The sequence below is a fragment of the Carcharhinus amblyrhynchos genome, chromosome 20 (genome assembly GCF_965287045.1).
Source record: "Carcharhinus amblyrhynchos chromosome 20, sCarAmb.v2.hapA, whole genome shotgun sequence".
Classification (NCBI taxonomy): domain Eukaryota; kingdom Metazoa; phylum Chordata; class Chondrichthyes; order Carcharhiniformes; family Carcharhinidae; genus Carcharhinus; species Carcharhinus amblyrhynchos.
In genome coordinates this window covers 49,752,255-49,896,433 of record NC_137343.1, presented here as the reverse complement: position 1 = coordinate 49,896,433, position 144,179 = coordinate 49,752,255, and positions in this window count along the sequence as shown.

Here is a 144,179-nt window from a genome sequence, read left to right as displayed (position 1 = left end):
TTGGGAAACCTTTAAAGGTCAACAGAGAGCCACGTAAAAAGCTATAAAGAAAGGTAAGATAGATTATGAGCGTAAGCTAGCTCAGAATATAAAAACAGAGCGCATAAGTTTCTACACATAGATAAGACAAAAAAGAGTGGCGAAAGTAAACATTGGTCCTTTAGAGGGCGAGAAAGGGGGATGTGATGAGAAATGAGAAAATGGCTGAGCATTGAACATGTATTTTGTGTCGGTCTTCACAGTGGAAGACACAAATAACATGCCAAAAATTGATGAGAGGCAGGTGAGAACCTAGAAACTATCATTATTACAAAAGAGGTAGCGTTGGGCAAGTTAATGGGGGCTAAAGGTAGACAGGTCTCCTGGCCCTGATGGAATGTATCCACGGGTACTAAAAGAGATGGCAGGAGAAATAGCAAACGCACTAGTTGTAATTTACCAAAATTCGCTGGACTCTTGGGGTGGTTCCTGCAGATTGGAAAACAGCAAATGTGATGCCACTGTTTAAAAAAGGAGGTAGACAAAAGGCAGGTAACTATAAGCCAGTTAGCTTGACTTCTGTAGTAGGGAAAATGCTTGAATCTATCATCAAGGAAGGAATCCCTGACTCGAGTCCCTGACCCCATAAATTAGTAAAAAGTCTGACAACACCAGGTTTTAGTCCAACCTATTTATTTGATAATATACTCGCAAGCTTTCGGGGTTAGCCCCTTTGTCAGGTGAATGGAGAGTTCTGGCCTCAGACAGAGCATATAAAGCACAGACAGTTTACAGGTTACTGATTAGTAATCAGTTACTAATTACTAATTACAGGTTACTGATTAGTAATCAGTTACTAATTACTAATCAGTAATCTCTAAACTGTGTGTGCTGTTATATGCTCTGTCTGAGGCCAGAACTCTCCATTCACCTGACGAAGGGGCTAACCCCAAAAGCTTGCGAGTATATTATCAAATAAATAGGTTGGACTAAAACCTGGTGTTGTCAGACTTTTTACTGTGTTTACGCCAGTCCAACGCCGGCATACCCACATCATGCCTATAAATTAGATCAGAGAGGATACCCAATCCTCTACACTGGTAGAGAATCCCACCCTCCCACCTCCTCTAACCTAATTATAAGTGTGTGGGAAGTTTTTTTTTGTTTTTTTTTCTGCTGGTAATTGTTTCAGGGATGGCAGTTCAGGCAGTTAGCTAAATCTCCTGTGGGATGTATGTGGTGAGGGACACCAGTAGTGTTTCTGCTGATTACACCTGTAGGAAGTGTGTTAGATTGCAGCTTCTGGAGGAGCGTGTAAAGGAGCTGGAGTTGGAATTGGAGGAACTCCGCATAATTCGGGAGGCGGAGGCGGACATCGATAGGAGTTATAAGGAGATAGTCACTCCTAGAAATGAGTCTTGGGTCACTGCCAGGAAGAGGGGAAAGAAGCAATTGGGGGGACAATCCCCTGGGGCTGTTCCCCTCCAAAATAGGTTTTTGGTCCTGGAGGCTACAGTTGAGGAGGAATCAACTGGGGATAGCCAAAGGGAGCAGGTCTCTGGAGGTGAGCCTATTGTGAAGGCTCAGGTGGTTAGGGGATGTAAAAGATTGGGCCTAGTGATTGGGGACTCCATAGTTAGGGGGACGGATAGGAGAGTCAGAGGTAATGGTAGGGACTCAGGGCTGGTGTGTTGCCTCCCAGGGGCTGGGGTCCGGGATGTATCGGAAAGGGTATTCAGGACTCTTAGGGCAGAGGGAGATCAACCCCAAGTTGTAGTTCATGTGGGGATGCATGACATAGGGAGGTTAAGGGAAGGGGATATTAAGCAGAAATTTATGGAGTTGGGGTGGAAACTAAAGGCCAAGTCAGACAGAGTGGTTATCTCCGGACTCTTGCCTGTGCCACGGGATAGTTTAGAGAGGAATAGAGAGAGGGAAAGTTTGAACTCGTGGCTGAGGGGTTGGTGCAGGAGGGAGGGGTTCAGGTACTTGAGCAATTGGGGCTCATTCTGGGGAAGGTGGGACCTCTATAAGAGGGATGGTCTACACCTGAATCAGAGGGGAACCAATATCCTGGGGGGTAAATTTGCAAAGGCTATGCAGGGGGGTTTAAACTGATTCGGAGGGGGGGGTGGGATCCTGAGTAGAGGGGGTGAAAGTGAGGGGGGCATAGATGGGGACTGCAATGCACGGCAATGTGGGGGTGGGGTGGAGCAGGGTTTGAAATGCGTATACTTTAATGCGAGGAGTATTCGCAATAAAGTGGATGAACTTGCAGCGTGGATCAGTACCTGGGACTTTGATGTTGTGGCCATTTCAGAGACATGGATAGAGCAGGGGCAGGAATGGATGTTGCAGGTCCCGGGGTACAAATGCTTTGGTCAGAGTAGAGAAGGAGGTAGAAGGGGGGGAGGGGTAGCATTATTAGTCAAGGACTGTATCACAGTGTCAGAGAGGAAGTTTGATGAGGACTTGTCTGTTGAGGTAGTATGGGCGGAGATTAGAAATAGGAGAGGAGAGGTCACCCTGTTGGGAGTCTTTTATAGACCTCCTAAAAGTTCTAGAGAGGTTGAGGAAAGGATTGCGGAGACGATCCTGGTTAGGAGTGAAAGTAATAGGGTAATTGTTATGGGGGATTTTAACTTTACTAATATTGATTGGAATTGCTATAGCTCTAGCTCGTTAGAGGGATCAGTTTTTGTACAAAGTGTGCAGGAAGGTTTTTTGACTCAGTATGTAGATAGGCCAACTAGAGGTGAGGCTATATTGGATTTGGTGCTGGGAAATGAGCCAGACCAGGTGCTAGACTTGGAAGTTGGTGTGCATTTTGGTGATAGTGACCACAATTCGGTTACGTTCACCTTAGTGATGGAAAGGGATAGGCATGAACCTCGGGTCAGTAGTTTTAGCTGGGGGAAGGGTAATTATGAGGCTATTAGGAGAGAATTAGGAAGCATAGGTTGGACTAGGAGACTACAGGGACTGGGAATGTCTGAAATGTGGAGTTTTTCAAGGAGCAGCTACTGCGAGTCCTTGATATGTACGTCCCTGTCAGGCAAGGAGGATTTGGTAGGGCTAGGGAACCGTGGTGCACCAAAAAAGTTGATTTGTTGGTTAAAAAGAAAAAGGAGGCTTATGTTTGGATGAGACTTGAGGGCTCAGGTAGTGCACTAGAAAGCTTTAGATTGGCTAGGAGGGAGTTGAAGAGTGAGTTAAGAAGGGCTAAAAGAGGACATGAGAAGACTTTGGCTGATAGGATCAAGGAGAATCCTAAGGCATTCTATAGGTATGTCAAGAACAGAAGGTTGGTTAGGGCAAGATTAGGGCCAGTTACAGACAGCAGAGGGAAGCTGTGTGTGGAGCCGGAAGAGATTGGAGAGGCATTGAACCAATATTTCTCTTCGGTGTTCACGCAGGGGGACATGAATGTAGCTGTGGAGAACACTGGGTTACAGGGATGTAAAATAGACAGTATTGCAGTTGATCAGGGGGATGTGCTGGATATTCTTGAGGGTTTGAAAATAGATAAGTCCCCTGGTCCGGACAGGATTTACCCTAGGATTCTCTGGGAGGCAAGGGAGGTGATTGCAGAGCCTCTGGCTCTGATCTTCAGGTCGTCGTTGGTCTCAGGTATAGTACCGGAAGATTGGAGGATAGCGAATGTTGTCCCATTGTTTAAGAAGGGGAACAGAGACTTCCCCGGGAATTATAGACCGGTGAGTCTTACTTCTGTTGTGGGCAAGGTTTGAGAAAAAATTATTAGGGATAGGATTTATAGTTATTTGGAGAGTAATGAATTGATTGGAGATAGTCAGCATGGTTTTGTGGAGGGTAGGTCGTGCCTTACTAACCTTATTGAGTTTTTTGAGAAAGTGACCAAAGAGGTGGATGGGGGTAAGGCAGTGGACGTGGTATATATGGACTTTAGTAAGGCGTTTGATAAGGTTCACCATGGTAGGCTTCTGCAGAAAATGCAGATGTATGGGATTGAGGGTAATCTAGGAAATTGGATCAGGAATTGGCTAGCAGATAGGAGACAGAGGGTGGTGGTTGATGGTAAATATTCATCATGGAGTTCAGTTACGAGTGGTGTGCCTCAGGGATCTGTTTTGGGGCCACTGCTGTTTGTAATTTTTATTAATGATCTGGATGAGGGTATAGTTGGGTGGATTAGTAAATTTGCTGATGACACCAAAGTCGGAGGTGTGGTAGATTGTGAGGAAGGGTGTCATAGTTTGCAGGGAGACTTAGACAGGTTGCAGAGCTGGGCCAAGAGGTGGCGGCGGATGGAGTTTAATGCGGAGAAGTGTGAGGTAATTCACTTTGGTAGGAATAACAGATGTGTCGAGTATAGGGCTAACGGTAGGACTCTGAATAGTGTGGATGAACAGAGGGATCTAGGTGTATGTGTACATAGATCCCTGAAAGTTGGGAATCAAGTAGATAAGGTTGTTAAGAAGGCATACGGTGTCTTGGCGTTTATTGGTAGGGGGATTGAATTTAGGAGTCGCAGCGTCATGTTGCAACTGTACACAACTCTGGTGCGGCCGCACTTGGAGTATTGTGTGCAGTTCTGGTCCCCACATTACAGGAAGGATGTGGAGGCTTTGGGGAGGGTGCAGAGGAGGTTTACCAGGATGTTGCCTGGTATGGAGGGGAGGTCCTATGAGGAGAGACTGAGGGATTTGAGGTTGTTTTCGCTGGAAAGAAGGTGGCTAAGAGGGGATCTTATTGAAACATATAAGATGATTAGAGGTTTAGATAGGGTGGACAGTGATAGCCTTTTTCCTTGGATGGAGAAAGCTAGCACGAGGGGGCATGGCTTTAAATTAAGGGGGGGTAGTTATAGGACGGATGTCAGGGGTAGGTTCTTTACCCAGAGGGTGGTGAGGGATTGGAATGCCCTGCCTGCTGCAGTTGTAAATGCGCCTAGTTTGGGGGCGTTTAAGAGATCCGTGGATAGGTTTATGGATGGAAAGGGATTGGTTTAGGTTAGAGGGTCATTGTTTTTTAACTGGTCGGCGCAACATCGTGGGCCGAAGGGCCTGTTCTGCGCTGTAATGTTCTATGTTCTATGTTCTATGAATAGCGAGACATCTGGATATAAATTGTCCCAATGGTAAGACACAGCATGGGTTCATGAAGGGCAGGGCAGGTTTGACTAATTTGGTGGAATTCTTTGAGAACATTACATGTACAGTGACAATAGGGAACCTGTAGATGTGGTGTATCTGGATTTCCAGAAGACATTTGACAAGGTGCCACACCAAAGACTGCTCCATAAGATAAAGGTGTACGGTGTTACGGGTAATGTATTAGCACGGATAGAGGATTGGTTAACTAACAGCAAGCAAAGAGTGGGGGTAAATGGGTGTTTTTCAGATTGGCGATCAGTGACTAGTGGTGTGCCTCAGGGATCAGTGTTGGGACTGCAATTGTTTACAATTTACGTAGATGATTTGGAGTTGGGGACCAAGTGTAGTGAGTCAAAATTCACAGATGACGCTAAGCTGAGTGGCAGAACAAAGTGTGCAGAGGATGCTGAAAGTTTGCAAAGGGATATAGACAGTCTCAGTGAGTGGGCGAGGGTCTGGCAGATGGAGCACAATGTTGGTAAATGTGAGGTCATCCATTTTGGTAGGAATAACAGCAAAATGGATTATTATTTAAATGGCAAAAAATTACAGCATGCTGCTGTGCAGAGGGACCTGGGTGTCCTTGTGCAGGAATCTCAAGGAGTTGGTTTGCAGGTAATTAAGAAGGCAAATGGAATTTTGTCCTTCATTGCTCGAGGGATGGAGCTTAAAAACAGTGAGGTTATGTTGCAGCTGTATAAGGTGCTGGTGAGGCCACACCTGGAGTTACTGTGGACAGTTTTGGGCTCCTTACTTGAGAAAGGATATACTGGCAGTGGAGGGAGTGCAGAGGAGATTCACTCGGTTGATTCTGGAGTTGAGAGGATTGGCTTATGAGGAGAGACTGAGTAGACTGGGGCTATACTCATTGGAATTCAGAAGAATGAGGGGAGATCTTATAGAAACATATAAGATTATGAAGGGAATGGATAAGATAGAAGCAGGGAAGTTGTTTTCACTGGTCGGTGAAACTAGAACTAGGGGGCATGGCCTCAAAATAAGGGGAGCAGATTTAGGACTGAGTTGAGGAGGAACTTCTACACACAAAGGGTTGTGAATCTGTGGAATTCCCTGCCCAGTTGAGGCTGCCTCATTGAATGTTTTTAAGGCAAGGATAGATAAATTTTTGAACAGTAGTGGAATTAAGGGTTATGGTGAGCGGGCTGGTAAGTGGAGCTAAGTCCACAAAAAGATCAGCCATGATCTTATTGAATGGCGGGGCAGGCTCGAGGGGCCAGCTGGCCTACTCCTGCTCCTAGCTCTTATGAATGGGTTGGGGGGGGTGAATGAGCTGAGGGGGGGAAGCAGAATGTGTCTGGTGATCAGGAGGGTGTAGGTCAGTTGTGAGTGATCATTGTGGGGTCAATCAGTCAGTGGGGGGGGGTGTTGTACCTTATGGGGTTGGGATGTCCAGTGGTCTGTGGGGGAGGTTGGGTGGTCATTGGAGGTTCATGAGGTCAGTGGGGGTGGGGGGGGGCACATTCAGTGGCAGGATCAGATAGTCAATAGGTTGGGTTATCAGTGAGGACATTGGCCAGTCAGGGCTGGGTCACTTGCTGAGTGCTGGGGGTCACACTACTTGAGTAACACCACTTGAACTAACTGATTTCAAGTGAGTCCATGCAGTTCTCTGCCAAGCAAGCCTACTTATATATAGAACTATACAATATGTTGCTCTTTGTTCTTTATATCTAAAATGTAGCAGGCCATTCAGCCCATTGAGTCCACACTGACTCTCCAAAAGAACATCGTACACAGTCCACCCCTTCTGCCCTATCCCCATAAACCTGCACATCTTTGGACTGTGGGAGGAAACCAGAGCACCCGGAGGAAACCCATGCAGACATGGGGAGAACGCGCAAACTCCACATAGTCAGTTACCCAAGAACATAACATAAGAACATAAGAAATAGGAGCAGGAGTAGGCCATCTAGCCTTTCGAGCCTGCCCCGCCATTCAATAAGATCATGGCTGATCTGAAGTGGATCAGTTCCACTTTCCCGCTTTCTCCCCATATCCCTTAATTCCCCTGTCTATCAGAAACCTATCTACCCGTGACTTCAATATATTTAGCGAGGCAGCCTCCACCACTTCAACGGGCAGAGAATTCCAGAGATTCACCACCCTTTGAGTGAAGAAGTTCCTCCTCAACTCCGATCTAAACTGCCCCCTTTATCTTGAGGCTGTGCCCTCTAGTCCTGCTGTCCTTTCTGAGCGGGAAGAATGTCTCTACCTCTACCCTATCCATCCCCTTCATTATCTTATACGTCTCTATAAGATCCCCCCTCATCCTTCTAAACTCCAACGAGTACAGACCCAGTCTATTTAGTCTCTCTTCATAGTCCAACCCCTTCATCTCCGGTATCAGCCTAGTGAACCTCCTCTGCACTCCCTCCAAGGCCAAAATATCCTTGCGCAAGTGCGGCGACCAAAACTGCACACAGTACTCCAGCTGCGGCCTCACCAGTGCCCTGTACAGTTGCAGCAAGACCTCCCTGCTTTTATATTCTATCCCCCTCGCTATGAAGGCCAGCATCCCATTCGCCTTCCTGACCACCTGCTGCACCTGCAGACTGGGTTTTTGCGACTCATGCACAAGGACCCCCAGGTCCCTCTGCACCGTAGCCTGCTGCAGCTTTTCGCCTTTTAAATAGTAATCCCTCCAACTATTATTCCTGCCAAAGTGGATAACCTCACACTTGCTAACAATGCCAGCTCGCTAATCTCGCAACTGAAATGCTGGAACCATGCTGGTAAATCTCCTCTGCGCCCTCCGTCTCATTCCTGTTGGAGCGAGATAGAGGCCGGTAATTGAACCTGGGTCCCTGGTGCTGTGAAGCAGCAGTGTTAACCACTGTGTCCCATAACACCCACTTACCTCAGATCTTGATCCTTACTCTAAAGTTAAACCTGTTTTTCCCGGAACTTGTCACGTGAAACAAATTCACTCCTAAATCGGCCTCTGTCTCGCTCCAACAGGAATGAGGCAGAGGGCGCAGAGGAGATTTACCAGCGCGGTTCCAGCATTTCAGTTGAGAGATTAGTGAGCTGGCATTGTTTTCCTGGGAACAGGATCAGGAAGGTTCCTCCTAACCCTGCAGCATTAACTCCTTCCTCGCCACAGATGCTGTCCGACCCACTGTGTACCCGCGATGTGGAGATGCCGGCGTTGGACTGGGGTAAACACAGTAAGAAGTCTCACGACACCAGGTTAAAGTCCGACAGGTTTAATTGGTACTCCGGTTTCCTCCCACATCCCCAAAGATGTGCTTTTAGGCTGATTGATTGGGTACTAAATTGTCCCTAAATTGGACCTCCCTGATCCTGGCACATTAGGCGTAGACTAAAATCATGAATAGGACACTGAGACAGTGGGACGGCGGCGCGGGCTCGTTGGGCCGAAGGGCCTGTTTCCCGTGCTGTGTTGTTCTTTGTTCTTTGTAAACACCACTAGCCTTCAGAGCGCTGTTCCTTCATCAGGTGAGTGGGAGTTGTGTTCACAAACGGGGCGTATATAGACACAAACTCAATTTACAAAATAATGGTTGAAATGCGAGTCTTTACAGGTAATCAAGTCTTAAAGATACAGACAGTGTGAGTGGAGGGAGGGTTAAGCACAGGTTAAAGAGATGTGTATTGTCTCCAGACAGGACAGTAAGTGAGGTTTTGCAAACCCAGGCAAGTCACGGGGGTTACAGATAGTGCGACATGAACCCAAGATCCCTGTTGAGACCATCCTCATGTGTGCGAAACTTGGCTATCAGTCTCTGTTCAGTGACTCTGCGCTGTCGTGTGTCGTGAAGGCCGCCTTGGAGAACGCTTACCCGAAGATCAGAGGCTGAATGCCCGTGACCACTGAAGTGTTCGCCAACTGGAAGGGAACAGTCTTACCTGGTGATTGTCGAGCGATGTTCATTCATCTGTTGTCGTAGCGTCTGCACGGTCTCCCCAATGCCTCGGGACATCCTTTCCTGCAGCGTATCAGGTAGACAACGTTGGCCGAGTTGCGAGAGTGGGTACCGTGTACCTGGTGGATGGTATTCTCATGTCAGATGTTGGCATCCGTGATGACGATCCGGCACGTCTTGCAGGGGTTGCTGTGGCAGGGTTGTGTGGCGCTGTGGGCACTGTTCTCCTGGAGACTGGGTAATGCCAGCATCGTCTAGTTTTATTTCAGCTGGCAGTATTTTGAGGTTGAGAGGGGATCAGATAGAGAGAATAAGGAGAGAGTTTCCACTGAAGGGTCAGTCACTGGAGGACACTGGATGAAGTTGATTCAGAAAGGAGTGTGGGAGAGAGAAGGGGATAGACAGCGAGCTGGGGTAAACTGCCTGACAGGGTGCTGGAGGCAGGTTCGAAACTAAGGCCCACAACTTCCTGGTTCCCCAGGGGTTACCCCAGTGATGCTCGGGGGGATTCTCTCCAGGAAGATGCCCCGTGTAAGGATTTACCCAGTAATTACCCGGCAATACAAACTTCCCCTGAGCACCGGGGTTGGCCTAAGAACCATCCGGCAGGGATTTAAATCCCTGGTCCTGGTTTTGCTGGTTCCAGCCTGACACTTGGACACTCAGAAGGAAGGGAACACTTCTAATTCCAGAGTAACTATCCAAACCCAGCCTCGTGGCTGACCACACACACACAACCACAGCACCCCCACTCAAACCCGACTACCTCTCCCCCCTCAAACCAGCCCCCCCCCAACCCCCTCTCCGACTGCTCTGCCTACCCCCTCTCCAGCCCTCCGCCCACTCCTGTTCAACACTCGACACTATCCCCGCAGTCTCATGCATTTACCCCGCTAATGTCAGTTTAGTGTGGCCAGTGCACCTAGCCCCACGCATCGTTGGTCCCCCCCAACTATTGCCTGAACCACTTCCCTTTGTAACTTCCCTTCTCCGTTTAAATTGTCCCATCAAACATCTCCCATCCAGCAGCGAGCTCCTTTCCTCCCCACGCCCTGACTAGCCCGGGGCTCACTGCACTGCTCTGGTCTCAGCCAGCCTGAGTGGGGGGGTTTGGATGACACAGGGCTGTCTAATTCCAACAAGGCTAAATCTATCCGGAGTGGCTGTTAGCGGGAGCGTGCTACTCCGAGGGAGTTATAGGCCCAACTATCAAAGGGAATGGGATTATAGAATCAAAGAAACCCTACAGAAAGAGGCCCTTCGGCCCATCGAGTCTGCACCGAACACCATCCCACCCAGGCCCTTATCCCTACATATTACACCCACTAATCCCTCTAACCTACACATCCCTGGACACTAAGGGGCAATTTCTTAGCACGGCCAATCAACCTAACCCCGCACATCTTTGGACTGCAGGAGGAAACCCACGCAGACACGAGGAGAATGTGCAAACTCCACACACACAGACAGTGACCCCGAGCCGGGAATCGAACCCAGGACCCTGGAGCTGTGAGGCAGCAGTGCTAACCCACTGTGCTACCGTGCCTTCCCCCCCCAATCGTAGGCATCGGAATGGGATAGGTATCGGAAAAGGAGGAATTTCAGGGCCGTGATAGTACAGCAGAATGGGCTGAGTGGCCTCCTTAGTTGAGGTTCTGTGATTGTACACACAGGCCTGGGTAAGGAGAGGCTTGAGCCAAGCTTCTGAAACAGCATATTAATGGAAAGGTTTTTGTATTGTGTGTGCTCAGACATGAAGAATTATCTCTGGGATGAGTTATTGGACAGCTGCCGATAAATCTGACAGCTACCAGGAAAAGGAGTGCTGAACCGAGGGGGAGGTACCTATCAATGTAGAATGACGTATTGGCAAAGGGCCAGGGAGATAGCAGCACATGTAGTGTAGGAACATGTATGTACAGGACTGCAACTGGAATACAAAGCCTACCACAGACTCCCGCGGGATTCCAGTTTAACATCCCCTTGATGTCAGAGAGACCTTCCAGGACGCGAAGGCTGGAGGAGTGCGAGAGATTGGAAAAGGACGTCCACAATGGTCATTCTCTGAAAGTCAGCAACACAGCCTCCTCCCAGATGGAGAGCAGCTCAGGGCAGGCTCCCCGCTGCCAGCTGAATCACAGAACGTTCACAGCACTGGGGGAGGCCAGCCATGTCTGAATATCATTGCGAGAACAGCTAATCCCATTCCCCCGACCTTCCCCTGAAGCAGCGTAGTGGGTCGGATCGCAAACAACGACAGAGTACGGGAACGAGATCGAGAATCCGGTGAACTGGTGCGGCAACAATAATCTCCCCCTCCGTGTCGACAGAACGACATCGACTTCAGAGTAAAGTTTATTGATTAGTCAGGCTCACATTAACGCTGCAACGAAGCTACTGTGAAATTCCCCCGATCCCCTTAGTCCAGCGTCTTTCAGAATGTGGGAGGAAACCGGAGCGCTCGGAGGAAACCCACGCAGGCACGGGGAGAATGCGCAAACTCAGAATCGGACCTGGGTCCCTGGCGCTGTGAAGCAGCGGTGCTAACCACTGTGCGACCGTCCCACCCCCTCACTTCAGGAACCAGGGTGGAGGATACGTCTACATCAACAGGAGTGAAATGGAAATGGTCGAGAGCTTCAAATTTTTAGGTGTCCAGATCACCAACAACCTGTCCTGGTCCCCCCCACCCCTCCAAGCCAACACTAGAGTTAAGAAAGCCCCACCAACGCCTCTACTTTCTCAGAAGTCTAAGGAAATTTGGCATGTCTGCTATGACTCTCACCAACTTTTACAGATGCCCCATAGAAAGCATCCTTTCTGGTTGTATCACAGCTTGGTCTGGGCTCCTGCTCTGACCAAGACCACAAGGAACTACAAAGGGTCGAGAACGAAACCCAGTCCATCACTCAAACCAGCCTCCCATCCATTGACTCTCACAGGGGATTCGGTCCGCCTTGTTGTCCAACGAGGCGCATACACGCGGTGGGTCGTACGAGGGCTGCCCTTGGGTGTTTCGAGAGTAGCCTTGTACTTCACGTCATTAGTGTACGCCTAAACTGGACCAGATGCTGGGCAAGACGACAGCTCAGTGACTATCACTGATTGCTGTGCAGACACATGGATTTGGGCCGGTGTCTGTGGGAGTTTGCACATTCTCCCCGTGTCTGCGTGGGTTTTCTCTGGGTGCTCCGGTTTCCTCCCACATCCCCAAAGATGTGCTGTTAGGCTGATTGGTGTTACAAATTGTCCCTAAATTAGTCTTCCCTCAATATGGATGGCCATAAGCATAGGTAAGGGTCATGGGTGGAGAGGGGACTCATAATGTTAAGATGGCGGCGTGGACTCGTTGGGCCGAAGGGCCTGTTTCCCGTGCTGTGTTGTTCTTTGACTCTGTCTACATTTCCCACTTGCCTCGGCAAAGCAGCCAGCATAATCACGCACCCTAGATATTCTCAGTTGCTTGAGTAGCCAAGAACAGCTTCTTCCCTGCTGCCATCAGGCTTTTGAGTGGACTTACCCTGCATTAAGTTGATATTTCTCTACACCCCTGCTATGACTATAAAACTACATTCTGCACTCTCTCATTTCCTTCTCTATGAACTGTGTAGCGCGCAAGAAACAATTCTTTTCTCCGTCTCCTAAATATGTGACAATAATAAATCTTCGCTTTGCTTATCCAATGCTCTTTGGAAATTTCAAATGACCTTTCCCCACCCCCAGTCCTGAACAGCACATTCCCGATCCTAAGGAATCGCTGCGTGAGAAAGCTTTGCCTTGTCTCTGCCATTGGTCCTTTTCCAAATCATCTCAAGTTGATGTCGTGTGGCTGTCTTCCATTACCTGCTCTTGCCAGCCCCCATATCCTGAACGCTAATATCTAATCTCCACACACCCTTGCCTGCTCAGAGATGAGCTGTTCCGGCCTCTGCAATCCATTCTCAGTCCCTGGAACATTCTAGATAATCAACTGCGCTCTCTCTAACATCTCTATGTCCCTCCAAAGACGTCATGCCCAGGGAACCCCAGTTGGTGCTGACGTGGTGTTGATGAAGAGTTATCATAACTTCATTGCTTCTGCACTCTGCAACTTGTTATAAAACTCAGAATCCTGAATGCTTTGTAAATACAATTACACCCAGCCTTGCCACCCTCAAGGGTTGGTAAAGGTATTTTACTTATTCTTTCATACGATGCAGGTGAGGTTATCCACTTTGGCAGAACAGGGATCACTATTTAAAGGGTGAAAAGCTGTAGCATGCTACGGTGCAGAGGGACCTGGGCGTCCTTGTGCATGAGTCGCAAAAACCCAGTCTGCAGGTACAGCAGGTGGTCAGGAAGGCGAATGGGATGCTGGCCTTCATAGCGAGGGGGATTGAATATAAAAGCAGGGAGGTCTTGCTGCAACTGTACAGGGCACTGGTGAGGCCGCAGCTGGAGTACTGTGTGCAGTTTTGGTCGCCGCACTTGCGCAAGGATATTTTGGCCTTGGAGGGAGTGCAGAGGAGGTTCACTAGGCTGATACCGGAGATGAGGGGGTTGGACTACGGAGAGAGACTAAATAGACTGGGTCTGTACTTGTTGGAGTTTAGAAGGATGAGGGGGGATCTTATAGAGACGTATAAGATAATGAAGGGGATGGATAGGGTAGAGGTAGAGAGATTCTTCCCGCTTAGAAAGGACAGCAGGACTAGAGGGCACAGCCTCAAGATAAGGGGGGGTGCAGTTTAGATCGGAGTTGAGGAGGAACTTCTTCACTCAAGGGGTGGTGAATCTCTGGAATTCTCTGCCCGTTGAAGTGGTGGAGGCTGCCTCGCTGAATATTTTTAAGTCACGGATAGATAGGTTTCTGATAGACAGGGGAATTAAGGGGAGAAAGCGGGAAAGTGGAACTGATCCACTTCAGATCAGCCATGATCTTATTGAATGGCGGGGCAGGCTCGAAGGGCTGGATGGCCGACTCCTGCTCCTATTTCTTATGTTCTTATGTAGGTGTCACTGGCTGGGCCAGCATTTATTGCCCGTTCCTGATTGCCTTCAAACTGAATAGCTTACTTGGCCATTTCTGAGGGCATTTAAGAGTAGCCTAGTGCTTCACGTCGTTAGTGTACGCTTAAACTGGACCAGATACTGGGCAAGACGACAGCTCAGTGACTATCACTGTTTGCTGTGCAGATACATGGATTTGGGCCGGTGTCTGTGGGAGTTTGCGCATTCTCCCCGTGTCTGCGTGGGTTTTCTCCGGGTGCTCCGGTTTCCTCCCACACCCCAAAGATGTGCTCTTAGGCTGATTGGTGTAACAAGTTGTCCCTAAATTAGTCTCCCCTCAATCTTCCCCAATAGGCGTAGGCAAAGGTCATGGGTGGAGGAGGGGACTCATAATGTTAAGATGGCGGCGCGGGCTCGTTGGGCCGAAGTGCCTGTTTCCCGGGCTGTAAGACTCAACCACTTGCTCTGGAGTTACATGTAGGCCAGACGGAGTAAGCACAGTAGATTTCCTTCCCTAAAGAACATTAGTGAACCAGATGGGTTTTTACAACAATCAGTGATGGTTCTCGTGGTCATTATTGAGATCAGTTTTTATATCCCAGTTTCAGTCGCTGAATTCGAATTTAAACAGTTGCTGTTTATTGATTCTATGATATTAGCCTGGGGCCTTTGGATGAGTAGTCCAGTGTCATTCCCATTATTTGATTTGATTTATCATTGTCACATGTATTAGTATAGAGTGAAAAATATTGTTTCTTGCACGCTATACAGTCAAACATACCATTCATAGAGAAGGAAAGGAGAGAGTGCAGAATGTAGGGTTACAGTCACAGCGAGGGTGTAGGGAAAGATCAACTTAATGCGAGGTAGGTCCACTCAAAAGTCTGACGGCAGCAGGGAAGAAGCTGTTCTTGAGTCGGTCGGTACATGACCTCAGACTTTTGTATCTTTTTCCCGACGGAAGAAGGTGGAAGAGAGAATGTCCGGGGTGCGTGATTATGCTGGCTGCTTTGCCGAGGCAAGTGGGAAGTGTAGACAGAGTCAAAGAACAAAGAACAACCCAGCACGGGAAACAGGCCCTTCGGCCCAACGAGCCCGCGCCGCCATCTTAACATTACCAGTCCCCTCTCCACCCATGACCCTTGTCTATGCTTATGGCCATCCAATTGAGGGAAGACTAATTTAGGGACAATTTGTTACTCCAATCAGCCTAACAGCACATCTTTGGGGTGTGGGAGGAAACCGGAGCACCCGGAGAAAACCCACGCAGACACGGGGAGAATGCGCAAACTCCCACAGACACCGGCCCAAATCCATGTGTCTGCACAGCAATCAGCGATAGTCACTGAGCTGTCGTGTTGCCCAGCATCTGGTCCAGTTTAAGTGTACACTAACGACGTGAAGCACTAGGCAACTCTCGAAACACCCAAGGGCAGCCCTCGTACGACCCACCGCGTGTATGCCCCTCGTTGGACAACAAGGCGGATCGAATCCCCTGTGAGAGTCAATGGATGGGAGGCTGGTTTGAGTGATGGACTGGGTTTCGTTCTCGACCCTTTGTAGTTCCTTGTGGTCTTGGGCAGAGCAGGAGCCCAGACCAAGCTGTGATACAACCAGAAAGGATGCTTTCTATGGGGCATCTGTAAAAGTTGGTGAGAGTCGTAGCGGACATGCCAAATTTCCTTAGACTTCTGAGAAAGTAGAGGCGTTGGTGGGGCTATCTTAACTATAGTGTCAGCTTGGGGGGGGACCAGGACAGGTTGTTGGTGATCTGGGCACCTAAAAATTTGAAGCTCTCGATCCTTTCTACTTCACCCGAACACCATGTCCCCAGACCTCTTTATTCCAGCCTCCCATCCATTGACTCTGTCTACACTTCCCGCTGCCTCGGGCAAAGCAGCCAGCATAATTAAGGACCCCACGCACCCCGGACATTCTCTCTTCCACCTTCTTCCATCAGGAAAAAGATACAAAAGCCTGAGGTCACGTCCCAACCAGCCTCCACCAGGCTGATACCGGAGATGAGGGGGTTGGACTATGAAGAGAGACTAAATAGACTGGGTCTGTACTCGTTGGAGTTTAGAAGGATGAGGGGGGATCTTATAGAGACGTATAAGATAATGAAGGGGATGGATAGGGTAGAGGTAGAGAGATTCTTCCCGCTCAGAAAGGACAGCAGGACTAGAGGGCACAGCCTCAAGATAAGGGGGGGACAGTTTAGAACGGAGTTGAGGAGGAACTTCTTCACTCAAATCTCTGGAATTCTCTGCCCGTTGGAGTGGTGGAGGCTGCCTCGCTAAATATATTTAAGTCACGGGTAGATAGGTTTCTGATAGACAGGGGAATTAAGGGGAGAAAGCGGGAAAGTGGAACTGATCCACTTCAGATCAGCCATGATCTTATTGAATGGCGGGGCAGGCTCGAAGGGCTAGATGGCCTACTCCTGCTCCTATTTCTTATGTTCTTATGTTGCTACATTTACAATGGAATTGTGAGCTACAATTGAGATTTGCTGACCTTGTTCTCCCTACTAAAATGTATCACATAACAAAAGCAAAACACAGCGAATGCTGGAACTCTGAAATGAAAAGGGACAGTGCTGGAAAGGTTCAGCGGGTCTATTGCTGCCGGGTTTGTCCGGCATTCTCTGCTTTATCTGTGTCAACCTCACTCTCTACATTAAATTCCATCAGCCTCTCCGTCTGCATCCTCTTGAAGTCTATCACTGTCCCCCTCACAGCTTCCTGCCATCTGCAAAATAGAAACTCTGTCCTTCAAACCAGTGACAAGCCCCAGGACTTACAGAACCCCTGACTGGCATCCCAGTGCGAGAATACCAGTTCCCTATCAGGTGGAACTGGTATCCTGGGCCCTGTATAAATCAGGCCCCTGAGTGCCTCCATTACGCCATATCACGGTGACACGGTAGCACAGTGGGTTAGCACTGCTGTTTCACAGCCCCAGGGTCCTGGGTTCGATTCCCGGCTCAGGTCACTGTCTGTGTGTGGAGTTTGCACATTCTCCTCGTATCTGTGTGGGTTTCCTCCGGGTGCTCCGGTTTCCTCCCACAGTCCAAAGATGTGTGGGTTAGGTTGATTGGCCGTGCTAAGAAATTGCCCCTTAGTGTCCAGGGATGTGTAGGTTAGAGGGATTATTGGGTATAATATGTAGGGATATGTGGGTAGGGCCTGGGTGGGATAGTGTTCGGTGTAGACTCAATGGGCCGAATGGCCTCTTTCTGCACTGTAGTGTTCTATGATCTAAATAGTGATGTCTTGAGGAGTGTACATATTACAGAGAAGGAGGTGCTGGAAGTCTTAAAGCACATCCAGGTAGATAAACCCCCAGGACCTGATGAAGTGTATCCCAGGACATTGTGGGGGGCTAGGGAGGAAACTGTGGGTCCCCTAGCCAAGATATTTGAATCATCGATAGTCACAGGTGAAATGCTTGGAAGATTGGAGAGGGGAAAATAAGAACATAAGAAATAGGAGCAGGAGTAGGCCATCCAGCCCTTCGAGCCTGCCCCGCCATTCAATAAGATCATGGCTGATCTGTCGTGGCTCAGTTCCACATTCCCGCCCTCTCCCCATAACCCTTAATCCCCTCTCTTATCAAAAACCCATCTACCCGCGTCTTAAAAATATTTAGCGAGGTAGCCTCCACCACTTCAACGGGCAGAGAATTCCAGAGATTCACCACCCTTTGAGTGAAGAAGTTCCTCCTCAACTCCGTTCTAAACCGCCTCCCCTTTATCTTGAGGCTGTGCCCCCTAGTCCTACTGTCCTTTCTGAGCGGGAAGAGTCTTTTCACCTCTATCCTATCCATCCCATTCATCATCTTATACGTCTCAATGAGATCTCCCCTCATTCTTCTAAACTCTAACGAGTACAAGCCTAGTTTATTCAGCCTCTCCTCATAGCTCAACCCCGTCAACTCCGGCATCAGCCTAGTAAACCTCCTCTGCACTCCCTCCAAGGCCAAAATATCCTTGCGTAAGTGCGGCGATCAAAACTGCACACAGTACTCCAGCTGCGGCCTCACCAATGCCCTATACAGCTGCAGCAAGACCTCCCTACTTTTATATTCAATCCCCCTCGCTATGAAGGCCAGCATCCCATTCGCCTTCCTGACCACCTGCTGCACCTGCAAGCTGGGTTTTTGCGACTCATGCACAAGGACCCCGAGGTCCCTCTGCACCGTCGCCTGCTGCAGTTTTTCGCCACGTAAGTAATAATCCTTCCTACCATTATTTCTACCAAAGTGGACCACCTCGCACTTGCCAACATTAAATTCCATTTGCCATTTCCTGGCCCATTCGCCCAGCCTATCTAGATCCTTCTGTAGACTCTCCCCACCCTCCGCACAATTTGCCGTTCCCCCAATCTTGGTGTCATCAGCAAATTTCGACACCATACACTCGGTTCCCTCCTCCAGATCATCTATATAAATGGTAAATAGCTGAGGCCCCAGCACCGACCCCTGAGGCACTCCACTAGTCACCATCCGCCAATCCGAATAGCACCCGTTGACCCCCACTCTCTGCCTCCTATTTGACAACCAATCCTCTATCCACGCTAACACCCTACCCCCAACTCCATGTCCCCTGACCTTCTGCAATAACCTCTTGTGAGGCACCTTGTCAAACGCCTTCTGAAAATCCAGAAAGACCACATCCACCGGCTCTCCTCTATCCACCGCCCTAGACACATCCTCATAGAACTCCAGTAAATTTGTCAGACACGACTTCCCTTTAACGAAACCGTGCTGCGTCTGCTCTATCAAGCAATTCCCCTCAAGATGCCTCGCTATTTCCTCCTTAATGACGGATTCTAACATTTTACCTACAACAGACGTTAAACTAACCGGCCTATAATTCCCTGCCTTTTGCCTGGCACCCTTCTTAAACAACGGCGTAACATTAGCCGCTTTCCAATCTGGTGTGCCTTTGGTGTGCCTTTGTTTAAAAAGGGCTGCAGGGAAAAGCCTGGGAACTACAGACTGGTGAGCCTCACATCTGTGGTGGGTAAATTGTTGGAAGGTGTTTTGAGAGAGAGGATCTACAGGCATTGAGAGACACAAGGACTGATTAGGAACAGTCTTTGTCACACCAAACAACCCACAGATGGGTTTGATAAGTCTGTGAACCTCTGTCTGTCGATGTCTCGCATTTTAAGTCCATATGTTCTGCAAAACAGAATTTTAAGTTTGCCTTTATTTCAGCCAGTTTTGTCCTCATTCCACATATTGTATTAATATCCATCTTACAGTGAGTCTCTGGACAGGTATGAATGGAGTAAAAAGTCTGGCAACACCAGGTTAAAGTCCAACCAATTTATTTGATAGTACACTCACTAGCTTTCGGGTTGGCCCCTTTGTCAGGTGAATGGAGAGTTCTGGCCTCAGACAGAGCACAGAAAGTTTACAGATTACTGATTAGAATGCAAATCTTTACACCTAACCTGCTGTTCAAGTCTTAAAGTGGCTGACAATGTGTGTGGAAGGAGCACTGATCACAGGTTAAAGAGATGTGTATTGCCTCCAGACAGTACAGTGAGTGAGGTAGATAGGTGAATGCTGAGAAAGGTATGAATGGAACGTGGGGAAAGGGATCCCACCCAGCTGGATAACGATGGAGAAGTGAAGCTGGAGAACGGCGTGGTGCTGGGCACATTCTCAATATTTGTAGGTGAAAGTTGAAAATATTGTGAACTGTCTGGTAGATTTCTAAAGACACAATCAGGGCAGTGGAATGGAGTGACAGGCGGACAGTGTTAGGCTTGGGTCAGTGAAACAGTTTCAGGAACAGAGCAACCTATGGGTGTAGAGGTACAAATCGTTGAAGGAGGCAGGGTAGCTTGCGAAAGAGGTTAAAAAGCACCTGGGCTCCTGGGCTTTGGAAATAAAGGCATGCGGCCAGACTCTCCCCTCTGGTGCTTGCTCAAAGATTAGTCAGCAATTGGTGAAGTAAGGCCTACAAGCCCCCAGGTTCAAACTTACCCATCCATTCCTGACCCACATCATCAGGCCCCTGAGTGGGAAATGTAGTGAGTCATGAGCCGTCTGATGTGAGATCACCATCAGAAAGGCCAAGAGATCCATCCTCCGGGGTATTTTGGTTGCAATGGGAGGGATTTGGAAACCTGGGGGAGCCCCGCCAGGTTAACAAGCTTGTGAACCCTGGGGGAGGCCTGTTGGGGAGTGGGAAAATTTTGACGGGTAAATTTAAATGTCGTTATTAGATGCTTTCTGAAAAACTAGTTGTGCTGTTAATGTAGCAACCTCCTGTTGGGAAATAAGGAGGATCAGGTGTTGGAAGTGTTAGTGAGAGATCATTTTGGGACCAGTGACCATAATTCCGCTGGTTATGAACAATGATACATCCGGCCTAAAAGTTAAAATTCTAAATTGGGGCAAGGCCAATTATGATGGTATCAGGTAGGAACTTTCAAAAATTAATTGGGGGAGTCTATGGGGAGGCAAAGGGACGTCTGGTAAGTGGGAGGCTTTCAAAAGTATGTTAACCAGGGTTTAGGGTAACCACATTCCTCTTAGAGTGAAGGGCAAGGCTGGTAGAAGTAGACCTCACCACTTTAGGAAAAAGAAATTGCCAGTGGAATCTTTTGATTGACAGGCCATCTGCTATATCTTTGAAAATCTGTTTATACTGCTCCTTCAATATCAAGTTGGTCCACTGTATGCAGTTGTAGTGCTATTTTGGTATGGGTGTGTTCATAATGAATTTCAAAACCACAAATCGACCAAGCTCACATGGGATTGTTTACACAGGTATGAAGGGGATTGAGAGCTTTCTTTCAATGTTTTTCAATGGTAACAGACCTAAGCCCTCCCAGCTCTCATGGAGATGACAAATACTGAGGGACTGACGGAGTCGAGATGGTGAATTTGGGAAATGGAATAACTTACACTTCCCAATGCTGGGTGAAGACTTGGCCAATGGAACACAAAGACAGGGGAATAATGATAAACCTCCATGAAAGAGCAGTGATAGTGTCCTCTCCATGGTTACATTGCCCTTATAAACTCTGCCCATTATTATAGAACTAAGCACCAGCATCAAAACAAACAGATTTCATCCCCATAGACCTGGCTCAATAATTTCACACATCAACTGATTCCCCTCATTTTCCCATCCCTGGATTGTTTAGAACAGGGTTTAAATGTAACTAGGATGTGATATTACTAATTCGGTGTGTGTTTGACTGTGTGCAGGACTGAAAGAACTAAACTAGACAGGCAGTCTGGAGTAAAACATAGAGCCAGTTAATTTAATGCTCAAACTCACTCACAAGGAGAGATTGGCAAACTGGGGTTGTTGTCCCTGGGAAGACAAAGGATGAGGGGCGACCTAATAGAGGTATATAAAATTAGGTATGTGTGAAAAAATTGCCCCTCTGGACCCTTTTGTATCTCTCCCCTCTCACCTTAAACCTATGCCCTCTAGTTTTAGACTCCCCTACCTTTGGGAAAAGATATTGACTATCTAACTGATCCGTGTCCCTCATTATTTACTAGGCCTCTATAAGATCATCCCACAGCCTCCAGAGAAAACAGTCCCAGTCTATCCAGCCTCTCCTTAAAACTCAAACCATCAAGTCCCAGTAGCATCCTAGTAAATCTTTCCTGCACTCTTTCTAGTTTAATAATATCCTTTCTATAATAGGGTGACCAGAACTGTACACACTATTCCAAGTGTGGCCTTACCAATGTCTTGTACAACTTCAACAAGTCATCCCAACTCCTGTACTCAATGTTCTGATGGATGAAACCAAGCATGCTGAATGCCTTCTTCACCACTCTGTCCACCTGTGACTCCACTTTCAAGGGGCTATGAACCTGTACTCCTTGATCTCTTTGTTCCGTAACTCTCCCCAACGCCCTACCATTAACTGAGTAAGTCCTGCCCTGGTTAAATCTACCAAAATGCATCACCTCGTATTTGTCTAAATTAAACTCTATCTGCCATTTGTCAGCCCACTGGCCCAATTGATCAAGATCCCATTGCAATCGGAGATAACTTTCTTCACTGTCCACTATGCCACCAATCTTGGTGTCATCTGCAAACTTACTAACCTATATTCTCATCCAAATCATTAATATAAATGACAAATAACAGTGAACCCAGCACTGATCCCTGAGGCACATTGCTGGTCACATGCCTCCAGTTTGAAAAACAACCCTCTACAACCACACTCTGGGTTCCGTCATCATGATGTGGAGATGCTGACATTGGACTGGGGTAAACACAGTAAGGAGTCTCACAAACACCAGGTTAAAGTCCGACAGGTTTATTTGATAGTAAACTCACAAGTTTTTGGAATCAGTGTTCCTGCGTCAGGTGTGTGGAATGTTCGGATCAGAGAAGGGTATCTAAAGTCACACAGTTTACAAATTACTGATTAGATTGTGAGTCTTTACAGCTAATCTATATTCAAATCTTGAAGGTGCAGACAGCGTGAGTGGAGATAGCATTAAGGATAGGTTAAAGGGATGTGTATGGTCTCCAGACAGGACAGTAAGTGCGGTTTTGCAAGTTCAGGCGAGTCACGGAGGTTACAGATAGTGCGACATGAACCCAAGATCCCGGTTGAGGCCGTTCTCATGTGTGCGGAACTTGGCTATCAGTTTCTGCTCAGTGACTCTGCGCTGTCATATGTCTCCACTCACATTGTCTGCATCTTTAAGACTTGAATAGCAGGTTAGCTGTAAAGACTCACATACCATAATCTGTAAACTGTGTGTGCCTTTATATGCCTTGTTTGTAATCAGAACTTTCCACTTACCAAACGAAGGAACAGCGTTTCCGAAAGCTTGTGGCGTTTACTATCAAATAAACCTGTTGGACTTTAACCTGGTGTTTGTGAGACTCCTTACTGTGTTTACCCCAGTCCAACGCCGGCATCTCCACATTCTGTCATCCAGCCAATTTTGTATCCATTTGGCTACCTCACCCTGGACCCCATGAGATTTAACCTTATGCAACAACCTATCGTATGGTACCTTGTCAAAGGCCTTGGTAAAGTCCATGTAGCCAACATCAACCGCACTGCCTTCATCTACCTTCTTGGTTACTCCTTCAAAAAACTCAATCAAATTTGTGAGACATGATTTTCCACTCACAAAGCCATGCTGACTGTCCCTAATCAGTCCTTGTGTCTCTAAATGCCTGTAGATCCTGTCTCTCAGAATATCTTCCAATAACTTACCCACCACAGATGTGAGGCTCACCGGCCTGTAGTTCTCAGGCTTTTCCCTGCAACCCTTTTTAAATAAAGGCACAACATTTACCACCCTCAATCTTCAGGCACCACACCCGTGACTATCCATGATTCAAATATCATAGAATCGTAGAATCCCTACAGTGCAGAAAGAGGCCCTTCGGCCCATCGAGTCTGCACTGAACACAATCCCACCCAGGCCCTACCCCCATATCCCTACATATTATACCCACTAATCCCTCTAACCTACACACTCAGGGGCAATTTTTTAGCATGGCCAATCAACCTAACCCGCTCATCTTTGGACTGTGGGAGGAAACCGGAGCATCCGGAGGAAACCCACGCAGACACGAGGAGAATGTGCAAACTCCACACACAGACAGTGACCCGAGCCGGGAATCGAACCCAATACCCTGGAGTTGTGAAGCAGCAGTGCTAACCCACTGTGCTACTGTGTCGCCCAAATATCTCTTCTAGGGGACTCGCAATTTCTTCCCTAGCCTCCCACAATGTCCTGGGATACACTTCATCAGATCCTGGAGATTTATCTACCTTGATGCGCTTTAAGACTTCCAGCTGTTAGAAGTACACTCCTCACGACATCACTATTTATTTCCCAAACTCCCTAACATCCATGCCTTTCTCAACAGTAAATACTGACGAGAAATATTCATTTAGGATGTCACCCATCTCTTGTGGATCTGCATATAGATGACCCTGCAGATCCTTAACAGGCCCTACTCTCTCCCTAGTTATTCTTTTGCCCTTTATGTATTTGTAGAAGCTCTTTGGATTCTCCTTTGTCTTATCTGCCAGAACAATCTCGAGTCCCCTTTTTGCCCTCCTGATTTCTCTCTTAACTCTACTACACTCCCTATACTCTTCAAGGGATTCACCTGATCCCAGCTGCCTGTGCATGTCATTTGCCTCCTTCTTCTTCTTGACCAGGGCCTCAATATCCCGAGTCATCCAGGGTTCCCTACTTCTACCAGCCTTGCCCTTCACTCTAAGAGGAATGTGCTTACCCTAAACCCCGGTTAACATACTTTTGAAAGCCTCCCACTTACCAGACGTCCCTTTACTTCCCCATAGACTCCCCCAATTAATTTTTGAAAGTTCCTGCCTGATACCATCATAATTGGCCTTGCCCCAATTTAGAATTTTAACTTTTAGGCCGGATGTATCATTGTTCATAACCAGCGGAATTATGGTCACTGGTCCCAAAATGATCTCTCACTAACACTTCCGACACCTGATCCTCCTTATTTCCCAACAGGAGGTCGCTACATTAACAGCACAACTGGTTTTTCAGAAAGCATCTAATAGCGACATTTAAATTTACCCGTCAAAATTTTCCCACTCCCCAACAGGCCTCCCCCAGGGTTCACAAGCTTGTTAACCTGGTGGGGTTCCCCATAGACCTGGCTCAGTAATTTCACACATCAACTGATTCCCCTCATTTTCCCATCCCTGGATTGGTTACAACAGGGTTTAAATGAAACTCGGATGTGATATTGCTAATTCGGTGTGTGTTTGACTGTGTGCAGGGCTGAAAGAACCAAACTAGACAGGCAGTCTGGAGTAAAACATGGAGCGAGTTAATTTAATGCTCAAACTCGCTCACAAGGAGAGATTGGGCAAACTGAGGAGATGTGTGAGACAAGTTTTTTATGATGTGGAGATGCTGATGTTGGACTGGGGTAAACACAGTAAAAGGTCTGACAACACCAGGTTTAAGTCCAACCCATTTATTTGATAGTAAACTCACAAGCGTTCGGGTTTGTCTCTTCGTCAGGTGAATGGAGAGTGAACTCTCTTTCTCGAGAGTAAATCTCTTTCTCGGGGGGGGGGGGGTGCACAGATGTGATTTGCAACAAGGAGACGGCGGCACAGGCTCGTTGGGCCGAAGGGCCTGTTTCCCGTGCTGTGTCATTCTTTGAGTTTTTTTTTCTGGTTTGTTTGCGAGCGTAAAACGGGGCTCAGAGCTTTCCACAGAGATTTCAGAGAGGGAGAGGGAGCACTGAGGAGAATTAGGTTAACCTCAGAGGCACATGTTGCTAATTTAAGGATACTGTCATCTCACACGATTTACTCACAGAACTCTTGGAGGGAAAAGTTCCAACTATGTGCAGGGCTCCCAAATCAAAGCATCGAGAGCTCACTAATAAATCTGTCTCGAGCCCAAACATGAGATTGAGTGTGTTGGATAGTGAATAAAGGATCCATAAAATGCTCCAAGAAGCAGATAAATTCTGGGCCAGTCAGGAGATCCTTAAAAGGAGAAAAGGAACAGATTTAGAACTTACCGAAGAATGGAATCATCACAGCTGAGATATAAATCTGGAGTCCGAACAGACGTAAGTGCAGAGCAAGGTCAGCATGTAAAGCACTGACTATTTCATGCAACTTTCCACTCCCAGAACCGTGGAATCCTACAGTGCGAAAGGAGGCCATGCGGTCGATCGAATCTGCACCAACCACAATCCCGTTGAGACCCGACTCCCGTAACCCCACTAGTTCCCCTGACACGAAGCAGGAATTTAGCACGGCCAATCCACCGAACCCACACGTCTTTGGGCTGTGGGAGGAAACCGGAGCAAACTCGCGCAGGCACAGAGAGAAGGTGTAAGCTCCACACAGACAGGGACCCGAGACCGGAATTGAACCCATGGAACATAAGAAATAGGAGCAGGAGTAGGCCATCTAGCCCCTCGAGCCTGCCCCGCCATTCAATAAGATCATGGCTGATCTGAAGTGGATCAGTTCCACTTTCCCGATCTCTCCCCTTAATTCCCGTCTATCAGAAACCTATCTACCCGTGACTTCAATATATTTAGCGAGGCAGCCTCCACCACTTCAACGGGCAGAGAATTCCAGAGATTCACCACCCTTTGAGTGAAGAAGTTCCTCCTCAACTCCGTTCTAAACTGCACCCCCCCTTATCTTGAGGTTGTGCCCTCTAGTCCTGCTGTCCTTTCTGAGTGGGAAGAATCTCTCTACCTCTACCCTATCCATCCCCTTCATTATCTTATACGTCTCTATAAGATCCCCCCTCATCCTTCTAAACTCCAACGAGTACAGACCCAGTCTATTTAGTCTCTCTTCATAGTCCAACCCCCTCATCTCCGGTATCAGCCTAGTAAACCTCCTCTGCACTCCCTCCAAGGCCAAAATATCCTTGCGCAAGTGCGGCGACCAAAACTGCACACAGTACTCCAGCTGCGGCCTCACCAGTGCCCTGTACAGCTGCAGCAAGACCTCCCTGCTTTTATATTCTATCCCCCTCGCTATGAAGGCCAGCATCCCATTCGCCTTCCTGACCACCTGCTGCACCTGCAGACTGGGTTTTTGCGACTCATGCACAAGGACCCCCAGGTCCCTCTGCACCGTAGCATGCTGCAGCTTTTCGCCCTTTAAGTAATAATCCCTCCTACTATTATTTCTGCCAAAGTGGATAACCTCACACTTGCTAACATTGTACTCCATCTGCCAGGTCCTCACCCACTCGCTCAGCCTATCCAGGTCCCTCTGTAGACTTTCCACACCCTCCGCGCAATTTGCTTTTCCACTCATCTTCGTGTCATCAGCAAATTTCGTCACCCTACACTCAGCCCCCTCCTCCAGATCGTCTATATAAATGGTAAATAGTTGAGGCCCCCAGCACCGACCCCTGGGGCACTCCACTAGTCACCCAGGTCCCTGGCCCTGTGAGGCAGCAGTGCTAACCACTGTGCCACACTGAATACTGAAGACTCATATCAGACTCAGCACTGGGATCATTGGAGAAAGTAAGTTTCCAAATATAGCGCTGCTACTGATTAGTACAAAAACTACACAAGGTCAGTACTTTGCTCAATGTAGTCGGAGCTGTTAGCAATAATATAATAGCAAAGCAAAGAGTCGATGAGAATTCAGCTTCCAATGAGGGGTGCTGCACACATTTGATTCATATCTCACTGTTCACAACACTGGAATTATAGAAAGCTCAACTTTCAACAAGTAAAACAAGAACATGGATTTGTTCACCTCTACAGCCTGGCACAAAATTGTGGCTACGGAATATTGAGCGATGAATTAACTTGTGATCGAATTCATAGAATCCCTTCAGTTCAGAAGGACGCCATTCAGTCCATCTGCACCCACAACAATCCCATCCAAGCTCTATCCCCATAACCTCACATAGTCACCCTGCTAATCCCCCTGACACTAAGGGGCAATTTTAGCACGGCCAATCAAGCAAACCCGCACATCTTTGGAGTGTGGGAGGAAACCGGAGCACCCGGTGGAAACCCACCCAGACACGGGGAGAATGTGCAGACAGTAACCCCGAGGCGGGAATCGAACCCGGGTCCCTGGCTAACCTCTGTGCCCACTATGACGTTCCAACTTGGGCAGGGGGGATCGGGATCCTAAATGAAGCTCAGTTGGATCAGTTGCGAATGAGAGCAGGGCAGTCTGAGTCACCAGAAAGCAGGAACGGAGTATCTGTGTGTGGGGAAACAGGGTCGTGTGGGAGCTATTGAGTGTGGCCAATCAGTACGTAGACCAGAAGACACAAAAACAAACCAAAGCGGAAGTCGGCGAAAAGCAGGAAATTAGACGGAAACAGAGTGTGTTGGCAGCTATCCCTGGACGTAGAATCCAGATTAGTGAGCACTTTTACAATGTCATTTGCTCATTATCACTTTTATAGATTTACAATTCTGAAAGCTCCCAGAGGGATGGGGGCCAAACCCTACAGAGCTCGGACAACACACTCGTACACAGTGCCACCAGAGAACACCAACCAGGGCAGAGTTCGAGCGATCCTGAAAATGCGACAGGACGCGGCTCCAACACTGAGCGAAGCCCGTGGCTTTGCCAAACCTGCGATGGCTTTTTGAGGTGATCATAGAAACCCTACAGTGCAGACAGAGGCCCATCGGGTCTGCACCGAACACAATCCCACCCAGGCCCTACCCCCATATCCCACCCACTAATCCCTCTAACCTACACATCCCTGGACACTAAGGGGGCAATTTCTTAGCACGGCCAATCAACCTAACCCGCACATCTTTGGACTGTGGGAGGAAACCCACGCAGACACGGGGAGAATGTGCAAACTCCACACACACAGACAGTGACCCGAGCCGGGAATCGAACCCAGGACCCTGGAGCTGTGAAGCAGCAGTGCTAACCCACTGTGCTACCGTGCCGCACATATTGTACAAGCCTCTGGAACAAGAACATAAGAACACAAGAACATAAGAACGTATAACAGAATAACAGTTCACCCACTGCTGCTCGGCTCAACCAGAGTGCTTTGGACTTGGGCTGAAACAGGGAGTTTGGGGGATTATGGCTTGTAGTTGGTAAGATCACAACTGGGTGAAACATAGAAAGAGAGGGAGGAGGTCATTAGGACCCTCCAGACTGCATCACCATTCACTATGATAGGAATCAACTGATTCCTATGGACCTTCCAACATATTCTCCAGCTCACTTGTTTTACTTTTCAGCTTCTGGGGATTCCCTTGAATGTGTGTATAAGGATGTGCATGTTATTGATGTTTTTCTCTTTTAATCCACAGGGGATTCAGTCCGCCTTGTTGTCCAACGAGGGGCACACATGCATTGGGTCGCACGAGGGCCGCTCTTGGATGTTCGAGAATAGCCTAGTGCTTCATGTCGTTAGTGTGTGCTTAAACTGGACCAGATACTGGGCAAGACGACAGCTCAGTGACTATCACTGATTGCTGTGCAGATACATGGATTTGGGCCGGTGTCTGTAGGAGTTTGCGCATTCTCCCCGTGTCTGCGTGGGTTTTCTCCGGGTGCTCCGGTTTCCTCCCACACCCCAAAGATGTGCTCTTAGGCTGATTGGTGTAACAAATTGTCCCTAAATTAGTCTCCCCTCAATCTGGTTTCCAATGTGGAGCGCCATAAGCATAGACAAGGGTCATGGGTGGAAGAGGGGACTCACAATGTTAAAATGGAGGCGCGGGCTCGTTGGGCCGAAGGGCCTGTTTCCCGGGCTGTGTTGTTCTTTGTTCTTTTATCATGGCTGATCATGCACTTTCAGTATCCCATTCCCCAGTTCTGCATTTCCCTAACATCGGGAACATTCTTCCCACATCTAACCTGAGGAGCCCCACCAGCATTCCCAATGGGATCCCCTCTCATTCTTCTAAATTCTAGTCAGCCCAGTCCAACCCAGTCTCTCTTCATATCTCAATCCTGCCATTCCAGGAATCAGTCTGGTCAACTTTCACTGGGCTCCCTCAATGGCAAGAATGTCCTTCATCAGACTCAGAGACCAAAACTGCACACAATACTCAAGGTGCAGTCTCACCAAGACCCTGTATAACTGCAGCAAGAAATCCTTACTCCAATACTCAAATCCCTCTTGCTATGAAGGCCAGCACGTCATTAACTTTCCTCACCTCCTGCATGCCACAACTGATGTGCAAGGAAGTCATGATGTGGAGATGCCAGTGTTGGACTGGGGTAAACACAATAAGAAGTCTTACAACACCAGGTTAAAGTCCAACAGGTTTATTTGGTAGCAAACACCACTAGCTTTCGGAGTGCTGTTCCTTCGTCAGGTGAGTGGGAGTTCTGTTTGCAAACAGGGTATATTAAGACACAAACTCAAATTTACAAAATAATGGTTGGAATGCGAGTCTTTACAGGTAATCAAGTCTTAAAGGTACAGACAGTGTGAGTGGAGAGAGGGTTAAGCACAGGTTAAAGAGATGTGTATTGTCTCCAGACAGGATAGTTAGAGAGATTTTGCAAACCCAGGCAAGTCACGGGGGTTACAGATAGTGCGACATGAACCCAAGATCCCGGTTGAGGCCGTCCTCATGTGTGCGGAACTTGGCTATCAGTTTCTGCTCAGCGACTCTGCGCTGTTGTGTGTCGTGAAGGCCGCCTTGGAGAATGCTTACCCGAAGGTCAGAGGCTGAACGCCCGTGACCACTGAAGTGTTCGCCAACAGGAAGGGAACAGTCTTACCTGGTGATTGTCGAGCGATGTTCATTCATCCGTTGTCGTAGCGTCTGCACGGTCTCCCCAATGCTTCGGGACATCCTTTCCTGCAGCGTATCAGGTAGACAACATTGGCCGAGTTGCGGGAGTTATGTACCGTGTACCTGGTGGATGGTGTTCTCACGTGTGATGATGGATGAATAGTTCGGTGACCTGACGGCAGAGCTCGAAGTGACACCACTGTTCAGAAATGAATTTCAAGGCAGGAATCAGAACAAAGAACAAAAACAGCCCCGGGAAACAGGCCCTTCGGCCCAACGAGCCCGCGCCGCCATTTTAACATTACCAGTCCCCCCCTCCACCCATGACCCTTATCTATTGTTTTACGGCCATCCACATTGAGGGAAACTAATTTAGGGACAATTTATTACCTCCAATCAGCCTAAGAGCACGTTTTTGGGGTGTGGGAGGAAACCGGAGCACCCGGAGAAAACCCACGCAGACACGGGGAGAATGCGCAAACTCCCACAGATAATTTCAGAACAAGGTTGAAAAGATGCAGCCAGAAAATACGAATTCGACGGCACGCCTCGATCGGCTTGTCCGCAGGAACGAGCTCACAATATTGCCGAGTGTAACCACTGCCAGACAAAGCCACGAGGAGTTGGGTAAAGGTACTGATGGCCCAGGAATGGCTAGTTCTCAGTTAGATGGTGCGATGAAGCAGCAACTAAAGAACATGCACCAGGCTGAGACAACAGTGTGTAAGAGCTGTGCAGGAGGCCATGGACAGATGGAAACGTCCCAGGATCACACTGGCACACTTGCGAGTTAAGGAAAGTGGATGATAACTGAGTTAGTAAAGACAGAGATGCAGTTCACTGTGTGCAGTTTTGGTCCCCTTATTTGCGCAAGGATAGATTGGCCTTGGAGGGAGTGCAGAGGAGGTTCACTAGGCTGATACCGGAGATGAGGGGGTTGGACTATGAAGAGAGACTGAATAGACTGGGTCTGTACTCGTTGGAGTTTAGAAGGATGAGGGGGGAATCTTATAGAGACGTATAAGATAATGAAGGGGATGGATAGGGTAGAGGTAGAGAGATTCTTCCCGCTTAGAAAGGACAGCAGGACTAGAGGGCACAGCCTCAAGATAAGTGGGGGGGCAGTTTAGATCGGAGTTGAGGAGGAACTTCTTCACTCAAAGGGTGGTGAATCTCTGGAATTCTCTGCCCGTTGAAGTGGTGGAGGCTGCCTCGCTAAATATATTGAAGTCACGGGTAGATAGGTTTCTGATAGACAGGGGAATTAAGGGGAGAAAGTGGGAAAGTGGAACTGATCCACTTCAGATCAGCCATGATCTTATTGAATGGCGGGGCAGGCTCGAAGGGCTAGACGGCCGACTCCTGCTCCTATTTCTTATGTTCTTATGTGTGGAGAGAATCAGGAGCAAAATAAACCAAAACATCTTCCATTCCCTGCTGAGCTGGGGAACATAACTGGCATTGGGACAATGAGCTGGAGATAAAGAATGACGTGATGTGGAAGGGCTGTGAATTTTTGATGGGACTTTATTTTTAAACGATTACTTTAAAAACTCATTTTAACTGAAAAGTGTGGAACATGGAGCCCGAACCTCAGATGTGCACTTTTTTCAATGGCCAAGTTGATTGTCGTAAATTGAAAAAAAAAAGCTTCTTTAATATGGTTAATATTTGGTAACAAATGTATATTTATTGTCTTTTCCCAAAGGTGACAATCATTTGGATCAGGGTGGGAAATAAGCTCCCAAACCTACATCTAAATTTAAAGCTTGAAACTAAAGCACATAGTAACATTAGCCCACTCAGACTCTCACAGAATGTCTTTCCTGAAGGTTTGGAGTAAAATGATTACCCAGAGAAAGGTGCTGTGAGATTGAGCAGTGTCAGACCCGCAGCATGTTGTTGAACTGAGATTTGGTAGCTCCGAACAATCCAAATCAGAGGGACACACCAAGAAAAGATTGTATTAATTGTACGTTCCACGTCACTGAAACAGATGGTTCTGCGATCCTGGGGCTGGGTCGTTGTGAAGAACTTCAGATGATGGAGAAAAACTCAAATTATATACTGACATACCAAACTTTTAAATAATACCCTTGGTTTTGGAACTCGACATACCAGCTCAAGTGGCTAAGTATGTAAGTTCAGTCGATGATCCAATTGCTAGTGGGTGTCGCTGAGAAAGAGACAATTAAATCACACCCTGTCTCCAGACAAGGATACATCAAAAGCACGAAAGCCATACAGAAACTAACTGCCATCTCCTGTGGAGATAATGAGAGCTATTTATTATCTCAGCAGGAATGATATCTGGGAGCAAAGTCCCAGACGGTTTGTGGATTTTTACTTTCCAGGGATGTACAAATATCGGGACAAAATTCTCTGCAAAACTTGGTAAGTGTCAGCTAGTACTGGATGTATCAGTGTGCGACACAAGGAGAAATGTCAGTGTGTGTGACACGAGGAGAGAGACAGCCACCGCAATCCCTATAATTATTTCTGCAGGTAACTCTCTCTGTCTCTCCCTGACTGCTGAACCAAAGTCACAGCTGAAAAGGAAAGACGGCAGTTTCTCAGCTAAACTGCAGAACACTGGAATGTAGAAACCAACTATTCATAACATAAGAACATAAGAAATAGGAGCAGGAGTCGGCCATCTAGCCCCTCGAGCCTGCCCCGCCATTCAATAAGATCATGGCTGATCTGAAGTGGCTCAGTTCCACTTTCCCGCTTTCTCCCCTTAATTCCCCTGTCTATCAGAAACCTATCTACCCGTGACTTAAATATATTTAGCGAGGCAGCCTCCACCACTTCAACGGGCAGAGAACTCCAGAGATTCACCACCCTTTGAGTGAAGAAGTTCCTCCTCAACTCCGATCTAAACCACGCCCCCCCTTATCTTGAGGCTGTGTCCTCTAGTCCTACTGTCCTTTCTAAGCGGGAAGAATCTCTCTACCTCTACCCTATCCATCCCCTTCATTATCTTATACGTCTCTATAAGATCCCCCCTCATCCTTCTAAACTCCAACGAGTACAGACCCAGTCTATTTAGTCTCTCTTCATAGTCCAACCCCTTCATCTCCGGTATCAGCCTAGTGAACCTCCTCTGCACTCCCTCCAAGGCCAAAATATCCTTGCGTAAGTGCGGCGACCAAAACTGCACACAGTACTCCAGCTGCGGCCTCACCAGTGCCCTGTACAGTTGCAGCAAGACCTCCCTGCTTTTATATTCTATCCCCCTCACTATAAAGGCCAATATATATTCACCTGCTGGAGTCAGCGCTACTGGAGTCACTAATCATAATGGCCACAACGTCCCACTACCCACTCAAAGAACAAAGAACAACACAGCACGGGAAACAGGCCCTTCGGCCCAACGAGCCCGCGCCGCCATCTTATCATTGAGTGCCCTCCTCCACCCATGACCTTTGTCTACGCCTATTGGGGAAGATTGAGGGGAGACTAATTTAGGGACAATTTGTTACACCAATCAGCCTAAGAGCACATCTTTGGGGTGTGGGAGGAAACCGGAGCACCCGGAGAAAACCCACGCAGTTTCTAATCTGTGTGAATCTATTTGCATGTGGTTTATCATTCTTTCTTGCGCTTAGTAAAGTAATAAACTATTTCCTTAATTCGAGAGAGCCTGCTTAAATTGGATCCTTTTAAACCATACGTATTGGGACAGGGGGAAAGGGTATCCACAAAGGAAGGGATCCTTTTTAGATTAATCTCGTTACGGCCAGGAGGGTGTTGTGACTGCGCGGTTCCTGTTTTGCTACAGCCAGTCCCCGTTTTAAGATTCCCCCCCTCAAACTGCCATCTCCTGTGGAGATAATGAGAGGTATTTATCATCTCAGCAGGAATGATATCTGGGAGCGCCTGTCCCAGACGGTTTGTGGATTTTTACTTTCCAGGGATGTACAAAAATTGGGACAAAAGTCTCTGCAAAACATGGTAAGTGTCAACTAGTACTGGATGTATCGGTGTGTGACACAAGGAGAAATGTCAGTGTGTGCGACACAACTGATTCCTTTTTATTTATTCAACTTGTTCCCACCCCCCTCCTCACCTGGGACCCAACAACTTGAGGGGGGGAGGGGTGGTGGAATCTTAAAACGGGGGTCGGCTGTAGCAAAACAGGAACCGCGCAGTCACAACGCTCTCCTGCCCAATCGATTCTGTGTGTAGAAAAGACACCGGACCATGGATCATCAGAAATAAGGGAATCTCTTTTTTTTTTGTGCATTCGCCTGCCTTGAAAAATAGCGTCTGAACTCCCAATGGGAGCAGGGGCTTTGGGTTGAACCATCCCTGAGGACCCCAGTGCGACGCAGGAGGGATGGGAACCCCTCATAACGCACCCAGACTGAGAACACCCACTGAGCTGCGAAAATCCAGCAGGATTCCCCTGCCGTTACGAAAAGGTACATTAAAGCTTTCTTAAACCTTACGCTATTTATTCTAAGCAGTTAATCCGACTGTAATTGTCTCCTTTAAAATGTAATTTTTACTTTGTTATGAGTAAAGTGATTTCGTGCGCAGGTTTTACAAGCTGAGTTATTCATTCTAAATCTGTGAAACTGCCATTTAAATCTACACCATATGATTACATGACTTGATGTGTGGCACGTTTACAAGTGCTCGTACGTGATAATTTCAAATCTGGGAACTGAAAATGTGGTCAGGAAGCCGAGAAGGCAGAATTTCTGGGATTCGGATACCTGTACCAGGCTGAGGAGACGTAAATAGTTTCGCAAGTTAAAGCCCAACAGGGGTTGATGGGTTTTTGATAAGAGAGGGGATTAAGGGTTATGGGGAGAGGGCGGGAATGTGGAACTGAGCCACGACAGATCAGCCATGATCTTATTGAATGGCGGGGCAGGCTCGAAGGGCTAGATGGCCTACTCCTGCTCCTATTTCTTATGTTCTTATGTTTCTTTGGTAGCACGAGCTTTCGGAGCAGCGCTGAGTGAACGGCTACCAAATTAACCCGTCGGGCTTTAGCTTGGCGAGGCTACTTGCTGTGCCCACGCTGATCCAAAACCCACAGCTCCGCACCGGGGCTGAGGGAAGGACGGGGTCACATTCTGGGTCTCAGCGAGCCGGGATTTAATACCCGTTTGCAGGCGCGTAAACTTGGGCGTGAGGCGAGTAGGGCGATCCGTGCCCCCCCCCCCACTCTTGTCCCCCCTTTACCAAGGGCCGAGTACGGGCGCGATGGGGACCGCTCCCGAAACGGGCAAGACGGCGAGTTAAACACACCTGAATTGTATTAAATTGTATCAATGGGCAGCCTGACTTTCCCAAACCTTTCCCAGCACTTTCACCAATCCCAGATTGGCGTGAACCAGCTCTGCTCCGTGTGAGTCCGGATTGGGAGCTCCGTCTGTGAGGGTTGGCGGGGATCTAAATGCCCAGTGTCTCTGCTACTCACCGGCCGGTTACCGTCTCGGGTCAGAGACGGCTCTGAGAGTGTGTGGGGGGGGGGGGGATGGGGGGGTCTGTGAGTGTGGGGGGGGATGGGGGGGTCTGTGACTGTGTGGGGGGGGGGATGGGGGGGTCTGTGAGTGTGGGGGGGGATGGGGGGGGTCTGTGAGTGTGTGGGGGGGGGGATGGGGGGGTCTGTGAGTGTGGGGGGGGATGGGGGGGTCTGTGAGTGTGTGGGGGGGGGGATGGGGGGGTCTGTGAGTGTGTGGGGGGGGGACGGGGGGTCTGTGAGTGTGTGGGGGGGGATGGGGGGGGTCTGTGAGTGTGTGGGGGGACGGGGGGGTCTGTGAGTGTGTGGGGGGGGGATGGGGGGGTCTGTGAGTGTGTGGGGGGGGGATGGGGGGGTCTGTGAGTGTGTGGGGGGGGATGGGGGGGTCTGTGAGTGTGTGGGGGGGGGATGGGGGGTCTGTGAGTGTGTGGGGGGGGGATGGGGGGGTCTGTGAGTGTGTGGGGGGGGGATGGGGGGGTCTGTGAGTGTGTGGGGGGGGGATGGGGGGGTCTGTGAGTGTGTGGGGGGGGGGATGGGGGGGTCTGTGAGTGTGTGGGGGGGGGATGGGGGGGTCTGTGAGTGTGTGGGGGGGGGGATGGGGGGGTCTGTGAGTGTGTGGGGGGGGGATGGGGGGGTCTGTGAGTGTGTGGGGGAGGGGATGGGGGGGTCTGTGAGTGTGTGGGGGGGGATGGGGGGGTCTGTGAGTGTGTGGGGGGGATGGGGGGGTCTGCGAGTGTGTGGGGGGGGATGGGGGGGTCTGTGAGTGTGTGGGGGGGGATGGGGGGGTCTGTGAGTGTGTGGGGGGGGGGATGGGGGGGTCTGTGAGTGTGTGGGGGGGGATGGGGGGGGTCTGTGAGGGTGGGGGGGGGGATGGGGGGGTCTGTGAGTGTGTGGGGGGGGACGGGGGGGTCTGCGAGTGTGTGGGGGGGGGGATGGGGGGGTCTGTGAGTGTGTGGGGGGGGATGGGGGGGGTCTGTGAGGGTGTGGGGGGGGGATGGGGGGGTCTGTGAGTGTGTGGGGGGGGATGGGGGGGGTCTGTGAGTGTGTGGGGGGGGATGGGGGGGTCTCTGAGTGTGTGTGGGGGGATGGGGGGGGTCTGTGAGTGTGTGGGGGGGATGGGGGGGTCTGTGAGTGTGGGGGGGGGGGGATGGGGGGGTCTGTGAGTGTGTGGGGGGGGACGGGGGGGTCTGCGAGTGTGTGGGGGGGGTCTGTGAGTGTGTGGGGGGGGATGGGGGGGGTCTGTGAGTGTGTGGGGGGGGACGGGGGGGTCTGCGAGTGTGTGGGGGGGGTCTGCGAGTGTGTGGGGGGGGGATGGGGGGGGTCTGTGAGTGTGTGGGGGGGGGATGGGGGGGTCTGTGAGGGTGTGGGGGGGGGATGGGGGGGTCTGTGAGTGTGTGGCGGGGGGGGATGCAGAAATGGGCTGCCTCCCCCCCCCCGAGGCGTCCCGAGGGTCCTCACACTCGGGGGAAGGTGGCTGCAGTGTGTTTGGAGGCCACACTCAGGCACCAATATAGGGACAGAGGGGAGAGTCTCCCCCCCCCCCCACTGTGTAATGGTTAACCGCAATGGGTGACGGAAGGCCGCAACCCCCGGTCACCCGGGAGACACGGAGACCTCTGGGAAGGGGCTGCACGCGCTCATTGCTGATCTAACACCATTCAGCTGTGTCCTGCCCACCACGAGGGGCAGGCACTGATCCGCCATCCCTCACCAGCCACTGTGTCAATAAATGGTGCCAACGAGCAACAGGCACTTACAGTTACCCCGGAACAACCAGCATAGAGCTGACATTCCCGGGAAGGCTGCACCATCACACGGTTAGAACATAGAAACATAGAACATTACAGCACAGTACAGGCCCTGAGCTCTGTCCAAACCCAACACCAAGCTATCCCACTCCCTATCATTCTGGTGTGCTCCATGTGCCTATCCGATAACCGCTTGAAAGTTCCTAAAGTGTCCGACTCCACTATCACAGCAGGCAGTCTATTCCACACCCCAACCACTCTCTGAGTGAAGAATCTACCTCAGACATCCCTCCTATTTTTCCCACCATCAATCTTATAGTTACGCCCCCTAGTAACAGCTACATCCACCCAAGGAAATGGTCTCTGAGCGTCCACTCTATCAATCCCCCTCATCATCTTATCAACTTCTATTAAATCGCCTCTCATCCTCCTCCGCTCTAAAGAGAAAAGCCCCAGCTCCCTCAACCTCCTTTCCTCATAAGGCCTACCCTCCAAACCAGGCAGAATCCTAGTAAATTTCTTCTGCACTCTCTCCAATGCTTCCACATCCTTTTTATAGTGAGGTGACCAGAACTGAACACAGTATTCCAAAAGTGGTCTCACCAACATCCGGTATAGTTGTAGCATAACCCCACGGCTCTTAAACTCAAACCCCCTGTTAATAAACGCTAACACACTACAAGCCTTCTTCACGGCTCTCTCCACTTGAGCAGCAACCTTCAGAGATCTGTGCATATGAACACCAAGATCTCTGTTCCTCCACATTCCTCAGAACCCTGCCACTGACACTTAATCCACATTCAAGTTTGTCCTACCAAAATGAATCACCTCGCACTTATCAGGGTTAAGCTCCATCTGCCACTTTTCGGCCCAGCTCTGCATCCTATCAATATGTCTTTGCAGCCTACAACAGCCCTCCACCAATCTTGGCGTCATCAGCAAGTTTACTGACCCACCCACCAGCCCCCTTCTCCAAGTCACTGATAAAAATCACGAATATCAGAGGACCCAGCACTGATTCCTGTGGTACACCGCTGGTAACTGGTCTCTAGTACAAAAATTTTCTATCCACCACCACCCTCTGTCTATGAGATAGCCAGTTACTTATCCAATTGGCCAAATTTCCCTCCATCCCACACCTCCTTACTTTCTTCATGAGCCTACCATGAGGAACTTTATCAAATGCCTTACTAAAATCCATGTATACAACATCAACTGTTCTATCTTCATCCACACACTTAGTTACCTCCTCAAAGAATTCACTCAAATTTGTGAGGCAGGACTTACCCCTCACGAAACCGTGCTGACTATCCCAGATTAAACTATATCTTTCCAAATGGTCATAAATCCTATCTCTCAGGACCCTTTCTATTAAGTTATTGACCACCGAAGTAAGACTAACTGGCCTATATATATAATTACTAGGGTCATTCCTATTTCCTTTCTTGAAGAGAGGAACAACATTCGCCACTCTCCAGTCCTCTGGCACAATCCCCGTGAATAGTGAGGACCCAAAGATCAAAGCTAAAGGCTCCGCAATCTCATCCCTTGCCTCCAAAAGTATTCTAGGATGTATCCCATCTGGCCCAGGGGACTTATCGACCCTCAGGTTTTTCAAAATTACTAATACATTTTCCTGCAGAACATCTACCTCCTCCATCCTATCAGCCTGTATCACACTCTCATCCTCAAAAACATGGCCCCTCTCCTTAGTGAACACTGAAGAAAAGTATTCATTCAACGTCTCACCTATCTCTTCTGACTCCATGCACAAGTTCCCAAATCTATCCCTGACTGGCCCTAACCTCACCCTGGCAACACCAGGTTTAAGTCCAACCGATTTATTTGATAGTAAACTCACAAGCTTTCGGGGTTTGTCCCTTCGTCAGATGAATGGAGAGTTCTGGCCTCAGACAGAGCATATAACAGCACACACAGTTTACAGATACTCTCCATTCACCTGACGAAGGGACAAACCCCAAAAGCTTGTGAGTTTACTCTCAAATAAATCGGTTGGACTTAAAACCTGGTGTTGTCAGACTTCTTATTGTGTTTACCCCCGTCCAACGCCGGCATCTCCACATCATTCTCACACTCCACAGGGGGGAGAGCTGTGGTCCCCCAGCCTGGTGGTATAAACAGACAGGATGGAGGCTCTGTGGGTGAACAAAGTGAAATTTATTGATAAACATTCAGAACAAAACGGTGACCTATCTACAGGAGTGCCAATATTCATCCGTGTCCACTCAGTCCTTTTTCAATCTTCCTCACCCTCATTCTATGTCCCCGGTGTATCCCCAGATCCACAGTTGGGGTTCAGGCTGATTTACCTCCCCACCTTGTTCACCTCTGGTGAAAATCCCCAAAGGGTCAGGAACCTTAAGAACATAAGAAATAGGAGCAGGAGTCGGCCATCTAGCCCCTCGAGCCTGCCCCACCATTCAATAAGATCATGGCTGATCTGAAGTGGATCAGTTCCACTTTCCCGCTTTCTCCCCTTAATTCCCCTGTCTATCAGAAACCTATCTACCCGTGACTTCAATATATTCAGCGAGGCAGCCCCCACCACTTCAACGGGCAGAGAATTCCAGAGATTCACCACCCTTTGAGTGAAGAAGTTCCTCCTCAACTCCGATCTAAACTGCCCCCCCCTTATCTTGAGGCTGTGCCCTCTAGTCCTGCTGTCCTTTCTGAGCGGGAAGAATCTCTCTACCTCTACCCTATCCATCCCCTTCATTATCTTATACGTCTCTATAAGATCCCCCCCTCATCCTTCTAAACTCCAACGAGGTTTTGATCAAGTTGCCTCTTATTTATCTAAACTCCAGCGGATACAAACCTGACTTCTCCAACCTATCCTCACAAGACACAAACCCATTCCTGGTATTAATCAAATAAACCTTCTCTGAACTGCTAACGCATTTATATCCTTCCTTAAATAAGGAAGCTAATACAGTACAGAACACTCCAGATGTGGTATCACCTTGTACAGTTGAAGCATAACCTCCCTAATTCTGTATTCAGTTCTCCTCACAATAAACAATAACATTCTATTAACTTTCCTAATTACTTCTTGAACCCGAACACCAGCCTTTGTGATTCGTGCACTAGGACGCCCAGATCCCTCTGTACCTCAGAGTTTTGCGATCCTTCCCCATTTAGATAATAAGCTTCCTTTCTATTCTTCCTGCCAAAATGGATAATTTCACATTTTCTCACATTATAGCCCATTTGCTAGATCTTTGCCCACTCACTTAACCTACCTTGGTCCCTCTGTATCCTCCTTTCATCCTCTTTGCAACTTACTTTCCTACCTATCTTTGTGGCAGCAGCCTATCCAGAGAGCATCCCTTCATCCAAGTCAATGATATCAATCGTAAATGTGACACACCTCTCCTTACAACTTGCTAGCCAGAATAAGACCCATAGATGCTGATTCCCAGCTCAAAGAACAAAGAACAAAAACAGCCCGGGAAACAGGCCCTTCGGCCCAACGAGCCCGCGCTGCCATTTTAACATTACCAGTCCCCTCCCCTCCACCCGTGTCCCTTATCTATTGTTTTATGGCCATCCACATTGAGGGGAGACTAATTTAGGGACAATTTATTACTTCCAATCAGCCTAACAGCACATCTTTGGGGTGTGGGAGGAAACCGGAGCACCCGGAGAAAACCCACGCAATCATGGGGAGAATGTGCAAACCCACACAGACACCGGCCCAAATCCATGTGTCTGCACAGCAAACAGTGATAGTCACTGAGCTGTCGTCTTGCCCAGTATCTGGTCCAGTTTAAGCACACACTAACGACATGAAGCACTAGGCCAATCTCGAACATCCAAGAGCAGCCCTAGTACGACCCATCGCGTGTATGCCCCTCGTTGGACAACAAGGCGGACCGACTTAAAACCTGTGAATTAAAAGAGAAAAACATTATTATCATTCCACATCCTTGTACATTACCAGGGACGTCCCAATGCTAATGAACCTTATTTAAAACAATCTCCTATATCCCTCCATCTCCAACCCACTCATGTGCCTGTCTAAGTTACTCTTAAACAACTAATTCACTGTTAGCTAACACATTTTCTGTCCTTCCCAATATCTGTGCCACCTTAACACGAGCTCTTATCCTCCACAGTAACCTTTGATACCCAATAACTGTGTGAGGAATTGGCAAACAACAAAGAATGAGGTGTTTTTTGGAGAAAAACAATGATATACACAGTGATAAGAAAGTCTGTAAACTCAATGACTCCCGGATTCCAGCTGTCAACTCCAATCGCCTCTCCGTGATTGGCCCGATAGGTCACGGGACCCCTGATAACACCACCCCCCCCCCACCCCACCCCCCACCCCCACCAAGGGCCACCTCATCCCTCCCCCTTCAATGAATGTTTTACAATGGCTTACATAAACATGGCTTTGGTTCTTTGCTATCGCACACAGTGGATAAGCAAGTCCAGCTGGATGTTTTGTTATTTGTTGAGCGTGTCGCAACTCTTTAATAGTTGCTTCAATCATCAAAGGTTTTTACAGCACCGTAGGAAGGCTTCCAGTTTGTACAGGTGCTGGTCACCTCTCCGGTTCCTGCTCAGCCCCTCCTCGGAAATATTGGATTCCGTTCCGTTTACAATCACGCTACCAGGCGTGGCAGGGAAACTGATGGCTCTCTTCGCCCCAGGTTATCCACTTGTTTCTTCATCCTTTTCCCTGTACGTCGACTGGGGACGGCACGGTAGCACGGAGGGTTCGCCCTGCTGCTTCACAGCTCCGGGGGTCCTGGGTTCGATTCCCGGCTCGGGTCACTGTCCATGTGTGGAGTTTGCACATTCTCCTCGTGTCTGCGTGGGTTTGTTCCGGTTTCCTCCCCAAAGATGTGCGGGTTAGGTTGATTGGCCGTGCTAAGAAATTGCCCCTTAGTGTCCAGGGATGTGTAGGTTAGAGGGATTCGTGGGGATAATATGTAGGGATATGGGGGTAGGACCATGTTCGGTGCAGACTCGAAGGGCCTCTTTCTGCACTGTAGGGTTCTATGATCTATGATTTCTATAACTTATGTATGAACCCTGAGCTGTCAAGGCCACAAGAACCCAATTCTGGGCCAGTCCTCACTCAAACTAAATTATCCGCCTGAAAAGCCCTCCCAGCCTCGGTGATCTGTGCATCAGTTTAGCCTCCCCCCACTTCCCATCGAAAAAATAAACCAACTCTTGCCCGAGGATGTCTTCCCATGAGCTGTCCAGCAGGGGTAACTCCTGTAAATGGCACGAAGGGGTTAAGACGATATGTCCACAAAAGATAGCTAAGAGTGGATTTTCATAAAACAGGATGGGATCTGGCCAAGGTAGGCTGGGAACGGCTACGAATGGGAATATCTAGAGAGGAGCAGTGGCGGGGGGGGGGGGCATTCAGAAAGGAAATGGGGAGGGTACAAACCAAAGAACAACAGGAAACAGGCCCTTCGGCCCAACGAGCCCGCGCCGCCATTTAAACCCAGTGTTTTCCCTCCAGGATGGTGGAATGGATTAACAAGCCTGGAGAACCATGGATGACAAGAGATATTCAGGATACAATGAGAAGGAAAAGAAAGGCCTTTGGTACGTAAAAGGGGAGCAAATCAGTCGAGGCATTAGTGAAATTCAGAAGATGCCGGGTGGAATGCAAAGAGGGGATGTGAGAAAGCTCCGGTTGGTAAAAGTAGGGAAAATCCCAAGATATTCTATCAATGGGAAGAGGATAACCAAGGAAAGAGTAGGACCCATTAGGGAACAATGGGACAATCTGTAGGTGGAACCAGAGGAAATTAGTAGATACTTCCACATCCATCCTTACCCAAGAGAATGAGGATGAAGGTATGGAATTCAGGGAGAGAGATTGAGAGGTTCTTGAGCAGATTGACATAGGGAAAGACAAGGTGTTGGCAGTCTTAAAATTGGATAAATCCCCAGGTCCAGATGGATTGTGCCCTCGGCTGCTGCGGGAAGCAAAGGAGGAGCTCACAGGGGCTCTGACCCAAATTTTCAATTCCTCTGTGGACCCAGGGAAGATACAGTAAGAAGTCTCACAACACCAGGTTAGAGTCCGACAGGTTTATTTGGTAGCACGAGCTTTCGGAGTCTCGCTCCTTCTTCAGGTGAGTGGGGGTTCTGTTCACAAACAGGGCATATAAAGACGCAAACTCAATTTACAAAATAATGGTTGGAATGCGAGTCTTTACAGGTAATCAAGTCTTAAAGGTACAGACAATGTGAGTGGAGAGAGGGTTAAGCACAGGTTAAAGAGATGTGTATTGCCTCCAGACAGGACAGTTAGTGAGATTTTGCAAACCCAGGCAAGTCACGGGGGTTACAGATAGTGTGACATGAACCCAAGGGGCATGTGTGCGGAACTTGGCTATCAGTCTCTGCTCAGCGACTCTGTGCTGTCGTGTATTTAGTGTTCTCCAGCTTCCACCCTAAACATGTTAAAGAAGCCATCCCCTACGGACAAGCCCTCCGTATACACAGAATCTGCTCAGATGAGGAGGATCGCAACAGACACCTCCAGACGCTGAAAGATGCCCTCATAAGAACAGGATATGGCGCTCGACTCATCGATCGACAGTTCCGATGCGCCACAGTGAAAAACTGCCTGCACCGATCTCCTCAGAAGACAAACACGGGACATGGTGGACAGAGTATCCTTCGTCATCCAGTACTTCCCCGGAGCAAAGCTACGACATCTTCTCCTGAGTCTTTAACATATCATTGATGAAGGCGAACATCTCGCCAGGGCCATCCCCACATCCCCACTTCTTGCCTTCAAACAATCGCACGACCTCAAACAGACCATTGTCCGCAGCAAACTACACAGTCTCCAGGAGAACAGTGACCACAACACCACACAACCCTGCCACAGCAACCTCTGCAAGATGTGATCGATTCAGGGAAATGAGGAGGTGGGAGTGAATTTATCCCAGTGCTGACAGCGTTGGCTACGTGCAGAGAGAGTCTCTCCTCGAGCAGTGCAGTCCAAACCCAGGAGAGCACGAGTCAGCTTGGCAAACAGCAATTGCTGATGGAAGGATTGTACATTTAAAAACAGACCAGTTAGTGTTAAGCAGGGTGTGATAACAGTGCGGGGAGTTTAAACAGCAATTGGACATGGCAGAAACGGAACAAGGGTTTTAATAACTTATTCCGGTATCAGTGTTCCTAAAAAGCGGAGAAAGGTGCGGCATCGATATTCCAACAATAGAGTAACATCAGCGACAGAGAGACTGGGAAGGATAGTGAGAAAACCCAGTAAGAAGTCTCACAACACCAGGTTAAAGTCCAACAGGTTTATTTGATAGTAAACACCACTAGCTTTCAGGATTTGCCCCTTCATCAGTTAACTGTGTGTGTCTTTATTTGCTCTGTTTGTGATCAGAACTCCCACTTACGAGACAAAGGGGCAGCGCTCCGAAAGCTAGTAGTTTTTGTTACCAAATAAACCTGTCGGACTTTAACCTGGTGTTTGTGAGACTCCTTACTGTGTTTACCCCAGTCCAACACCAACATCTCCACATCAGGGATAGTGAGTGACAGAGAGACTGGGAGGGGGGATAGTGAGTGACAGAGAGACTGGGAGGGGGGATAGTGAGTGACAGAGAGACTGGGAGGGGGGATAGTGAGTGTCAGAGAGACTGGGAGGGGGGATAGTGAGTGACAGAGAGACTGGGAGGGGGGATAGTGAGGGGCAGAGAGACTGGGAGGAGGGATAGTGAGTGACAGAGAGACTGGGAGGAGGGATAGTGAGTGACAGAGAGACTGGGTGGAGGGATAGTGAGTGACGGAGAGACTGGGAGGGGGGATAGTGAGTGACAGAGAGACTGGGAAGAGGGATAGTGAGTGACAGAGAGACTGGGAAGAGGGATAGTGAGTGACAGAGAGACTGGGAGGGGGGATAGTGAGTGTCAAATAGACTGGGAGGGGGGATAGTGAGTGACAGAGAGACTGGGAGGGGGGATAGTGAGTGACAGAGAGACTGGGAGGGGGGATAGTGAGTGACAGAGAGACTGGGAGGGAGAGTGAGTGACAGAGAGACTGGGAGGGGGGATAGTGAGTGTCAGATAGACTGGGTGGAGGGATAGTGAGTGACGGAGAGACTGGGAGGGGGGATAGTGAGTGACAGAGAGACTGGGAGGGGGGATAGTGAGTGACAGAGAGACTGGGAGGGGGGATAGTGAGTGACAGAGAGACTGGGAGGGGGGATAGTGAGTGACAGAGAGACTGGGAGGGGGGATAGTGAGTGACGGAGAGACTGGGAGGGGGGATAGTGAGTGACAGAGAGACTGGGAGGGAGAGTGAGTGACAGAGAGACTGGGAGGGGGGATAGTGAGTGTCAGAGAGACTGGGAGGAGGGATAGTGAGTGACAGAGAGACTGGGAGGGGGGATAGTGAGTGACGGAGAGACTGGGAGGGGGGATAGTGAGTGACGGAGAGACTGGGAGGGGGGATAGTGAGTGACGGAGAGACTGGGAGGGGGGATAGTGAGTGACGGAGAGACTGGGAGGGGGGATAGTGAGTGTCAGAGAGACTGGGAGGGCGGATAGTGAGTGACGGAGAGACTGGGAGGGCGGATAGTGAGTGACAGAGAGACTGGGAGGGGGGATAGTGAGTGACAGAGAGACTGGGTTGAGGGATAGTGAGTGACGGAGAGACTGGGAGGGGGGATAGTGAGTGACAGAGAGACTGGGAGGGGGGATAGTGAGTGACAGAGAGACTGGGTTGAGGGATAGTGAGTGACAGAGAGACTGGGTGGAGGGATAGTGAGTGACGGAGAGACTGGGAGGGGGGATAGTGAGGGGCAGAGAGACTGGGAGGAGGGATAGTGAGTGACAGAGAGACTGGGAAGAGGGATAGTGAGTGACAGAGAGACTGGGAAGAGGGATAGTGAGTGACAGAGAGACTGGGAAGAGGGATAGTGAGTGACGGAGAGACTGGGTGGGGGGATAGTGAGTGTCAGAGAGACTGGGAGGGGGGATAGTGAGTGACAGAGAGACTGGGAGGGGGGATAGTGAGTGACAGAGAGACTGGGAGGGATAGTGAGTGACAGAGAGACTGGGAGGGGGGATAGTGAGTGACAGAGAGACTGGGTGGAGGGTTAGTGAGTGACGGAGAGACTGGGAGGGGGGATAGTGAGTGACGGAGAGACTGGGAGGGGGGATAGTGAGTGACAGAGAGACTGGGTGGAGGGATAGTGAGTGACGGAGAGACCGGGAGGGGGGATAGTGAGTGACGGAGAGACTGGGAGGAGGGATAGTGAGTGACAGAGAGACTGGGAGGGAGAGTGAGTGACAGAGAGACTGGGAGGGGGGATAGTGAGTGACAGAGAGACTGGGAGAGGGGATAGTGAGTGACAGAGAGACCGGGAGGGGGGATAGTGAGTGACAGAGAGACTGGGTGGAGGGATAGTGAGTGACGGAGAGACTGGGAGGGGGGATAGTGAGTGACAGAGAGACTGGGGGGGGGATAGTGAGTGACAGAGAGACTGGGAGGGATAGTGAGTGACAGAGAGACTGGGAGGGGGGATAGTGAGTGACAGAGAGACTGGGAGGGGGGATAGTGAGTGACAGAGAGACTGGGAGGGGGGATAGTGAGTGACAGAGAGACTGGGGGGGGATAGTGAGTGACGGAGAGACTGGGAGGGGGGATAGTGAGTGACGGAGAGACTGGGAGGGGGAATAGTGAGTGACGGAGAGACTGGGAGGGGGATAGTGAGTGACGGAGAGACTGGGAGGGGGGATAGTGAGTGACGGAGAGACTGGGAGGGGGGATAGTGAGTGACGGAGAGACTGGGAGGGGGGATAGTGAGTGACGGAGAGACTGGGAGGGGGGATAGTGAGTGACAGAGAGACTGGGAGGGGGGATAGTGAGTGATGGAGAGACTGGGAGAGGGGATAGTGAGTGACAGAGAGACTGGGAGGGGGGATAGTGAGTGACAGAGAGACTGGGAGGGAGAGTGAGCGACAGAGAGACTGGGAGGGGGGATAGTGAGTGACAGAGAGACTGGGAGAGGGGATAGTGAGTGACAGAGAGACTGGGAGGGGGGATAGTGAGTGACAGAGAGACTGGGAGGGGGGATAGTGAGTGACAGAGAGACTGGGTGGAGGGGTAGTGAGTGACAGAGAGACTGGGAGAGGGGATAGTGAGTGACAGAGAGACTGGGAGGGGGGATAGTGAGTGACGGAGAGACTGGGAGGGGGGATAGTGAGTGACGGAGAGACTGGGAGAGGGGATAGTGAGTGACAGAGAGACTGGGAGGGGGGATAGTGAGTGACGGAGAGACTGGGAGGGGGGATAGTGAGTGACGGAGAGACTGGGAGGGCGGATAGTGAGTGACAGAGAGACTGGGAGGGGGGATAGTGAGTGACAGAGAGACTGGGAGGGGGGATAGTGAGTGACGGAGAGACTGGGAGAGGGGATAGTGAGTGACAGAGAGACTGGGAGGGGGGATAGTGAGTGACAGAGAGACTGGGAGGGGGGATAGTGAGTGATGGAGAGACTGGGAGAGGGGATAGTGAGTGACAGAGAGACTGGGAGGGGGGATAGTGAGTGACGGAGAGACTGGGAGGGGGAATAGTGAGTGACAGAGAGACTGGGAGGGGGGATAGTGAGTGATGGAGAGACTGGGAGAGGGGATAGTGAGTGACGGAGAGACTGGGAGGGGGGATAGTGAGTGACGGAGAGACTGGGAGAGGGGATAGTGAGTGACAGAGAGACTGGGAGGGGGGATAGTGCAGGGTCTGAGAATAGCCACTCTCAGATGGTACACCACTCAGCTGTGTGTGTGGGGGTTATCGCTGCTCCCCCTCACAGACTGGCTTCTGACCACATTTAAACATTACTGTTCCACTATTCACATGGTGGGCCTCGCTGACACAGTGCGATTCCTGTCACAGGGCAGGGACTTGGCCAGATTGGCGGGGGGTTGAGTAGAAGTGTCCCAGGTGCTGGTCTTGGATATTGGAAAATGCTACACCGAGCCAGAATGTCCAGCTTACAGCTGTTAACATTAACCCCCCCCCGCCAACTCTCAGATGGTCATCCAAACGGTTATTTCCATGACAACTGACCACTTACTGTAACAGCGCTGACATATGTCACACTCTGAACACCCATCTGCTCTGACACAGAGCCTGCATTGTATCCTCTTCCAGTCTCATTGGCAAAGTCTCCATCCTGACCAATACATCCAGGAATTCTCCCAGTTTAGCTGAAATAGAGAAGGGACTGCAGAGTAATGGAGTGAAACTTGTGTTTGTACCTGCTCTGGTGTAGAACTGCGCACAGGCCTTGTGCTAACCTGTTCTATCATTGTGCCAAAACATCCATTAACCAGGCACAAACAAGAAAGAAAAAATCCAAGGGGAGGACACGGTGGCACTGTGTGCAGTTTTGGTCGCCGCGCTGGCGCAAGGATATTTTGGCCTTGGAGGGAGTGCAGAGGAGGTTCACTAGGCTGATACCGGAGATGAGGGGGTTGGACTATGAAGAGAGACTAAATAGACTGGGTCTGTACTCGTTGGAGTTTAGAAGGATGAGGGGGGACCTTATAGAGACGTATAAGATAATGAAGGGGATGGATAGGGTAGAGGTAGAGAGATTCTTCCCGCTTAGAAAGGACAGTAGGACTAGGGGGCACAGCCTCAAGATAAGGGGGGGGGGACAGTTTAGAACGGAGTTGAGGAGGAACTTCTTCACTCAAAGGGTGGTGAATCTCTGGAATTCTCTGCCCGTTGAAGTGGTGGGGGCTGCCTCACTAAATATATTTAAGTCACGGGTAGATAGGTTTCTGATAGACAGGGGAATTAAGGGGAGAAAGCGGGAAAGTGGAACTGATCCACTTCAGATCAGCCATGATCTTATTGAATGGTGGGGCAGGCTCGAGGGGCTAGATGGCCGACTCCTGCTCCTATTTCTTATGTGCTTAGCACTGCTGCTTCACAGCGCCAGGGACCCAGGTTCGATTCCAGAACAGGGCAGAGCCACCAACCCCCTCATCCAATAGGACCACCCTTCTCCCCACCCACAAATAAGGAGTACCCCCACACACCACATGGGGATGACCCAACCTGAACACACCCCCCCCACCCATTCAGCAACCCCTTCAACTAACCATCCCCTTCAGACACCCCCCACAGCTCTTTGCTGCCCACACACCCCCACCGAGGCCCCTTTCTCCCTCAGACTGTGTGGGCGGCACGGTGACCCAGTGGGTTAGCACTGCTGCCTCACGGTGTCAGGGACCTGGGTTCGATTCCCGGCTCGGGTCACTGTCTGTGTGTGGAGTTTGCACATTCTCCTCGTGTCTGCGTGGGTTTCCTCCGGGTGCTCCGGTTTCCTCCCACAATCCAAAGATGTGCAGGTTAGGTCGATTGGTCATGCTTAAATTGCCCCTTAGTGTCGCGGGGAATTAGCAGGGTAAATACATGGGGTTATGGGGATAAGGCCTGGATGGTTGGTGCAGGATTGATGGGCTGAATGGCTTCTTCCCACACTGTGGGGATTCTATGATTCTAAAACCCCCTACTCATCCCCAGTCCTTCCTCAGACCTGCCGCTCAGACCCCGCTTCAGCTCACTTGGCAGTAATCACAGTGTACTGATACCCTGGTCTGTCGCCATGGGGGGAGGGGGGGTGGGGGTATTCAAGGAGCTGGGTCCAGTGCCCATTTGCCCTCAGTTGCTCCCAGGATTCAGGGGAAAGATCCCTCCAGAGTCCTGGGGAGGTTGGGTTGGGGCAAGGGGTTCACCTCGCCACTCTCCCCAGGCCAGGTGGCTGGACTGCCCCCTCTGACCCTGTCCGTGAGCCTGTTGGACTCTAACCTGGTGTCGCCAGACTTCTTACTGTGTTCACCCCAGTCCAACGCCGGCATCTCCACTCCCTTCTCGCCCTGGCAGCTGTGCGAGTTCTGAAATGGCCAGGTCACTGTAAACTCCACGCATTCCCAATTGCAGTCAAAACAAAATCAAACCACGGTGCCTTGGAAGGTTTCCACCAACAGCTCCAGAGCGCTCTGCTCCAGCCACCTGTGTTTACGATCATTTCCCATCATGCTTGGGATGTGGCTGCCCAGCGGGGTGAGGCCTGAAGGGGATTGAATGGGGGTGACTAAGGGGGAAGGGGTTTATGGGGGGGTGAGGGGGGAGGGGTTTATGGGGGGGTGAGGGGGGAGGGGTTTAAGGGGGGGTGAGGGGGGAGGGGTTTATGGGGGGGTGAGGGGGAAGGGGTTTATGGGGGGGTGAGGGGGAAGGGGTTTATGGGGGGGTGAGGGGGGAGGGGTTTATTGGGGGGTGAGGGGGAGGGGTTTATGGGGGTGAGGGGGGAGGGGTTTATAGGAGGGTGAGGGGGAGGGGTTTATGGGGGGGAGGGGGAGGGGTTTATGGGGGGGTGAGGGGGGAGGGGTTTATGGGGGGTGAGGGGGAAGGGGTTTATGGGGGGGTGAGGGGGGAGGGGTTTAAGGGGGGGTGAGGGGGGAGGGGTTTATGGGGGGGTGAGGGGGAAGGGGTTTATGGGGGGGTGAGGGGGGAGGGGTTTATTGGGGGGTGAGGGGGAGGGGTTTATGGGGGTGAGGGGGGAGGGGTTTATAGGAGGGTGAGGGGGAGGGGTTTATGGGGGGGAGGGGGAGGGGTTTATGGGGGGGTGAGGGGGGAGGGGTTTATGGGGGGTGAGGGGGAAGGGGTTTATGGGGGGGTGAGGGGGGAGGGGTTTATGGGGGGTGAGGGGGGAGGGGTTTATGGGGGGGTGAGGGGGGAGGGGTTTATGGGGGGGTGAGGGGGGAGGGGTTTATGGGGGGAGGGGGGAGGGGTTTATGGGGGGGTGAGGGGGAGGGGTTTATGGGGGGTGAGGGGGGAGGGGTTTATGGGGGTGAGGGGGGAGGGGTTTATGGGGGGGGTGAGGGGGGAGGGGTTTATGGGGGGAAGGGGGAGGGGTTTATGGGGGGAGGGGGAGGGGTTTATGGGGGGGTGAGGGGGAGGGGTTTATGGGGGGGAGGGGGAGGGGTTTATGGGGGGAGGGGGAGGGGTTTATGGGGGGTGAGGGGGGAGGGGTTTATGGGGGGGTGAGGGGGGAGGGGTTTATGGGGGTGAGGGGGAGGGGTTTATGGGGGGGTGAGGGGGAGGGGTTTATGGGGGGAAGGGGGAGGGGTTTATGGGGGGAGGGGGAGGGATTTATGGGGGGGTGAGGGGGAGGGGTTTATGGGGGGGAGGGGGAGGGGTTTATGGGGGGAGGGGGGAGGGGGGGAGGGGTTTATGGGGGGTGAGGGGGGAGGGGTTTATGGGGGAGTGAGGGGGGAGGGGTTTATGGGGGGGTGAGGGGGGAGGGGCTTATTGGGGGGGTGAGGGGGAGGGGTTTATGGGGGGGTGAGAGGGGGGAGGGGTTTATGGGGGGGTGAGGGGGGAGGGGCTTATTGGGGGGGTGAGGGGAGGGGGAGGGGTTTATGGGGGTGAGGGGGGGAGGGGTTTATGGGGGGGTGAGGGGGGAGGGGTTTGGATGGGGGGGTGAGGGGGGAGGGGCTTATTGGGGGGGTGAGGGGGGAGGGGTTATTGGGGGGGTGAGGGGGGTAGGGGGGTGGGGGGTGAGGGGGGAGGGGTTTATGGGTGGGGGGGTGAGGGTGGGGAGGGGTTTATGGAGGGTGAGGGGGGAGGGGTTTATGGGGGGTGAGGGGGGAGGGGTTATGGGGGGGTGAGGGGGGGAGGGGTTTATGGGGTTTGGGGTGAGGGGGGAGGGGGTTTATGGGGGAGTGAGGGGGGAGGGGTTTATGGGGGGGTGAGGGGGAGGGGCTTATTGGGGGGGTGAGGGGGAGGGGTTTATGGGGGGTGAGGGGGGAGGGGTTTATGGGGGGGTGAGGGGGGAGGGGTTTATGGGGGGGTGAGGGGGGAGGGGTTTATGGGGGGGGTGAGGGGGGAGGGGTTTATGGGGGGAGTGAGGGGGGAGGGGTTTATGGGGGGGAGGGGGAGGGGTTTATGGGGGGGTGAGGGGGGAGGGGTTTATGGGGGGAGTGAGGGGGGAGGGGTTTATGGGGGGGTGAGGGGGGAGGGGTTTATGGGGGGGTGAGGGTGGGAGGGGTTTATGGGGGGTGAGGGGGGAGGGGTTTATGGGGGGGTGAGGGGGGAGGGGTTTATGGGGGGGTGAGGGGGAGGGGTTTATGGGGGGAGTGAGGGGGGAGGGGTTTATGGGGGGGTGAGGGGGGAGGGGCTTATTGGGGGGGTGAGGGGGAGGGGTTTATGGGGGGTGAGGGGGGGAGGGGTTTATGGGGGGGTGAGGGGGGAGGGGTTTATGGGGGGGTGAGGGGGGAGGGGTTTATGGGGGGGTGAGGGGGAGGGGTTTATGGGGGGAGTGAGGGGGGAGGGGTTTATGGGGGGGAGGGGGAGGGGTTTATGGGGGGGTGAGGGGGGAGGGGTTTATGGGGGGAGTGAGGGGGAGGGGTTTATGGGGGGAGGGGGAGGGGTTTATGGGGGGGAGGGGGAGGGGTTTATGGATCAGTTAGACTGGATCCTGCAGTGTGAGTTAAAGGCCCATCGGGAGGGTGTGTGTGTCCCTGTTTAGTTTTATACAGCGTTGTGGAATTTGGCTGTTCCTGTCCCACACAGGGTAGCACAGTGGGTTCGCACTGCTGCTTCACAGGGTCCTGGGTTCGATTCCCGGCTCGGGTCACTGTCTGTGTGTGTGGAGTTTGCACATTCTCCTCGTGTCTGCGTGGGTTTCCTCTGGTTTCCTCCCACAGTCCAAAGATGTGCGGGTTAGGTTGATTGGCCGTGCTAAGAAATTGCCCCTTAGTGTCCAGGGATGTGTAGGTTAGAGGGATTAGTGGGTGTAATATGTAGGGATATGGGGGTAGGGACTGGGTGGGATTGTGTTGGGTGCAGACTCGATGGGCCGAAGGGCCTCTTTCTGCCCTGTAGGGTTTCTATGATTTCTACACCATGACTCTCTGCGGAGAAGGGATTTTTGAACATACTTCACTGGCTGCTGAGGTTGGTATAAATGGAAATCTCCCTTCCTTCCAAAGGGAGCAGGGCCAGGGATACAGGTCAGGGGAAACTGTTCAATAACCCTCCACTATCGCTGCTAAAAACACTTCCTTAAATACACTTCCAAAACATTTCCTTCCCATCCAGTCCAGCCCAGGTTTAGATCCTCTGATGTTGGAATGCAAATTCCTTCTGGGACACTCTGAACAAAGGAGAATTCCATCTGGGGAGCACTTTGGATTTAACCTTGTCTGTCTCACACACAAGAAACAATACTTTTCACTGTGTCCCAAAACATGACAATAATAAATCAACCCAAACCAAATCAAAATGATGGTGAGAGGCTCTATATAAATGCAATCTTCTTATTCAGGTTGTGTTTCAGTTTGGGCATTTCATTTCTTACTGAGCTCAGTGGCTGGCACGGGACAACGCTGGTTAACACTGCTGCCACACAGCGCCAGGGACCCGGGTTCGATTTCCCGGCTTGGATCACATAAAATAGAATAGAATCCCTACAGTGCAGAAAGAGGCCATTTGGCCCATCAAGCTGCACCAACCACAATCCCGTCCAGGCCCTATCCCCATAACCGCACATATACACCCTGCTAATCCCTGGACACTAAGGGACAATTTCTTAGCCTGGCCAATCAGCCTAACCCACACATCTTTGGACTGTGGGAGGAAACCGGAGCACCCGGAGGAATCCCATGCACGCACGGGGACCCGAGGCCGGAATTGAACCTGGGTCCCTGGCGCTGTGAGGTAGCAGCGTTAACCACTGTGCCACCATCTGGGTGGTGTCTGCACGTTCTCCCTGTGTCTGTGTGGGTTTCCTCTGGGTACTCCAGTTTCCCCCCACAGTCTGAAAAATGTGCGGGTTGCTCACCTGATGAAGGAGCAGTGCTCCGAAAGCTCGTGATACCAAATAAACCTGTTGGACTTGAACCTGGTGTTGTGCGTTTTGGAACATAGAACACTACAGCACAAACAGGCCCTTTGGCCCACAAGTTGCGCTGATCATATCCCTACCTACCAAGCCATAGAACTATCTGTAACTCCCAATCCCATTAAATCCCATATACTCATCCAGAAGTCTCTTAAAAGACCCCAGCGAGTTCGCCTCCACCACCACTGACGGCAGCCGATTCCATTCACTCACCACCCTCTGAGTGAAAAACTTACCCCTAACATCTCCTCTGTACCTGCTCCCCAGCACCTTAAACCTGTGTCCTCTCGTAGTGACCATTTCAGCCCTGGGAAATAGCCTCCGAGAATCCACCCTATCTATTCCTCTCAACATTTTATAAACCTCTATCAGGTCGCCTCTCAACCTTCGTCTCTCCAGGGAGAAGAGACCCAGCTCCCTCAACCTATCCTCATAAGGCATGCCTCCCAATCCAGGCAACATCCTTGTAAATCTCCTCTGCACCCTCTCAATAGCTTCCACATCCTTCCTGTAGTGAGGCGACCAGAACTGCGCACAGTACTCCAAGTATAGTCTTCCTACTGTGCTTACCCCAGTCCAACGCCAGCATCTCCACTGCAGCTGAATGAAGCAGAGAGAATGTTGACTGCACATTTACTGATCCGAATAAAGATCAAGAGCCTTGGGACGTCCCTGGGAATCAATTGATTCCTACGGACCTTCCAACATATTTTCTGGCTCATTTGTCTCACTTCTGAGCTTCTGGGGATTCTGGAAATGTCTGTTAAAGTTTTGCATGTTTATTGATGTTGTTTCTTTTAACCCACAGGAGATTCGGTCCGCCTTGTTGTCCAACGAGGGGCATACACGCGGTGGGTCGTACGAGGGCTGCTCTTGGATGTTGCTTCGAGAGTTGCCTAGTGCTTCACGTCGTTAGTGTGTGCTTAAAACTGGACCAGATACTGGGCAAGACGACAGCTCAGTGACTATCACTGTTTGCTGTGCAGACACATGGATTTGGGCCGGTGTCTGTGGGAGTTTGCGCATTCTCCCGTGTCTGCGTGGGTTTTCTCCGGGTGCTCCGGTTTCCTCCCACACCCAAAAAAAACATGCTCTTAGGCTGATTGGTGTAACAAATTATCCCTAAATTAGACCTCCCTCAATCTTCCCCAATAGGTGTAGACAAAGATCGTGGGTAGAGGAGGGGACTCACAATGTTAAAATGGACGGCGTGGGCTCGTTTCCCGTGCTGTGTTGTTCTCTGTTCTTTGTTTAGCAGCAAACTGAAAGCTATCAGTTACAATCGAAGGGGAGGTGGTGGTGTAATGGTATTGTCACTGGATTAGTAATCCCAAGATAACAGGTTCGAATCCCACACGGCCGATGGTGAAATTTGAACTCAGTAAGAATCTGGACTGACCAATGCTGTTGGTTATTAAATCCCATTTGGTTTCACTAATGTCCTTTAGGAGTTGCTGGTGGGCAATAAAGGCTGACCCTGCCAGTGACTGGTACATCCCCTGATTGAGAGGGGACTGTCGGTAATAAGAGGCTCCATATCCCAGCACCGTGAGTACAGCTCAGTGAAAGCAAAGTGCTCTGTCTGTCTGTGCCCAAGGGAACATTTGCAATTCCTGTCAACGCTGGGACAATTCCATCCGCGGGACAAATCACTGGAGTCTCCATGCTCCCGGAAAACAGCTGGGAGGTGGGTGATATAATAAACAGAGCGTGCTGGATACACTCAGCAGGTCGGGCAGCGTGTGTGGAGAGAGGAGCAGAGCTAACGTTCTGAGTCAGTTCAGCAACGTGGGAGTGGGGCAGAGTGGGAAGTCTGTCAGAGGGGTCGGAGTTCAGGAGAGTTTGAAATCTGTGCCGTGGACATCAGACAAAGGGGTTCCGTTTAGGGCTGGGGGATGTTAATAGCGGCAAAGAGGGGATGTGACTGCAGGACATAATAGCATCAGCACTGACCAGAACCGTCGATCCAGGCTCCACTCAGAAATCAACAATATTCGGAAACGGAAGGGAATTAACAGGATTAAACATCATTCCGTGCAATTGGAGTGGGACACACTGGGGATACAGGGATACAGAACACTGGGAATGAGGCACGCTGGAGATACGGTACACTGGGAGTGGGATACACTGGGGATACGGTACACTGGGAGTGGGATACACTGGGGATACAGTACACTGGGACTGAGTCATACTGGGGATACGGTACACTGGGAGTGGGATACACTGGGGATACGGTACACTGGGACTGAGACACACTGGGGATACAGTACACTGGGACTGAGACACGCTGGGGATACAGTACACTGGGACTGAGACACGCTGGGGATACGGTACACTGGGACTGAGACACGCTGGGGATACAGTACACTGGGACTGAGACACGCTGGGGATATGGTACACTGGGACTGAGACACGCTGGGGATACGGTACACTGGGACTGAGACACGCTGGGGATACGGTACACTGGGACTGAGACACGCTGGGGATACGGTACACTGGGACTGAGACACGCTGGAGATATGGTACACTGGGACTGAGTCATACTGGGGATACGGTACACTGGGACTGAGACACACTGGGGATACGGTACACTGGGACTGAGACACGCTGGGGATACGGTACACTGGGACTGAGACACGCTGGGGATACAGTACACTGGGACTGAGACACGCTGGGGATACGGTACACTGGGACTGAGGCACGCTGGGGATACAGTACACTGGGACTGAGACACGCTGGGGATACAGTACACTGGGAGTGGGACACGCTGGGGATACGGTACACTGGGACTGAGACACGCTGGGGATACGGTACACTGGGACTGGGATACACTGGGGATACGGTACACTGGGACTGAGTCATACTGGGGATACGGTACACTGGGACTGAGACACGCTGGGGATACGGTACACTGGGACTGAGACACGCTGGGGATATGGTACACTGGGACTGAGACACACTGGGGATACGGTACACTGGGACTGAGACACGCTGGGGATACGGTACACTGGGACTGAGACACACTGGGGATACGGTACACTGGGACTGAGACACACTGGGGATACGGTACACTGGGACTGAGACACACTGGGGATACGGTACACTGGGATTGGGACACACTGGGGATACGGTACACTGGGACTGAGACACGCTGGGGATACGGCACACTGGGACTGAGACACGCTGGGGATACGGTACACTGGGACTGAGACACACTGGGGATATGGTACACTGTGAGTGGGATACACTGGGGATACAGTACACTGGGAGTGAGGCACACTGGGGATACGGTACACTGGGAGTGGGATACTCTGGGGATACGGTACACTGGGAGTAGGATACAATTGGGATATGGTACACTGGGAGTGGGATACACTGGGGATACAGTACACTGGGAGTGAGGCACACTGGGGATACGGTACACTGGGATTGGGATACACTGGGGATACGGTACACTGTGAGTGGGATACACTGGGGATACAGTACACTGGGAGTGAGGCACACTGGGGATACGGTACACTGGGACTGAGACATGCTGGGGATACGGTACACTGGGACTGAGACACACAGGGTTACGGTACACTGGGACTGAGATACACTGGGGATACGGTACACTGGGAGTGAGACACACTGGGGATACAGTACACTGGGAGTGGGATACACTGGGGATACGGTACACTGGGAGTGGGATACACTGGGGATACGGTACACTGGGAGTGAGGCACACTGGGGATACGGTACACTGGGAGTGGGATACACTGGGGATACGGTACACTGGGAGTGAGGCACACTGGGGATACGGTACACTGGGACTGAGATACACTGGGGATACAGTACACGGGGAGTGAGACACGCTGGGGATACGATATGCTGGGAGTGGGACACACTGGGGATACGGTACACTGGGACTGAGATACACTGGGGATTCGGTACACTGGGGGTGGGATACACTGGGGATACGGTACACTGGGAGTGGGATACACTGGGGATACGGTACACTGGGACTGAGACACGCTGGGGATACGGTACACTGGGACTGAGACACGCTGGGGATACGGTACACTGAGACTGAGACACGCTGGGGATACGGTACACTGGGAGTATGACACGCTGGGAGTGGGGCACACTGGGGATACAGTACACTTGGACTGAGATATACTGGGGATATGGTACACTGGGACATGCTGGGGATACGGTACCCTGGGAGGAGGTATACTGGGAGTGGGGCACGCTGGGAGTTGGGCACTCTGGGAGCGGGGTACACTGGGAGTGGGGTACGCTGGGAGTGGGACACGCTGGGAGGAGGTACACTGGGAGGGGGTACGCTGGGAGTGGGGCACGCTGGGAGTGGGACACGCTGGGAGGAGGTATACTGGGAGTGGGGCACTCTGGGAGGGGGTACGCTGGGAGGGGGGGTACACTGGGAGGGGGTACGCTGGGAGGGGGCACTCTGGGAGTGGGTACGCTGGGAGGGGGGGTACACTGGGAGGGGGTACGCTGGGAGGAGGGGTACACTGGGAGGGGGTACGCTGGGAGTGGGGGTACACTGGGAGGGGGTACGCTGGGAGGGGGGTACACTGGGAGGGGGTGCGCTGGGAGGGGGGGTACACTGGGAGGGGGTACGCTGGGAGGGGGGGTACACTGGGAGGGGGTACGCTGGGAGGGGGGGTACGCTGGGAGGGGGTACACTGGGAGTGGGGGTACACTGGGAGGGGGTACGCTGGGAGGGGGGTACACTGGGAGGGGGTGCGCTGGGAGGGGGGGTACACTGGGAGGGGGTACACTGGGAGGGGGTACGCTGAGAGGGGGGTACACTGGGAGGGGGTGCGCTGGGAGGGGGGGTACACTGGGAGGGGGTACGCTGGGAGGGGGGGTACACTGGGAGGGGGTACGCTGGGAGGGGGGGGTACACTGGGAGGGGGTACGCTGGGAGGGGGTACGCTGGGAGGGGGTACACTGGGAGTGGGGGTACACTGGGAGGGGGTACGCTGGGAGGGGGGTACACTGGGAGGGGGTGCGCTGGGAGGGGGTGCGCTGGGAGGGGGGTACACTGGGAGGGGGTACACTGGGAGTGGGGGTACACTGGGAGGGGGTACGCTGGGGGGGGTACACTGGGAGGGGGTGCGCTGGGAGGGGGGTACACTGGGAGGGGGTACACTGGGAGGGGGGGTACATTGGGAGGGGGTACGCTGGGAGGGGGGTGCACTGGGAGGGGGGGTACACTGGGAGGGGGTACGCTGGGAGGGGGGGTACATTGGGAGGGGGTACGCTGGGAGGGGGGTGCACTGGGAGGGGGGGTACACTGGGAGGGGGTACACTGGGAGGGGGGGTACACTGGGAGGGGGTACGCTGGGAGGGGGGTACACTGGGAGGGGGTACGCTGGGAGGGGGTACGCTGGGAGGGGGTACGCTGGGAGGGGGGGTACACTGGGAGGGGGTACACTGGGAGGGGGTACACTGGGAGTGGGGGTACACTGGGAGTGGGGGTACACTGGGAGTGGGTACACTGGGAGGGGGTACACTGGGAGGGGGGGCACGCTGGGAGTGAGGAAGGAGAACTCAGGAGGTGTTATTAATGAAAGCGTTAGGATTCAAAAGGAAAGTATAAAAAGTAGCATAAGGCCACTTTAACCAAATGCTCATAGCATTGGAAACAAGGTAAATGAGTTAATGGCACAACACATTGCGAATGAGTATGATTTAGTGGCCATTACAGAGACCTGGTTGCAGGGTGGTCACGACTGGGTGTTAAATATCCAGACTATTTGGAAGGATAGACTCACAGCTAAGGGAGGTGGTGTAGCTCTGCTATTTAAGGATTATGTCAGGGCAGTGGTGAGAGATGATACAGGTTCAATGGAGAAAAAGGTCAAATCCATTTGGTGGAAATTAGAAACAGTAAAGGGAAAAAGTCACTGATAGGTGTAGTCTGTAGGCCGCTGAATAATAACATCACTGTGGGGAGAGCAATAAATAAAAAAAAACCGACCATGTAGAACTGGTATAGCAATTATCATGGGGGATTTTAATCTACTTATCAATTGGTAAAACCAGGTCGGTCAAGGCAGCCTTGAGGACAGGAATTCATAGAATATATCTGTGAAAGTTTCCATTATGTACTGTTCGAGGAAACCACGAGGGAGCTAATTATCCTGGGTCTGGTCCTGTGTAATGAGGCAGAATAATTAATGGTTTCACAATTAGAGATCCTCCTGGAAGGAGCAATCACAGTAGGGGGGATGAATTTAAACTCCGGATAGAAGCAGGGAAGTTGTTTCCACTGGCGGGTGAAACTAGAACCGGGGGCACAGCCTCAAAATAAGGGGGAGCAGATTTAGGACTGAGTTGAGGAGGAACTTCTTCACACAAAGGGTTGTGAATCTGTGGAATTCCCTGCCCAGTTGAGGCTCCCTCATTGAATGTTTTTAAGGCAAGGATAGATAGAACAGTAAAGGAATTAAGGGTTATGGCGCGCAGGTGGGTAAGTGGAGCTGAGTCCCCAAAAAGATCAGCCATGATCTTATTGAATGGTGGGGCAGGCTCGAGGGGCTGGATGGCCCACTCCTGCTCCTAGTTGTTAGGTTCCTATGAGTTGAATGGGTCCTTTTCCTGATATATTTTCAGTGTCGGGGGGTGGGGTTTGTCACGTCCAGCGTGCTTTGGCAATTTGGCCCTTTTTGCCACAATTCTTGCCCTTGTTTTCCCTACTCCAGCACTTCCCCCGCTGAGTGTCCGACTCATGCACATCGGTGACCTGCGGATTGTTTCGCAGATTTATTTTTAGTGGTCTCTCTGTTTTGTGAACCTCCCCCCTGCCTCCACACTACCAGCTCCTACCCGCAAAGCCTCTTTAGCAGACCCCTCCGTTGAGATTGCAACCTCCTATGTGCTGGTTTAGGCTCAGTGGACTTTCGATGCAAAACCTTCTCTGGGTAGTTCAGTTCACAGACCAACCGATCTCTGAAAGTATCATCGAGCACTACACCAGATTCACAGGGTTTAGCTAGCCTCCGTACCATCACCATGAACTGCTCCAGCTACAGCACAGGAGGGAACTGAATATCTCTGCAATGATGAGAGGTTTTGGTGAGAAATGCTCTCCTTAGACCTGCGCCAGTTGCTGATAGGTTTTAACTCCTGGATCTGCCGGATGGATTAGATTTTATAGTAATGTAGAAGTTTCACATCCCACGAAACTGAGAAACGTTGCAACCTTTAGGTCATCCTGTATTTGGGTGGCACAGTGGCTAGCGCCACTCCCTCTCAGGGCAAGAGATTCCTGGCTTGGGTCACTGTCTGAGAGGAGTCAGTAAGTTCTCCCCGTGTCTGCGCGGGTTTCCTCCGGGTGCTCCGGTTTCCTCCCACAATCTAAAGGACATTAGGTGCATTGGCTGTGCTAAATTCTCCCTCAGTGTACCCAAACAGGCACTGGCACAGGCACCAGAACTAGAGGGCACAGCCTCAAAATAAGGGGGGATCAATTAAGAACAGAGTTGAGGAGGAACTTCTTCACTCAAAGGGTGGTGAATCTCTGGAATTCTCTGCCCGTTGAAGTGGTGGAGGCTGCCTCGCTGAATACATTTAAGTCACGGGTAGATAGGTTTCTGATAGACAGGGGAATTAAGGGTTATGGGGAGAAAGCGGGAAAGTGGAACTGATCCACTTCAGATCAGCCATGATCTTATTGAATGGCGGGGCAGGCTTGAAGGGCTAGATGGCCGACTCCTGCTCCTATTTCTTATGTTCTTTGTTCTTTGGAGTGTGGTGTCTAGGGGATTTTCACAGTAACTTCATTGCAGTGTTAATGTAAGCCTACTTGTGACTCATGAAATAAACTTTAAACGTTATTTGGGTTACTATTTTCATATGAGTTCCAAGTCTCACACTCCTCATCAAACACATTCATAGCGCTGCCTTTGCCTGGCATTTTCGTTCCCAGGTTCTATACTCTCCTCGGTTTTCCTCTCCTTTCTTTTCTTCCTTAGGATTTGTGGTTATTTCTGTTCGCTATTTGCTTTCCCAATTTCCCTTGAAGATTGCAAGCGACCTCTCCGTTTAACAATGCAGCTTTTGCCTGGAATTCTTTTTAACGGAGGGAGTAGTTCCTTTCACACCTCACAGGCTTTTTTTCTGTCTGTCCTGTGAATCTCTGTTCCCGAAGCCCGTTTCACTTTGCCTGGTCTCCGCAGCTGGCAAGTCCGCCCATTTTAATTCATCGATGTTCCTTGCTTGCTCTCAGTTTTTTTATACCAGCAGTGTGGGATCTTGCCTTCCACCATCTTTTTGCTCCAAAGTGCCAGAGGTTTTTTTCCAGAATCCGGTCGGAATTTTTTTTTAACATGTCCCATCCTTGTCGCCAGTTTTTTGTATTGACCGAGAATTCCAACAGACAGAAAAGTAACGAGTTGCTACACTCCTGGGTTAAAGTCAAACAGGATGCAGGTTTATTTCAGAGATGTTTCTCGTCCAAGGTCCAAGATGGAAGAATCCCAAAATCCAATGAACTTTCTGCTTCGTCACTACAGGTCACATGACATTCTACCAGATACAGCCACATTAGAACATACATAGATAAAACATACATAGAACACTACAGCACAAACAGGCCCTTCGGCCCACAAGTTGCGCTGATCATATCCCTACCTACCAGGCCTATCTATAACTCCCAATCCCATTAAATCCCATATACTCATCCAGAAGTCTCTTAAAAGACCCCAACGAGTTTGCCTCCACCACCACCGACGGCAGCCGATTCCACTCACTCACCACCCTCTGAGTGAAAAACTTACCCCTAACATCTCCTCTGTACCTGCTCCCCAGCACCTTAAACCTGTGTCCTCTCGTAGCGACCATTTCAGCCCTGGGAAATAGCCTCTGAGAATCCACCCTATCTATTCCTCTCAACATTTTATAAACCTCTATCAGGTCACCTCTCATCCTTCGTCTCTCCAGGGAGAAGAGTCCCAGCTCCCTCAACCTATCTTCATAAGGCATGCCTCCCAATCCAGGCAACATCCTTGTAAATCTCCTCTGCACCCTCTCAATAGCTTCCACATCCTTCCTGTAGTGAGGCGACCAGAACTGCACACAGTATTCCAAGTGGGGTCTGACAAGGGTCTTATAAAGTTGCAGCATTACCTCCCGACTCCTAAACTCAATCCCTCGATTAATGAAGGCCAGTACACCATACGCCTTCTTGACCACATCCTCAAGGCCGATTTAAGAGTCCTATGGACCCGGACCCCAAGATCCTTCTGATCCTCAACACTGCTAAGACTCCTGCCCTTGATATTGTACTCCTGCATCCCATTGGACCTGCACAATTTAATAGTGTGGTTCTGAATACAGTGCCGACCTTTCTGAGTGCTGTTGCTTCTGTCTCTCATGAGGAGCGATTTTCCCAATGCTTACAGATGCAGCCTTCCTTTTGGGCAGGGGGCTGCCCTTGTTGCCCCCTGACATTGTGGCACAGCAGCAGGGCTGAACTATACCCAAGCACTGTGAATCACTGTGTCACCGTGCTGCCCCGGGTCCCTGGCACTGTGAGACAGCAGTGTGAATCACTGTGTCACCGTGCTGCCCCGGGTTCCTGGCGCTGTGAGACAGCAGTGTGAATCACTGTGTCACCGTGCTGCCCCGGGTCCCTGGCACTGTGAGACAGCAGTGTGAATCACTGTGTCACCGTGCTGCCCGGGTTCCTGGCGCTGTGAGACAGCAGTGCTAATCACTGTGTCACCGTGCTGCCCCGGGTCCCTGGCACTGTGAGACAGCAGTGTGAATCACTGTGTCACCGTGCTGCCCCGGGTTCCTGGCGCTGTGAGACAGCAGTGTGAATCACTGTGTCACCGTGCTGCCCCGGGTTCCTGGCGCTGTGAGACAGCAGTGCTAATCACTGTGTCACCGTGCTGCCCCGGGTCCCTGGCACTGTGAGACAGCAGTGTGAATCACTGTGTCACCGTGCTGCCCCGGGTTCCTGGCGCTGTGAGACAGCAGTGTGAATCACTGTGTCACCGTGCTGCCCCGGGTTCCTGGCGCTGTGAGACAGCAGTGCTAATCACTGTGTCACCGTGCTGCCCCGGGTCCCTGGCACTGTGAGACAGCAGTGTGAATCACTGTGTCACCGTGCTGCCCCGGGTTCCTGGCGCTGTGAGACAGCAGTGTGAATCACTGTGTCACCGTGCTGCCCCGGGTCCCTGGCACTGTGAGACAGCAGTGTGAGTCACTGTGTCACCGTGCTGCCCCAGGTCCCTGGCACTGTGAGACAGCAGTGTGAATCACTGTGTCACCGTGCTGCCCCGGGTCCCTGGCACTGTGAGGCAGCAGTACTAACCACTGTGTCACCGTGCTGCCCCGGGTCCCTGGCACTGTGAGACAGCAGTGCTAATCACTGTGTCACCGTGCTGCCCCGGGTCCCTGGCACTGTGAGACAGCAGTGTGAATCACTGTGTCACCGTGCTGCCCCGGGTCCCTGGCACTGTGAGACAGCAGTGTGAATCACTGTGTCACCGTGCTGCCCCGGGTCCCTGGCACTGTGAGACAGCAGTGCTAATCACTGTGTCACCGTGCTGCCCCGGGTCCCTGGCACTGTGAGACAGCAGTGTGAATCACTGTGTCACCGTGCTGCCCCGGGTCCCTGGCACTGTGAGACAGCAGTGTGAATCACTGTGTCACCGTGCTGCCCCGGGTCCCTGGCACTGTGAGACAGCAGTGTGAATCACTGTGTCACCGTGCTGCCCCGGGTCCCTGGCGCTGTGAGACAGCAGTGCTAATCACTGTGTCACCGTGCTGCCCCGGGTCCCTGGCACTGTGAGACAGCAGTGCTAATCACTGTGTCACCGTGCTGCCCCGGGTCCCTGGCACTGTGAGACAGCAGTGTGAATCACTGTGTCACCGTGCTGCCCCGGGTCCCTGGCACTGTGAGACAGCAGTGTGAATCACTGTGTCACCGTGCTGCCCCGGGTCCCTGGCACTGTGAGACAGCAGTGTGAATCACTGTGTCACCGTGCTGCCCCGGGTCCCTGGCACTGTGAGACAGCAGTGTGAATCACTGTGTCACCGTGCTGCCCCGGGTCCCTGGCGCTGTGAGACAGCAGTGCTAATCACTGTGTCACCGTGCTGCCCCGGGTCCCTGGCACTGTGAGACAGCAGTGCTAATCACTGTGTCACCGTGCTGCCCCGGGCCCCTGGCACTGTGAGACAGCAGTGTGAATCACTGTGTCACCGTGCTGCCCCGGGTCCCTGGCGCTGTGAGACAGCAGTGCTAATCACTGTGTCACCGTGCTGCCCCGGGTCCCTGGCGCTGTCAGACAGCAGTGTGAATCACTGTGTCACCGTGCTACCCCGGGTCCCTGGCACTGTGAGACAGCAGTGTGAATCACTGTGTCACCGTGCTGCCCTGGGTCCCTGGCACTGTGAGACAGCAGTGTGAATCACTGTGTCACCGTGCTGCCCCGGGTCCCTGGCACTGTGAGACAGCAGTGTGAATCACTGTGTCACCGTGCTGCCCCGGGTCCCTGGCGCTGTGAGACAGCAGTGCTAATCACTGTGTCACCGTGCTGCCCCGGGTCCCTGGCACTGTGAGACAGCAGTGCTAATCACTGTGTCACCGTGCTGCCCCGGGTCCCTGGCACTGTGAGACAGCAGCGCGAATCACTGTGTCACCGTGCTGCCCCGGGTCCCTGGCACTGTGAGACAGCAGTGTGAATCACTGTGTCACCGTGCTGCCCCGGGTCCCTGGCGCTGTGAGACAGCAGTGTGAATCACTGTGTCACCGTGCTGCCCCGGGTCCCTGGCGCTGTGAGACAGCAGTGCTAATCACTGTGTCACCGTGCTGCCCCGGGTCCCTGGCGCTGTCAGACAGCAGTGTGAATCACTGTGTCACCGTGCTACCCCGGGTCCCTGGCACTGTGAGACAGCAGTGTGAATCACTGTGTCACCGTGCTGCCCTGGGTCCCTGGCACTGTGAGACAGCAGTGCTAATCACTGTGTCACCGTGCTGCCCCGGGTCCCTGGCACTGTGAGACAGCAGTGTGAATCACTGTGTCTCCGTGCTGCCCCGGGTCCCTGGCACTGTGAGACAGCAGTGCTAATCACTGTGTCACCGTGCTGCCCCAGGTCCCTGGCACTGTGAGACAGCAGTGTGAATCACTGTGTCACCGTGCTGCCCCGGGTCCCTGGCACTGTGAGACAGCAGTGTGAATCACTGTGTCACCGTGCTGCCCCGGGTCCCTGGCACCGTGAGACAGCAGTGTGAATCACTGTGTCACCGTGCTGCCCCGGGTCCCTGGCACTGTGAGACAGCAGTGCTAATCACTGTGTCACCGTGCTGCCCCGGGTCCCTGGCACTGTGAGACAGCAGTGCTAATCACTGTGTCACCGTGCTGCCCCGGGTCCCTGGCACTGTGAGGCAGCAGTACTAACCACTGTGTCACCGTGCTGCCCCGGGTCCCTGGCACTGTGAGACAGCAGTGTGAATCACTGTGTCACCGTGCTGCCCCGGGTCCCTGGCACTGTGAGACAGCAGTGCTAATCACTGTGTCACCGTGCTACCCCGGGTCCCTGGCACTGTGAGACAGCAGTGTGAATCACTGTGTCACCGTGCTGCCCCGGGTCCCTGGCGCTGTGAGACAGCAGTGCTAATCACTGTGTCACCGTGCTGCCCCGGGTCCCTGGCACTGTGAGACAGCAGTGTGAATCACTGTGTCACCGTGCTGCCCCGGGTCCCTGGCGCTGTGAGACAGCAGTGTGAATCACTGTGTCACCGTGCTGCCCCGGGTCCCTGGCGCTGTGAGACAGCAGTGTGAATCACTGTGTCACCGTGCTGCCCCGGGTCCCTGGCACTGTGAGACAGCAGTGCTAATCACTGTGTCACCGTGCTGCCCTGGGTCCCTGGCGCTGTGAGACAGCAGTGCTAATCACTGTGTCACCGTGCTGCCCCGGGTCCCTGGCACTGTGAGACAGCAGTGTGAATCACTGTGTCACCGTGCTGCCCCGGGTCCCTGGCACTGTGAGACAGCAGTGTGAATCACTGTGTCACCGTGCTACCACGAGTCCCTGGCACTGTGAGACAGCAGCGTGAATCACTGTGTCACCGTGCTGCCCTGGGTCCCTGGCGCTGTGAGACAGCAGTGCTAATCACTGTGTCACCGTGCTGCCCCGGGTCCCTGGCACTGTGAGACAGCAGTGTGAATCACTGTGTCACCGTGCTACCCCGGGTCCCTGGCACTGTGAGACAGCAGTGCTAATCACTGTGTCACCGTGCTGCCCCGGGTCCCTGGCACTGTGAGACAGCAGTGCTAATCACTGTGTCACCGTGCTACCCCGGGTCCCTGGCACTGTGAGACAGCAGTGCTAATCACTGTGTCACCGTGCTGCCCCGGGTCCCTGGCACTGTGAGACAGCAGTGCTAATCACTGTGTCACCGTGCTGCCCCGGGTCCCTGGCACTGTGAGACAGCAGTGCTAATCACTGTGTCACCGTGCTGCCCCGGGTCCCTGGCACTGTGAGACAGCAGTGTGAATCACTGTGTCACCGTGCTGCCCCGGGTCCCTGGCGCTGTGAGACAGCAGTGTGAATCACTGTGTCACCGTGCTGCCCCGGGTCCCTGGCACTGTGAGACAGCAGTGTGAATCACTGTGTCACCGTGCTGCCCCGGGTCCCTGGCGCTGTGAGACAGCAGTGTGGATCACTGTGTCACCGTGCTGCCCCGGGTCCCTGGCACTGTGAGACAGCAGTGCTAATCACTGTGTCACCGTGCTGCCCCGGGTCCCTGGCACTGTGAGACAGCAGTGCTAATCACTGTGTCACCGTGCTGCCCCAGGTCCCTGGCACTGTGAGACAGCAGTGCTAATCACTGTGTCACCGTGCTGCCCCGGGTCCCTGGCACTGTGAGACAGCAGTGTGAATCACTGTGTCACCGTGCTGCCCCGGGTCCCTGGCGCTGTGAGACAGCAGTGTGAATCACTGTGTCACCGTGCTGCCCCGGGTCCCTGGCGCTGTGAGACAGCAGTGTGAATCACTGTGTCACCGTGCTGCCCCGGGTCCCTGGCACTGTGAGACAGCAGTGTGAATCACTGTGTCACCGTGCTGCCCCGGGTCCCTGGCGCTGTGAGACAGCAGTGTGAATCACTGTGTCACCGTGCTGCCCCGGGTCCCTGGCGCTGTGAGACAGCAGTGTGAATCACTGTGTCACCGTGCTGCCCCGGGTCCCTGGCGCTGTGAGACAGCAGTGTGAATCACTGTGTCACCGTGCTGCCCCGGGTCCCTGGCACTGTGAGACAGCAGTGTGAATCACTGTGTCACCGTGCTGCCCCGGGTCCCTGGCACTGTGAGACAGCAGTGCTAATCACTGTGTCACCGTGCTGCCCCGGGTCCCTGGCACTGTGAGACAGCAGTGTGAATCACTGTGTCACCGTGCTGCCCCGGGTCCCTGGCGCTGTGAGACAGCAGTGTGAATCACTGTGTCACCGTGCTGCCCCGGGTCCCTGGCGCTGTGAGACAGCAGTGTGAATCACTGTGTCACCGTGCTGCCCCGGGTCCCTGGCACTGTGAGACAGCAGTGTGAATCACTGTGTCACCGTGCTGCCCCGGGTCCCTGGCGCTGTGAGACAGCAGTGTGAATCACTGTGTCACCGTGCTGCCCCGGGTCCCTGGCACTGTGAGACAGCAGTGCTAATCACTGTGTCACCGTGCTGCCCCGGGTCCCTGGCACTGTGAGACAGCAGTGCTAATCACTGTGTCACCGTGCTGCCCCGGGTCCCTGGCACTGTGAGACAGCAGCGCTAATCACTGTGTCACCGTGCTGCCCCGGGTCTCTGGCACTGTGAGACAGCAGTGTGAATCACTGTGTCACCGTGCTGCCCCGGGTCCCTGGCACTGTGAGACAGCAGTGCTAATCACTGTGTCACCGTGCTGCCCCGGGTCCCTGGCACTGTGAGACAGCAGTGTGAATCACTGTGTCACCGTGCTGCCCCGGGTCCCTGGCACTGTGAGACAGCAGTGTGAATCACTGTGTCACCGTGCTGCCCCGGGTCCCTGGCACTGTGAGACAGCAGTGCTAATCACTGTGTCACCGTGCTGCCCCGGGTCCCTGGCACTGTGAGACAGCAGTGCTAATCACTGTGTCACCGTGCTGCCCCAGGTTCCTGGCACTGTGAGACAGCAGTGTGAATCACTGTGTCACCGTGCTGCCCCGGGTCCCTGGCACTGTGAGACAGCAGTGTGAATCACTGTGTCACCGTGCTGCCCCGGGTCGCTGGCACTGTGAGACAGCAGTGCTAATCACTGTGTCACCGTGCTGCCCCGGGTCCCTGGGACTGTGAGACAGCAGTGCTAATCACTGTGTCACCGTGCTGCCCTGGGTTCCTGGTGCTGTGAGACAGCAGTGCTAATCACTGTGTCACCGTGCTGCCCCGGGTCCCTGGCACTGTGAGACAGCAGTGCTAATCACTGTGTCACCGTGCTGCCCCGGGTCCCTGGCACTGTGAGACAGCAGTGCTAATCACTGTGTCACCGTGCTGCCCCGGGTCCCTGGCACTGTGAGACAGCAGTGTGAATCACTGTGTCACCGTGCTGCCCCGGGTCCCTGGCACTGTGAGACAGCAGTGCTAATCACTGTGTCACCGTGCTGCCCTGGGTCGCTGGCACTGTGAGACAGCAGTGTGAATCACTGTGTCACCGTGCTGCCCCGGGTCCCTGGCACTGTGAGACAGCAGTGCTAATCTCTGTGTCACCGTGCTGCCCCGGGTCCCTGGCACTGTGAGACAGCAGTGTTAATCACTGTGTCACCGTGCTGCCCCGGGTCCCTGGCACTGTGAGACAGCAGTGTGAATCACTGTGTCACCGTGCTGCCCCGGGTCCCTGGCACTGTGAGACAGCAGTGTGAATCACTGTGTCACCGTGCTGCCCCGGGTCCCTGGCACTGTGAGACAGCAGTGTGAATCACTGTGTCACCGTGCTACCCCGGGTCCCTGGCACTGTGAGACAGCAGTGTGAATCACTGTGTCACCGTGCTGCCCCGGGTCCCTGGCACTGTGAGACAGCAGTGTGAATCACTGTGTCACCGTGCTGCCCCGGGTCCCTGGCGCTGTGAGACAGCAGTGTGAATCACTGTGTCACCGTGCTGCCCCGGGTCCCTGGCACTGTGAGACAGCAGTGTGAATCACTGTGTCACCGTGCTGCCCCGGGTCCCTGGCACTGTGAGACAGCAGTGTGAATCACTGTGTCAATGTGAGGAAATTGGGATCCCTGGGCCAGCCTGCCTCATGAGGAATCTCCCAGTCTCATGGCACAGAGCTGGGGAGGGGTGAAAATCAATCTTACATTTATATAGCACCTTTCACAACCTCAGGGCATTCCAAAAGATTTAACAGCCAAATTCAGAAATATAATCCATTTAGTAACAAGAGATGCTGTTAGTTGAGGAATAAACTGTGTCCACAACACCACGGATAATAGGACTGCTGATCTTTAATTGGCCCTCCATCTGGACTCTTCTCAGGGCCTCTCTCCCTCTGGGCCTCTCTCCCTCAGGGCCTCGCTCCCTCAGGGCCTCTCTCCCTCAGGGCCTCTCTCTCTCAGGGCCTCTCTCCCTCAGGGCCTCGCTCCCTCAGGGCCTCTCTCCCTCAGGGCCTCTCTCCCTCTGGGCCTCGCTCCCTCAGGGCCTCGCTCCCTCAGGGCCTCTCTCCCTCAGGGCCTCTCTCTCTCAGGGCCTCTCTCTCTCAGGGCCTCTCTCCCTCAGGGCCTCTCTCCCTCAGGGCCTCTGTCCCTCTGGGCCTCTCTCCCTCAGGGCCTCTCTCCCTCAGGGCCTCTCTCCCTCTGGGCCTCTCTCCCTCAGGGCCTCTCTCCCTCTGGGCCTCTCTCCCTCAGGGCCTCTCTCCCTCAGGGCCTCTCTCCCTCAGGGCTTCTCTCTCTCAGGGCCTCTCTCCCTCAGGGCCTTGCTCCCTCAGGGCCTCTGTCCCTCTGGGCCTCTCTCCCTCTGGGCCTCTCTCCCTCTGGGCCTCTCTCCCTCAGGGCCTCTCTCCCTCAGGGCTTCTCTCTCTCAGGGCCTCTCTCCCTCAGGGCCTCTCTCCCTCAGGGCCTCTCTCCCTCAGGGCCTCTCTCCCTCTGGGCCTCTCTCCCTCAGGGCCTCTCTCCCTCAGGGCTTCTCTCTCTCAGGGCCTCGCTCCCTCTGGGCCTCTCTCCCAGAGGCCCTCTCTCCCTCAGGGCCTCGCTCCCTCAGGGCCTCGCTCCCTCAGGGCCTCTCCCCCTCAGGGCCTCTCTCCCTCAGGGCCTCTCTCCCTCAGGGCTTCTCTCTCTCAGGGCCTCGCTCCCTCTGGGCCTCTCTCCCTCTGGGCCTCTCTCCCAGAGGGCCTCGCTCCCTCTGGGCCTCTCTCCCAGAGGGCCTCGCTCCCTCTGGGCCTCTCTCCCTCAGGGCCTCTCTCCCTCAGGGCCTCTCTCCCTCAGGGCCTCTCTCCCTCTGGGCCTCTCTCCCTCTGGGCCTCTCTCCCTCTGGGCCTCGCTCCCTCAGGCCTGCTTTGGATTTCATGTGGAATCTGGAATGGGACTTGAACCAAATCCTGATGGGAAAGCACCCACTGAGTCCGGACCGACACCCTGACACCCAGAAATGGTGCAGTGAGTGTGTGCGTGAGGATGCGTGCAGGCACGCGAGGGTGTGCGCGGGTGTACGCAGGCACGCGAGGGTGCACGCGGGTGTACGCAGGCACACAAGGGTACGCGAGGGTGCATGCAGGCATGCGAGGGTGTGCGCGGGTGTACACAGGCATGCGAGGGTGCACGCGGGTGTACGCAGGTACGCGAGGGTGCGCGTGGGTGTATGCAGGCACACAAGGGTGCGCGAGGGTGCGTGCAGGCATGCGAGGGTGTGCGCGGGTGTACGCAGGCACGCGAGGGTGCACGCGGGTGTACGCAGGCACGCGAGGGTGCACGCGGGTGTACGCAGGCATGCGAGGGTGCGCATGGGTGTACGCAGGCACACAAGGGTGCGCGAGGGTGCGTGCAGGCATGCGAGGGTGTGCGCGGGTGTACGCAGGCACGCGAGGGTGCACGCGGGTGTACGCAGGCATGCGAGGGTGCGCATGGGTGTACGCAGGCACACAAGGGTGCGCGAGGGTGCGTGCAGGCATGCGAGGGTGTGCGTGGGTGCGTGCAGGCACACGAGGGTGTGCGCGGGTGTACGCAGGCACAGTAGGGTACACGAGGATGTGCGCAGGCACGCGAGGGTACATGTGTGACAGGGTGTGTGAGGAGACCCAGGGAAGAGTCTCCTATCTGATAGGCTAAAGGCTGTGTTATAGGTTGTTTGGGCATACAAGTCCAGTCGAGGGCAGTGTCCTGAAGGCAGCAGCAAGTGACCAAAGGCCCACAATTCAAAACCATCGCCAATCGAGCCCCCAGATTCGGAGACAGTGCCTGGTTCTGGTGCAGCATGTGGAATATACCTGTACTTCACCAGGGGGTCAGTCATCGGGGTTTACAGCATGGAAACAGGCCCTTCGGCCCAACTTGTCCATGTCAACCTTTTTTTTAGAACCCCTCAGCTAATCCCAATTGCTCACATTTGGCCCATTTCCCTCTATACCCATCGTACCCATGTAACTATCTAAATGCTCTTTAAAAGACAAAATTGTACCCACCTCTGCTACTGCCTCTGGCAGCTTGTTCCAGACACTCACCACCCTCTGGGTGAAAAAATTGCCCCTCTGGACCCTTTTGTATCTCTCCCCTTTCACCTTAAACCTATGCCCTCTAGTTTTAGACTCCCGTACCTTTGCGAAAAGATATTGACTATCTATTCTGCTCCCCTCATTATTTTATAGATCTCTATAAGATCACCCCTTAGCCTCCTGCGCTCCAGAGAAAAAGTCCCAGTCTATTTAGCCTCTCCTTATAACTCAAACCATCAAGTCCCGGTAGCATCCTAATAAATCTTTTCTGCACTCTTTCTAGTTTAATAATATCCTTTCTATAATAGGGTGACCAGTATTCCAAGTGTGCCTTACCAATGTCTTGTACAACTTCAACAAGACGTCCCAACTCCTGTATTCAATGTTCTGACCGATGAAACCAAGCATGCTGAATGCCTTCTTCACCACTCTGTCCACCTGTGACTCCACTTTCAAGGAGCTATGAACCTGCATCCCTAGATCTCTTTGTTCTGTAACTCTCCCCATGCCCTAACATTAACTGAGTAAGTCCTGCCCTGGTTCGATCACCTCGCATTTATCTAAATGAAACTCCATCTGCCATTTGTCAGCCCACTGGCCCAATTGATCAAGATCCCGTCACAATCCGAGATAACCTTCTTCACTGCCCACTATGCCACCAATCTTGGTGCCATCTTACTAACCATGCCTCCTAAATTCTCATCCAAATCATTAATATAAATGACAAATAACAGTGGACCCAGCACTGATCCCTGAGGCACACCACTGATCACAGGCCTCTAGTTTGAAAAACAACTCTCTACAACCACCCTCTGGCTTCTGTCAAGAAGTCAATTTTGTATCCATTTAGATACCTCACCCTGGATCCTGTGAAATTTAACTTTATGCAACAACCTACCATGCGATACCTTGTCAAAGGCCTTGCTAAAGTCCATGTAGACAACATCAACTGCACTGCTCTCATCTACCTTCTTGGTTACCCCTTCAAAAAACTCAGTTAAATTTGTGAGACACGATTTTCTACTCAGTCATGCTGACTATCCCTAATCAGTCCTTGTGTCTCTAAATGCCTGTAGATCCTGTCTCTCATAATATCTTCCAATAATTTATCTAACACAGATGTGAGGCTCACTGCCCTGTAGTTCCCAGGCTTTTCCCTGCAGCCCTTTTTAAACAAAGGCCATCCTCCAATCTTCAGGGACCTCACCTGTGACTATCGATGATTCAAATTTCCGACTGGGGGACCCGCAGTTCCGATATCTCATGTTGTGACATTCTGTGTTTAGACATGTCTGCTGGTACTCGGAGAGTGCAGTAAGAAGTCTCACAACACCAGGTTAAAGTCCAACAGGTTCATTTGGTAGCAAAATCCACAAGCTTTTGGAGCGCTGCTCACTCACCTGACGAAGGAGCAGCGCTCCGAAAGCTAGTGGCGTTCACTACCAAAAAACCTGTTGGACTTTAACCTGGTGTTGTCAGAGTTCTTACTGTGTTTACCCCAGTCCAACGCCGGCATCTCCACATCACTCTGAGAATGAACCGGCCCAGCTCTGGACCAGGATGGGTATGATGTGGGTATGCCGGCGTTGGACTGGCGTAAACACAGTAAAAAGTCTGACAACACCAGGTTTTAGTCCAACCTATTTATTTGATAATATACTCACAAGCTTTCGGGTTAGCCCCTTCGTCAGGTGTATGACAGTGTGAAGAAGCTAATAACACATGGCTCACCTGGGCTGCTTTCCATCGCCCGATGACCTGAGGGGAAATTCTGAGAGTATTTTTCCCTGATGGGTTTGGGAATGACTGGGTTATGAAGGGTTTGGGAATGACTGTGGGTTATGAAGGGTTTGGGAATGACTGTGGGTTATGATGGGTTTGGGAATGGTTGTGGGTTATGTTGGGTTTGGGAATAACTGTGGGTTATGAAGGGTTTGGGAATGACTGTGGGTTATGATGGGTTTGGGAATGGTTGTGGGTTATGTTGGGTTTGGGAATGACTGTGGGTTATGATGGGTTTGGGAATGACTGTGGGTTATGAAGGGTTTGGGAATGACTGTGGGTTATGATGGGTTTGGAAATGGTTGTGGGTTATGTTGGGTTTGGGAATGACTGTGGGTTATGATGGGTTTGGGAATGACTGTGGGTTATGAAGGGTTTGGGAATGACTGTGGGTTATAATGGGTTTGGGAATGGTTGTGGGTTATGTTGGGTTTGGGAATGGCTGTGGGTTATGATGGGTTTGGGAATGACTGTGGGTTATGATGGATATGGGAATGACTGTGGGTTATGATGGGCTTGGGAATGGCTGTGGGTTATGATGGGTTTGGGAATGGCGATGGGTTATAATGGGTTTGGGAATGGCTGTGGGTTATGATGGGTTTGGGAACGGCTGTGGGTTATGATGGGTTTGGGAATGGCGATGGGTTATGATGGATTTGGGAACGACTGTGGGTTATGATGGGTTTGGGAATGGCTGTGGGTTATGATGGGTTTGGGAATGGCTGTGGGTTATGATGGGTTTGGGAATGGCAATGGGTTATGATGGGTTTGGGAATGGTTGTGGGTTATGTTGGGTTTGGGAATGACTGTGGGTTATGATGGATTTGGGAACGACTGTGGGTTATGATGGGTTTGGGAATGGCTGTGGGTTATGATGGGTTTGGGAATGGCGGTGGGTTATGATGGGTTTGGGAATGACTGTGGGTTATGATGGATTTGGGAACGACTGTGGGTTCTGATGGGTTTGGGAATGGCGATGGGTTATGATGGATTTGGGAACGACTGTGGGTTATGATGGGTTTGGGAATGGCGGTGGGTTATGATGGGTTTGGGAATGGCTGTGGGTTATGATGGATTTGGGAACAACTGTGGGTTATGATAGGTTTGGGAATGGCTGTGGGTTATGATGGGTTTGGGAATGGCTGTGGGTTATGATGGGTTTGGGAATGGCGGTGGGTTATGATGGGTTTGGGAATGACTGTGGGTTATGATGGATTTGGGAACGACTGTGGGTTATGATAGGTTTGGGAATGGCTGTGGGTTATGATGGGTTTGGGAATGGCTGTGGGTTATGATGGGTTTGGGAATGACTGTGGATTATGATGGGTTTGGGAATGACTGTGGGTTACGATGGGTTTGGGAATGGCTGTGGGTTATGATAGGTTTGGGAATGGCTGTGGGTTATGATGGGTTTGGGAATGACTGTGGGTTACGATGGGTTTGGGAATGGCTGTGGGTTATGATGGGTTTGGGAATGGCTGTGGGTTATCTTGGGTTTGGGAATGACTGTGGGTTACGATGGGTTTGGGAATGGCTGTGGGTTATGATGGGTTTGGGAATGGCTGTGGGTTACGATGGGTTTGGGAATGGCTGTGGGTTATGATGGGTTTGGGAATGGCTGTGGGTTATCTAGGGTTTGGGAATGACTGTGGGTTACGATAGGTTTGGGAATGGCTGTGGGTTATGATGGGTTTGGGAATGGCTGTGGGTTACGATGGGTTTGGGAATGGCTGTGGGTTATGATGGGTTTGGGAATGGCTGTGGGTTATGTTGGGTTTGGGAATGGTTGTGGGTTATGATGGGTTTGGGAATGATTGTGGGTTATGTTGGGTTTGGGAATGGCTGTGGGTTATGATGGGTTTGGGAATGGCGATGGGTTATGATGGGTTTGGGAGTGGCGATGGGTTATGATGGGTTTGGGAATGGCTGTGGGTTATGATGGGTTTGGGAATGGCGGTGGGTTATGATTGGTTTGGGAACGACTGTGGGTTATGATGGATTTGGGAACGACTGTGGGTTATGATGGGTTTGGGAATGGCGATGGGTTATGATGGATTTGGGAACGACTGTGGGTTATGATGGTTTGGGAATGGCGGTGGGTTATGATGGGTTTGGGAATGGCTGTGGGTTATGATGGGTTTGGGAATGGCTGTGGGTTACGATGGGTTTGGGAATGGCTGTGGGTTATGATGGGTTTGGGAATGGCTGTGGGTTTTGATAGGTTTGGGAATGGCTGTGGGTTATGATGGGTTTGGGAATGGCTGTGGGTTATGATGGGTTTGGGAATGACTGTGGGTTATGATGGGTTTGGGAATGACTGTGGGTTACGATGGGTCTGGGAATGGCTGTGGGTTATGATGGGTTTGGGAATGGCTGTGGGTTACGATGGGTTTGGGAATGGCTGTGGGTTATGATGGGTTTGGGAATGGCTGTGGGTTGTCTAGGGTTTGGGAATGACTGTGGGTTACGATAGGTTTGGGAATGGCTGTGGGTTATGATCGGTTTGGGAATGGCTGTGGGTTATGATGGGTTTGGGAATGGCTGTGGGTTATGATGGGTTTGGGAAGGGCGGTGGGTTATGATGGGTTTGGGAATGGCGGTGGGTTATGATGGGTTTGCGAATGGCTGTGGGTTATGATGGGTTTGGGAATGGCGGTGGGTTATGATGGGTTTCGGAACGACTGTGGGTTATGATGGATTTGGGAACGACTGTGGGTTATGATGGGTTTGGGAATGGCGGTGGGTTATGATGGGTTTGGGAATGGCTGTGGGTTATGACGGGTTTGGGAATGGCTGTGGGTTATGATGGGTTTGGGAATGGCTGTGGGTTATGATGGGTTTGGGAATGGCTGTGGGTTATGATGGGTTTGGGAATGGCTGTGGGTTATGATGGGTTTGGGAATGGCTGTGGGTTATGATGGGTTTGGGAATGGCTGTGGGTTATGATGGGTTTGGGAATGACTGTGGGTTATGATGGGTTTGGGAATGACTGTGGGTTACGATGGGTTTGGGAATGGCTGTGGGTTATGATAGGTTTGGGAATGGCTGTGGGTTATGATGGGTTTGGGAATGACTGTGGGTTACGATGGGTTTGGGAATGGCTGTGGGTTATGATGGGTTTGGGAATGGCTGTGGGTTATCTTGGGTTTGGGAACGACTGTGGGTTACGATGGGTTTGGGAATGGCTGTGGGTTATGATGGGTTTGGGAATGGCTGTGGGTTACGATGGGTTTGGGAACGACTGTGGGTTATGATGGGTTTGGGAATGGCTGTGGGTTATCTAGGGTTTGGGAATGACTGTGGGTTACGATAGGTTTGGGAATGGCTGTGGGTTATGATGGGTTTGGGAATGGCTGTGGGTTACGATGGGTTTGGGAATGGCTGTGGGTTATGATGGGTTTGGGAATGGCTGTGGGTTATGTTGGGTTTGGGATTGACTGTGGGTTATGATGGATTTGGGAATGACTGTGGGTTATGATAGGTTTGGGAATGGTTGTGGGTTATGATGGGTTTGGGAATGATTGTGGGTTATGTTGGGTTTGGGAATGGCTGTGGGTTATGATGGGTTTGGGAATGGCGATGGGTTATGATGGGTTTGGGAGTGGCAATGGGTTATGATGGGTTTGGGAATGGCGATGGGTTATGATGGGTTTGGGAATGGCTGTGGGTTATGATGGGTTTGGGAATGGCTGTGGGTTATGATGGGTTTGGGAACGACTGTGGGTTATGATGGGTTTGGGAAGGGCGGTGGGTTATGATGGGTTTGGGAATGGCAGTGTGTTATGATGGGTTTGGGAATGGCTGTGGGTTATGATGGGTTTGGGAATGGCGGTGGGTTATGATGGGTTTCGGAACGACTGTGGGTTATGATGGATTTGGGAACGACTGTGGGTTATGATGGGTTTGGGAATGGCGGTGGGTTATGATGGGTTTGGGAATGGCTGTGGGTTATGATGGGTTTGGGAATGGCGGTGGGTTATGATGGGTTTGGGAATGGCTGTGGGATATGATGGGTTTGGGAATGGCTGTGGGTTATGATGGGTTTGGGAATGGCTGTGGGTTATGATGGGTTTGGGAATGGCTGTGGTTATCTTGGGTTTGGGAATGGCTGTGGGTTATGATGGGTTTGGGAATGGCTGTGGGTTATGATGGGTTTGGGAATGGCTGTGGGTTATGATGGGTTTGGGAATGGCTGTGGGTTATGATAGGTTTGGGAATGGCTGTGGGTTATGATGGGTTTGGGAATGGCTGTGGGTTATGATGGGTTTGGGAATGGCTGTGGGTTATGATGGGTTTGGGAATGGCGGTGGGTTATGATGGGTTTGGGAATGGCGGTGGGTTATGATGGGTTTGGGAATGGCTGTGGGTTACGATGGGTTTGGGAATGGCTGTGGGTTATGATGGGTTTGGGAATGGCAATGGGTTATGATGGGTTTGGGAATGGCTGTGGGTTATGATGGGTTTGGGAATGGCAATGGGTTATGATGGGTTTGGGAATGGCTGTGGGTTATGCTGGGTTTGGGAATGGCTGTGGGTTATGTTGGGTTTGGGAATGGCTGTGGGTTATGATGGGTTTGGGAATGACTGTGGGTTATGATGGGTTTGGGAATGACTGTGGGTTACGATGGGTTTGGGAATGGCTGTGGGTTATGATGGGTTTGGGAATGACTGTGGGTTATGATGGGTTTGGGAATGGCTGTGGGCTATGATGGGTTTGGGAATGGCTGTGGGTTATGATGGGTTTGGGAATGGCTGTGGGTTACGATGGGTTTGGGAATGGCTGTGGGTTATGATGGGTTTGGGAATGACTGTGGGTTATGATGGGTTTGGGAATGGGTGTGGGTTACAATGGGTTTGGGAATGGCTGTGGGTTACGATGGGTTTGGGAATGGCTGTGGGTTATGATGCGTTTGGGAATGGCTGTGGGTTATGATGGGTTTGGGAATGGCTGTGGGTTATCTTGGGTTTGGGAATGGCTGTGGGTTATGATGGGTTTGGGAATGACTGTGGGTTATGATGGGTTTGGGAATGGCTGTGGGTTACGATGGGTTTGGGAATGGCAATGGGTTATGATAGGTTTGGGAATGACTGTGGGTTATGTTGGGTTTGGGAATGACTGTGGGTTATGTTGGGTTTGGGAATGACTGTGGGTTATGATGGGTTTGGGAATGGCGATGGGTTATGATGGGTTTGGGAATGGCGATGGGTTATGATGGGTTTGGGAATGGCGATGGGTTATGATGGATTTGGGAATGACTGTGGGTTATGATGGGTTTGGGAATGGTTGTGTGTTATGATGGGTTTGGGAATGATTGTGGGTTATGTTGGGTTTGGGAATGGCTGTGGGTTATGATGGGTTTGGGAATGGCGATGGGTTCTGATGGGTTTGGGAATGGCTGTGGGTTATGATGGGTTTGGGAATGGCGATGGGTTGTGATGGGTTTGGGAATGATTGTGGGTTATGTTGGGTTTGGGAATGGCTGTGGGTTATGATGGGTTTGGGAATGACTGTGGGTTATGATGGGTTTGGGAATGGTTATGGGTTATGTTGGGTTTGGGAATGGCGATGGGTTACGATGGGTTTGGGAATGGCGATGGGTTGTGATGGGTTTGGGAATGGTTGTGGGTTATGTTGGGTTTGGGAATGACTGTGGGTTATGATGGGTTTGGGAATGGCTTTGGGTTATGTTGGGTTTGGGAATGGCTGTGGGTTATGTTGGGTTTGGGAATGGCTGTGGGTTACGTTGGGTTTGGGAATGGCGATGGGTTGTGATGGGTTTGGGAATGGCTGTGGGTTTCGTTGGGTTTGGGAATGGCTGTGGGTTACGTTGGGTTTGGGAATGGCGATGGGTTGTGATGGGTTTGGGAATGGCTATGCAGTGTGCAGCAGGCGGGATGAACCCACTCTTTCCTCTCTGTCATTCCGGGTCCACCTGGTTAACAACAATACTGGGAAGTGAGTGAAACTTCCCACACTAAATTCTCTTCTCATTCAGCACAAAATGAGAATACGAGGAAATCAGTTTAAACAACTCGTTACAGATGTTTGGCTCCAGACTGGTGATGCTGGCTTTACTGGAGCAGTTAGAGCTCCAGCCTGCCAAAGGCTGATACACAGTGACTGAACCTCACACATACCCATTTCTCTCTCACACACACACACACTCACACACACCCCTCTCTCTCTCTCTCTCACACACACACAGTATTCACTGACATGATAGTCTCCCCCCCCACCGGGAGTGCTGAGCTCCTCACTGTCTGGGTTTCAGTTCCTGGAAAGGTAGTGTGAAATCCGCACTCTAACATCAGACAGACATTCTGACCCATTGTGTAAACCTACTGCAGCACAATCATTGGCCAGCAGCAAAGAAAAACCATGTCAATCTCGTTCTGTAACCCTCTGCCCCCCTGCTCCCCCACCCCCCTGCGCTCCCCCCTGACTTCTGCCCCCACACATCTTTCAGCAGTTTCTTATCGAGATGGCTCTTTGAACTTTGAGCCTCTGTACGTACTCCTGTATTTCAGGAATTATGGACTGATTGGCCCATGAATGTTCTCAGTTGCACTGTCACTGTCACGCCCGGTTAGATTCCAATGGTCTGAGTTACTTTCCACAAGGAGCAGATAAATCGGCAAGTTGAACACGAGGCATCCAGATCCTTCACTCCAAAATTCCCAGTGCTGCAACGTGAATTCCCAGAGGAGCGATGGATACGTTTGCAAAATATCCCCCAGGCCTTTCATCCGCCACGCAAATCCAGCCTTAAGTAATCTTTCAACATCATCAACTCCAGAGTACGGGCACCAACATCATTTGATGTGGAGATTTTCACCGAATTAAAGAACAAAGAAAATTCCAGCACAGGAACAGGCCCCTCCAAGCCTGCACCCACCATGCTGCCCCGACTGAACTAAAACCCCCTACCCTTCCGGGCACCATATCCCTCTATTCCCATCCTATTCATGGATTTGTCAAGACACTCCTTAAAAGTCACTACCGTATCCGCTTCCACTACCTCCCCCAGCAACGAGTTCCAGGCACCCACCACCCTCTGTGTAAAAAATCTGCCTGGTACATCTCCTTTAAACCTTGTCCCTCGCACCTTAAACCTACACCCCCTAGTAATTGACTCTTCCACCCTGGGAAAAAGCTTCTGACTATCCACTCTGTCCATGCCTCTCATAATCTTGTAGACTTCTATCAGGTCTCCCCTCAACCCCCAGTGAGAACAAGCCAAGTTTCTCCAACCTCTCCTCGTAGCTAATGCCCTCCATACCAGGGCAACATCCTGGTAAATCTTTTCTGTACCCTCTCCAAAGCCTCCACATCCTTCTGGTAGTGTGGTGACCAGAATTGAACACTATATTCCAAGTGTGGCCTCACTAAGGTTCTATAAAGCTACAACACGACTTGCCAATTTTTAAACTCAGTGCCCCAGCTACTGAAGGCAAGCATGCCGTATGCCTTCTTGACTACCTTCTCCACCTGCATTGCCACTTTCAGTGACCCTGTGTACCCGTACACCCAGATCCCTCTGCCAATCAATACTCTTAAGGGTTCTGCCATTTACTGTACATTTCCTATCTGTATTAGATGTCCTAAAATGTATTATACATGGGTTAAGAGTGAAGGGGGAAAAGTTTAAAGGGAATATTAGGGTGGGGGCTTCTTCACACAGAGAGGGTGGGAGTGTAGAATGAGCTGCCAGATAAATGCGGGGTCACTTTTAACATTTAAGAAAAGCTTGGACGGGTTGATGGATGAGAGGGGTGTGGAGGGATATGGTCCAAGTGCAGGTCAGTGGGACGAGGCAGAAAAATGGTTCGGCACAGACAAGAAGGGCCAAAAGGCCTGTTTCTGAGCTGTAATGTTCTATTGTTCAATGGTTCATTACCTCACATTTGTCCGGATTAAACTCCATCTGCCATCTCCCCGCCCAAGTCTCCAACTGATCTATATACTGCTGTATCCTCTGATGGTCCTCATCGCTATCCGCAAATCCACCAACCTTTGTGTCATCCGCAAACTTACTAATCAATCCAGTTACATTTTCCTCCAAATTATTTATTGACTACAAACAGCAAAGGTCCCAGCACTGATCCCTGAGGAACATCACTTGTCACAGCCCTCCATTCAGAAACACACCCTTCCACTGCTACCCTCTGTCTTTTATGTCTGAGCCAGTTCTGTATCCACTTTGCCAGCTCACCTCTGATCCCATGCAACTTCACCTTCTACACCAGTGTGTCATGAGGGACCTTGTCAATGGGCTTACTGAAGTCCATGTAGACAATGTCTACTCCCCTACCCTCATCAATCATCTTCGTCACTTCCTCGAAAAACTCAATCAAGTTCATGAGACACAGCCTCCCCTTCACAAAACCATGTTGCCTCTCACTAATACATCCACTTATTTCCAAGTGGGGATAAGTTCTGTCTTGTAGAATCCTCTCCAATAATTTCCCTACTACTGATGGCTGTAATTACCTGGATTATTCTTGCTACCCTTCTTAAACAAAGGAACGACATTAGCTATTCTCCAATCCTCTGGGACCTCCCCTGTAGCCAGTGAGGATACAAAGATTTGTCTCAAGGCCCCAGCAATTTCCTCCCTTGCCTCGCTCATGGGTATATCCCATCAGGCCCTGGGGACTTGTCTAATGTTTCTCAAGAATCCCAATACTTCTGCCTCTTAATCTCAACATGACTCAAACTACCTACACATCCTTTCCCAGACTCATTATCCCCCAAGTCCTTTTCTTTGGTGAATACTGACACAAAGTATTCAATTAATATCTCACCCATTTCCTCTGACTCCATGCATTCATTCCCTCTCCTGTCCTTGAGTGGGCCAACCCTCTCCCTGGCTACTCTTTTGCTCTTTATTTATATGTAAAAAGCCTTGGGATTTTCCTTAATCCTGCTGGCCAATGATTTTTTGTGACACCTTTTAGCCCTCCTTACTCCTTGCTTAAGTTTCTTTCTACTTTCCTTGTATTCCACACTTGCTTCGTGTGTTCCCAGCCTCTTAGTCTTGACAAATGCTTCCTTTTTCTCTTTGACTAGGCTCACAATATCTCTCGTTATCCAAGGTACCCAAAATTTGCCGAACTTATCCTTCATCTTTACAGGAATGTGCTGATTCTAAATCCCTATCAACTTACACTTGAAAGCCCCCCACATGCCAGATGTTGATTTCCCCTCAAACATCTGCCCCCTGTCTTCAGTTCCTGCCTAATATTGGTGTAATTAACCTTTCCCCAATTTAGTACCTTAACTTGAGGACTACACTTATGTTTATCCATCAGTACCTTAAAGTTTACTGAATTATGGTCACTGTTTCTGAACTGCTCCCCTACTGAAACATCGACCACCTGGCCAGGCTCATTCCCCAATGCCAAGTCCAGTCTGGCCCATTCCCTAGTTGAACTATCTACAGAATGTTTCAAGAAGCCCTCCTGGATGCTCCTTACAAACACTGCCCCATCCATGCTCCTAGCACTAAGTGAGTGTCAGTTAATATAGGGGAAGTTAAAATCTCCCACCACAACAACCCTGTTACTTTTATACCTTGCCAAAATCTGTCTACATATCTGTTCTTCTATCGCTGGCTGTTGGGCGGCCTATAGTAAACCCACAACATTATGACTACACCCTTCCTATTCCTGAGCTCTACCCGTATTGCCTCACTGTATGAGCCCTCCGAGGTGTCCTCCCACAGTGCATTTGTGATATTCCCCTTAACCAGTAGTGCAACTCCCCCTGTTCTATCCCACCTGAAACACCTGTATCGTGGAACGTTAAGCTGCCAATCCTGTCCTTCCCTTAACCAAGTCTCTTTAGTAGCAACAACATCATAGCTCCAAGTACTAATCCAAGTTCGCTAAGTTCATCTGCCTTATCTGTTACACTTCTCACATTGAAACAAATGCACTTCAGTCCATCAGACCCTCTTTGCTTAGCAACCACATCCTGCCTGCTCTTTCTCTGAGTCTTATTGGCCCTACTCCCTAGTCCCTGTTCAGTTAATTCACCTTTGCTTTGGTTCCCACCCCCCTGCCAAACTAGTTTAAATCCTCCCGTGTGACACTCGCAAATCTCCTGGTCAGAATATTTATGCCCCTCCAGCTTAGGTGCAACCCATCCTTCTTTTACAGATCCCACCTGCCCTGGAAGAGACCCCAGTGGTCCAGATATCTGAAACCTTTGCTCCTACACCAACCAGCTGTTAGCCATATGTTGAGCTGCATTATCTTCCTATTCCTAGCCTCACTAGCACGTGGTATAGGGAGTGATCCTGAGATTACAACCCTAGAGGTCCTGCTTTTTAACTTTCTACCTAACTCTCTAAACTGCTGCTGCAGGACCTCATCACTCCTCCTGCCTATGTCGTTAGTACCAATATGAACCACAGCCTCTGGCTGTTCACCCTCTCCCTTCAGAATGCTTTCTGTCCATTCACAGACATCCTGGATCCTAGGAGGCAACATACCATCCTGGAGTCTCTTTCACATCCACACAAACGCATATCTGCACCCCTAACTGTCAAGTCCCCTGTAACTATTGCTGTAGTGCTCTATATGTCCCCCACTCTGCTTAACAACAGAGCCAGCCGATGCTGTTATTCCCCCCCCCAACAGTATCCAAAACGGTCTATTTCTTAGAGAGGGGGATGATCACAGGGGACTCCTGCACTGACTGCCTGCCCCTTCTATCAGTCACCCATCCATCTGCCTGCCCCTTGGGTGTGACCACGTCTCTAAACCTTCTAACTATGACGCTTTCCGCCACCTTCATGGTCCTAAGTGCATCCAACTGCCGCTCCGACCTATCCATGAGGTCTGTAGGGAGCTGCAATTGGGTGCACTTCCTGGGTCTGGGATATTGGGAAAAGTGGTGATGGTGCCACCCAAGAATTGTGAGTGAAGTCCGATAGAATCCCTACAGTGCTGATGGAGGCTATTCAGCTCATCGTGTCTGCACCGACCCCCCCGAGAGAGCATCTTGTCCAGTTCCCCCTACTCCCCCATAACCCCACACATTTCCCATGGCTGGTCTACTTAACGAAGAACAACACAGCACAGGAAACAGGCCATTCAGCCCTACAAGCCCATGCCACCCATTTTAACACTCAGTGAGTGCCTTATTCAAGTCTTTCGTCGCTGGTCGAGGCTTTTGTCGACCTCTAGTGGACTCCAGGATAAAGGGGGTTGCAAATTTAGGGAATTATTTGTGCTCCAGGTTAAGGGAGATCCAATTCAGGGACAATTTATCAGCCTAAAAAGCACGTTTTTGGGGTGTGGGAGGAAACCGGAGCACCCGGAGAAAACCCACGCAGGCACGGGGAGAATGTGCAAACTCCCACAGACATTGATCCAAGTCGGAGATCTGACCCGGGTCCCTGTAACTGCACAGCAAACAGTGATAGTCACTGAGCTGTGGTGTTGCCCGTCAGTTGGTCCAGTTTAAGCGTACACTTATGATGTGAAGCACTAGGCAACTCTCGAAGCAACATCCAAGAGCAGCCCCTGCACGACCCACCCCATGTATGTCCCTTGGATCACCAAGGGGCAATTTAGCACGGTCAATCCCCCTAACCTGCACATGTTCGGGCTGTAGGAGGAAACTCACGCAGAAACGGGGAGAATGTGCAAACTCCACACTGACAGTCGCCTAAGGCCCGGAAATGAGTGGCTTAGGCTGTCCCGGTGGCACAGTGGTTAGCGCTGCTGCCTCACAGTGCCAGGGACCCCGGTTCAATCCCAGCCTCTGACTGTGTGGAGTTTGGCTGCAGTCTCTACGATTGTGGAGTACGGTTTGCAAAACAATTCCGGTTTAAGGAAAATCAGGACAAGGGAGAATTGAAAATTCTTTCCAAGACCCACAAAAGGCCTCTCGGCCTCCAGGAACCACCTGGAAGAACGGGAAGGCCTCTCCTGGCTGCTCCTGGTCATTTTCCTGCTCTTCAAAATTGGCAAAGGTACAACTGAGAGGGAGATGATGTGACCTCAGGCTGGCCAACGCATCAGACAATTTACCATCTCTTACCCACCATTCCTGACTGGCAGGGGGGCAGGGGGGTGTCTGACGGAATTGGGGGGTGGAGGGGGGGTGATTTTAATTTTAACCTCAGATCTCCCAGCTCCGGTTAATGAAAGGCAGTTTCTCACCAGCTTTAATACATCCCATCCTATTCATCCCTGCCTCTATCACAGTAATCTAACCCTGTTATCAGGATGACTCTGTGCTGCCTTTTCTCAGGTGGGCTTTGATGGGTTAGTAACAATTAGGAAAAACTAGGAGCATTTTGAGAACCTCACAATGACCCCAACGTTCGATTGGTTCAGACTGACCCCGTCATTCGATTGGTTCAGACTAACCCCATCATTCGATTGGTTCAGACTGACCCCGTCATTCGACTGGTCAAGCAAACAATGGGGTCAGTCTGAACCAATCGAATGACGGGGTCAGTCTGAACCAATCGAATGACGGGGTCAGTCTGAACCAATTGAACGACGGGGTCAGTCTGAACCAATCGAACGATGGGGTCAGTCTGAACCAATCGAACGACAGAGTCAGTCTGAACCAATCGAACGATGGGGTCAGTCTGAACCAATCAAACGACAGGGTCAGTCTGAACCAATCGAACGATGGGGTCAGTCTGAGCCAATCAAACGACAGGGTCAGTCTGAACCAATCGAACGATGGGGTCAGTCTGAACCAATCGAACAATGGGGTCAGTCTGAACCAATCGAACGACAGAGTCAGTCTGAACCAATCGAACAATGGGGTCAGTCTGAACCAATCGAACGACAGGGTCAGTCTGAACCAATCGAACAATGGGGTCAGTCTGAACCAATCAAACAATGGGGTCAGTCTGAACCAATCAAACGACGGGGTCAGTCTGAACCAATCAAACGACGGGGTCAGTCTGAACCAATCGAACGTTGGGGTCATTGTGAGGTTCTCAAAATGCTCCTAGTTTTTCCTAATTGTTACTAAACCATCAAAGCCCACCTGAGAAAAGGCAGCACAGAGTCATCCTGATAACAGGGTTAGATTCCTGTGATAGAGGCAGGGATGAATAGGATGGGATGTATTAAAGCTGGTGAGAAACTGCCTTTCATTAACCGGAGCTGGGAGATCTGAGGTTAATATTAAAATCACCCCCCCCACCCCCCAATTCCATCAGACACCCCCCTGCCCCCCTGCCAGTCAGGAATGGTGGGTAAGAGATGGTAAATTGTCTGATGCGTTGGCCAGCCTGAGGTCACATCATCTCCCTCTCAGTTGTACCTTTGCCAATTTTGAAGAGCAGGAAAATGACCAGGAGCAGCCAGGAGAGGCCTTCCCGTTCTTCCAGGTGGTTCCTGGAGGCCAAGAGGCCTTTTGTGGGTCTTGGAAAGACCCTCGTCCTGGCTGTCCCTAAACCGGAATTGTTTTGCAAACCGTATTCCACAAACATAGAGAGTGCAGGCAAACTCCGCACAGTCAGAGGCTGGGATTGAGCCCGGGTCCCTGGCGCTGTGAGACGTTTCTGAATTTCCCCACCTTAATCGCAAATATTACTCAACGAAAATCTACCAATCACAGCACAGCCTGGAAAGATCGTGTTAGAAAGATTGCTTTTTCATTTCAATTCTGAATGGAAGGATTTAACCACGATATTTGCCTTGTTCCCTCAGTAGTTTCCCCGTATCAATCCTATCCTTCAACATTTTAAACTCCTTGAATAGACCACACCTCAATGATAAACAGGCCAGGTCTCTACACTCTGCCACAGAATTAGAACATAGAACATTCCAGCGCAGTACAGGCCCTTCGGCCCTCGATGTTGCGCCGACCAGTGGAACCAATCTAATGACCCTCTAACCTAAACTATTGCAATGTTATCCATATGTCTATCCACTGACCATTTGAACACCCTTAAAGCTGGCGAGTCCACAACTGCTGCAGGCAGGGCATTCCACTCCCTCACTACCCTCTGAGTAAAGAACCTACCTCTGACATCCGTCCTATAATTACCACCCCTTAATTTAAAGCTATGTCCCCTCGTGTTAGCCATCACCATCCGAGGAAAAAGGCTCTCACTGTCCACCCTATCTAACCCTCTGATCATCTTGTATGTCTCAATTAAGTCACCTATTAACCTTCTTCTCTCTAATGAAAATAACCTCAAGTCCCTTAGCCTTTCCTCATAAGACCTTCCCACCAAACCAGGCAACATCCTGGTAAACCTCCTCTGCACCCTTTCCAATGCCTCCACATCTTTCTTATAATGCAGCAACCAGAACTGTACGCAATACTCCAAGTGCGGCCGCACCAGAGTTTTGTACAGTTGCAACATGACCTCACGGCTCCGAAATTCAATCCCTCTCCCAATAAAAGCTAACGCACCGTACGCCTTCTTAACAACCTTATCAACCTGGGTGCCAACTTTCAGGGATCTGTGCACATGTACCCCGAGATCTCTCTGCTCATCAACACTACCAAGAGTCCTTCCATTAGCCCGATATTCTGTACTCCTGCTACTCTTACTAAAGTGAATCACCTCACACTTTTCCGTATTAAACTCCATTTGCCACCCCTCGGCCCAGCTCTGCAGCTTATCTATGTCTCTCTGCAAACTGTAAGATCCATCCTCACTGTCTACAACTCCTCCAACTTTGGTCAGGATTGGTATCCTGTTATTATGATAGTGAATCCACACTCCATCCTATCCCAGGCCAATGTATCCATCCCAAGGCGCGGCTCCCAAAGGTGAATACTCCAGAGGTGGTTGAACCAGAGTTATATACAACTGAACGATTACATCCACCCTTTGTATTCCAACCTGTCCGAGATAAAAGACATAACTACATTATCTTAATTCAATAGGGGCGGCACAGTGGTTGCCACTGCTGCCTCACAGCGCCAGGGTCTTGGGTTCGATTCCCGGCTTGGGTTACTATCTATGAGGAGTTTGCACATTCTCCCCGTGTCTGCGTGGGTTTCCTCTGGGTGCTCCAGTCTCCTCCCACAGTCCAAAGATGTGCGGGTTAGGTGGATTGGCCACGCTAAATGCGTAGGGCTTCAGGGAGAGGGGGTAAGGTGGGGTGGGGCCTGCTCTTTCAGTGAGTTGGCACAGACTTGATGGGCCAAATGGCCTGTAGGGGTTCTACTGTTCATTTGTGAGCACTCAAATCCAAATTTCCTGGATGGTCTCTGATTGCTCACTCAGCCTCCACGTCAGCCAGTGGTTCACTGGTGTCAACTGTTCTCCTTTAAGTCGTCCCTCATCACCCCCTCTCCTCAAATAGCCATCCCTCTATCCCCGCAGACATGGGAAGGACTATCCTAACCGGGCTCCCTTTCCTCTCCAAAGTCCCTGAACCTGTTGTCAGCTCCCAGTCCATCCCCTCGAGCCCACGGTTCAGTTCCTGGAATCAGCTGGAGTGACGGAGCACAAATCCAGCAGAAGTTAGAATCATAGAAACCCTACAGTGCAGAAGGAGGCCCTTCGGCCCATCGAGACTGCACCGAACACAATCCCACCCAGGCCCTACCCCCATATCATACCCACTAATCCCTCTAACCTACACATCCCCGGACACTAAGGGGCAATTTCTTAGCGCGACCAATCAACCTAACCCGCACATCTTTGGATTGTGGGAGGAAACCCACGCAGACACGGGGAGAATGTGCAAACTCCACACACGGACAGTGACCCCGAGCCGGGAATCGAACCCAGGACCCTGGAGCTGTGAAGCAGCAGTGCTAACCCACTGGGCCACCGTGCCGCCCCTGGCTCCCCAGGACAGTTGTACCTTGATACGCCCGCATGCCAGGCGGGACTCCCTCCTTCATTGCGGTGTCCCTGTCGGATGACAGCTTCTCCTGACGAGCCTGACAGCCGATTCTAGAGGCTGGCGGTCAGACCCAAACTCTGCAGGGGCCTGGCTTCCTTTGTCAGACTGTCGGATTCAGACTGAAAGCCGACATGTATCCCCTCCAGCTGCACGGCCCAGTTTACACTGGGCCTCGGGACGTTCCTGGAAATCAACTGTTACATGTGTTGATGTTTTTCTCTTTTACTCCACAGGGGTGTCGGTCCACCTTGTTGTCTAACGAGGGGCATACACACGGTGGGTCGTGCGTGGGCTGCTCTTGGATGTTTCGAGAGTGGCCTAGTACTTCATGTCGTTAGTGTACGCTCAAACTGGACCAGCAGATGGGCACCACGACAGCTCAGTGACTATCACTGTTTGCTGTGCAGATACATGGATTTGGGCCGGTGTCTGTGGGAGTTTGCACATTCTCCCCGTGTCTGCGTGGGTTTTCTCCGGGTGCTCCGGTTTCCTCCCACACCCCAAAGATGTGCTCTTAGGCTGATTGGTGTAACAAATTGTCCCTAAATTATTCTCCCCTCAATCTGGTTTCCAGTGGGGGTACCGTAAGCATAGACATGGGTCAAGGGTGGAGGAGGAAAAACACATTGTTAAGATGGCGGCGCAGGCTCGTTGGGCCAAGGGGCCTGTTTCCCGTGCTGTGTCGTTCTTTGTACACTCTGTCTTGCAAAATCGATGGGAAAGCGACCAACGCCTCCTGAGGGCAATCAAACCACCTCGTCAGGTCATCAACAAAACTCGACCGACCACTGGGAGAAGCCTGCTTCACAGAACTCCAGCTTTCTAAAATTGGATAAAGGCAAAGGACAGGAAACTCTCCTAGCCAAAGCGCACCCGGTGATTCACTGTTCCAGAACAACAGCCAGGGATTCTTCTCCAAGCAAAACAAAGCGACTTTCTCCGAGCTGCATCCTTCTTCCTTATCTGCTCCAACAACTGAAAAGATTCTAAAATTATCTCCAACCACCAAAGGCAAAAAAAAATCAACAAATCCTGACCAGCAAAGATCCCGAACGCAAGCCCAGACTGAAGGCTTGCAGCAGTACCTACTTGAGCACACGGTTAAGGTGCACGCGTCCAGAATTTTCTTTACTCAGAGGGTAGTAAGGGTGTGGAATGCCCTGCCTGCAGCAGTTGTGGACTCGCCAACTTTAAGGGCGTTCAAATGGTCAGTGGATAGGGACATGGATAACATTGGAATAGTTTAGGTTAGAGGGTCATTAGATTGGTTCCACTGGTCGGCGCAACATCGAGGGCCGAAGGGCCTGTACTGTGCTGTAATGTTCTATGTTCTAGAACACAAGATGGCCTAGACCTTTCCTTAAAGACTGTACTGCCTCTTTGACCCCAGGAGTGGGATCTACTGTCCCCAGAAATCCCCATAAGAAATAGGAGCAGGAGTCGGCCATCTAGCCCCTCGAGCCTGCCCCGCCACTCAATAAGGTCATGGCTGATCTGAAGTGGATCAGTTCCACTTTCCCGCTTTCTCCCCTTAATTCCCCTGTCTATCAGAAACCTATCTACCCGTGACTTAAAAATATTGAGCGAGGCAGCCTCCACCACTTCAACGGGCAGAGAATTCCAGAGATTCACCACCCTTTGAGTGAAGAAGTTCCTCCTCAACTCCGATCTAAACCTCCCCCCCCCTTTATCTTGAGGCTGTGCCCTCTAGTCCTGCTATCCTTTCTGAGCGGGAAGAATCTCTCTACCTCTACCCTATCCATCCCATTCACTATCTTATACGTCTCTATAAGATCCCCCCTCATCCTTCTAAACTCCAACGAGTACAGACCCAGTCTATTCAATCTCTCTTCATAGTCCAACCCCATCATCTCCGGTATCAGCCTAGTGAACCTCCTCTGCACTCCCTCCAAGGCCAAAATATCCTTCCGCAAGTGCGGCGACCAAAACTGCACACAGTACTCCAGCTGCGGCCTCACCAGTGCCCTGTACAGTTGCAACAAGACCTCCCTACTTTTATATTCTATCCCCCTCGCTATAAAGGCCAGCATCCCATTCGCCTTCTTGACCACCTGCTGCACCTGCAGACTGGGTTGTTGCGACTCATGCACAAGGACCCCCAGATCCCTCTGCACCGTAGCATGCTGCAGCTTTTCAATTCATCAAGTGTTGAGAGAATCGTGTAAAATTGTGTAAACCTAAAAATATCCATTGTGTTGTTATAATCTTTCTTCCACAGAATAGTCGTTGATTGTGTGCATGTTGACAGCTCTTCATTCCTTCCCGAATAAAATTTGCCCTTTTGTGTCTCCCCTTTTCATTCTGGTGGGTCACAGAGATAGAACATAATTCCAAAGTCTAGAACCGGAGAGGTTCAGGCAGCTTGAAAACACTCTCTCAAGCGGGTTCACTGGTTAGGTATAAACAGTGGCTCACTCTCTCTCTCCTGCAAAGTCATCCCAGTGTCACACTTCCGCCGTTTCCTCCGCGTGCAGGAGAGACAGACACGTCCAAGAGTGGTAGCAGAGACCACCACATGTGGAGTAAAAGGCCCCCCTACATGTAAACAGGGGCATGTTCTCCACTCCGCTTCCTGAAGTCGATGACTATCTTCTTCATTATGGTGTTATCAAGAGATTTCAGGTCTTGTTAGAAACTAAAGTTATATATTGATTAGAGAAACCTGGGGCCAGGAGTTTGTTGCAGAGCTCCAGTCTTAACACGCTTACAACAAGGATACTAAAAGATTCTCTCTGAGCGAGGACTCCACTCTCTGGGATGATCATTCACCATCAGTTCCTATTGGCCCCTCAATCAGGTGAGACACTCCTGTTATGCTGAGTTAAAGTGACAGATACCACAAACATAGCACACAATCTTCAAAATCCCAAAATACTCAAATCCCACTCTAAATAAACCTTCCTCATAAGACCTTCCCACCATACCAGGCAACATCCTGGTAAACCTCCTCTGCACCCTTTCCAATGCCTCCACATCTTTCTTATAACGCGGCGACCAGAACTGTACGCAATACTCCAAGTGCGGCCGCACTAGAGTTTTGTACAGTTGCAACATGACCTCACGGCTCCAAAATTCAATCCCTCTACCAATAAAAGCTAACACACCGTACGCCTTGTTAACAACCCTCTAAGGTTGTTTTCATTAGAGAGAAGAAGGTTAAGAGGTGACCTAATTGAGGCATACAAGATGATCAGAGGGTTAGATAGGGTGGACAGTGAGAGCCTTTTTCCTCGGATGGTGATGGCTAACACGAGGGGACATAGCTTTAAATTAAGGGGTGGTAATTATAGGAGGGATGTCAGAGGTAGGTTCTTTACTCAGAGGGTAGTAAGGTCGTGGAATGCCCTGCCTGCCGCAGTTGTGGACTCGCCAACTTTAAGGGCGTTCAAATGGTCAGTGGATAGGCATATGGATAACATTGGAATAGCTTAGGTTAGAGGGTCATTAGATTGGTTCCACTGGTCGGCACAACATTGAAGGCCGAAGGGCCTGTACTGCGCTGGAATGTTCTATGCTCTATGTACACACAAATTAGACATTTGTACATTGATGAAGTGATTGTTGAATGGAAGGATCTTGTGGCTTGTGTTTAAAATAGCACTTCTTCTCGAAAGCTTCAACTCTGCACAGTTCCAAATGTAGCCTTGCATGGGAACTCGTCCATTCAGGCTCGCTGCTTTCTGAGTTTTGTCCTGGACTGTGTGTTGACAAAGGATAATATACTTTACTCTGCGGACAGTGTCCAGTCCACTGTTGACCCTTTTCTCCATCACACACCTTATTTAACAATGTATGTAGGTACTGTCATTGCAATACAACACAGTGTCATGCGAGTGTACCTTCAAGAAAGGATTTTTTTTTAATCATACAGCTTGCAGGTTTAGCGATGTCACTGGGGGTGGAGATAAGCTGTGGCAGTCAGGTGATAGGGTTTTTTTTTCCCTTTGGGTTTTCAGTTTCATTTTGGGAAGCAGTTTAGCAGCAAACTCAGAAGCGGTCTCCTTCTCTCCCTGGTTTTGCCTCTTTGTTTGGTTCTGCTTTAAAGAAGCTGTGTTTTGGGAAAGAGATTCAACCGCAACCTCTTCTGAGTGACTTCACAAGGGATTTTCAGCATTCAGCCCAGGAGGTGGGATTCCTGTAACACGTGGCCATTAACTGATGCTGAATTCTGTTTATTTGGAGGGTTTTGTGGAATGGATGTTGGTTTTGGTTGGAGAACATTAGAGACATTTCCTCAAGAGTTAAACATTATGGTGGTTGTTGTGTTTCTTGTTTGTAATTGTTAAAAGTTCTGGCTCATTGTCTTACTATACACATCAACAATATTCTGAATTATACTTTGTTTTTGATGAAGGTTCCTGGTGGTTCAGTTGAATCCCAGCTGGAGTAGCACCTCCCCATGCTCATCCTCACCAATATAAAACATTCCAGGTCGGCGCACTTCATATAACACCTTGAAGGATCAACCTGACTTGTATCAACGGTCTTGCATCTTGACAGTCTCAGTTTGTGAAGAAAATGATGGTGGTTCTCTGTTCCTGGTCCTTGGATGGTGTGTGATAAAGCTTTCCCACTTCCAAGTGTTTCTACTCAGCATGTTTCTGACCCACAATGTTAGCATAATGCATATACGGCACGGTAGCACAGTGGGTTAGCACTGCTGCTTCACAGCTCCAGGGTGCTGGGTTCGATTCCTGGCTTGGGTCACTGTCCGTGCGGAGTTTGCACATTCCCCTTGTATCTGAGGAAACCCACGAAGACACAGGGAAACTCCACACAGACAGTGACCCAAGCCAGGAATCGATCCCAGGTCCCTGGCGCTGTGAGGTAGTGGTGCTAACCACTGTGCGAAACGTGGACGGGTACATGGATGAGAGGGGTGTGGAGGGATATGGTCCGGGTGCAGGTCAGTGGGACGAGGCAGAAAAATGGTTCGGCACAGACAAGAAGGGCCAAAAGGCCTGTTTCTGAGCTGTAATGTTCTATGGTTCCACAGCATCCGTTACATGAGGTTTCCTTGGCCCTTCTCGAGTTCCTCGGTTGGTGAGTTTCGCTTGTGCTTTTTCTCTCAGTCCTTTTTACCTTTTACACATCTTCATGCTCTAATACCTGCTCCTTCACCATCTGTTGGAGAATGCTGTACTGTTTCTCACTGATCCTGATAGATTTCCCAGCTCCTTCCATGTTTCCCATAATGCGAGTTTTAGTTTCAGTTTTGATGTGGCTGTCCTGCTTTCTCATTTAGATTACAGGTCATAAACTTTTACCTCATTTCTATTTACTGCCATTTTCAGTGAATTTCTTCCAACTCTTTGTTTTCTTACTTCTTCTGCTGTGACTTGTTTTATTTTCTGACTGATTCCAGTTTCATTTTTGCGTGTAGCTCATTCCTACAATGTTCAAGGAGCATTTGGGGCGGCCACGGTAGCACAGTGGGTTAGCACTGCTGTTTCACAGCTCCAGGGTCCTGGGTTCGATTCCCGGCTTGGGTCACTGTCCATGTGTGGGGTTTGCACATTCTCCTCATGTCTGCATGGGTTTCCTCCCACAGTCCAAAGATGTGTGGGTTAGGTTGATTGACATGCTAAGAAATTGCCCCTTAGTGTCCAGGGATGTGCAGGTTAGAGGGATTAGTGGGTATAATATGTAGGGATATGGGGGTAGGGCCTGGGTGGGATTGTGTTCGGTGCAGACTCGATGGGCCGAAGGGCCTCTTCCTGCACTGTAGGGTTTCTATGATATCTATTAATGCAACCATTTCAGTGACCTTGTTCAGGCAAGTCATCTGTTCCTTTCTCCGCTTGAATTGCTGCTTTGTCTACTCTCAAGCACATCTCCTTCAGCAGAATGTTTTAATCTATCAATCTCTTACTTCCTTCTTCCGTATCAACCAGCCTTTTGTTCAGATCTGAATTGTCCTTTATTCCAATTTGCCTGCTTTCGCAATCCCCCTCCAGTTTATCTACTTCTGAGTTTATTCTGCGGTGAATCCATCACTCCCTTCTCTAACAACACAGGATAATGATCTCTCCCTACTTTGCATGTTTTCAGGGAATTGCTATGTTCTTTTTGTTTTACTCGCAACAAAATCTACTTCAACGTTCATTGTGTGCAGGTTAGATGGATTGGTTGACTGTAGTGTCATGGGGGAGTTAGCAGGGTAAATACATGGGGTTAGAGGGATAGGGCCTGGGTTGTTAGTGGGCAGAATGGCCTCCTTCTGCATTGTAGGGATTCTATCATTTCTTCCTTCTCTTTGTCTTTTATTAATTCAACAGTTCTTCTAAATTGTTAACTTGCTCAAACATTTAGAAACATAGAAAAACTACAGCACAAACAGGCCCTTCGGCCCACAAGTTGCGCCGATCATATCCCTACCTACTAGTCTTACCTATAACCCTCAATCCTATTAAGACCTATTAAGTTGTTCTTTCTCTTTGGGTTTGTCCGTTGCTAAGTCTTCCACAGCAACCCAGAACACGGGACAGTTCCTGCCTCTCTGCAGAATGATGTGGAGATGCCGGCGTTGGACTGGGGTAAACACAGTAAGAAGTCTGACAACACCAGGTTTAAGTCCAACCGATTTATTTGATAGTAAACTCACAAGCTTTCAGGCTTTGTCCCTTCATCAGGTGAATGGAGAGTTCCGGCCTCAGACAGAGCATATAACAGCACACACAGTTTACAGATTACTGGTTAGAATGCGAATCTTTACACCTAGTCTGCTATTCAAGTCTTAAAGAATTTGCATTCTAATCAGTAATCTGTAAACTTTCTGTGCTGTTATATGCTCTGTCTGAGGCCAGAACTCTCCATTCACCTGACGAAGGGACATATCCCGAAAGCTTGTGAGTTTACTATCAAATAAATCGGTTGGACTTTAACCTGGTGTTGTCAGACTTCTTACTGTCTCTGCAGAATGCCAACTTCGATGGTAGTCATGATGTGGAGATGCCGGCGTTGGACTGGGGTAAACGCAGTCAGAAGTCTCACAAACACCGGATTAGAATCCAACAGGTTTATTTGGTAGTGGGTTTACTGTTAAATAAACTGGTTGGACTTTAACCTGGTGTGAGGCTTCTTCCTGTGAATGCCCACTTCTCCAGCCCACTGGTGTATCCACACGACTGGTAGTTTGATCATTTGATTGGGTCTCTGTCTCTGGTGGATGATAACGCTGTTTCCACAGTACAGTGAGGCTGGTATCTGACAATACAGGGTGTTGTACCTGAGCGCCATTCATCAAATCCATGATGTCTTTCACTGGAGACAAGTAAATCTCTCACCCATCACAAAACTGATAGCTTTAAACTTTAAGCTTATTTATTAGTATCACAAATAGGTTTACATTAACACTGCAATGAAGTTACTGTGAATATCCCCTAGTCGTCACACTCCAGCGCCTGTTCGGGTACACTGAGGGAGAATTTAGCATGGCCAATGCACCTAACCAGCACGTCCATGTCTGCGTGAGTTTCCTCCGGGTGCTCCAGTTTCCTCCCACAGTCCAAAGATGTGCGGGTTAGGTTGATTGGTCGCGCTCAGAAATTGCCCCTTAGTGTCCAGGGATGTGTAGGTTAGAGGGATTAGTGGGTATAATATGTAGGGATATGGGGGTAGGGCCTGGGTGGGATTGTGTTCGGTACAGACTCGATGGGCTGAAGGGCCTCTTTCTGCACTGTAGGGTTCTATGATCTTTCAGACTGTGGGAAGAAATCGGAGCACCCGGAGGAAACCCACGAAGACACAGGGAAACTCCACACAGACAGTGACCCAAGCCGGGAATCGATCCCAGGTCCCTGGCGCTGTGAGGTAGTGGTGCTAACCACTGTGCGAAACGTGGACGGGTTCATGGATGAGAGGGGTGTGGAGGGATATGGTCCGGGTGCAGGTCAGTGGGACGAGGCAGAAAAATGGTTCGGCACAGACAAGAAGGGCCAAAAGGCCTGTTTCTGAGCTGTAATGTTCTATGGTTCCACAGCATCCGTTACATGAGGTTTCCTTGGCCCTTCTCGAGTTCCTCGCTACCCCCTCGGTTGGTGAGTTTCGCTTGTGCTTTTTCTCTCAGTCCTTTTTACCTTTTACACATCTTCATGCTCTAATACCTGCTCCTTCACCATCTGTTGGAGAATGCTGTACTGTTTCTCACTGATCCTGATAGATTTCCCAGCTCCTTCCATGTTTCCCATAATGCGAGTTTTAGTTTCAGTTTTGTTGTGGCTGTCCTGCTTTCTCATTTAGATTACAGGTCATAAACTTTTACCTCATTTCTATTTTCTGCCATTTTCAGTGAATTTCTTCCAACTCTTTGTTTTCTTACTTCTTCAGCTGTGACTTGTTTTACTTTCTGACTGATTCCAGTTTCATTTTTGCGTGTAGCTCATTCCTACAATGTTCAAGGAGCATTTGGGGCGGCCACGGTAGCACAGTGGGTTAGCACTGCTGTTTCACAGCTCCAGGGTCCTGGGTTCGATTCCCGGCTCGGGTCACTGCCTGGGTGGGGTTTGCACATTCTCCTCGTGTCTGTATTGCTTTCATCCAGGTGCCCCGGTTTCGTTGCAGACTCCAAAGATGGGCGGCACGGTAGCACAGTGGGTTAGCACTGCTGCTTCAGGTCTCCAGGGTCCTGGGTTCGATTCCCGGCTCGGGTCACTGTCTGTGTGTGGAGTTTGCACATTCTCCTCATGTCTGCGTGGGTTTCCTCCGGGTGCTCCGGTTTCCTCCCACAGTCCAAAGATGTGCAGGTTAGGTTGACTGTCTATGCTAAGAAATTGCTCCTTAGTGTCCAGGGATGAGTGGATAAGGGGGTAGGGCCTGGGTGGGATTGTGTTCAGTGCAGACTCAATGGGCCGAAGGGCCTCTCTCTGCACTGTAGGGCTCTATAATCTACGAACGTCTCATTTTAATGCAATGGGATGGGGAACAACTCAGTTTTGTTGTCTTCAGCACTTCACTTAGCCATTTAGGGTCTTTCAGTGCTCTCCTTTGTGGGGGGGGGGTCTTCCTCGGAGGGTCTTTCAGGGCCCTCGTTCTGGCTTTCCCCCTCTCCACGGTTTCCCACTACTCCTGCCCTCTCTTTTACTGCCTCCTCTGCCTTTTTTTTAGGTTTAATTCCCTCCTTTGAGGTCTTGCGTTGCTTTTCTTTTAAAGCATTGTCCTCTGCCTGGGGTCTTCTCTGGCTTTCCTGCCCTTGTCCTCTGTTCCTTCTTATGGTTGCTGCATTAAATGTTGCACAACTTTAAATGCGTTACCTCTTTAAGTGCATTACTGCTGTAAAGCTATGTGGCCATTTTTACACTTGGTTTCCCTTTTGGAGGTGTATTTTACAACAATTACCAATGCAGGGATCTCCGGCTGCAACAGACTGTTTCTTTTCCAAAGTTGCAGCATTATTTGGGTGCCGCCGTTTTGTTCTAAACTTTAGCTTATTGTCTTGTTAAAACTGTTATTCCAGAACTTCTGTGCTGGAATCCCTCTGGGGAGGGATTTGAATTAATTTGATTTGATTTATTACTGTCATGTATTAGCATACAGCGAAAAGTATCGTTTCTTGCACGCTGTACAAAGGATACTGTTCATAGAGCAAGAAAGAAGAGGATGCAGAATGTAGTGTTACTGTCACAGCTAGGGTGTGGAGAAAGATCAGCTTATTGCAAGGTAAGTCCATTCAAAAGTCTGACAGTAGCAGGGAAGAAGCTGTTCTTGAGTCCGTGACCTCAGAGTTTTGTATCTTTTTCCTGATGGGTGAAGATGGAAGAGAGAATGTCCGGGGTGCATGGGGGGGGGGTCCTTAATTATGCCGGCTGCTTTGCCCGAGGCAGTGGGAAGTGTAGACGGAGTCAACGGATGGGAGGCTGGTTTGCGTGATGGACTGGGCTACATTCATGACCCTTTTGTAGTTCCTTGCGGTCTTGGGCACAGCATGAGCCCATACCAAGCTGTGATACAACCAGAAAGAATGCTTTCTGTGGTACATCTGTAAAAGTTGGTGAGAGTTGTAGCGGACATGCCAAATCTCCTTAGTCTTCTGAGAAAGTAGAGGCGTTGGTGGGGCTTTCTTAACTATAGTGTCGGCATCTTTACCCCCTGCAGGTCCTGACCAGATCAGGAGACTTTCACATCTTAGGTTCTTTCCAGAATTCCTCTTTTTCTCCTTGAGTTCTGAACATGTGGCAAATATCCGTCCTCCCATTCCCAGATAATTTTTAAATCTAAATCACAGCTTCTGGCTGGGTATATCTTCCTTGTGGTTTAGTTATGCTTCCTCTTTTTGTTTAGTCCAGTTCTGTTTTCCTGGCTAATCTCTCTTCATTTTCATTTTTCTTCTCAAACCCCTTTGCTCACCGGCCACACCAGGTTCGACTGCCCCTCAGGTTCTGTCACCTCCTCACCAACTCTCACCCAGTCAGTTCGCCCAAAGGTATCCCTCTTTTCCAATTTCAATGAAACGGGATCCTCCCGGGCGGCGTCAGTTGACGGTTTCCCCTCCTCGCCACTAGGCTATGTTGCAGCGTTCGGGCGATTTCAAACTTTGTCAAGAACAATAGATATTTAAGAACATAAGAAATAGGAGCAGGAGTCGGCCATCTAGCCCTTCGAACCTGCCCCGCCATTCAATAAGATCATGGCTGATCTGAAGTGGATCAGTTCCACTTTCCCGCTTTCTCCCCTTAATTCCCCTGTCTATCAGAAACCTATCTACCCATGACTCAAATATATTCTGCAAGGTAGCCTCCACCACTTCAACGGGCAGAGAATTCCAGAGATTCACCACCCTTTGAGTGAAGAGCTTCCTCCTCAACTTTTATCTAAACTGCCCCCCCCCCTTTATCTTGAGGCTGTGCCCTCTAGTCCTGCTGTCCTTTCTGAGCGGGAAGAATCTCTCTACCTCTACCCTATCCATCCCTTTCATTATCGTATACGTCTCTATAAGATTCCCCGCTCATCCTTCTAAACTCCAATGAGTACAGACCCAGTCTATTCAATCTCTCCTCATGGTCCATCTCCGGTATCAGCCTAGTGAACCTCCTCTGCACTCCCTCCAAGGCCAATATATCCTTGCGCAAGTGCGGCGACCAAAACAGTACTCCAGTTGCGTAATGGTCAGACAATGTGCTCTCGTGCTGTTGTTTCAGGGTTAAATTTGAACCATGGTGTGGAGATGGGGAGGGGAAGACCCCCTCTGCATTTCTCCGAAATAGCGCATTGAAACATTTTGCAATCATTCACTATCATTACACATCACTAATTTAAAATCCACATATCAGTGATGCATATTGTGATTGACAAAGAACATTAACACTCTTAAAAACAAACAGTCCTTGAAAGGAAATCTCGAGGGAGGCAGAAGGGGAGTTTTTATCCGAGTGTTATTAGTTTCAGAGTTCTTCCAGATGTGGCTTCCCGCACCAAAGGAGATGAATACTTCTCGACTGGGGGGGAGAAGGAATGTTGGGGGATTTATGCAGTGATTCTGGCTGGGATTTTCTGGGATTACTGGTCCCTGGCAGGAATCCTGATGGCCCATTAAATTGGGTGCCGGATCCCCCAGCCTGTCGTGTTACCCCAGCCCTGATCAAGTGCCCGCCCGCAGTAAGGGGGGGGGGGTGGTGCAGGGAGACACGTTGGGCGGGATTTTCCCAAGAGTTGGCGGAGTGTGATTTCAGGCAAGAAAACGGGCGCAGTTCGCTCCGGCCCTGTCCGCAACGGGTCAAGTCACGATCGTTCCGCTCTAGGGAGGAGGGGTTTTGTCTCGGTTCGGGGAGGGACAGAGCCGTCACACTGCGGAATGACCACCCAGCTTCACCGAGAGTGGGCACCGCTCTTAAAGAGTGCCCCGATCCCAAAGTGAAACTGAAGACCCACTCGCGCCCCACCACCCCCCCCCCCCCCGCCCCCGTCTCTACCAGGGTATTAGGACCCTCCTATTGAATGCACATTTCCCCTGCCCACCACCACCCCCCCCCCTGCCCCCCCCCCCCCCCAACATAGATCACCAGCCTTATCAGCGACCCCCTCCCCGGTGCTCTGTCTCCCTCCTGAACACACTGGGGCCCTTCGTGCCCCTTTCTCTCAGACCCCATTCCTTGGCACAGATTCTGACATCCTGGCTGGCTTCTCAGGACAAACATTGCACCAGGGAGACTCTTAAAATTGGGATAAACAATGCGGCTGAAAGTACACAGCAAAATGCAAACGGACAGCAGCTGAACCTTATCACTGACATTCCAGACCCACACTGTTACAAATGGAAGTACTTTTTACGGGAATTAATAGTATTTCATGATCAAGTTGCACAAAAACCTCTTTAAATCTTTCACATACTGTGCGTTACAGATATATGGATGCCCCATAGAAAGCATTCTTTCTGGTTGTATCACAGCTTGGTATGGGCTCCTGCTCTGCCCAAGACCGCAAGGAACTACAAAAGGTCATGAATGTAGCCCAATCCATCACACAAACTAGCCTCCCATCCATTGACTCTGCCTACACTTCCCGCTGCCTTGGCAAAGCAGCCAGCGTAATTAAGGACCCCCACACACCCCGGACATTCTCTCTTTCACCTCCCTCTGTCGGGAAAAAAGTACATAAGTCTGAGGACACGTACCAACTGACTCAAGAACAGCTTTTTCCCTGCTGCTGTCAGACTTTTGAATGGACTGACCTCACATTAAGTTGATCTTTCTCTACACCCTAGCTGTGACTGTAACACTACATTCTGCACCCTCTCCTTTCCTTCTCTAAGAATGGGGTGCTTTGCCCGTATAGCGCACAAGAAACAACACTTTTCACTGTGTGCTAATACATGTGACAATAATAAATCAAGTCAGTAATGTCCGGAAGATGCATACCTCAGTTCAGCCAGAGCTCTCTGGGATTACTCTCCAGGTTGTCAAAGAAAGACTGGACATCCTCTTTCCCCGGAAGTCCACCCACTTGACGGCGCTGGCCTAGGAGAAGGTCGCCAGGCAGGTCAGCGCCTGTGCCTGAAGGGTAACCCTGCAGTTCAGCAAGTGAGTGAATAATCTGACCCACCAGGGTAAGTGTGCCTTTTACTTGCTCCGTGGGGCGGCACGGTAGCACAGTGGGTTAGCACTGCTGCTTCACAGCTCCAGGGTCCTGGGTTCGATTCCTGGCTCGGGTCACTGTCTGTGTGGAGTTTGCACATTCTCCTCGTGTCTGTGTGGGTTTCCTCCCACAGTCCAAAGATGTGCGGGTTAGGTTGATTGGCCATGCTAAGAAATTGCTCCTTAGTGTCCAGGGATGCGTAGGTTAGAGGGTATAATATGTAGGGATATGAGGGGTAGGGCCTGGGTGGGATTGTGGTCGGTGTAGACTCGAAGGGCCTCTTTCTGCACTGTAGGATTCTATGGTTTTATGGTTCAAACTCACACTTTCATAGGAGCATCAGGGAGTCTAAAGATTCGGGTTCACAGGGAATATGTCTGAGGATTCTGGGTCTATACTCGATGGAGTTTAGAAAGATTAGAGGGGAATCTCATTAAAACCTGTGGAATACTGAAAGGATGTGGGGAAGACGTCTCCATTAGTAGGAGAAACTAGGACCTGAGGGCACAGAGTAAAGAGCCAACTCTTTAGAACTAAGCTGAGGAGGGATTTCTTCAGCCAATGAGTGGAACTCATTCCCACTGAGGGCTGTGGAGGCCAGGACATCGAGTGTCATTTCAGACAGAGATGGATCCTCAGGGGACTAAAGGTCACAGGGAATTGGCAAGAGAACGGGTTTGGGAAACTTAACAGCCGTGATCAAATGGCGGAGAAGATTTTATAGGCCGAATGGCCCAATTCTGCTCCTACATCTTATGGTTTCATGACACACGACCAGCAGATGGGACTTGTGCACTGAATGTCTGAATATCACCATCTCATTTGAGATCCTGGATCTTTTACAGATGCCCCATAGAAAGCATTCTTTCTGGTTGTATCACGGCTTGGTATGGACTCCTGCTTTGCCCAAGACCACAAGGAACTACAAAAGGTCATGAATGTAGCCCAATCCATCACGCAAACCAGCCTCCCATCCATTAACTCTGTCTACACTTCCCACTGCCTCGGCAATATCACCATCTCATTTAAGATCCCGGTATGTGATTGCGGATGGTTGAGTTGGGCACATGAGCAGCGCAGACTTGGAGGGCTGAAGGGCCTGTCTTCTGTGCTGTATTGTTCTTTGTTTGTTCCTTGTTTGAGTATGTGTGTGTTTGTGTCTGTGTCTGTGTGTGCATGTGTGCGTGTGTGCGTGTGTGTGTGTGCGTGCGTGCATGTGCGTGTGTCCATGTATGTGCACGTGTGTGTGTGCGTGTGTGTGTGCGTATGTGATTGAGTGTGTGTGTGCGTGCATGCATGTGTGCATGTGATTGAGTGTGTGTGTGTGCATTTGTGTGTGTGCGTGCGTGTGTATGCATGTTTGTGTGTGTGTTTGGGTGTGTGTGTGCGCATGTGTGTATGTGCGTGTGTGTGTGTGTCTGCATGTGTGTGCGTGTGCATGTGATTGTGTGTGTGATTGCGTGTGTGTGTGCATTTGTGTGTGTGTGTGCATGTGTATGCATGTGCGTGTGTGTGTGTGTGTCTGTGTGCATGTGCGTGTGTCTGTGTGCATGTGTGTGTCTGAAAGCAGCATCATTTCTCCCAGTTGGTAAGACTTCACTATTTTTGTAATAAGAAAACATTTTAATTATTACCCATTCCTACAGAGGGTACTTCGCCCAGGGATTAATGTTAAGGGGCTCAGCCAGGGGTTAATGTGAGGGTTAATGGAGCTGGGTGATGTATTAGTGACTGTGAACCTCTTTCTCATTCCTAACAAACACACAGATATAGCTGGAAAAGGCTTGTCTACATTGGATTTCTGCGCTCACACCAATTTCACAGCAAAAAGGGGCAGCGACATTATCAGAATGTTTGGGGTTCCCTGATGCATTTGGGAAGTCACGAGGGGTTGCTGGGCAACACGACAGCTCAGTGACTATCGCTGTTTGCTATGCAGACACATGGATTTGGGCCGGTGTCTGTGGGAGTTTGCGCATTCTCCCCGTGCTTGCGTGGGTTTTCTCCGGGTGCTCCGGTTTCCTCCCACACCCCAAAGATGTGCTCTTAGGCTGATTGGTGTAACAAATTGTCCCTCAATTAGTTTTCCCTCAATGTGGAACGCCATAAGCGTAGATAAGGGTCATGGGTGGAGGGGGGACTGGTAATGTTAAAATGGTGGCGCGGGCTCGTTGGGCCGAAGGGCCTGTTTCCCGGGCTGTGTTGTTCTTTGGGTTCCTCCCTCGGGAAATTGCAGAAACTCTGGTCTAAGTTAATTGAAATTTCCGATGCCTTTTCAGACTTTAATACAGTTCTGGATGATACAGCTCTGGATGATACAGCTGTGACAGTCTTCTTGGAGCTGAAGATGCTTCCTCTTCAGAAGATTCTTACCAGACTCCTTCGAGAGAGCAACATGTTCCTCAGAGTGTCTGGAGTTCTTCCCTCCTCCTCCCAGAGGAACTCTCTTCAGTCTCCTCGATAAGAATAGTCTTTGATTGAGAAATCTTCATTGTCCTTGTGGCTCAATTATCCTGAACATTCCTGCCAATGCTGGCAAAGCCCTCTCCTGTTCTGCTGATGACGTTGACGACCAGACGCTGACAAAGTCTTCATGTGTCCAAGAGAGATCCCAAAGAGAGATTGGCTCCCCCAGGATCTGAACTGGGGAAGGGGAGAGATGGAGTTGAGGAGAATCTGTCGTTGTAAAGAAAGGGAGCTACAGAAATGCAACGTAAAAGTTAATTAAAATGTAAGATAGCAGACGTGGAGAGAAGGTGCAGTGTAAGGGGCTGACTACGTCATAGATGATGATGTGCCACTGACGTCAGTCACTGGTGTTGAGAGAGGTTGGAGCCTAGGAGCAGCGTGCCTACCCTGTAACCTGTTTATCATAGAGTTATAGAACCCTACAGTGCAGAAAGAGGCCCTTCGGCCCATCGAGTCTGCACCGAACACAATCCCACCCAGGCCCTATCCCCATATCCCTACATATTATACCCACTAATCCCTCTAACCTACACATCCCTGGACACTAAGGGACAATTTCTTAATCAACCTAACCCGCACATCTTTGGACTGTGGGATGAAACCCACGCAGACACGGGGAGAATGTGCAAACTCCACACGGACAGTGACCCGAGCCATTTAGATGTAGTACTAATTAGCATGTATTAAACAGTTACCAGAAAACGTCTTAAATCTGTCCAAGAATAAAGTCCTGCGCTTAGAGTCCAAGATAGAGGGACACATCTCAGAACAGGCACTGCTGCCTCACAGCGCCAGGGTCCTGGGTTCGATTCCCGGCTCGGGGTCACTGTCTGTGTGTGGAGTTTACACATTCTCCTCGTGTCTGCGTGGGTTTCCTGTGGGTGCTCTGGTTTCCTCCCACAGTCTGAAAGAGGTGCTGGTTCGGGTGCATTGGCCGTGCTAGATTTTCCCTAAGGGCCTGAATTTACCATTTCCGTTCAAAGTGCTGAATCTGGGTGTAATTTGGATCCGACTCAGAAATCTGTTTGCAGTCACCCCCGCCTCCCCCCCCCCACCCCACCCCGCACCCCCACCCCCCCCCCCCACCCCACCCCACCCCCCCTCGATACGCACTCAGCCTGAAAGGGTGTGAATCGCACTGGGGGCGGGGCTTAGCAAACTCGAAACCATCGCAGCTCTAAACTGCGCATGTGCAGAGAGGAAAAAAAAAAGTCTGAAAATCGCGCCGCTGTCACATCACTCCCGGACCACAAAAGCAGAGAAATCGCCCGGGAGTGAAAAGCGGGAACGATGGACCCCCACCCCCCACACAGGCATCACGGTCCCCCTTATCCACCACCCCACCGCTATCCAGACAGATCACGTCACCCTGCTCCCTTCCCCCCACCCCCCGACCACTGATCGCTCAGACCAATCGCATCGCCCTGCCCCCTTCCCCCCCCCCCACTCCCCACCGATCGCCCACGTAGTGACAGTGGACCCCCCGTTTCCCCCCCCACACCAGAGATCCATCTGGCCTCCCCCTCCTCCCAGATCCCACCCACCAGTGAGCGACCGGGCCTTCCCCCTCCCCTCAGAGAATAATCTGGCCTCACTCCCCACGCCCTGCGCCGCCCCCCCCCCCACCCCACAAGAGAATGACCCAGCCTCACTCCCCCCCGCCCCCGCAGAAAATGATCCGGCCTCACTCCCCCCACCACCCCTCCCCCCCTCTCACTCCCTGAGAATGATCTGGCCTCCCCTCCTCGCCCTGCCCCCAAGAATGATCTGGTCTCTCTCTCTCTCCCCCCCACTTCACCCCCACCCCCTCCCCGAGAATGATCTGACCTCACTCCCCCCCCCAAAGAAATATATCTGACCCGCCTCCTCCTCCGTTCCCACCTCCTCACCAGAGAATGATTTGGCCCACCCCCCCCCCCACCCCCTCACCCACCGGATGACAACGGGGCCTCCCTCCTCACCAGTCGCTTCCCCGCGCACACCGCCCCCCCCAACCTCCCGGAGCCCACCAGGAAATGATTTGACCCCCCCCGCCCCCCCACCCACCCTCACCTTCCCCACCACTGATCTGAGTCCGGGGGCCGTTGGAAGTGCTGAACTCCCCAGCCGGAGCGCCCGAGACATGCTTTCATTCAGCGTCGTCCATTACGGGGCGATTCCGGATCGGAGAACGCGATGGTAAAGGGGGAAATTCCGATAACGTTGGGCGGGCAGCTCATTAATTCAATTTAAATGTACGCAAACGCATTTAAACGGCCACTGCGCCCGTTTTTTGGGCGCGATTCTGACTGGGGCCATTCCCGGGTCACGGTAAAGTGGCCATCTGCGTGGACGCGGGCAGGGATCGCGTTAATGGCCTCATGCCCGACTTTAACCACACTCCCGTGTGACGCGATGCTAGAATAGGGCCCCTAGTGTCCAGGAATGGACACTAAGGCTGATTCCGGAGTTGACAGGGTTGAGCTATGAGGAGAGGCTGAATAAACTAGGCTTGTACTCGTTAGAGTTTAGAAGAATGAGGGGAGATCTCATTGAGACGTATAAGATGATGAATGGGATGGATAGGATAGAGGTGGAGAGACTCTTCCCGCTCAGAAAAGACAGTAGGACTAGAGGGCACAGCCTCAAGATAAAGGGGGGGCGGTTTAGAACGGAGTTGAGGAGGAACTTCTTCACTCAAAGGGTGGTGAATCTCTGGAATTCTCTGCCCGTTGAAGTGGTGGAGGCTGCCTCGCTAAATATTTTTAAGACGCGGGTTGATGGGTTTTTGATAAGAGAGGGGATTAAGGGTTATGGGGAGAGGGCGGGAATGTGGAACTGAGCCACGACAGATCAGCCATGATCTTATTGAATGGCGGGGCAGGCTCGAGGGGCTAGACGGCCGACTCCTGCTCCTATTTCTTATGTTCTTAGGAATGTGGAGGTTAGGTGGATCAGTGGGGCAAATATGTGGGGTTAAGGGATAGGGCTATCTAAGGGTAAAGCAAGACTCAATGGCCTGAATGGCCTCTTTCTGTACTGAGGGGATTCTAAGAACATAGTAAGTAACATCAGAATGTTTTACAATCTCAGCTGTTACTCATGATTTTGAGTTAATAGGAACAGTATGCAGTCTCCAGAGACTATTTTGTGGATTGGTTCTTGGAGGCAGCGCTGAGTTCAGTCTTCCCAAAAACAAAGCAGAGAGAGCAAGCAAGGGCGTGGGATCGACAAATTCATAACCCGAGAGATTACTGCCTGCAAACTCTCTCTGCAAACCTCTCCAAATCTTTCAGGATTAGTCACTCTTCAATGGCCAGCCCCTCATTGCATAGATTTGAAAGTTCATTTATGAGTCACAAAGAAGGCTTGCATTAACACTGCAATGAAGTTACTGTGAAAATCCCCCAGGTTTTGAGAAAAGAAAGGCAGCGGCAACACACGATGGGGAAAGGGAATCGAGGGAATGTTTCGGAGAAAGTAAAGGAATGTCATACCAAAGCAAATGCCAAATCCTCACGCCCGCCCCCACCCCAACACCCCCAACCACACACCCGCCCCCACCCCAACCCCCATCCTCACACCCACCCCCACCCCACCCCAACCCCCCATCCTCACACCCACCCCACCCCCACACCCCAACCCCGCATCCTCACACCCACCCCCCACCCCACCCCAACCCCGCATCCTCACACCCGCCCCCACCCCACCCCAACCCCCCATCCTCACACCCGCCCCCACCCCACCCCAACCCCCCATCCTCACACCCGCCCCCACCCCACCCCCAACCCCCCATCCTCACACCCACTCCCACCCCACCCCACCCCCATCCTCACACCCACCCCCACCCCACCCCAACCCCCCCATCCTCACACCCACTCCCAACCCCCACCATACACCTCACCCCATCCCCACCCCAACCCCCCCATCCTCACACCCACCCCCACCCCACCCCAACACCCCCCAACCACACACCCCGCCCCCACCCCAACCCCCCATCCTCACACCCACTCCCACCCCACCCCAACCCCCCCATCCTCACACCCACTCCCCACCCCACCCAACCCCCCATCCTCCACCCACCCCCACCCCACCCCAACCCCGCATCCTCACACCCACCCCCACCCCACCCCAACCCCCCCATCCTCACACCCACTCCCAACCCCCACCATACACCTCACCCCATCCCCACCCCAACCCCCCCATCCTCACACCCACCCCCACCCCACCCCAACACCCCCCAACCACACACCCGCCCCCACCCCAACCCCCCATCCTCACACCCACCCCCACCCCACCCCAACCCCCCCATCCTCACACCCACCCCCACCCCACCCCAACCCCCCCATCCTCACACCCGCCCCCACCCCACCCCAACCCCCCCATCCTCACACCCGCCCCCACCCCACCCCAACCCCCCCATCCTCACACCCACTCCCAACCCCCACCATACACCTCACCCCATCCCCACCCCAGCACCCCCATCCTCACACCCGCCCCCACCCCACCCCAACCCCCCCATCCTCACACCCGCCCCCACCCCACCCCAACCCCCCCCATCCTCACACCCACTCCCAACCCCCACCATACACCTCACCCCATCCCCACCCCAACCCCCCCCATCCTCACACCCCGCCCCCACCCCACCCCAACCCCCCCATCCTCACACCCGCCCCCACCCCACCCCAGCACCCCCATCCTCACACCCACTCCCAACCCCCACCATACACCTCACCCCATCCCCACTCCAACTCCCCCATCCTCACACCTGCCCACACCCCACCCCACCCCTCACCCCCCATCCCCACCCCAAAACCCCCATCCTCATACCCATCCCCACCCCCATCCCACCCTCACCCCCATCCCCACCCCAACCCCCATCCTCACACCTGCCCCCACCCCCACCCCACCCCTCACTCCATCCCCACCCCACCCCACCCCTCACCCCAACCCCCCCATCCTCACACCTGTCCCCACCCCCACCCCTCACCCCAACCCCCCCATCCTCACACCTGTCCCCACCCCCAACCATACCCCTCACCCCATCCCCACCCCTATCCCCCCATTCTCACACCCGCCCCCACCCTCACCCCATCCCTCATCCCACTCTCACCCCCACACCACCCATCCCAACCCTCATCCTCACCCCCAACCCCCCCACCCCATCCCTCATCCCTACCCCAATCACCCATCACCCCCCCCACCCTCCATCCTCACCCTCCCCACCCCCCTCCTCACACCCCCACCCTTCTGCCCCACCCCACCCCGCCCCATCCTCACCCCCCCCACCCCTCCCATCCCATTAGCCCATCCTCATGCCCACACATCCTCACACCCCCCCCCAATCCTCATACCCACCCCTCCGCATTCTCACCTGCCTACCCCTTATCCTAAGAGGACGTAAGGAGGCAACAAAAAGATGTGGATAGGTTGAGTGGGTGGGTAAAGATCTGGAAAGTGTGGGAAAATGTGGAATTATCCATTTGCTGGGAAGTGTAATAAGGAAGCTTATTAACTAAATGGTGAGAGAGTGCAGAACCCAGAGATGCAGAGGGATCTGAGTGTCTGAGTGCACGAATCACAAAATGTTGGTAAGAAAAACAGAAAATGTTGGCATGTCTCCACATGGATTGGTGGAGGGAGAATAGAGCCAATGTTTCAAGTCTGGATGACCCTTCATCAGAACTGAAATTCAATTAAATAAATTTGGATCTGAACAGCACTTCTAGTTCCAAATGATTCATCAAAGTTCTTCAGGGGAGGGTATTTTTACTGATATTCTGGTTTAATTACATGTGGCTACAGTAGATTCTTACTGCTTGATGATTGGTTATAGCATACTGTGAAAACATCAGGTGGTACGGTGACTAGCACCAAAGGGGGCTGTTCCCAGGAGTCAGTGCAGACTCGATGGGATGAATGGCCTCTTTCTGCACTGCTGGGGCTCTGTGAACCACCCATTAAGTTAGGCTTAATACATAGAACCCTACAGTGCAGAAAGAGGCCCTTCGGCCCATCGAGTCTGCACCAAATACAATCCCACCCAGGCCCTACCCCTGTATCCCTACATATTATACCCACTAATCCCTCCAACCTACACATCCCTGGACACTAAGGGGCAATTTCTTAGCACGGCCAATCAACCTAACCCGCACATCTTTGGACCGTGGGAGGAAACCGGAGTACCCAGAGGAAACCCACGCCTCCCATCCCACGAGGAGAATGTGCAAACTGCACACACAGACAGTGGCCCGAGCCGGGAATCGAACCCACGGCCCTGGAGCTGTGAAGCAGCAGTGCGAACCCACTGTGCCACTTAATTCTATGAAGGTTCTATGAAGTGAGTCACTTAGGGACTTAAGTTAAGTTAATGCAATTCAGGTGCCTGGACAATACCTGAGGACCCTTCAGTCTGAAGCAACAAGGTGTCCAGGGTGGTTGTGGTCTATTGTGACTCACACAGTATTCCACTGCTGAGGAGAGGATGTGGGGGAGCTGAATATGCCGAGGTGCCTTCAACCTGGACCAACCTGCAGTGGACTCGTTCAGGAAAGCTTTGGCTAACCTGAGTGTGTGAAGCCAAATGGCACAACAAAGCTTAGCTTGTGGCACTCAACCATTCTCCCAGTCACAAACCTCTCCAATCCCATTGACGTACCGTTCTCCCCAAGCACATCGGAAACCGGGAGACTAAGAACAAAGAACAACACAGCACGGGAAACAGGCCCCTCGGCCCAACATGTGCTTTTCCTCTTCCACCCTTGACCCACGTCTATGTTTGTGTCGTTGTACACTACAATGGGGATAACCGGACAAGGAAAAATTGCAATCAAGTGAGTGACTGAGTGTGCAGTCCCTGGGTCAGGGTCTTCGTGTACAAAGAACAAAGATCCAAGAACAACCCAGCATGGGAAACAGGCCCTTCGGCCCAACAAGCCAGTGCCGCCATTTCAACAAAGCATTTTCCTACACCTACCCTGCCCCGTGTGTACTTGGACCCCCACCGCTCCTGTCCCGCAGGGGACCATCATTCTCATAGAGCTGGACATCAGAGGAAACATCAGAGGCATCCCAGCACTCATCATTGAGACAGAGTCCTCCAATCTCTCCAAAACTCCTGACAAGGCCTCCCTCATTCCCTGTTGTTTTTGAATTATTCTCCTCATGGACAATCCCCATGGGAGGTCCAACGGAGCTGAGCATGGGGGCTCCTGTGCCCCCCGTCCTGTCTCCAAACTCTACCCCTGATCTCACTACGTGACAATGCTTTGAACTGATTTGATTTATTATTGTCACGTGTATTAGTGTACAGTGAAAGGTATTGTTTCTTGCATGCTATACAGACAAAGCATACCATTCATAGAGAAGGTAAGGAGAGAGTGCAGAATGTAGTGTTACAGCCATAGCTAGGGGCGTAGGGAAAGATCAACTTAATGCGGGGTGGGTCCATTCAAAAGTCTGACAGCAGCAGGGAAGAAGCTGTTCTTGAGTCAGTTGGTAGGTGACCTCAGACTTTGGTATTTTTTTCCCAAAGGAAGAAGGTGGAAGAGAGAATGTCCGGGGTGCGTGGGATCCTTATTTATGCTGGCTGTTTTGCTGCGTTAACAGGAAGTGTAGACAGAGTGAGTGTGTGTCTCCAGCGAGGTGTAGATATCTGTCCATGAATCGTATCAGAGTGTACCCCTTCCTGTGAGAGTTCCTGTGGCTGGTGTGAGAAACTAAAGGGAGCTGAAGGATCTGAATTAGCAATCAAAAGGAGAAAGGGCAGAAACATCACCATGGTGCAGATATGTCAGTTTGTGGTGACCCTACAGCTCAGCCCATTCCAGCCACCTCCTCCTAACCCCACCCTCACAACTAGACTCAGAGGGAATGGGGAGGCGGAGAACCACCTCCCCATTCCCTCTGACTCTGGGAGTTCAGCACCCTCCTCTCCTGCACAGGGAGACAGGAGAGAGATGTGAGAGTGAGAAATGGGCTTGTGTGAAGAAGACGGAATGACAGCAGTTGTAGAGTTTAAAGTTTATTTATTAGCGTCACAAGTCGGCTTACATTAACGCTGCAATTAAGTTACTGTGAAAATACCTTAGTCACCACACTCAGGCGCCTGTTCAGGTACATTGAGGATGGCCAATGCACCCTAACCAGCACGTCTTTGGACTGTGAGAGGAAACTGGAGCACCCGGAGGAAACCCATGCAGATACAGCGAGAACGTACAAACTCCACACATAAGAACATAAGAAATAGGAGCAGGAGTAGGCCATCTAGCCCTTTGAGCCTGCCCCGCCATTCAATAAGATCATGGCTGATCTGAAGTGGATCAGTTCCATTTTCCCGCTTTCTCCCCTTAACCCTTAATTCCCTTGTCGATCAGAATAAGACACACAGGCAGTGACCCAAGCCAGGAATCAAACCTGGGTCCCTGGCACTGTGAGGCAGCAGTGCTAACCACTGTGGCACTGTGCCACAAAAACAGACTGGGAGGGCTGGGTGTGAGATGCCACAGGAATGAGGCTGAAGCTCAGCATCGGTTGTGTGGGTGGGGGATAGGTTGCCACAGGAATGAGGGTGAGGGTGAGTGCTGTCTGCGTGGGTGGGGGATAGGTTGCCACAGGAATGAGGGTGAGTGCTGGTTGTGTGGATGGGGTTAGGAGGAGGTGGCTGGAATGGGCTGAGCTGTAGGGTATGGGGCTCAGGGGAACGCTGGGAAGGTCAGAGTGTGACACCAGAGAGTGGGACCACACTCACTCTTCCTGCCCTCATGAGGTCCTTGACCCTCTTGTGACACTGAGTCCAGTTGTGAGGGACCACAGTCCTGCTTCTGACTTCCTTAGTCACTTCCAGCTTGACTGATCTGAGTGGCTGGACTCTTAGGGGCTGCCCCAGGGGTCGGTGCTGGGGCCTCAGCTATTTACCATTTATATAGATGATCTGGAGGAGGGAACCGAGTGTAGGGTGTCGAAATTTGCTGATGACACCAAGATTGGGGGAAAGGCAAATTGTGCGGAGGGTGTGGAGAGTCTGCAGAAGGATCTGGATAGGCTGAGCGAATGGGCCAGGAAATGGCAAATGGAATTTAATGTTGGCAAGTGCGAGGTGGTCCACTTTGGTAGGAATAATGGTAGGAAGGATTATTACTTACGTGGAGAAAAACTGCAGCAGGCGACGGTGCAGAGGGACCTCGGGGTCCTTGTGCATGAGTCGCAAAAACCCAGCTTGCAGGTGCAGCAGGTGGTCAGGAAGGCGAATAGGATGCTGGCCTTCATAGCGAAGGGGATTGAATATAAAAGTAGGGAGGTCTTGCTGCGGCTGTATAGGGCATTGGTGAGGCCGCAGCTGGAGTACTGTGTGCAGTTTTGGGCGCCGTACTTACGCAAGGATATTTTGGCCTTGGAGGGAGTGCAGAGGAGGTTTACTAGGCTGATGCCGGAGTTGAGGGGGTTGAGCTATGAGGAGAGGCTGAATAAACTAGGCTTGTACTCGTTAGAGTTTAGAAGAATGAGGGGAGATCTCATTGAGACATATAAGATGATGAATGGGATGGATAGGATAGAGGTGGAGAGACTCTTCCCGCTCAGAAAGGATAGTAGGACTAGGGGGCACAGCCTCAAGATAAAGGGGGGCGGTTTAGAACGGAGTTGAGGAGGAACTTCTTCACTCAAAGGGTGGTGAATCTCTGGAATTCTCTGCCCATTGAAGTGGTGGAGGCTGCCTCGCTAAATATTTTTAAGACGCGGGTTGATGGGTTTTTGATAAGCGAGGGGATTAAGGGTTATGGGGAGAGGGCGGGAATGTGGAACTGAGACACGACAGATCAGCCATGATCTTATTGAATGGCGGGGCAGGCTCGAAGGGCTAGATGGCCTACTCCTGCTCCTATTTCTTATGTTCTTATGTTCTTACCCCCAGCAACAGCTCCCCGCCCCCAAGAATAATCACTCCACTATGGCCCCTCGGAGTTTGAGGAGCTGGAGGGGGGAGTCAGAAACGCAGGGGGCAGCCTTCCCACAGCTTGTTTCAATGTTTCGTGGAAGAGAGAATGTCTGGGGTGTGTGGGATCCTTAATTGTGCTGGCTGCTTTTCCCAAGGCAGAGGGAAGTGTAGACAGAGTCAATGGATGGGAGGCTGGTTTGCGTGATGGACTGGGCTACATTCGTGATCTTTTGTAGTTTCTTGCGGTCTTGGTCAGAGCAGGAGCCCATACCAAGCTGTGATACAACCAGAAAGGATGTTTTCTATGGGGCATCTGTAAAAGTTGGTGAGATTCGTAGCTGACATGTCAAATTTCCTTAGTCTCCTGAGAAAGTAGAGGTGGAGCTTTCTTAACTATAGTGTCAGCATTGGGGGGACTAGGACAGGTTGTTGGTGTGGGGCAGCACGGTAGCACAGTGGGTTAGCATTGCTGCTTCACAGTTCTAGGGTCCTGGGTTCGATTCCCAGCTCGGGTCACTATCTGTGTGGAGTTTGCACATTCTCCTCATGTCTGCGTGGGTTTCCTCCAGGTGCTCCGGTTTCCTCCCACAGTCCAAAGATGTGCGCGTTAGGTTGATTGGCCGTGCTAAGAAATTGTCCCTTAGTGTCCAGAGATGGGTAGGTTAGAGGGATTAGTGGGTATAATATGTAGGGATATGGGGGTAGGGCCTGGGTAGGATTGTGGTCGGTGCAGACTTGATGGGTCGAAGGGCCTCTTTCTGCACTGTAGGGTTCTATGCTCAAATTATATTGGAGAGCCTCTGGAACCTGTGTAGAGTGCAGTTATCCTGATCTCTAACTGCTTAACTAGCAAACCCCACCACTGGGAAGCGCAGGCTGTACCACAGTAATGCTCTGGGAAAGCTGGCAGCGGAATTATTAATGCCATGCTTCAGTTAAAGAGCGACAAGAATTACAGACAGATTTCCAGGCCGCCGTCACACTCTGTCCCCGACTCAGAAAAAAATTCTGCAGATCAACTCTGTCCCTCCCAATCACCAAAAGTTTGTTGTTACATTGGTTCAGCTGAGGGTCATCTATTAAAAATTCAACCCCAGTCTTTAAATAAGCTGTTCTTTTGGCGGCAGCCTGTTTCTCTTGGTTCATCTGATGGGCAACATGACAGCTCAGCGACTATCACTGTTTGCAGAGACATGGATTTGGGCCAGTGTCTGTGGGAGTTTGCGCATTCTCCCCGCCTCTGCGTGGGTTTCCTCCGGGTGCTCCGGTTTCCTCCCACACCCCAAAGGTGCGCTCTTAGGCTGATTGGTGTAACAAATTGTCCCTAAATTAGTCTCCCCTCAATCTGGTTTCCAATGGGGGAACCATAAGCATAGGCATGGGTCAAGGGTGGAGGAGGAAAAACACATACTTGAGATGGTGGCGCGGGCTCGTTGGGCCGAAGGGCCTGTTTCCCGTGCTGTGTCGTTCTTTGTTGTTTTGTCCGGTCTCGGTGTTCATTCCGTGAGGAATTCCACAAGCCAGGCGGAGAGAATCTTGACCTAGACGTGCTGGAAGAGCGTGCATTACATGTCTGGACTGGCTCTGCTTTGAGCTGTCAAAAGTTGAAAGGATAAGATGGAAAGTGAGTGCATCAAGTGGCAAAACATCACACCTCCTGGCCATGGTGCCGTTTCTGCATGTTTCACTCTGCAGTGGCAGGATGGTGGTATTCAACAGTTACACATGTCATCATTGCAGACAAAGCACGTAGGTACAGGGTGTGTGCTGTCTGAGGGCGGTTGAGGTGTCGTTCCTTATTAACCCCTTCCTGAGCAGCAGGGAAGTGAGGTTGGAGGCTAAGAGGCCACACAGAGGGAGTCGGGAATGAGGTTCCACCAGCCTGTACCAACCAGGACAGACTTTTTTTTAATTCATTCACTGGACATGAGCGTTGCTAGTTGGCCAACATTTATTGCCCACCAGAGGGCAGTCGAGAGCCAACCCCATTGCTCTGGAGTCCCACATAGGCCAGACCAGGTAAGGAAGGCAGATTTCCTTCCTGAAAGGGCATCAGTGAACCAGTTTTTCCATCAGTTGACAATGGCTTCATAATCATCAAGAGATTCTTAATTCAAATTCTACCTTCTGGGAATTCGAACCCCAGAACATTACCTGAGTTTCTGGATTAATAGTATTTGCGAAAGGATATATACTATTGGAGGGAGTGCAGAGGAGGTTCACCAGGCTGATACCGTAGATGAGGGGGTTGGACTATGAGGAGAGATTAAATAGACTGGGTCTGTACTCCTTAGAGTTTAGAAGGTTGAGAAGGGATCTTATAGAAACTTACAAGATAATGAAGGGGCTAGATAGGGTAGAGGTAGAGGGATTCTATCTGCTTAGAAAGGATAGCAGGACTAGAGGGCACAGCCTCAAGATGGGGGGGGCACAGTTTAGATCGGAGTTGAGGAGGAACTTCTTTACTCAAAGGGTGGTGAATCTCTGGAATTCTCTGCCCATTGAAGTGGTGGAGGCTGCCTCGCTGAATATATTTAAGTCACGGGTAGATAGGTTTCTGACAGACAAGGGAATTAAGGGGAGAAAGCGGGAAAGTGGAACTGATCCACTTCAGATCAGCCATGATCTTATTGAATGGCGGGGCAGGCTCGAAGGGCGAGGTGGCCGACCCCTGCTCCTATTTCTTATGTTTTTGATTCCCAGGGTGGGTCACTGTCTATGTGGAGTCTGCATGTTCTCCCCGTGTCTGCATGGGTTTCCTCTGGTACTCCGGTTTCCTCTCACAGTCCAAAAGACTTGCAGGCTAGGGTGCATTGGCCGTGCTAAATTCTCCCTCAGTGTCACCCGAACGGTCGCTGGAGTGTGGCGACTAGTGGATTTTCACAGTAGTTCCATTGCAGTGTTAATGTAAGCTCACCTCCAACACTAATAAATAAACTAAAGCTGGATCAGACTGTGATAATTTATGGGAATTATAAATTAACAGTCAGTAGAGGAGCTCAGTTACACAGAGACCCCATTCCTAGAACGGAAGACAAATTAGCCAGGGGTTTATTGTACACTGTATTAGACCTTGGTCACACCTACCAGCAACTGGAGTTTGATGAAGATTTCCAGAGTTTAGCTGCTATCGACACCCACAAGGATTTATACACATTTAACTATTGGAGTCTCTTCAGCTTATGCCAATTTCCAGCGCACAATGGAAAGTTTATTAGAGGGCATTGCTAATGTAGTGGTTTATCTCAACACCATTCTAATTACAGGAGCCTTATCTGAGGAGCACAGATGCAACTTGAAGGAAGTCTTGAGAAAATTTGAAGACGTGAAATGGGGGAAATGCACTTTCCAGGCGGATGTAACATTTGAGTTTCAGAGGAGATGTAAACGGGTCACATCCTTTGGAAGACAAAGTTAAAGGCAAGAAGGAAGCTCCGCAGCCAAAACAACATATCAGAGTTAAAGTGATTGCTCAGAATGGTGACTTATTATTGTTAGATTTTTACAAATTGTATCGACCACATTAGCCCCACTCCATCAGCTCATACAGAAACATCCGTGTCGGAGGTGGGGAGAAGAACAAGAAGTCTTTGTGAAAATTAAGCAGGCTTTGCAGTTGTTGACACTGTTGGTGCACTTTGATCTAACCAAACCCTTAGTGGTGACTCACGATGCATGGAGTGGGAGCAGTTTTATCCCACAAGGATACCTGATGGAGCAGAAAGATTCCAACGCACCCCTCCCTGATGAGTTCAATGCATTCTATGCCCATTTTGAGCAAGAGGTCAGTGAGAGCATCCTGGGAGCCCTGGATGACCCTGTATCTGGGGGTCACCCACTGCAGAGGTCAGAGCAGCATGGATGGGATACCTGGACGAGGACTCAGGTCCTGCGTGGATCAGCTGGCGGGAGTATTCGGAGACATCTTAATCCGCTCTTTACGGCAATCCCAGATCCCTATCTGCTTCAAGAAGACAACCGGCATCCAAAGTCCTGAGTGGAGCACCCAGACTCTCTCTACGATTGTAAATGGTGGTGAATCTCTGGGATTCTCTGCCCGTTGAAGTGGTGGAGGCTGCCTCGCTCAATATTTTTAAGACGCGGGTTGATGGGTTTTTGATAAGAGAGGGGATTAAGGGTTATGGGGAGAGGGCGGGAAAGTGGAACTGAGACACGACAGATCAGCCATGATCTTATTGAATGGCGGGGCAGGCTCGAAGGGCTAGATGGCCGACTCCTGCTCCTATTTCTTATGTTCAAAGAAAAGCCAGACATCGTTCCTTAATGACTATCAGCCGGTGGCTCTGACATCCATCATTATGAAGTGCTTTGAAAGGTTAGTCATGGCACGGATCAATTCCAGCCTCCCGATCTACTACAGTTCACCTACCAGGTCCACAGCAGACGCCATCTCCCTGGCCCTGCACTCAACACCTAGATAACAAGGACACCTATGTCACTCTCCTATTTATTGACTACAGCTCAGCCTTCAACACTATTATTCCCACAAAACTCATCTCCAAACTTCGTGGCCTGGGTCTCGGCTCCTCCCTCTGAATCCTGAACTTTCTAACCCACAGACCACAATCAGTAAGGATAGGCAACAACACCTCCTCCACCATCACCCTCAACACCGGTGTCCCATAAGGCTGTGTTCTCAGCCCCCCTTACTATACTCCTTATACACCTATGGGGCCAAATTCCCCTTCAACTCAATTTTCAAGTTTGCTGGCAACACTACCGTAGTGGGTCGGATCTCAAACAATGATGGGACAGAGTACAGGAAGGAGACAGAGAATCTGGTGAACTGGTGCGGCAACAATAATCTCTCCCTCAATGTCAACAAAATGAAGAAGATTGTCACTGATTCTAGGAAATGTAAAGGAGAACATGTCCCTGTCTACATCAGTGGGGACAAAGTAGAAAGGGATGGAGTGCAATAGTGTGGCCCCTTTAAGGGGGGGAATGGAATGCGGTAGAATGGTCCCTTTAAGGGGGAGATGGAGGGTGGCCCCTTTAAGGAAACATTGCTTGAGGGCCCGGTGGGCTGGAGTGTTGAGGCGGGAAGCTCAGCCTATGGAGTGTGAAGGTCTGTACCCTGGGTTGGGGAGGTTCCTCAGGTGGAGTCGGGGAGCAGAGTTGTACAGCTGCCTGGTTTATTGCCATAAACTGCATGGTTTATTACGGTGGTACAGTGGGTTAGCACTGCTGCTTCACAGCTCCAGGGACCTGGGTTCGATTCCCGGCTCGGGTCACACTGCCCGTGTGGAGTTTGCACATTCTCCCCGTGTCTGCGTGGGTTTACTCCGGTTTTCTCCCACAGTCCAGAGATGTGTGGGTTAGGTTGATTGGCCGTGCTAAGAAATTGCCCCTTAGTGTCCAGGGATGTGTAGGTTAGAGGGATTAGTGGGTAAATATGTAGGGATATGGGGGTAGGGCCTGGGTGAGATTGTGCAGACTCGATGGGCCGAAGGGCCTCTTTCTGCACTGTAGGGTTCATATGATTGTCCCGTCCTTTTATTGTAAATACTTATTACTTTGAGTCACATCAAACCGCCTTGATTTATGACAGGGACAATGATCGTTGTATCGTAACTGATGGATATTTTCCAGACTGGAGGATAATGGAGATTCCCTGGTGTCGCTGTTAAGAGCCTCACTCTTCACAATGTATAAATCAGCCAAGCCTTGAAGTGTAGGACACAACTTCAAAACATGTGAAAGGACATAAAACATCCTGAATGTGTCCTCCCCGAATAAAGATTTATAAATCTCAGCCTTGAAATCTTCTCCCAACAGACACTTTGGAATAATGAAGTGACGGAGAGGGGGGGGGTTGTTTCCTGCCCAGTAAGCACCCATTAGCTGCTCCAGTACCATGTGTCGGAGGGGGAGTTATACCCTTAGCAAACTGGTTTTACAGGGAGTAGTGGGACTGAGTGGCAGAATCACACCATGTGTGTTGCCTCTCTCTTTAATGGCATGTTTGGAAAGGACTGAGAACGAGAGGTTCCGATCCCATTTCCTATCAGCAGATTTTGTGGTGGGAAACTCGTGGCTCTGATAGGAAGCAGATTTATGATACACTTGCAAACGATCCAACTCTTAACTGCTTCCCCTCAGAGGAAATGTTATCAGATTGAGTGTCACTTCCCCACGCTCACTTGATCATCATATCGTCCTCATTTGTGACAACAATCTGTCATCTCGCTGTCCCTGAACCACATTCCCTTCAACCGAATACCCAAGGAGCATGCCAGTACATTGGAGGGGATATACAAAGAACAAAGAACAACACAGCACAGGAAACAGGCCATTTGGCCCTACAAGCCCGTGCCACCCATTTTAACACTCAATGAGTGCCTTATTCAAGTCTTTCGTCGATCGTCAACACTTTTGTCTACCTCTAGTGGAACTCCACAATAAAGGGGGTGCAAATTTAGGGAATTATATGTACGCTAGACTAAGAGAACAAAGAACAACACAGTACAGGAAACAGGCCCTTTGGCCCAACAAGCCCGCACCGCCACTTTAACATTGTGAGTGCCCTCTTCGATCTATGACCTTTGTCTACACCTATTGGACTCCACAATAAAGGAATTATAACCAGATTGAGGGAAGACTAATTTAGGGACAATTTGTTAACACCAATCAGCCTAAGAGCACGTTTTTGGGGTGTAGGAGGAAACCGGAGCACGCGGAGAAAACCCACGCAAGCACGGGGAGAATGCGCAAACTCCCGCAGACACCGGCCCAAATCCATGAATCCGCACAGCAAACAGTGATAGTCACTGAGCTGTCGTCTTGCCCAGCATCTGGTCCAGTTTAAGGATACACTAATGACGTGAAGCACTGGGCAACTCTCGAAGCAACATCCAAGAGCAGCCCTCGCACGACCCACCGCGTGTTGGCCAACAAGGGGGACCGAAGCACCCGTGGATGTAAAAGGCTAAAAGATCAAGCAGCTGATGAGCAGTGGCAGTTATTTATGGAGATATTCAATCCCTCCTCACTAAAATATATTCGAGAGAGGAAGAAAGATTGAAAGCATCCATGGCTAAGCAAGGAAGTTAAAGATAAAAACTAAAGCATACCTATTGCAAAGGCCATTGGCAGACCGGAAGAATGGGAAACTTTTAAAGATTAACAAAGGGTTAACTAAAATGTAATAAAATAGCAGATGTAAATTATGAAAGAAAACTAGCATAAAATATATAAAAAAAAGCAAAAACTTCTGTAAGTATATAAAAGGGAAGAGAGCAGCTAAAGTGAATGTTGATCCTTTGGAAAATAAGACGAATGAGTTAATAATGGGGAGAGGCTAATTCAATATTTTGCCTCTGTTTTCAGAGTGGAGAACACTAGTACGATCCCAATAGTAATAGAGGAAATAGAAAGGGAGGAACTTAGAACAATCATCATCAATAGGAAAACTCAACAAACTACTGGGATTGAAGGCAGACAAGTCCCCAGGGCCCGATGGCTTACATCCTAGGATATTAAAGGAAGCAGAGATAGTGGATCCATTGGTTATAATATTCCACAATTCCCTGGGTGCAAGAAAGGTTCCAGTGGATTGGAAAAATGCTAATGTAACACTCTTATTCAAAAAGAAAGGGAGGCAGAACGTAGGAAACTATAGACCAGTTAGATTAACATCTGTTGTTGGGAAATGGTTAGAATCTATTATTAAGGAAGTAGAACATGGAACATTACAGCGCAGTACAGGCCCTTCGGCCCTCGATGTTGCACCGACCAGTGGAACCAATCTAATGACCCTCTAACCTAAACTATTCCAATGTTATCCATGTGCCTATCCACTGACCATTTGAACGCCCTTAAAGTTGGCGAGTCCACAACTGCTGCAGGCAGGGCATTCCACACGCCCTTACTACCCTCTGAGTAAAGAACCTACCTCTGGCATCCGTCCTATAATTACCACCCCTTAATTTAAAGCTATGTCCCCTCATGTCAGCCGTCACCATCCGAGGAGAAAGGCTCTCACTATCCACCCTATCTAACCCTCTGATCACCTTGTATGCCTCAATTTGGTCACCTCGTAACCTTCTTTTCTCTAACAAAAACAACCTCAAGTCCCTCAGCCTTTCCTCATAAGGCTTTCAGTATGAAGTGCTTCGAAATGTGAGTGACGGCACAAATCAATTCCAGCCTCCTGGACTGCCTAAATCCACTACAGTTCACCTACTGCCACAACAGGTCCACAGCAGACGCCATCTCCCTGGCCCTGCACTCAACCCTGGAAGACCTAGATAACAAGGACACCTATGCCAAACTCCTATTTACTGACTACAGCTCAGCCTTCAACACCATTATTCCCACAAAACTCATCTCCAAACTCTGTGCCCTGGGTCTCGGCTCCTCCCTCTGAATCCTGAGCTTCCTAACCCACAGACCACAATCAGTAAGGATAGTCAACAACACCTCCTCCACAATCACCCTCAACACCGGTGCCCCACAAGGCTGTGTTCTCAGCCCCCCTTACTATACTCCTTATACACCTATGGGGCCAAATTCCTCTCCAATTCGATTTTCAAGTTTGCTGATGACATCACCGTAGTGGGTCGGATCTCAAACAATGACAGAGTTACAGGAATGAGATCGAGAATCTGGTGAACTGGTGTGGCAACAATAATCTCTCCCTCAATGTCAACAGAATGAAGGAGATTGTCATCGACTTCAGGAAGTGTAAAGGAGAACATGCCCCTGTATATATCAATGGGGAAAAAGTAGAAAGGGTCAAGAGCTTCAAGTTTTTAAGTGTCCAGATCACCAACAACCTGTCCTGGTCCCCCCCGATGCTGACACTCTAGTTAAGAAAGCCCACCAATGCCTCTACTTTCTCAGAAGACTAAGGAAATTTGGCATGTCAACTACAACTCTCACCAACTTTTACAGATGCACCATAGAAACCATTCTTTCTGGTTGTATCACAGCTTGGTCTGGGCTCCTGCTCTGCTCAAGACCGCAAGAAGCTACAAATTGTGAACGTAGCCCAATCCATCACACAAACCAGCCTCCCATCCATTGACTCTGTCTATACTTCCCGCTGCCTCGGGCAAAGCAGCCAGCATAATTAAGGACCCCCACACACCCCGGACATTCTCTCTTCCACCTTCTTCCATCAGGTAAAAGATACAAAAGTCTGAGGTCACGTATCAACCGACTCAAGAGCAGCTTCTTCCCTGCTGCTGGCAGACTTTTGAATGGACCTATCTCGCATTAAGTTGATCTTTCTCTACACCCGAGCTATGACTGTAACACTACATTCTGCACACTCTCCTTTCCTTCTCTATGAACAGTATGCTTTGTCTGTATAGTGCACAAGAAACAATACTTTTCACTGTGTGTTAATACACGTGACAATAATAAATCAAATCAAATCAAGAAGTAGTAACAGGACATTTGGAAAGTCAGAACGCAATCCATCAGAGTCAGCATGGCTTTAAGAACATAAGAAATAGGAGCAGGAGTCGGCCATCTAGCCCTTCGAGCCTGCCCCGCCATTCAATAAGATCATGGCTGAAATGAAGTGGATCAGTTCCACTTTCCTGCTTTCTCCCCATAACCCTTAATTCCGTTGTCTGTCAAAAACCTATCTACCCGTGACTTAAATATATTTAGCGAGGTAGCCTCCACCACTTCAACGGGCAGAGAATTCCAGAGATTCACCACCCTTTGAGTGAAGAAGTTCCTCCTCAACTCCGTTCTAAACTGCCCCCCCCTTATCTTGAGGCTGTGCCCTCTAGTCCTGCTGTCCTTTCTGAGCGGGAAGAATCTCTCTACCTCTACCCTATCCATCCCCTTCATTATCTTATACGTCTCTGTAAGATCCCCCCTCATCCTTCTAAACTCCAACGAGTACAGACCCAGTCTATTTAGTCTCTCTTCATAGACTAACCCCCTCATCTCCGGTATCAGCCTGGTGAACCTTCTCTGTAAGTGGGTAAGTGGAGCTGAGTCCACAAAAAGATCAGCCATGATCTTATTGAATGGCGGAGCAGGCTTGAGGGGCCAGATGGCCAACTCCTGCTCCTAGTTCTTACTTGCCCCACCAAGGTAAGATCACATGGGGTTAGGGGTAGTTTATTAGCTTGGATAGAGGATTGGCTAACTGACAGAAGGCAGAGTGTGGGACAGAGTTTGCTTCCAATTCCTTGTCATATAATGTTCCAAGCCACAACAGATTGTTGCCACATTTCTACATCTCATGTCTACTTTAACCTTAAACCCAAATCCTTCCACTCATTCCCAAACCCCCGAGCAATAGAAATTGAAAAAGCCCACAAGATTTCCAACACTTCTATTCAATCCCTTCTCAATCTTCCCAGCTTTATGAATATTTCTCCCGTCTCTCCGCACATCCCTGAATCCCTCGTCCCAGGTAAAGCAGTGGTTAGCACTGCTGCCTCACAGCACCAAGGATCTGGGTTCAATTCTGGGCTTGGGTGACTATCTCTGAGAGTCTGCATGTTCTCCCCGTGTCTGCATGGGTTTCCTCCAGGTGCTCCGGTTTCCTCCCAAAAGACATGCTGGTTAGGTGAATTGGCCGTGCCAAGTTCTCCCTCAGTGTACCCAAACAGGAGCCGGAGTGTGGTCATTAGGGGATTGCAACTTCATTGCAGTGTTAATGTTGCGACGAATAAATAAATTTTAAACTTAAAACTACCTGCAGCAGTTGTGGACTCGCCAACTTTAAGGGCGTTCAAATGGTCAGTGGATAGGGACATGGATAACATTGGAATAGTTTAGGTTAGAGGGTCATTAGATTGGTTCCACTGGTCGGTGCAACATCGAGGGCCGAAGGGCCTGTACTGAGCTGTACGTTCTATAAAACATTCTGAAACTGTAGAACCAGAAGTGACCAACATATTCCAACATTTTACAAACATTCAGCCTCTGTGTTTGTGTTCGATGCTGGTGAAATCTTGGATCCATTGGTCATTTTTTTAAACAAACCTCTCAGCTTCTATCACCTCCAACAATTTGTGGTTGGGAAATACTGAGAGTGTCTGCTCTTACACCCCTTCCCATCTCTTCCATGATTGGCTGAACTGAAGTTCTAGGAAAAGACTGTGTGGCGTTGTGTGAAATGTGTAACATCTTGTGCATGACAGCGATACTCAAGTTAAATTGCATAATCCCCAGCCACCCAGAACATTGCTGTTTGTGACTCTGTGCTTTGCCACACAACTGTCAGGGAACACTGCTAGCAAGGAAAGTGATTATCAAAAAGAACAAATGAAACAACTGGATCAATGGTGTGAGAAATTGCACAAAGTGCCACGTGGCAGAGATGGATGTCAAATACTTGATACAACTGCCTTAGCCAGGGGTGATGTGGCATTGTTGGTTAAGCATATTACAATGCTGGAGAGCAAAAGAGCGTGCCCCGGGAAGCTCAGAGATAGAGTCCATTTGTTTAGCGTTACGAAACAACAGTGGTACAGCACATCACACTATTCCCACCAGTGGGAGAGGAACAGACGAGCAAATCCCACAGGAGAGGATTCTTAGGGATAAGATTTATGTGCATTTAGAAAAACACGGCCTAATTAGGGAAAGTCAGCATGGCTTTACACGGGGCAGGTTATGTTTTACCAACTTGACTGGTTTTTGATAAAGGTGATCGATAAGGGTAGGGCAGTGGATGTTGTCTACATGGATTTTGGTAAGGCTTTTGACAAGGTCCCTCATCCAGGAGATTAAGATACATAGGATTCACGATAACTTGGTTGCTTGGATTCAGAATTGTCTTGTCCACAGAAGTCAGAGTAGCGGTGGAAGGGTGGCTGGAGGTCCATGACTAGGGGTGTTCTGCAGAGATCTGTATAGGGACCTCTGCTGTTTGTGACATATATATCTATATATAAATGACTTGGATGAAAATGCAGATAGGTGGGTTGGTAAGTGTGCAGATGACACAGAGATAGGTGGAGTCATGGATAACGCAGAATGTTGTCAAAGGATACAGCGGGATATAGAACATAGAACATAGAACATTACAGCGCGGAACAGGCCCTTCGGCCCACAATGTTGCGCCGACCAGTCTTATTTTTAAAAAAAAACATTGACCCACTAATCTAAACCAATCCCTTTTCGTCCATAAACCTATCCACCAATCTCTTAAACGCCCCCAAACTAGGCGCATTTACAACTGCAGCAGGCAGGGCATTCCAGTCCCTCACCACCCTCTGGGTAAAGAACCTGCCCCTGACATCCGTCCTATAACTACCCCCCCTTAATTTAAAGCCATGCCCCCTCGTGCTAGCTTTCTCCATCCGAGGAAACAGGCTATCACCATCCACCCTATCTAAACCTCTAATCATCTTATATGTTTCTATAAGATCCCCTCTTAGCCGCCTTCTTTCCAGTGAAAACAACCCCAAATCCCTCAGTCTCTCCTCATAGGACCTCCCCTGCGTACCAGGCAACATCCTGGTAAACCTCCTCTGCACCCTCTCCAAAGCCTCCACATCCTTTCTGTAATGTGGGGACCAGAACTGCACACAGTACTCCAAGTGCGGCCGCACCAGAGTTGTGTACAGTTGCAACATGACGCTGCGACTCCTAAATTCAATCCCCCTACCAATAAACGCCAAGACACCGTACGCCTTCTTAACAACCTTATCTACTTGATTCCCAACTTTCAGGGATCTATGTACACATACACCTAGATCCCTCTGCTCCTCCACTCTATTCAAAGTCCTCCCGTTAGCCCTATACTCAACACATCTGTTATTCCTACCGAAATGGATTACCTCACACTTCTCCGCATTAAACTCCATCCGCCACCTCGCGGCCCAGCTCTGCAACCTGTCCAAGTCACCCTGCAAACTTCGACACCCTTCCTCACAATCTACCACACCTCCGACTTTGGTGTCATCAGCAAACTTACTAATCCACCCAACTATACCCTCATCCAGATCATTAATAAAGATTACAAACAGCAGTGGCCCCAAAACAGATCCCTGAGGCACACCACTCGTAACCGAACTCCATGATGAATAATTACCATCAACCACCACCCTCTGTCTCCTATCTGCTAACCAATTCCTGATCCAAGTACCTAAATTACCACCAATCCCATACATCTGCATTTTCTGCAGAAGCATACCATGGTGAACCTTATCAAACGCCTTACTAAAATCCATATATACCACGTCTACTGCCTTACCCCATCCACCTCTTTGGTCACCTTCTCAAAGAACTCAATAAGGTTAGTAAGGCACGACCTTCCCGCTACAAAACCATGCTGACTATCTCTAATCAATTCATTACTCTCCAAATAACTATAAATCCTATCCCTAATAATTCTTTCTAAAACCTTGCCCACTACAGAAGTAAGACTCACTGGTCTATAATTCCCAGGGAAGTCTCTGTTCCCCTTCTTATACAATGGGACAACATTCGCTGTCCTCCAATCTTCCGGTACTATACCAGAGACCAACGACGACCTGAAGATCAGAGCCAGTGGCTCTGCAATCACCTCTCTTGCCTCCCATAGAATCCTAGGGTAAATCCCGTCTGGACCAGGGGACTTATCTATTTTCAACCCTTCTAGAATATCCAACACATCCTCTGTATCAACTGCAATACTTTCTATTTTACACCCCTTCACCCCAGTGACCTCCTCAGCTACATTCATATCGTCCTGCATGAACACCGAAGAGAAATAATGGTTCAATGCCTCTCCAATCTCTTCCGGTTCCACACACAACTTCCCCCTACTGTCTGTAACTGGCCCTAATCTTGCCCTAACCAACCTCCTGTTCTTGACATACCTATAGAACGCCTTAGGATTCTCCTTAATCCTATCAGCCAAAGTCATCTCATGCCCTCTTCTAGCCCTTCTTAACTCCCTCTTCAACTCCCTCCTAGCCAATCTAAAGCTTTCTACTGCACTACCCGAGCCCTCAAGCCTCATCCGAACATAAGCCTCCTTCTTCTTCCTAACCAACAAATCAACTTTTTTTGTGCACCACAGTTCCCTAGCCCTACCAATTCCTCCTTGCCTGACAGGGACATACCTATCACTGACCCGCAGTAGCTGCTCCTTGAAAAAACTCCACATTTCAGACGTTCCTAGTCCCTGTAATCTCCTGGTCCAACCAATGCTTCCTAATTCTCTCCTAATGGCCTCATAATTACCCTTCCCCCAGCTAAAACTACTGACCTGAGGTTCATGCCTATCCCTTTCCATCACTAAGGTGAACGTAACCGAATTGTGGTCACTATCACCAAAATGCACACCAACTTCCAAGTCTAGCACCTGGTCTGGCTCATTTCCCAGCACCAAGTCCAATATAGCCTCACCTCTAGTTGGCCTATCTACATATTGAGTCAAAAAACCTTCCTGCACACTTTGAACAAAAACTGACCCCTCTAACGAGCTAGAGCTATAGCAATTCCAATCAATGTTAGTAAAGTTAAAGTCCCCCATAACAATAACATATAGCTCAGTTGCAGATATGGGTGGATGGAGTTTAATCCAGTTAAGTGTGAGGTGCTGCACTTTGAGAGATCAAATGTTAAGGGTAAGTACACAGTTAATGTCAGGACCCTGAGCAGCGTTGAGGGATCTTGGGGTTCAAGTGTGTAGCTTGCTGAGAGTGGCCACAGAGTAGATAGGGCGGTAAAGAAGGCGTATGGCATGTTTGCCTTTATTGGTCGGGGATTGAGTACAAGAGCCAGGATGTCATGTGGCAGCTTTATAAAAGTTTGGCTAGGCCGCACTTTGGTATTGATTTCAATTCTGGTCATCATGTTATAGGAAGGATACGGAGGCTTTGGAGAGGGTGTAGAAGAGGTTTACCAGGATGCTGCCTGGATTAGAGAGTATGAGGCTGGAGTAGCGGAGGCTGAGGGGAGACCTAATAGCCATCTATAAAATTATGAGGGGCATAGATAGGGTTGATTGTCAGAATCTTTTTCCCAGAGTTGAAATGTCTAAAACTAGGGGGTACACACTTAGGGTGAGAGGGGGAAAAGTTCAAAGGAGATGTGGGTTTTTTACACAGAGAGCAGTAACGTACAAACATAGAACAGCACAGTACAGGCCCTTCAGCCCTTGATGTTGTGCCGAGCTATGTCCAAAACCAAGATCAAGCTATCCCACTCCCTATCATTCTGGTGTGCTCCATGTGCCTATCCAATAACCGCTCGAAAGTTCCTAAAGTGTCCGACTCCACTATCACAGCAGGCAGTGCATTCCACAGCCCAACCACTCTCTGAGTGAAGAACCTACCTCGGACATCCCTCCTATATCTCCCACTGTTATAGTTATGCCCCCTAGTAACAGCTCCATCCACCCTGGATGTAGGTGTCTGGAATATGCTTCCAGGGCTGATGGTGGAGACAGATACGATAGGGGCTTTTAGATAAGCACATGAAATGCGAGGAATTGAGGGATATGGAGCAAGGGCAGGCAGAAGGGATTAGTTTACTTAGTCTCTTGTTCGGTACAATATTGTGGCTGAAGGGTCTGTTTTTGTGCTGTACTGCTCCATGTTCTATATTCAAGTCTGAAGGTTGTGTGCTCGGGTTCTGCTCTCTTGGCCTGAGTCTCTAAAACAGTGCTGCACTGGGGAGGCGCTGCCCGACTGGGGGTGCAGTCTGTCTGTTAAAACTGTGAACCGAGGACCCGTCTCGAGCGATTGTAAAATATTCCACATTCTGAAGAAAAGGGATGTTTCCCCCTGGTGCTCTGACCAATTTGGGTGGCACAGTGGGTTAGCACTGCTGCTTCACAGCACCAGGCACCTGGGTTCGATTCCCGGCTCGGGCCACTGTTCTGTGTGGAGTTTGCACATTCTCCTCGTGTCTGCGTGGGTTTCCTCCAGTTTCCTCGCACAGTCCAAAAGGTGTGCGGGTTAGGTTGATTGGCCGTGCTAAGAAATTGCCCCGTAGTGTCCTGGGATGTGTAGGTTAGAGGGATTAGTGGGTAAATGTGTAGGGATATGGGGGTAGGGCCTGGGTGGGATGGTGGTCGGTGCAGACTCGATGGGCTGAAGGGCCTGTTTCTGCACTGTAGGGTTCTATGTTCTTAATAGTTACCCATCAAGCTATATCCCTGGCTTTTGGACTGTGTTAAGGGCAGTATAGAAATGCAAGCTCTTTCCACTTTGAATGTTGCAATATTTCCTCTGAAGTAGACTACAAGCTTGGTTACTGGCTATGAAGTGGGACGTGAGTTCCTGAAAGGTGTGATTATTAACGGAAGTGTTATTTTCATCCCTTCAACAATGAATTAGGTTCCTGCTGAAAGGATGAACACGCGAGCTGGATGTCTGCTGTCAATTAGGAATCCCACTCGGCACGAATAGGAACTGGTGTGGAGGAAATAATCTCATCCTCGCAGCTCTGAGACATGACAGAACTGGAGTGACAGAACGGGATGGAACAAATCCCAAAACTGTCAAACAGGGTGAGGGTCAGTGCTATTCATCTCGTACGAGATAGCAGTGCTATTATTCTCCCCCACATTACTGCCTGACTGCTGGACGTTCATTACTCCTCGCTCTCACACAGTACAAGCTCTTTCCTGCAACACCAGGTTTTCATCAAATCCAACATCAAACTTCTCAAATTCTGCCCTGGAGCCACAACACTTGGATCGCCTTGGCAACGATTGCACACCAAGATCCCACAGAGGATCCATACAACCCCAACCATACCAGGACGAGGCCATTCAGCCCATCAAATCAACACCAGCTCATTGTGTGTGTGCATGGGTGGGTGGTTAATGCAGTCTCTGTGGGGGGCAATGCAATGTGTGTGTGTGGGGGGTTAATGCAGTGTGTGAGGGGGGGTTAATGCAGTGTGTGTGAGGGGGGGTTAATGCAGTGTTTGTGTGGGGGGATTAATGCAGTGTGTGTGTGTGGGGATTAATGCAGTGTGTGTGGGGGGGATTAATGCAGTGTGTGTGGGGGTCATTAATGCAGTGTGTGTGTGTGGGGGGATTAATGCAGTGTGTGTGGGGGGGGATTAATGCAGTGTGTGTGTGGGGGGATTAATGCAGTGTGTGTGTGGGGGGATTAATGCAGTGTGTGTGTGGGGGGATTAATGCAGTGTGTGTGTGGGGGGATTAATGCAGTGTGTGTGTGGGGGGATTAATGCAGTGTGTGTGTGGGGGGATTAATGCAGTGTGTGTGTGGGGGGATTAATGCAGTGTGTGTGTGTGGGGATTAATGCAGTGTGTGTGTGGGGGTCATTAATGCAGTGTGTGTGTGGGGGGATTAATGCAGTGTGTGTGTGGGGGGATTAATGCAGTGTGTGTGTGGGGGGATTAATGCAGTGTGTGTGTGTGGGGATTAATGCAGTGTGTGTGTGGGGGTCATTAATGCAGTGTGTGTGTGGGGGGATTAATGCAGTGTGTGTGTGTGGGGATTAATGCAGTGTGTGTGTGGGGGTCATTAATGCAGTGTGTGTGTGGGGGGATTAATGCAGTGTGTGTGTGGGGATTAATGCAGTGTGTGTGTGGGGGGATTAATGCAGTGTGTGTGTGGGGGGATTAATGCAGTGTGTGTGTGGGGGGATTAATGCAGTGTGTGTGGGGGGGGATTAATGCAGTGTGTGTGTGGGGGGATTAATGCAGTGTGTGTGAGGGGGGGTTAATGCAGTGTGTGTGGGGGGGTTAATGCAGTGTGTGTGTGGGGGGATTAATGCAGTGTGTGTGTGGGGATTAATGCAGTGTGTGTGGGGGGGGATTAATGCAGTGTGTGTGTGGGGGGATTAATGCAGTGTGTGTGAGGGGGGGTTAATGCAGTGTGTGTGGGGGGTTAATGCAGTGTGTGTGTGGGGATTAATGCAGTGTGTGTGTGGGGGGGATTAATGCAGTGTGTGTGGGGGGGGTTAATGCAGTGTGTGTGGGGGGATTAATGCAGTGTGTGTGGGGGGATTAATGCAGTGTGTGTGTGTGGGGGGATTAATGCAGTGTGTGTGTGGGGGGATTAATGCAGTGTGTGTGTGGGGGGATTAATGCAGTGTGTGTGTGTGGGGATTAATGCAGTGTGTGTGTGGGGGGATTAATGCAGTGTGTGTGTGGGGGGATTAATGCAGTGTGTGTGTGGGGGGATTAATGCAGTGTGTGTGTGGGGGGATTAATGCAGTGTGTGTGTGTGGGGATTAATGCAGTGTGTGTGTGGGGGGATTAATGCAGTGTGTGTGAGGGGGGATTAATGCAGTGTGTGTGTGGGGGGGATTAATGCAGTGTGTGTGAGGGGGGGTTAATGCAGTGTGTGTGAGGGGGGTTAATGCAGTGTGTGTGAGGGGGGGTTAATGCAGTGTGTGTGAGGGGGGTTAATGCAGTGTGTGTGTGTGGGGATTAATGCAGTGTGTGTGGGGGGGATTAATGCAGTGTGTGTGAGGGGGGGTTAATGCAGTGTGTGTGTGGGGGTCATTAATGCAGTGTGTGTGGGGGGATTAATGCAGTGTGTGTGGGGGGGGGTTAATGCAGTGTGTGTGAGGGGGGGTTAATGCAGTGTGTGTGAGGGGGGTTAATGCAGTGTGTGTGGGGGGATTAATGCAGTGTGTGTGGGGGGGGGTTAATGCAGTGTGTGTGTGGGGTCATTAATGCAGTGTGTGTGGGGGGGATTAATGCAGTGTGTGTGTGGGGGTCATTAATGCAGTGTGTGTGTGGGGGGATTAATGCAGTGTGTGTGTGGGGGGATTAATGCAGTGTGTGTGTGGGGGGATTAATGCAGTGTGTGTGTGGGGGGATTAATGCAGTGTGTGTGTGGGGGGATTAATGCAGTGTGTGTGTGGGGGGATTAATGCAGTGTGTGTGTGGGGGGATTAATGCAGTGTGTGTGTGGAGGTCATTAATGCAGTGTGTGTGTGGGGGGATTAATGCAGTGTGTGTGTGGGGGGATTAATGCAGTGTGTGTGTGGGGGGATTAATACAGTGTGTGTGGGGGTCATTAATGCAGTGTGTGTGTGGGGGGATTAATGCAGTGTGTGTGGGGGTCATTAATGCAGTGTGTGTGGGGGGGGATTAATGCAGTGTGTGTGTGGGGGGGGTTAATGCAGTGTGTGTGTGGGGGGATTAATGCAGTGTGTGTGTGGGGGGATTAATGCAGTGTGTGTGTGGAGGTCATTAATGCAGTGTGTGTGTGGGGGGATTAATGCAGTGTGTGTGGAGGTCATTAATGCAGTGTGTGTGTGGGGGGATTAATGCAGTGTGTGTGTGGAGGTCATTAATGCAGTGTGTGTGTGGGGGGATTAATGCAGTGTGTGTGGGGGGGTCATTAATGCAGTGTGTGTGTGGGGGGATTAATGCAGTGTGTGTGTGTGGGGATTAATGCAGTGTGTGTGTGGGGGATTAATGCAGTGTGTGTGTGGGGGTCATTAATGCAGTGTGTGTGTGGGGGTCATTAATGCAGTGTGTGTGTGGGGGGATTAATGCAGTGTGTGTGTGGGGGTCATTAATGCAGTGTGTGTGTGGGGGTCATTAATGCAGTGTGTGTGGGGGGGGATTAATGCAGTGTGTGTGGAGGTCATTAATGCAGTGTGTGTGTGGGGGGATTAATGCAGTGTGTGTGTGTGGGGATTAATGCAGTGTGTGTGTGGGGGATTAATGCAGTGTGTGTGTGGGGGTCATTAATGCAGTGTGTGTGTGGGGGTCATTAATGCAGTGTGTGTGTGGGGGGATTAATGCAGTGTGTGTGTGGGGGTCATTAATGCAGTGTGTGTGTGGGGGTCATTAATGCAGTGTGTGTGGGGGGGGATTAATGCAGTGTGTGTGGAGGTCATTAATGCAGTGTGTGTGTGGGGGTCATTAATGCAGTGTGTGTGGGGGGGGATTAATGCAGTGTGTGTGTGGAGGTCATTAATGCAGTGTGTGCGGGGGGATTAATGCAGTGTGTGTGTGGAGGTCATTAATGCAGTGTGTGCGGGGGGATTAATGCAGTGTGTGTGGAGGTCATTAATGCAGTGTGTGTGTGGGGGTCATTAATGCAGTGTGTGTGGGGGGGGATTAATGCAGTGTGTGTGTGGGGGTCATTAATGCAGTGTGTGTGGGGGGGGATTAATGCAGTGTGTGTGTGGAGGTCATTAATGCAGTGTGTGTGTGGGGGGATTAATGCAGTGTGTGTGGAGGTCATTAATGCAGTGTGTGTGTGGGGGGATTAATGCAGTGTGTGTGTGGAGGTCATTAATGCAGTGTGTGTGGGGGGGGATTAATGCAGTGTGTGTGTGGAGGTCATTAATGCAGTGTGTGTGTGGGGGGATTAATGCAGTGTGTGTGGAGGTCATTAATGCAGTGTGTGTGTGGGGGTCATTAATGCAGTGTGTGTGTGGGGGGATTAATGCAGTGTGTGTGTGGGGGGGGATTAATGCAGTGTGTGTGGGGGGATTAATGCAGTGTGTGTGTGGGGGGATTAATGCAGTGTGTGTGTGGAGGTCATTAATGCAGTGTGTGTGTGGGGGTCATTAATGCAGTGTGTGTGTGGGGGGATTAATGCAGTGTGTGTGTGGGGGTCATTAATGCAGTGTGTGTGGGGGGGGATTAATGCAGTGTGTGTGTGGGGGGGGATTAATGCAGTGCGTGTGTGGGGGGATTAATGCAGTGTGTGTGGAGGTCATTAATGCAGTGTGTGTGTGGGGGTCATTAATGCAGTGTGTGTGTGGGGGTCATTAATGCAGTGTGTGTGTGGGGGTCATTAATGCAGTGTGTGTGTGGGGGTCATTAATGCAGTGTGTGTGGGGGGGGATTAATGCAGTGTGTGTGTGTGGGGGGATTAATGCAGTGTGTGTGGAGGTCATTAATGCAGTGTGTGTGTGGGGGTCATTAATGCAGTGTGTGTGTGGGGGTCATTAATGCAGTGTGTGTGTGGGGGGATTAATGCAGTGTGTGTGTGGGGGTCATTAATGCAGTGTGTGTGGGGGGGGATTAATGCAGTGTGTGTGTGGGGGGGGATTAATGCAGTGCGTGTGTGGGGGGATTAATGCAGTGTGTGTGGAGGTCATTAATGCAGTGTGTGTGTGGGGGTCATTAATGCAGTGTGTGTGTGGGGGGATTAATGCAGTGTGTGTGTGTGGGGATTAATGCAGTGTGTGTGGGGGTCATTAATGCAGTGTGTGTGTGTGGGGATTAATGCAGTGTGTGTGGGGGTCATTAATGCAGTGTGTGTGGGGGTCATTAATGCAGTGTGTGTGTGGGGGGATTAATGCAGTGTGTGTGTGGGGGGATTAATGCAGTGTGTGTGTGGGGGGATTAATGCAGTGTGTGTGTGGGGGGATTAATGCAGTGTGTGTGTGTGGGGATTAATGCAGTGTGTGTGTGGGGGGGATTAATGCAGTGTGTGTGTGGGGGGATTAATGCAGTGTGTGTGTGGGGGGATTAATGCAGTGTGTGTGTGGGGGGATTAATGCAGTGTGTGTGTGGGGGGATTAATGCAGTGTGTGTGGGGGTCATTAATGCAGTGTGTGTGTGGGGGGATTAATGCAGTGTGTGTGGGGGGATTAATGCAGTGTGTGTGTGGGGGGATTAATGCAGTGTGTGTGTGGGGGGATTAATGCAGTGTGTGTGTGGGGGGATTAATGCAGTGTGTGTGTGGGGGGATTAATGCAGTGTGTGTGTGGGGATTAATGCAGTGTGTGTGGGGGGGATTAATGCAGTGTGTGTGGGGGTCATTAATGCAGTGTGTGTGTGGGGGGGATTAATGCAGTGTGTGTGTGGGGGGATTAATGCAGTGTGTGTGGGGGGGATTAATGCAGTGTGTGTGGGGGTCATTAATGCAGTGTGTGTGTGGGGGGGATTAATGCAGTGTGTGTGGGGGGGTTAATGCAGTGTGTGTGTGGGGGGATTAATGCAGTGTGTGTGTGGGGGGATTAATGCAGTGTGTGTGGGGGTCATTAATGCAGTGTGTGTGTGGGGGGATTAATGCAGTGTGTGTGTGGGGGGATTAATGCAGTGTGTGTGTGGGGGGATTAATGCAGTGTGTGTGTGGGGGGATTAATGCAGTGTGTGTGTGGGGGGATTAATGCAGTGTGTGTGTGGGGGGATTAATGCAGTGTGTGTGTGGGGGGATTAATGCAGTGTGTGTGTGGGGGGATTAATGCAGTGTGTGTGTGGGGGGATTAATGCAGTGTGTGTGTGGGGGGATTAATGCAGTGTGTGTGTGGGGGGATTAATGCAGTGTGTGTGAGGGGGGGTTAATGCAGTGTGTGTGGGGGGATTAATGCAGTGTGTGTGTGGGGGGATTAATGCAGTGTGTGTGGGGGGGGGATTAATGCAGTGTGTGTGTGGGGATTAATGCAGTGTGTGTGGGGGGGTTAATGCAGTGTGTGTGGGGGGGATTAATGCAGTGTGTGTGTGGGGGGATTAATGCAGTGTGTGTGTGGGGGGATTAATGCAGTGTGTGTGAGGGGGGGTTAATGCAGTGTGTGTGGGGGGATTAATGCAGTGTGTGTGTGGGGGGATTAATGCACTGTGTGTGTGGGGGGATTAATGCAGTGTGTGTGGGGGGTCATTAATGCAGTGTGTGTGGGGGGGATTAATGCAGTGTGTGTGGGGGGGATTAATGCAGTGTGTGTGTGGGGGGATTAATGCAGTGTGTGTGGGGGGGATTAATGCAGTGTGTGTGGGGGGGATTAATGCAGTGTGTGTGTGGGGGGATTAATGCAGTGTGTGTGTGGGGGGATTAATGCAGTGTGTGTGTGGGGGGATTAATGCAGTGTGTGTGTGGGGGGATTAATGCAGTGTGTGTGTGGGGGGATTAATGCAGTGTGTGTGAGGGGGGGTTAATGCAGTGTGTGTGGGGGGATTAATGCAGTGTGTGTGTGGGGGGATTAATGCAGTGTGTGTGGGGGGGGGATTAATGCAGTGTGTGTGTGGGGATTAATGCAGTGTGTGTGTGGAGGTCATTAATGCAGTGTGTGTGTGGGGATTAATGCAGTGTGTGTGTGGGGGGATTAATGCACTGTGTGTGTGGGGGGATTAATGCAGTGTGTGTGTGGGGGGATTAATGCAGTGTGTGTGTGGGGGGATTAATGCAGTGTGTGTGTGGGGGTCATTAATGCAGTGTGTGTGGGGGGATTAATGCAGTGTGTGTGTGGGGATTAATGCAGTGTGTGTGTGGGGGGATTAATGCAGTGTGTGTGTGGGGGGATTAATGCAGTGTGTGTGAGGGAGGGTTAATGCAGTGTGTGTGAGGGGGGGTTAATGCAGTGTGTGTGGGGGGATTAATGCAGTGTGTGTGTGGGGGGATTAATGCAGTGTGTGTGGGGGGGGATTAATGCAGTGTGTGTGTGGGGATTAATGCAGTGTGTGTGTGGAGGTCATTAATGCAGTGTGTGTGTGGGGATTAATGCAGTGTGTGTGTGGGGGGATTAATGCACTGTGTGTGTGGGGGGATTAATGCAGTGTGTGTGTGGGGGGATTAATGCAGTGTGTGTGTGGGGGGATTAATGCAGTGTGTGTGTGGGGGTCATTAATGCAGTGTGTGTGGGGGGATTAATGCAGTGTGTGTGTGGGGATTAATGCAGTGTGTGTGTGGGGGGATTAATGCAGTGTGTGTGTGGGGGGATTAATGCAGTGTGTGTGAGGGAGGGTTAATGCAGTGTGTGTGTGGGGGGATTAATGCAGTGTGTGTGTGGGGGGATTAATGCAGTGTGTGTGAGGGAGGGTTAATGCAGTGTGTGTGTGGGGGGATTAATGCAGTGTGTGTTGGGGGGGGTTAATGCAGTGTGTGTGAGGGGGGATTAATGCAGTGTGTGTGGGGGTCATTAATGCAGTGTGTGTGTGGGGGGATTAATGCAGTGTGTGTGTGGGGGTCATTAATGCAGTGTGTGTGTGGGGGGATTAATGCAGTGTGTGTGGGGGGGATTAATGCAGTGTGTGTGTGGGGGTCATTAATGCAGTGTGTGTGTGGGGGTCATTAATGCAGTGTGTGTGGGGGTCATTAATGCAGTGTGTGTGTGGGGGTCATTAATGCAGTGTGTGTGTGGGGGTCATTAATGCAGTGTGTGTGGGGGTCATTAATGCAGTGTGTGTGTGGGGGTCATTAATGCAGTGTGTGTGGGGGGGTCATTAATGCAGTGTGTGTGTGGGGGTCATTAATGCAGTGTGTGTGTGGGGGTCATTAATGCAGTGTGTGTGGGGGTCATTAATGCAGTGTGTGTGTGGGGGTCATTAATGCAGTGTGTGTGTGGGGGTCATTAATGCAGTGTGTGTGTGGGGGGATTAATGCAGTGTGTGTGGGGGGATTAATGCAGTGTGTGTGTGGGGGTCATTAATGCAGTGTGTGTGGGGGGATTAATGCAGTGTGTGTGTGGGGGTCATTAATGCAGTGTGTGTGTGGGGGGATTAATGCAGTGTGTGTGGGGGGATTAATGCAGTGTGTGTGTGGGGGTCATTAATGCAGTGTGTGTGTGAGGGGATTAATGCAGTGTGTGTGTGGGGGGATTAATGCAGTGTGTGTGGGGGGGGATTAATGCAGTGTGTGTGGGGGGTCATTAATGCAGTGTGTGTGTTGGAGGGGATTAATGCAGTGTGTGTGTGGGGGAGGTTTAATACAGTGTGGAAGATTAAAGAGCATCTTACTGCGGCTCACTCTTCCCCCCAACCCTGTAACCCGAGATCTAACCCCACACACTTATGCCACTAATCCAGCAAACCAATACATCTCTGGACACTAAGGAGCAGTTTGTAATGGCCAATCCACCACACAGGCCATTGAGTCCCGCAAGTCTGTTGCACCAATGATGGGGCTAATTCATACCTCAACTGCCTCTCTTTCCTCCACTCCCTTAACAAAAATCAATTGCTTCCAGTCCTGGGTGCTCACTTGTCCTTTGACTCCGTCCCTTGTGGGAGAGAGTTCCGTGGTCCCATTCCCCTTGGTGTGAGAAATGTGACTGATTTCACTCCAAGTGGCCTGAATCCAAGGTTAAGACTGACCTCATCTCATTCTGGAGCAGAGAGACCACAGCTGTGACAACACCACGCCAGATACCAGTAGACCCAGCTGCCTGGAGAATGTTGCGATGAAAATGGTGGCCAGTGCTTTGAAGTCCAGTGCCAGTTGAGGTATAGCTCTTCTGTCTGAGTTTGAGGATCGACGCTCCACTCCAGGGACCTTTAGTACAGAGTGGAGACTGACGCCCCAGCGCGGCACTGATGGAGGTGCTGCCTGAGGGGTGACACTGCAATCTGCTGCCTCAGGTCTACCAGACAGAATCCTTGGCATTACTCCTGAAAAATCGTCTCCCCAGAGTGAGTTCTTCTCAGTCTCCTGTCCAAGGGCCCACTTTCCACATCGGGGTAGCACGGTAGTTAGCACTGCTGCTTCTCAGCTCCAGGGTCCTGGGTTCGATTCCCGGCTCGGGTCACTGTCTGTGTGTGTGGAGTTTGCACATTCTCCTTGTGTCTGCGTGGGTTTCCTCCGGGTGCTCCGGTTTCCTCCCACAGTCCAAAAGATGTGCAGGTTAGGTTGATTGGCCGTGCTAAGAAATTGCCCCTTAGTGTCCAGGGATGCGTAAATTGAAGGGATTAGCGGGTATAATATATGGGGGTAGGGCCTGGGTGGGATTGTGTTCGGTGCAGACTCGATGGGCCAAAGGGCCTCTTTCTGCACTGTAGGGTTCTGTGGTTTAATACTTACTCCTCATCCAATATGAGTACAAAATATTCCGATTGTAAGTGTAGCTGATCATTGGATCTTGCTGTGCACAGACTGGACCATTCCCTCCTCTCTCTGCAGCTCCATGATGCACTGGCCGGGATTAAAATTTTGGGGCAGAGTTTTAGGCTCCAGACCAGTGGGGATGTAAAAGCCCCCAGGGAGGCCTAGGACCGTCCACTCACTCCCACCCCAGTTGTGGCCCTTCAGCCTCATAAGGGCCACCTCCACCCAGACCCCATCGTTAGGCTGTTGGAGCAATTTAAACACCAAATAAAAGCCGGCAACCCTAAAAGACAAAAAAAAAGAGGCGAAGCCGGCAAGACGCCGTGTTCCAGCATCAGGCCCACCTCAAGGGCCCACTTTCCACATCGGGTGCCACCAGGGGACACCTCCCTTCCTCCCCACCTCCCGGGGGCGGTGGGGGGGACCTCAATGGCCATCGCAACTGGTCCTCCTTTGTGGAGTGACGTCACAGGTGGATAGGGTGGTAAAGAGTGCTTTTGGTACATTGGCCTTTATAAATCGGAGTATCGAGTATAAAAGTTGGAGTGTTACGGTAAGGTTGTATAAGGCATTGGTGAGGCTGATTTTAGAATATTGTGTACAGTTTTGGTCACCTAGTTACAGGAAGGATGTAAATAAGGTTGAAAGAGTGCAGAGAAGGTTCACAAGGATGTTGCCGGGACTTGAGAAGCTGAGAGAGAGATTGAATAGGTTAGGACTTTATTCCCTGGAGAATGAGGGGGGATTTGATAGACGTGCATAAGGTGAGATGGGTATAGATAGAGTGAATGCAAGCAGGGCTTTTCCCACTGGCTTCTTCACGCAGAGAGTGGTGGGAGTGTGGAATGAGCTGCCGGATAAATGCGGGGTCACTTTTAACATTTTCATCCATGAACCCGTCCAAGTTTTTCCTAAATGTTAAAAGTGACCCTCCACACCCCTCTCATCCATGAACCCGTCCAAGTTTTTCCTGAGGGGTGTGGAGGGATATGGTTCAAGTGCAGGTCAGTGGGACTAGGCAGAAAAATGGTTCGGCACAGACAAGAAGGGCCAAAAGGCCTGTTTCCGAGCTGTAATTTTCTATGGTTCTATGGCCTCTGAGGAGTTATTTCATCAGTCATTGTTACCCAGTCCTCTGGGAAGGGAGACTTCTTCTAGGACACTGCAGATGGACCAGTTGCTGCCAAAGAGTGACGGGGGTGGGCGTGGGGGCAGGGAGGGGGCTCATACTCCTCCCCCGGGCTCACCTCCTCCCCTTTAACAGCCTGAGGTCGCTCCTCTGACCTTCAATCAGCCCCGAGATATGGATCCTCTTGAGGCTGGCGTGCCTGTGGAGCTTGCGTTGGCGTCTCCGAGCTGGTGCCTACTTCCTCTGCCCTGCATGTGGCCGAGGACAAGGCAGCAGGTTCTGCTCCCAGTACGGGAGGCGGTGAGACTCCTGCCCGTTGGAAGGTGGAGTTCACGGCCCGATGAAGGCTGGCACCTGGGAAACGCGGCCGGGTGAAGTGGTTTGCTGATGTAACTTCCAAACAAGGGGCCAGTCCTTCAACAAGCAGTGGTAGAAACACACGAAGTGAACACTTGCTGGCAGCAGCAGCTTCTCACTTGGCCTTGGTTGCAGCTCACTGATCAAAGCCTTCCCGGGTGGTCAATTTTACTGAAGGAGCTTCTTTCGCTGCGATATCGCTCAGTGGCTGACGGACCCCCATTCACGAGAAATCCAGGATCGAAGGATAAAGTGCCTCATAAATTACATCACAACAGCCTCAGCAAACTCTTCATTACTTGCCCAAACGAGTTCCCCGCTTGCCCCCAGTGTTGTCCCAGGGAAAGGCCAAGATCCTGGTGAGATCAAGACAACCCAAAATGGGGAAACCAGTCCGCCGGTGGCACGTTAACACATCCACTTAATTATCAATTGTTAGCCCAGCAAGGGGTGTGATGAGGGACCCGCTTGTCACAATCTTTACTCCAGAAACAGCCAAACAGTGGAACTTGGAGGAATTTGGCCAAGGTAGGCAGAGAAGACAAGCCATGAGGAGGCCGGGAGGTCAAAGGTTACAATGGTGCAGATTCCATTCCCCATAGGACCACATGAATTTTAGTAGTTTGAACAGTTTGCTTGACAACTACCTGTTCTTGTTTGCTGGTTGGTGTTGAATCTGAGCAGGCGGTAAAGCAGACACCAGTGGGGTCCTCGGTTGTGACGGTGGTCCAATGAATCATAGAACTCTACAGTGCAGAAAGAGGCCCTTCGGCCCATTGAGTCTGCATTGACCACAATCCCACCCAGGCCCTCCCCCCATATCCCTACATATTATACCCACTA